The sequence below is a fragment of the Drosophila elegans genome, unplaced genomic scaffold (assembly GCF_018152505.1).
Source record: "Drosophila elegans isolate 14027-0461.03 unplaced genomic scaffold, ASM1815250v1 contig_208, whole genome shotgun sequence".
NCBI classification, from domain to species: domain Eukaryota; kingdom Metazoa; phylum Arthropoda; class Insecta; order Diptera; family Drosophilidae; genus Drosophila; species Drosophila elegans.
This window is the reverse complement of record NW_024545578.1, coordinates 10,019,324-10,149,662: the sequence shown is the minus strand read 5'-3', so window position 1 is coordinate 10,149,662 and position 130,339 is coordinate 10,019,324. Positions and strand designations below refer to the sequence as shown.

Sequence of the window (130,339 nt, the reverse complement as noted above, 5' to 3'; positions counted from 1 at the left end):
ACTTAGCAGCAATTAAAAATAGCAAATGAAGTCCATTTAGACGTATTAATCCAACTGAAAGTGTAAACCGCAATTAAATGCTTTTTATACCGCAAGTGACGGGGCATCCGTTGAGAATCGTGAATTACACGGTCGCTTAACCACGGACCACCCCGAAATTGACTTGAGTGCGATGCGTGCCAAGTGGTTGCAACACAAATTTGTAATTACAATTCCTGGCGCCTTCGCAGGCAAGGGCTGCTAGTGGACCCCCCCAACATTTGCTAAAAAACAATTTTCACGATGTTGGCCATCCAGTGCGGTGAGGGTTACGTGACAATTTGCCGATACCCAAATTTCTCCATCGGCCAGGAACGCCTCCGTTGGCGTAAAAAACCGAATCGCCCGCGGGCCTGCTTTTTTCTACCCACAAGGCGAGCCGACATGTGGTAACCCATAATTTACGCCTAGGGATGTTATGATTTTGATTATATCAAAGACTTAAAGAATAGTTTTATTGTTATTTACCATAATGAGACACAAGTTCACACTCTCGGCAATCAAAACGTTCCGGTATTGGTCATTTTAAGAGAGCTAGCACCAATTCTTTCGAGGTTTTAAGTTCCGTCCATTAGAGCACCTATATACGCCATATAGAGCAGGTGTAATTGAATTGTTGATCACATCCACTCTCGCCTTAAAAAACGAATGGTTCTTTTTCAAGATAAAAAAATATTTTGAGAGAAAACATTTTTATGTTGTCATTTAGAATTTTAACAATAAAATTATAAATTATCATTTACAAACATAATTTTTATTTTTATGACTTATATAAAAAAAATTCCAACGTAATGTGACCGTTTTCTTTCTTTTTTTTACTCATTTGAAAACATTCAATCTTGTTAATATATTTCTATAAATGCAAATTTCAATCCGATAGCAAAAAGTTAAAAGGTTCCTCACACTTAAAAGGTCGTCATCAAGATAATCCCAAATATTGTGACAGTAATATTGACATCGACTGAATTGTAAATTGTATTCTTTTTTGTGCATCTTAATCCGTCACCCCTTTTCGTTTAAATTTAAATTACCTATTTGCCAAACAAGGCGCACTGAAGGATAACAAAACACTTTTAAATTCGAGCCCACAAATTGTCAGATCAAAAAGCAGAATCGGGAAAGAGCCATCTGTCAAAATTCTCGTCATCAAGCCATGCAATCTGTCAGTCTTCACGTTCACGTTCACATTCACATTTCTCTTGGTTGGGTAACATTAACAATGTTGAAATAAAAAATCGTCCACATGGGCGATACACATAATTATATACGTCCTAATAAGTGCTATGTGCATATCCCGGTGCACTTGTCAAGTGTTGGCATACCAACTCGACCAAGTTGTTCATTAAAATATACGTTTTTCGATGTTTAAATTAGCCACCCCCACGGCGCAGAGAGGGTTGCGGATTGGCCTGCCACTTACAATTACTTAAATTGTTCATGCTAATGTGTTGTTACCTTTGGCCCACATTTAAACGCAAAACGACCACACCACACAGGGGTGTTGTCACTCGGAGCGGTTAATAGCTCTATTACACCCCCAATTAGTTCGAACAGATACGTACTATGCACACTATGTATGAATTATTCAGATAGTTTGGGGTGTGTTGACGCTTTTAAAGGATTTGAAGCTTCGAAATGTTTCAAATGTTGTCTGGTGCTTATATCCATTTAAAGCATCTTTTTGTTTCCATATTACTTAAAGTATTAGTGCACTACCATGGTAGTACATAAAAAGAACTAAACCTTATCCGGATTAGAAAATTTCGCTCATTGTTTACCTTTAAATTTTCCTAACACATATAAGATTTAAAAATTAACTAGTTTTGATTACATTGATGTTAAGTGAAAATTGTAGGCAAGCTCCTAATATTTTGAAATAAAAATTAATTTGCAGAGCAACGAAATTAATAAATTAAATTACAAAAAAAGGTGTTCAATGTTTGGAGAATTTAATAGCACCCGTTACACTTCCAAATTTAAAATTAAACCATGATGCTTTCCAATTGTTATACTTTCTGTTTTAAAGCCCAAAAAAGGCGGAATATAAAGTAAACACAGTCTGAAAGGACCTTAGATAGGATATCTATGAGATCGGAAACGCATCTTACATAAGAATACCTGAACATGGGCAATATTTCCTGTAATCCAGGACAATTCGGGTCTGAGAAAAAACTCCTTTCTTTGAGTGAGATAAAATACCAATAAGGACCTAAAGAATGCATTTTGTTTTGGGTAAGACAAACAAATGCTAATACGGCAGCGAACAAACAGTACTTGAGCAAACATGTACCCACGCAGATGCACTCATGGGCATTAAATTTGTAATAAGTTAGCAGCTGGCGCCAATTCACAAGCGTCGTGTCGAGTGATTAAACAATCGCATTGATACTCAGTCCATCCATGCCGATTCCAATTCACACAATCCCAATTGAATTTCGGATTGACAGGTTCATAAACGGCATTGTTCGCGCTGTTTGTATTTGAATTTCATGCCCGAATACAATTGCTCTTTTCCTGCCCACACATCCAAGAGCTCACAAAAGGCGGGAAAGAGGCTTATGCGTCGGGTAAATACGGTCCGGTTTGCTTTGGTCATGGGAAAGCCAATTGCGTACTTATTCCGGCCGTAGGGTGTGCGGTTCATTATCATCGCGATAATCCCATTAGAAAACGTTGCGGCAAGTGCTAGTTTGATATTCAAGCGAATCCTTCGGGAACGGTTAATAAATACATATGTAGTTTTCACATGACAAAATATCCTGGCATAATAATGCAGGCGCTTTTTGATTAACATTTGTGCCAGCATTTCACTGAAGTGTATAATCCTAATCTATTTTTTGGCCGGGAAATTATGGCAATAAATGAATGGCCGCAGTTAAATCATCAATTTGCTTTGCAGAACATCTTAATCTTAGACGATCCCTTAAAACCTCCACTGAAAATCACTTTTTTATTTCTAAAATCAAAAATATTCTGGATTTTCAGATTGCGGAATACATTTCCCGGAATGAATTGAATTTCAAATGAGATGGATGGACAGGCAATGAAAATCCTGTTTCAATTCACAATAAAGTAAAAGTTCAAAGGATTTCCCTTGGGCAAGAAAAAACGTAAGGTTTATATTTATGATTATTTTCTTAATGCCTTTAAAATAAATAAAGTCCATCATCAGATTATAAGCTACCTAAGTGAAAGCGATTAAAATAAATTAACTTAAAGTGCCTTAAATTGGCAGATGTTTCTGGGTTTATCAAGCTTCGTGGGCACAATCCATTGAACTGCTGTAATATGAATACCAAGCAGCCACAACTTTAGCGTGCTTTAAATATGTATATGAAAATGCCGAAATATGAAAATTCCTCAAATGTGCGCACATAAATCTGTAAAATGTTCAATGCCCAAACAATATTCCAAATCACTTTAACTGCTGGTAATCGGCGCATAATCTTCGAAAATTTGCATGCACTCCCCACGAAAGAAGGTATTCGAGATCCTTATCGTGCACATTATTCACGTCACGTCTGAGGTATTCGAAGTATAGTAAAAACTGCCCATCAATTTCCTTCCCTGCCCGCAGACCCGCCCCCTTTTTTACCGCCTACCCCTGGTCGTAATCGAAAGAATATTAGAATACTCGGGGTCCTGCTACTAAATTACCTCGACGATTTGGCCAGCGATGACGGCTTGTTGTGGGTGTTGTGTCCCGATTGTCCTGGTCCATCCAGTCGTTGGGGCAATTATGGTCGCTTGGGAGCACCAATATGTCGCACTAGGGACCTGCTCAAAGGCTCGTTCCCTGTTCCCCGTTCCCCGTTCCCCCATACTACCCATTCCTCAACCCTGGCCCATTTGAGGCGGCTGCAAACTCCGGTCTCTGGTCTCTGGTCTCTGGTCTCTCCAGGTCGTACATGATCGCCCCGGGGCAGAATGGGGCTGGAGCTGAAGCTGTAGCTGTAGCTGTAGCTGTAGCTGAAGCTGAAGCTGGAACTGAAGCTGGAGCTGATGCTGAAGTACAGGAGATGGGCTGCGGCACAGGCGTTGCGTCTGGCACGGGCTAGTGGCCATAATTCTCTGTACACGACTCCACAAAAGGGCTGCTGCAGCGGCATCACCGCCGGCAGATCGGATCGGCAAAAAAACGTTAGGAATCTCTGACGCATACCAAGAATGTTGCACTCTAATGTTGGCCGCATAGCTCGACTTCTTGATTCTGTAAATTTACAGCAAAATAATGAGCATATCGGTTGTTAGGGTCACCTTCTAAAAAGCTGTAGTTTTTTATACAATTCTAATACTTGAAGTGCCAATTCTATAGCTTCCTCAATAACATTTTTCTCAAATATATAAAATAAAGTCAGTTCGGTAATTTTAGTAATTAAATAATAGTAATTTAAGTTCAAATTTAGGTTGTAGTTTACAGAATGAGAACTTTTCGATTGTTTTTGCTCACCAATTAAAACCTTCAATTTTTAACACTAAAAACTTTACTTGTAAATTAAAGTTTGATTACTATTAAAATATCAATGTTGTCATTTAACTGGACATATTGCATTTGCATAACATTCTTTAATATTGTAAATTTCTGCAAACAGCTTGCGACCGATAATGAGCTGATCATCGACTGTTGTGATATGATAAGTACGACTTCTATCGGAGGCGGCAGACTGATTCTTGGCGAGCAGCGCCCATAACGACACAGGTCGTCAAAAGCTGGTGCGGAAAGTGGAGGAGGGACGCGGACGCACGCGGCACTGCGAGATCGGAGGCGATGCCGGCTCTAAAGCTTGAGCACTGGAACGATTGCAGATTTTGTTACGAAGGTTAATATAAAGCGGAGAACAAGGAGAGCAACCCGTGTCAAAACTGAAAGAACAAAAGACAATCGTCGCTCGAAAGGCGATTTTTGCACACCCTAACATTACATGATAGGTCACAAAACTGAACACACGGCAAATATAATAACATAAAAATTAAAAATAGTAAAACCATTAAAGCGAAAGCGATTTCAATAACCTTTATAAAACAACGCCAAGACAAATCTAATAAAACTATTATTTTAAAGGACTTGCATTGTATAACTCTTTGAAGGTAAGATAAACTATTTAAAATTGATTTTTTTTAAAAAGACCAACTTATCAAGTAAACAATGTTCAAGTTAAAAAGAAATTACAAAGTCTTTTAAATATTAAAGTTTAGTTTAGTTTATTGATCTTATATATCCGCAGATTTCAAACATCTTAACTTTGGTAGCTTAAATTTTGTAAAGCTCATCCGTTTAATAACGTTTAATTTTTCCTTAAATGTTTGGGTTACAATTTTTATTTTAGTAACAATATTCGCAGTTAAAATGATTGTGTTGTGGTGTCACAAAAAGTGACGAGCGCAATTAGTTAAAACATTTCCCCTACAAATACGATGCATATTTATAAGAGCATAGGGCTTACCGAATACCCCACCGATTGCCGGTAACATGAACTCAGCGCAAAAGTTATGAGCACAAAATGCAAAGTCAAGCAAGCAAAATCCTATAATTAAACAATTATAGCAACTCCCACTTTTGCTCGTGGTCATTCGCTGGCCCTGGACCCTTGCGCTATGTGCGCTACTCCTCCTCTTTGCGATCAGGACGGATTTCGCCCAGTGTATCACGATGCAGGTAGTGGTGGAGGAGGAGTTGCACAAGTTGGAGGAGTCTGAGGAGTTGGGGGAGTTGAAGGAGTTGGAGGAGTCGCAGGGCAGGAGGGCAGGAGACACTGCGGTAGCACAAGTACTTCCTTCTGTGCGAGGAATGCTAGCGATTCTCGATTCTCGAATCTTGACTCTCAACTCTCGACTGCGCCCCAAGCTCCACCTCCGTCTGGGAGTCTGGAAGCCGTCGGATGCCAAAGCCCAAGTCGAAGCCCCAAAAGCCAGGTTCAAATGCATTTCGATCTCCGGCATTGACACTTGCGCTTGTTAGTTGGAAGTCGGGCGGCGGTGCCATAATTATAATACCCGCAAGTAAAAACCCCAGTCACTAAACTGATAAAGACTGCTAGCATAAACGAGTGAGAACACTGTAGTCTAATGGCTATCGCTTAAAACCATTTTTTAAATATTTTTTCCTATGAGGGTAAAGGTTGCCTTCAATCATTTTTTTTAGCCGAAATATTATTCCAACCCTTACATTTGTCTACACTTTATAAGAGACCATTTGAAAATTTATGGTATAGCCTCTCGAAAAAGTAAAACAAAAAGACTTTAAATAGTTTTTGTAGATTTTTACTGTTTTTTTCATTATCTCCGTCGGGCACTTAAAACCGTATTAATTTACACAGTTCAAAACTTTTCTCCCAATTTTTTTTTTAATTTTAACATTGAGAGTTATTTTATCATATTTTTATTTCAACTTATTTAAATATTTCTCACACGAATAAAATTAAGGTTTAATATTCTAAAAGCGATGCTTAGTTTAGACACTTACTTTTTGTGTAAAAAATAATCTAAGGATGCTAAGTGTTTTCAAAATAACAACACAAGGCAAAAAGTCTCACTTAAGAAACCTGGAAAGATTCATTCTTCTTCAGAAAATGAAACCTGCAAGCTTAAGTTTTTGGCTGTTTGACTCCAGTCTTTAATGATATGTAGATGACGGCAAATAAAGTTGGGCCTAAACCATGTATTTAGCCTCATGTGCAAGCATAAGACAAAGACAAAAAGAAACTCGACGTGCACGATAAATTATTTGAGACGAGTCGATCTCACCCCCGAATTTGGATCGCAGAGTTCGTCTCAGAGTTTTTGAATCTGGGGAACGGGAACTCTGAATCTGGGGACCTCGACCTGCTCCTGCGTGGCCTCACTCGTTTGTCTTGCCGGCTGCGACTGCCAGCATGAGAGGAAACCTCGGACAGTGCCAGTTTTTGGTCCACGGTTCCAGTGCCAGACAAAGTTAAAGTCGCAGTGCCAGCCTCGATAATTAACACACAAGCGCGGGGCGTGATGAGCAACGGACCACAGAACCAAACAAATTATTAAAAATGAATTAGTGGAAATATAAATATATGATTTCGAAATCCCATGGACCGCTGGACGCACGTGCTCCTAGGCATCCACGTTGGGCCCTGATGACGCCCCCGGCCATGTTGCCTGGAGCTGACTCAAAACTCCAGCTCCACTGCAATTGCATTTGAATGTGGTCTTTCGAGGCTTCGGGTTCGGTTTTTTGTTTTTCATAAAATATATATAAAAGCCATTAAATACTAATCTATTCTCGATTGCTCTTCTTCGGCCGGGCAACTAATGACGCGCGGCCAACATTTAGGCCACCAAGTCCAAGTCCCATTGCCAGTGCAAGGAGGCAGTGCCTCCTCTCCCTTAAGTATGATTAATTAATAATGCAGGTAAGCATGTACGTCGCATGCACCTCACATGCACCTCTCCATTTGAGCGACGGTGGCTAACCGTATTATTATGCACATTAACCAACCATGTCATTATTTTATTATTATTGTTATTTCGAATTTCATACTCATTTAAATGCTCATTAATAAAATCGAACGGCAAAGATTTTACAATTAGATTTCGAATTGTCTTACAAATTATAGGAAGAGCAGACAAATTGGTCTTTTTATTTTGATAAACCTCTTTGTTACATTATTAATATTATTTAAAAGAGGACGAAACTAATATTTGTGATTTACCATCGCTAACTAGATTTGAATTCACATTTCTATATTGGAATAAATTTGCCCGAGTCAAGTTTGAAACCATACATATTCATAAATGCAAAAGGCATATGTGTAAACAAAACATTTCACATTGCATAGTTGAAATTTTGAATTATTTATAGAGACAGTTATTTACTTTGACTGCAAACATAATATATGCATGTGCGTAAATATCTAAATTGGATACAGTTATGATTAAAATAATAGATCTGTAAGTATAATTTGTTGACTATCTGAACATTACTTTTTTTTTATACGGAGCAATACATAACTTTACTTGCAACTAATTCAATTTTGATTGAATATTATAAATTGGTTTATCCAATAAATACTAATTTGGAGTTATTTAAATCAAAGTGCCGATGTCCTTGGTGCTATTATTTTAAATGCAATTGTAGTTGACAGCACGATCCTCGTGGTTAATTATTTTAGTTCAAAAACACTAAGATCAATGGCAACAAAAAGTAGTTTGTTTTATTACAAAATCAATAACCAAAATGATAAAGGTTTTGGTGAATAATTTAAAAGGTTTAGGAAGAGCACAAGGGTGTTAGTGGGAGTTTGTTTTTTGCTATGCTTTTTCGGTGTCATTCTATTTAGAAAATAATAAAGAAGCACGGAGTTATCAAAAAACTAATAGAGAATTACACGGCCAAGATGCAGTAGTATACCTATATTACCCATATAGGTATACCTTTTCGCACACAACAACAAACACCGGGCAAAATATATCTGAGAAGAGCGAAAGAGAGTGCGCTGGCAGGCTAAGAGAACGAAGAGAGCTGCGGCAGAGAGCGAGATGGCGCGAGGGCAGAGCAGGACGGAGCGCGAGATAAATACAGGCGGGGGTGAGAGTGGGGGGGGGGTGGGTGGGGTGAGTCAAAGATACATACCGCCTCGAACGCGCTGCCTGGAAACTCTGCCAGCATCCCCAAAAGCGATATATATGTATGTATGTGCATCCACGGCCGGAGCAGAATATGTATTGGGGCTGTTGCCGGTGACACGGGGGATTGTAACTCCCCCTTTTCGGGCTTATTCTAAGCAGTGCCTCTACACTCTGCAAAATAAGACATTTATTTACCGCCCATTGTTACCATTTCATTTCGTTTGAATTCCCCAAACAAACTTTTAAGTTAAAAATTTTGTATTTGAAAATAATTCTTGTATTCATCTTTGAAAAATAAAAAAAAAATGTATTAGACTATATAAAAATACTTGTATACACACAGTATTAAAAATCCAAACAAACCAAAATACAATTTGTTAATTACATTTACAATTTTATTTAATTTTCTATATAAATCTCTGAGCCAATCACGAAATACGAAATCAGTCACTTCAAAAATTGATCTTCTTTCAATAAAGATATATATGGAGAGTGCTTATGGTAACCTATTACTTAAAAGTCTTATTTTATCGTATTCAGGAAAAACTTCTTTTGGCTTACAATAAAGATTAGAAGAAAAATTAATTTTTGTTTACTTTTTTTACGGTTGGCACTTATTTTTATTAAGATTTAAGCTGTGAAACCCCAAATTTGACGTTAACGTTTTAGGCTTGATTTAATAGCTGGCATATACTTTCGGGAAAATGGTTTTGAAAGCAAATCAAAATTTTCCCATTAGTTCCTTTGTCCTTTTCCGAGTGTAGTACATAGGCAGACATACTCATATACATATAAAATGCCCCCGGCCATGGGCTATGAAATTCGGGGGGTGGGTGAGACAAATATTAAATCAAGCAGTGTATTATATACACAGCTCCCATGCGGCACATAAATATTTATGTATCTGCATACCAGCCATTCGAGTGTAGACACATCAGGGTGTACGGGGCTATGTGTAATTATGCACTTATCACTCTACATGAGCCGTGTCCGTTGCCGACTTTGCAAAGTTCCATTTCCTCGGGAGTTATTGCCATGGCTCGCATATAGAAGGAGTCCGCCCGAATCCGAATCTCAGATGTACGCATATACGCATGTACACGCGTCCAGGGCTTCGAGTCGCATGAGTCGCAGTGCGTATGTACACAGGTACCTACGAGGATGTACACACGAATGTGTTCATGTACAGGAGCTGTATGTGGAGTGGAGATGGAGGAGGAGGCACAGGCTGGGGCAGAAGCAGAAGGATCACATAAAGCGCTATCTTGGCAGGACTTTCGGGGGAGGCGTATTTGGGGTCCAATGGGGGGCCGAGGACGAGGACGAGGACGAGGTCGGGTCGGGTGGGGTGGTGTGCGGTGGCACATGACCAACAGAAGCTGCATGCATACACCCCCGGGTAGAAGAGTACATAGCCAACGGCTGGGTCTTCGGTCGCACGGAACTGAACTGAACTCAACTGAGCTGAACGAAACGGCACGGCACGGTACGGCACTGTACGGAATGTAAGCGGAGGCTGGGCTGGGCTGGGCTGGGGAAATCCTTTGGCCGAAAACCACAAAGGAGATACGGAAGTTGGCTCAGACGACGACGACAGCGCTCCTGCAGCTCCTCCAGTGCCGATCCGCAGCTGGAACCTCTGGCGCAATCACAATCACAAGCACAAGCACACAAGCACAAGTGCGAGTGCAGGAAACCGGAGCGGAAATTCACTGGGCGGATGTCAAGTCCAAGTTCAGGCCGTGTTCCTTTACCGAGTTACCTGGTAACTAAATAACCGTGTTTCGCACTGAAGTTCCGGCGGCATCCGCACGTGAATCAGCACTAGTACGACCATAAGTTCGCGTCCGGAATCGAGAATCAAGTATCATTTTTGTTCATCCCCCCGCGCGGCAACGACGATTAACATAAATTTGCACTCATTGGCCAACTGCGAAAGCTGTCATCATTCTGGATTTTACAAACAACTTCCGACGGAAGGTCGGTCGGACAACAGCTGCCACTGGGGCCAAATTGGAAAATTGCTTTAACCAACTTTTCGTCTATTTCCGTAGGAGTTGGATATGTCATTTCTGGCTACCTTGGACGCAAGTGCCTGGCAGGTATGTATTACCAGCTCCTCCACGCATTAACATAATGCCGTCCAAGTGGACTAATCTAAATGTGTTGATAACAAATCAGGTCGTGTTTGTGAAATTTAAAAAGTTTAATTGAACCTTATTGAATTTGTGAATATCAATGGACTTTGCAAGTGATTCAAAATGGGTATATATTAAATTTAGAAACTTGAAAGCTGCAGTAGGCCTGTGCTATATTTCAATTTGAACAATTACCTTAAGTAGATTGGGTAACTTACTGCAGTCTCTTAAAAAGTGTATAAAAATTTAAGGAGTGTGATGTTAAATTGCTTACGACTTAACAGAAAAATGCAAATTATCCATTTCCGCACTTTTATTAAATTTAAATAACATATAGGTTCTATAAAGTATATTTGTTTGATTCCAGTTTATAAAGCAATATAAATAATTATAAATAAATAAAATAATTTAAAGCTCAGATCATCTTGCAAAGATAAGTAAAGTGGTCAGAGGTTCCAAAATAAGGGTTTTTGCAGATGTAATAAAGCACAATTGCACTTGGATATAAATATAAGGGATGAATTTGTTAATTTCGCTGTTTGGTAAGCCGAAATAATATTATTACTTGGAATGGAATTTCATAACGCAGACAGCAGACAATTGAATCATACATGGCAAATTTGACCAGGAAAACTCATCAAACTCCAAATTTATAATGAAAACTTTATCGACTTACAGCGAAGTACGCAAGGGTTTGCTTATCCGACGGTTAACTGCTATATTGAATGTAAATCTGCTTTCCAAAAAGTGGTCAGGTGTTCAAGTTATAAATCCTTATTTTAAAAGAAAAATCGAGTAGTCATAAGGCTAGAATCTCTTTAAGTTGTGGAAGAAATTATAATTTTTCCTATTAGTTCTGTCATAATATAATATAAAACCTTTTACAAATCCTAGATTTATTATAGGAGATGTAAGAGAAACGTGTATTAAATTAAATTAAATTTATTAAAAACTATAGTCAATATCAACACGTCACTAATAATTATCAATATGAGTTATTAGTTTTCAGTATTTATTTGGGATTTGTAATCCTCTTCTATCAATAAGTCGTTTGGAAATATAAAAACCGATATTTATCCTTAGGAAACATTTATCAACTAGACTAATTTAACACGGCTTGTTTTCAAGGTAGTTTTAACAATTTTATAGTTGATTTGTTATGGACGGCTAAATTATAGATGAAGATGATAAGATCGGTTCGGAATACAAGGAGAATATTCTTATATGGCTCAAAGTGGCATCTGCACTTTTCATATGCGCATATTTACGCTTCCCAAATATCCTTTGACAAGTTCCGCTTACCACAAATTAAATTGCAGACTGGGGCTTTGGGACGTGTGCTTTACCGACCAGTGGTCGTCCGTTGCCGTCCGATCTGATCCTGTTTGTTCGAGTAGTTCTGTTTGCAGGACGACTTAGTCCCTGTCACCGGCAGCGGCGGTCCAGGCCGCTCTTTTTGTTGTTGCTGTTGCTATTGCTGTTGCTGCCAGCGGTGGCGGCGGCTCAAATGGCAGCGCTCTGTTTGCGCAGACCTGTCGACCAAATGAACCGAATAATACATCAAACGCTCTTTAATGGGGGTGACAAATCCCCGACAGTTGGTGGACCTGATTACTGTATGAGTGTGGTGGCTCGGTCCTGAACAAGACACTCTCCCTTTTCTGACAAAAATTAATCAAGAGCCGGGAAATAACCGCATAACATGCAAATATGTTAAAACAATTGTGCTTTCTAAAAACAATTGGTAAAGTAAGTAATGAGATATGACATACATAACAAAAAATCATTGTTTACTATTTTGCCTTATAATGGAAACTGTGACTGTACCTTCAGTTTCCTAAAAAGGATTTTTTTTTAAAGATGTGGTGGCTGTCAGCGGTACCTTTTTTTGGTTAAACAATGTTCTATTTTTTCAAAAAAACAGCTTTGTAGAAAAATGACCTAAAACCAACTTTTCGTAGTCCATAACTCTTCTCGGAGAAATCCTATTTCGAAATTGCAAAACCAATCTTATTGCTGTGACTTTCTTGGCTTTCATCCCTTTATTTTATTGTTAATAAGAGAAAATCAGAACGTGACAATTTATCTTTCATATCCCGTGGTTAACCCAGTTGTCTAAAGAAACCATTTTAATTGCAAATAAGTTTGACTGTTCCGGATATGAGTTACCCGCTACTCACAACCTTGTTATGAGATGGATTTTTGCCACTTAGGCTAAAAGTAGATCTTAGCCTGAGAAAACGGATGTAATTTGGGGTACTGTTGTTCCAAAACAATATAAAATTTTCCACTTTAGAAACGCTTTGCACAGTTTGATTTGTGGAGTATTTTTATTTTTATAATAAAAACTTATTTAAAAAACAAGTATTAATACTTTAAAAACTGTACATTGTATTGCTGTACTGGCTGTAAAAATGAATCAAATATTGTTACCCCCACTTAAAAGAGTTTTATGTTTCTTTGTTGGTTTTTTCACAATGTTATTAGTTGAATTTAACTATTTTACTATTTAATGGCAATTGTTATCCACATAAAACTTTATTGTGTATGAAACGGTACGGTTCAGTTGGTTTTATTATTATTACGTACCAGTTGAATATAACTATTTTACTATGTTAAGGCAATTGTTATCCACTTAAAATTTTGTTGTATACAACACGGTATTGGCAAACTGTGGTATTTTTAACTTTAGTGGTTAAACTGTATTATAGCGTAAGTGTCAGCTCTCAATTTAAATTACAATGACAGTTAAACCCAACTTAAATATGAGCATTTAACATTTGCTATCCATTTTTGTATTTTTCCCGCGACGAATGGGATTATCCCGATTCGTTGTTCATTTTTAAAAAGAGCGTATGCTTATCTATAACACCAAGCGATGGACCCTTTTGTTTGCATATCATTTTTGGTAAAATTCAGATTGGCATTCTCATGCTCGCTGAGATCAAATTTTGTGAAACATCAGTATTTGTATAATCTAGCGGAAGTAATGGTATTACCAGCACAGACGTTGCCCACAGAGACTCCATTGTAGTTAAATGCCAATTATATGCATAAAGGGATTTTCGAGATAATTACGGAATAGCGGCCACGACATCCTTATCCACGTTATCCAATGTTCTGGGTAGGCTAATAATTCGATATGTTAATACTAATATCCCGCCCGTTTTGTGGCTTGGGAATCGGCTTCAAGTTGCACGCTGCACACTGAAAATGAGAGATCTGGGGCGAGCACCGAGAATGTTCAAAATAATGGCACGTGACCATATTTATGCCATTTAATACATGAGGAAACACTGCATGGCACCAAACAACACTTTGAGGCATATCATCCCATTTGCCCACAAAAATGCACCCCCGCCTTTTCCTATGATGCTGTGTACACTTGGAATAAAATTGACAATGAAAATTAACTACACAGATATGTGGAGTGCTTCAACTTTTTTAGTTAAGTAGTATTTCGTATAAATATATTTCATATAAATAACTTTTCTATTTTTAAAAAGAATTTTATTATTACGTGGGATTTATAAGTCCCACACAAATTTATTCTGTATACGCTGCTGAGAATGGTAATAAGTATTAATGATTTGTTAATAACAAATTTATGTTTTTAGTTTTACACACAATTTCTTAATATTTATTAAAAATTAGTTTTAAACAGAGTTAATGTCCGTTAAGAAAGCCTTTTACGAATTTTACAATTGAAAACTATATAAATATAAATATATAAATTACATCCACCTTACCCATGATTATATGGTTATAGTTTTTTTTCTTTTTGGAACACTGATTTTTCCGAGTGCACAGGGGATAATCTTTCCCGTTCCCGGTCCGGGGTCTGTCTAAGTGAGAAATTGGGCCGGAGCGAGGCTGACGAGTACTTCAAGCTAAAAAGTGAAAAGCCAAGTAGTGCGAGTGGCAACGAGCGGCGCTGCGGCGACACGCATATGTTTTTTCTGGGGCCGTGCGGCCGTGTTTGTTGCTTCGCAGGATGCGCACACCTGAGTGGTCCTTAATGAAAATCCACAACCCCCCCACTCCCCATCCCTCAACCCTCCTCGACTTCGGAATCGATAGCTGGGGGCTCAAGTACCGGCGAAGGCTTGTTGGAAAATTATACAGCAAACACACTACAAACAAGTCGGATATACATTACGATGCCAGGTCACGTGACCCAAAAGCCGTCATTTTAATTAAGTTCATAAAAAAACAGAGCCACGATTCGCGAGAGTCTTTTGTCAGCAAATTTCAATTTCGATACTTTATTTATCAACATGGGTATCGCTTTCAGGAGGCATACAATTGCGACGTTAAAGTTTGTTAAGTAAGCCATATCAATTTCAGGTTACTTTTCGAAAGGATTCCCTTTTTGTAGAGTTCTTGCAAAAAGAGTGTTTATAAAAAATGATTTTCTTTAATGGTCACAATGTTGGGTCGAGCTTTCAATTGATTTAAAAAAGATCTTTTATTAGTTAATCTAAACATGTCCTAATCAAGTTGTCATGTTTAAGGGTCGGTATTCAAGCTAACAAACTATTTTCGAAAACCGCAAACATATAAAAAGTTTTTGAGTGTCAAAATATTTTGTAAAAAGTTTTTTAATTTATATTAATAACTTGTTACAAATGTTTACAATTCTAGTTTCACGTCTTAAAGATAAAACAGTAGGCATATCGAAATGCAAGTGCAAAATTTAGTTGTGCTTACGTTTAGTTGGATATACTATACTATTATTCATTTGAAACATTAGTCATTGTAGTTTAATTATAGGAAATTACACGCATATTTTAAGCAGATTTGTACACATAAATTAAGACATTTCAATGAATCGTGTGTCGCCGTGAATGGAATTCGTACAGCGGTCCTCGCCGCACTGTGCTTATCACGTGATTTATATTAATGGCGGCATATCATGTTTCACGCGTGCTCGGCGCTGGTTTTGACTGCAGAACAAATTTGTCAGTGGGGGTCGGCACGCGCTGCATTTTCGAATAAAGTCATCGCCATCGCCAACGCCAACGACAGGTCGAAGGCAGCAATGGCAAAATGCAGAAATGCAATACATAAACGGAGTTCGAGTAACTGGCTGGGATGGGGACAGGCTTGGCACCTATTGAGAGCCCGGCTTTCGCCATAAAACAAAGAAGTATGGGCGAGAAGAGCCAGTTGTTTATGATGGAGATGGACAAAGCGGCTATAAATCTTAATCCGCAAATGTCAGATCGACTTATTGGAGTCTACGGATAAGGAGAGATCCCTTTTTCAGTGGATCTACGAGCTCAACTTCTTAGGAAGCCAAGTATCTGTACCTTTGAATTTATATCTGGGGTTTTAGAAATTTAATATATATAATTCATTTAATTAAATTTTATGTTAACGTTACACAACTTGTTAACAAAAATATCTCCTTAAGTATCTAACAAAGTATTCATATCGACAAATGAATACCTCACAGACAGCCCCTTGAATAAATTAAACAACTTTAATTTATTTGCTGAATATTGAAATAAAATGGTTTTCGTTTTGTTGTGGTTTGCATTCTTTTGCACCCAGCCAAAGCACCGAAAGGCAAATTATGTTAATTGTACAAGATTCCGCTACTGTTGCTGAACATCGCGGTCGTGTCATTAGCAAACATGCTTAATTATTGTTTTGCTATTGGTTTTGGAACATGTTGAAATATTTCATATCAACACGTCTTCGTGCTCAATGGTGATTTTCAGATTTCTTTTTTTTGTTTTTATTTTTCGGGAAAGCGAGCTGCGTAAAATAATAAGATAAATTGCCGTCTTAACTGTCTTGCGTCATGAAGGCGCTGCTTAAAAGTGTGTTTCTTTTTCAATGCAATCTTGGTCGTCTGTCTCTCCAAAAGACTACTTTACACTTGGCGAATCACTTAAAAGTGTGCAGAAAAATGAGGCAAAATGCGAATCCCTAATTATAGCTTAGGGCGAGCGTCCAACTAGTTGTTCTCACACGGGGCCAGCGACACCTACTACCAGCCAAGCTATGAGTGCCAACTTCATACTGCCATACTACCATACCGCCATACTACCAACTACCAACTACCATACTACCAACTACCTTCTGCAACGGATACCGTTCCGCGCCATCTCGGCCTCTACGCACTTTTCAGCCCATCTAGATTCAGAAACGCATCCGCAGGCACTAGTTGTCTCTGCACCAAAGATCGCAGCTTAGGTGCGTATAACTGCGTACTTATGTGGCCAAAACACATAGGAGTGCATATATCGTGGCTTATATGCAAATAATAAGATAACATTTAAAGGAAGATGCGTAACTTACAAATGGCAGTGATTAATGCTCTGTTATATATCGATTTTAAAGAGCAGGGAAAATGACTTCAATAATGTTCGAAAATCCATTTAAAAAATACACTTAATTAAACATTGATATATATTATATATATATTTTATTTTCGGTTTAATTTGGTTTGGAAATATTTTTGGGAGACTCCTAAATAGAGCACTAACATCTCGTGATCTTAGACACATTGTGTATAAAAGCAAAACAAGTTGGTTTGTATTATCGTTTCATGCTTTAAAATCGAGAATATCAAAACAGTATTAACCTGAATTAACCTGACAAATTAAATCTTAACTATTGACCTTTACAATATGAATTTCGCATTTCTGAAACTGCCCCAGATATCGGGAACATTTTCGTTTTGTTTTATCGCCGCCATGGCATAATTATACCATTTTGGGAGCGTAAAAACGAGAGAGGAATTAAAAGCAGCTAATCATTATTAAGCGCTTTAATGATTTTATAGTCCAATTTATATTCCTTAACAACCACTTGCACTCGGCCAAATGCTTACATCTCTTATTTGGATGTTTGCTTTTAATTTTCGGAGTAGGAGTTGGAGTTTGAGTTTGAGTCTGGAAACCAGAATCCCTCGCTCCGCAGTTATTTATCGCAAATTGGATGTGTGCATGTGCCCGAATGTCTGAAAGTCTGAATGTCTGAGTATCTGCACCGCTGATGCGATGGATGCCACTCTGCGCTGGCGATTCGCTTGATTTAATAGTGGCAATTTCGTTCGACTCCAACGCACTGATAATTTTCTCACATAGAAATCCGTTTTTATAAGCTAAAAAAAGGCGCCGCACGCAATTCGGCATTCATGTTTTATTGCCTAATTAACTGGCGCTGAACTGGCCATTTCCATTTCACGACCTCTTGTGCGTGACGCGTGAACGGAGTTACGGCCAAGGAATCACTTATTCGGGGAACAAGCAGCGCCAGGGCCTGGACTTCTGTCCACACATGCTCGAGGTTGGCATTATCACTAAATTACCGGATCACCAAAGGGCAATAGTCTTTTAATTATGTTTCCCTATCTGCAAGGCTGAAAAGAGTGGTCTTATTGAAGAGCTATTGCTGTGCGTTGGACAGCCTGATTTAATTAATAAGTTATTCTTCGAAACTCGGTAGTCCCAGGACATTCCATTTTTATTACTTTGCTTGAAGGGCTAACCACTTAATTTAGACATTTTAAAATAGAATTTTTAAACCAAAAACTATAGTGTTTAAAAGCTAATATAATATTTGAGCTTTGTCAATTAATTATGAGTTTAAAGGAAGGCCAAACAAAGTCTTAGATAAATAGAAAGTTATTGGTAAATAATAAGTTGGACTGCAATATATATTAAACTTCCATAGTAATCTTGTTAGAAAAAAAAAGTTGTACTGCAATACATATTGAATTTCCACAGTTGACTTAAAAATATTACTAAAGAGAATAAATAAAAAAGCATGGTATCATATCGAATGATAATCATGGAGTATCGAAATCTAGAACTTTCGGATGAACAGCATTTTGGCATAATGGCCACGGCTATCATGACAATAATCCTTTTACATGAGTGTGCGCAAAGGAACGATATGTTCGTATTTATATGTAACGTACGTAATCGCAATCTACTGTGGGTAAACACAGCTGCGAATATATTTCCTTTTGACCTCGAATTTAAATGGTCCGCCCTGGTCGCTCTGCTGGCTGTTCGCCGCTCTATCGGGTTGCTTGTACGCCGAATTGCGAAAAAACAGAGCGGATTAAAGGTGCACATGAGCACAGCCGTAGGAAATATGCTGCAAACATCCGCCTGCTGCAACTGCATCTGAAAACGCACACACTGCCGCACTGAAAACCTCGTCAAGAGCTGGAGCACACTAAAAATAATAAATTCCACTTATATATTTCTCAAAATATTAAATTTACTCTATAAAACTAAGCATTACAATCTCAAAATACTACATTTGTTTTACAACATTTTGCCTTTCAATATAGGCAATAATATTGTTCTTAAAATTAATTTTAATTACTAAAACAAATGCTTTTTTTTGTCTTAGAAATATTTATCAAACTTTTTAAAATGTTTATCTTACTACATTTTGACATGCTTGCTTCTTTCAAAATGTATTAACATATTTGAAATTTAGGGTTTTTATTTGATTTTGGTATTTTTTTTTATAAATGACTTGTACATAAGTATATTCTAATGTGGTGTTAAGTATTTAAGAAAAGGAAAATAAGAACATTAAAAAGAATTTTTTGCCAAGTTTGTAAATACAACCACATAGTTCCTTAGAAAAAAAAGTCTTTAATAACGATTTCTTTCAATTAGTGCAATTGAATTTAGAAGAATTATTTGTTTGCCAGCTTAGTTTTGTCCAAAAAAACAGGGATTTCTTAGCGGTAGTTTTAGGAGCTTCTGTGATTTTTCATTTACATTTTAAATGGTATAATTTAGCTGCAATTTCTCTGAGTGCAGGCAGCGGCAGCGGGACAGGGCAAAAGAAGGGGGCAGGAGCAAGAGGCAGGAGCAGAAGGTAGGAGCAGCCCAGAACTGCGACGAGCGCGGCGCACTCGCTCATCTTCCCCGCGGCTATTGGCGTCGTGCAACATTGCAGGAGCCTTTTCCTGTGCTCCGCGCTGCCGGACGACCAAACCATGCCAGACCAGGCCGGCCTCTACGAAACGAAACGAAACGAAATGAAACCTGGAGCCTGCAAAACCCAAAAGACCTGGCGAATAAGCGATAGCGACCATGGGCCATGGGCCACGGCCATGTCGCTGATGATTCGTGTATCGCAACCGCCGCCACAGCGTTTGGCTTCTCCCGAAATTTGAATCTGCCTGCATCTGAGGACTTAACGAATATGAACGAAATGGCCCGCGGCCGTTTCAAAATATTACCACACTCGAGTACGTACATGCGTTCGAGAGTTTTAGCCCGAGAGTTCGAGTGAATGCGGAAAATTATGGCGAAGTAGTTGCAGATACAAGCACTCAATCACAAGGGCTCCATTTGCATACCGCATCTCAGCAACCCAACATCCCAACATCCCCACATCCCAAACATGCCAACAAAAACAAAGCCAAGAGGCCTAAGCAGTCCCATTAACCATAACCCCTAGCCCTAGGAGTTAGCCAAGTGTCTGCTGGCTGTGAATCTGGATCCTGAAAGTAGATCTTCCATTCGCTCCGAGGGACTGTGCCGTTTAAAGAGTTTTGTGATTTTACATCGGTTAATTAGAGCTTTTTCTGGCCATCTTACTTTTATTGGCCATCGCTAGGTGCCCACAAAACGAAGCGATTTTAAACTGGTGTAAAAAATAAGTTGCTTTTTTAGTTCATAGGAAAAACAATTTTATTAAGTGTTCGTACAGAGAGAACTAAGTCGTTGGAATCTATTTTTTGTATCCCTTTTAACGATTTGTTGCTTAAACAGAAATCAATTCGGTGCAAGACAGTCGTTTGAACAAAAAATGATTTTACAAGGAACATTTATTAGAGTAATACACTTTAAGAACATAAATTTGTGTGTCTTGAAAATAAACTACAGACAGCATTAAAGTATATGTATTAATTCAATATCAAATAATATATGTCTTATACTTTTTAGTTTCGTTTCTATACCAAAGAGTCTAAAACTTTTGTCTAAGGCCTTATTTTACAGCCACTTAAGTTCCATTTCAATACTTTCGTGGTATTAAAAATTTTTATACCTAATAGTTTTAAATTGATGTAACAATATGGCAATTTAAGGTTGGTGGTAGATTATTACGCTTTTTCAAAGAATTATATGCAGATATCTTATTCTACTTAAGAAGACAAAAATAAGTAAATTTATATTTAAAAAAAAAAGTATAGGTATCTTTTTTCCTAATATTTAAAAACCAAAATTTTTCTCGTCCTTAAGACAGACTAAGGGTTTTAAACAGAGAAAACATGGAATTTGGCAACTTAATTTTAAGTTTAGCTTTCCACGATCACGTTTTTTTCCCTTAGTGCCTTTGTAATTTATGCCGCATTATTTTTGGCTGTACATCGGTTGTTTATATTTTCGGAAAATCACTACTCCAGCGCTGATTGTGATTTGCATGTGGAATGCACTTGTCTGCGGCCGGCAAATGGGCAATGTCGATGCAGATGCAGATGCAGACCGAAAAGAGCGGCGGCCGATAAAGGAGTTGCCGCAGATTGGCAGTCCAGTCCAGTTCAGTTAAGTTAAGTTCAGTTCAGTTCAGTTCAGTTCGGTCCCGATCTCGATGCCGAGATCCCAAGTCGGGGCAGTAGTCATGCAAGTCCTGCGGCATTCACGAGTTTCTCCCGAGGCGATCGCATTTAAGACGCATCTTAAATGAGGTGCTCAGGCTCAGGCTGAGGCTCAGGCCGAGTTGAAGTCGGAGTTGAAGTCCTCTTGGGTAGTTGGGCAGTCCAGCAGTGCAGCAATTGAAGTTGGGCACCCCGGTTTAGAGCCAGCTTATGACTGGCTCAAAGAAAGCTGCCATTTTCGGGAGTGCACGTGTATGGGTGGGGATGTGGATGTGGATGTGGATGTGGCTGTGGCTGTGGCTTTGCCTGTAATTGTGGCAGCAGTTGTAGGTGTGCGTTGTCGGTAGTTGGTAGTTGGTAGTTGCACAGAGGTGTACTTGGGCGCATTTACCATGGGCACACGGACCACTGTGCATCACGATTTATGGCTGCGGCTGCGGGGAGGATTGGGAATTAATTGGTAATGCGAGCAGCAGTGCATCAGTATCAGTATCAGTACCAGTATGAGTATCGCCTCGGATCGGATCGGTATCCGAATTGAAGCTAAAAAAAATGGCGGACCGATCATCGATCGATCGATCTCTTGTCGTGGCCGCAATCAAAAATCGTGCCGCCGCAATGAAATCGCTGAAATGGAGGTGGAGGGCATTCCACCGTCGCAATTGGATAATGCACCTGATCACCGCTTTCCGTCTACCGCCTACCGCCTACCGCCTGCCGCTACCACTCCACGAAATTCGAGGTAGCTTCGTGAGTGGCTGTACGTATATAATATGCATGTGCAGTCGGCGAGATCACGGTTTCATATCTTATTTTGCCCTGCTACAAAATCGTACTTAATAACTGCGTGCTCGATAAACTTTTGCCCCCTCAATTTCGCTTCACAACCTTTTCCGCTGGCAACAAAGGTTGGAAGCCTGAATCCATTTGAGTCACTTAGAAAGCTAATGGCATAATTTAATTGGGGAAACAAACATTCAAAGCTCAGGCTTGGCAAAACCAGGTGATTCAATTTTCCACAGCTGCTAATCCTTATCACGTTTATTCGCGGCTTAATTGTGTAACCTGAAAACAAAGCAGGAATGTCGCAAACAAGAAATGAATTAAATGACTCTTGGGAATGCCGAGCTTAACTTTTAGCAATGGTGGGACTTAAACGGGATAGTACAATTTAATTTAGGAAACCATGACTCTTTATAGCCTTTAACTGACTATGAGGGCTTAAATCAGAGACTAACAATAATGGATGAGAAACATTTTGTGTTTATAAGGCTTAATTGCGAATTTTTATAAATAACAACAGTCGACCAATCAAGAACCTTTGCATTATTCATGTGTAAATTCTACTATAAAACAAACAAATCTCGGATTGGGAAAGTTACTTTTCTAAAAGGAAACGACTATATAAAATCGAATTTCAAAGCAAATATGTATACTCATGTACCTGTATTTACTTTATAAAGTCAAATAAGCTTATTTTTTGTTCGTACATAATTTTTCACGCATGTAATAAACACTGAAATGTACTTTTTTAAAAAGACAAAGAGAGCATTTCAAGTATTTTCCCCTTTTTCTGTAGGCCGCGTATATTCTACCATTCTCTGATAGCCACGTTTATCGTTGTTTTTGATGATAAAATACCCCTTTGGGTAGGCAACTTATTTTATAACACCCGCATATGGATAAAATCTCAACTGTGATGAATTTGTTCAGCTTAACAAGAATCTTTGCTTAAACAAAATACTTTGCGGACTCTTAGTAAATATTTAGTTAATAAGAAATTATGATTTTGTGCTAATGTAAAAACAATTTTTATGTTGTTACTTAAAAATAACAGTTGTACAGGTTTTAAGCTTAAATTTCTAATTAAAATAACACTGCAGCAGTGTTCAGGTCGTATATTTTCTAATTGGCATTGTTTTGATATTTTATATTGGCCATTATTAAGAGGCTACTTGCTTAATAATTAAATAAGTACTTAAATAGTTCTTTCTAAAGCAACCACTCACTTCTATTAGTACTTTTAATTATAAGTTTTTAGAGTTACAAATTACATAAATATGAATGTTATTGTTGTATTTAACGATTGTTTCATCATTAAAAAAAAAACATTCATTGTGTATTTTCCCCAGCAACCGTTTGAAAGTTAAGAAAAATGAAAATCTGTTATTTTCGGTTTGTTTTGATTATGGCATGCCCGGACCCAACCCACACCGAAACGGGTGGATTTGGATGCGGAATAGGAATATGTTAATTTGCCAACCTTTCATATGGGCAACCCCCGAGCCGAACCGAACCGAGCCAAACTTTTGATAAGTACGTAGCGTAGGTACATACATAGGTGCGTCGCTTAATCCCCCAGAGAAGAAAGAACCCGGAGCACGTACCACTGGCGATTTGCAAGAGCGAGGATATGCCCGTGCCCTGTCCAATGCCCGGGATTTCCCAGTAGCAACCCAGCAAAGCAGCAACAACCCTCGGGGCACGTCGCCAACCCCGGCCATTCGCATTATGTTTGCAACCCCTATGTACCCTCTGTATCTGTATCTGTATCTGTAGCTGTAGCTGTATAGTATCTGTGTCTGCAGCTCGGCAGTATCTCGGGAGTATCTGCATCTGTATCTGAAGCTGCGCTGCCGCAGCCTCTGGGTTTGGTTTTCGGGCTCGGCCCATTGTCTAGTAGTCCGTCCGATGGCGGGGCGTGGCTTCCGAAATATAAATGGCTGTGGCCGTTCTCTCTTCGGCCGCAGTCCTCTCTTTGGAGTGTGCTCTTCGATGCCCGAGAGCCAGAAAACCTGCTTGCTTGCCGTGTATCTGTGTGCGCCGCATCACCCATACAGACGAATGGCGAACGGGCAAAGGCTTTGGGCACTTTTCCTATGTATTCCGCAGCTGTATGGGTGCAAAAATAAAAAAAAAAACAAAAACCAAAGCAGCAGCAGCATCTGCAGCAGCAGCAGCACCAACAGCAGCAGCAGCAGCCGCAGCAGCAGCGGCAACATCGCACATCCCCCGAAGGTTTTTGCGTCCAACCAGAAAATCCAAATTCAGTCGAGAACTACGTCTGGTGGCTGCGCAAAGGCGGAATTTCGTTTGCGGGTCTCTCGCTTAATTAACCGAACCGAACCGAACCGAAAACCGTACCGAAACCGCTCCGTTCCGTACCGAACCGATCAGCACAATCGATTACAATCGTGGATCTGTAATATAATTCTGAACAGCAATAACAATTTAAAACGCTTCTATTGTCTATCAATCGGTTGTAGTGTTTAGTGTACATAGCGGCGTATACGTAACTCTAACTCAAAAGCACCCACAGTTGCCTTAACCAGTGCCAAAAATCTTAAATACTTAATAACTTAGTGATCGTACCTGTTTTTCGCATCTCAACTGGCATCCCAAGTGTTCAAAAAAGAAAACCTATGCCCTCTACCTAATTGAAATTGCCCCGCACAGCACAGTTAATTTGGATCAAAATGCACATTCTACATCGCACCAACGAGCATCAGTTCGAGGATCAGAAGTTCATGATGGTAAGCTTTAAGCAACTTTAATCGTTGATAAGCGGCTGCGAAAGTGCTCTAGCGAAATTATCTGTCAGCCGAAATGCCGAAAACTGCACAAGTTAACCCCGTGTGCATCGCATCGCTGCAGCTACTCAAAATCAAATACATATATTGAACCATCGAGTTGCCCATGGGGCAACGTCGCTTGATTGACACTAAAATTTCTTTGGGCACTTTCGGGCACGCAAGCACTTTTGGCCAATTACCTTTGAGTCTTGACTCTTGAGTCTTGAGCTGGACCCGTGATTCACACACAAACTGATTACCATTCCTGCCCCGGCCATTCTAGCAGCAAAATCAATGAGCAATTTACAGTAATGGGTTTTCCTGCGACTCCGTGTGGCACACTCTGCTCTGGGAATAATAAGTACATAAGCTTCAACCTGATGGGCCCACTCCAAAAGTTGGGGGATCGCTCAAGAGGCTTTCCCTAAAACAGGCTGCCAAAGCAGCCCCATAAAATGCAAAAAGACATTTATATCATCTACAAATTTTCAAGCATTGTTTAAGTCTAAAGCCTACAGACATTAATTTAACTGGCTCATTTGGAATATATTGATAGTTTTCTTCAAAATTGGATTTCTTTCAATAGTCTTAAGGTCATTTTCTCATTTGCATGGTTAGGTATGTTCTAAGCTTAGGAAGAGTTCGGAATTTGACATTTTAACGTCAACTTAACAAGAAAACTGTCCTTATTAATTTAAAATGGTATGCAGCTTAATTTGACAATTTTAAACATCTCTCGAACCGTCTTATGCAACTTGAATAAATTTTAAGTTTCATAAGCATTTATATTTATTAGTACAAAGGACAATGGGTCAAGCAAGATCATTAATAATTCTTGTAAAAATTAAAACTTTTAAAGACTGTGAAACAAGCCGTCGGCATTGATCACTGCTTTAAAAAATGTATGTTTTATATCTCTTGATTCTGAAATCAATTTTTAAATTAATATTTAAAGCAGAAACATTAAACTGCTCCACATTCGGGATAATTCATTCAATTAATATTTCAAAGAAGACAATATTTACTTTGAAAACAGTTTTTATTGATGCTCATTATTAATTATAAAAACTTCCATATTTATAATAAGTAATCAATGAATTAAAACACAGTTTTGAAAACCGTTTAGTAATATTCGCCATTACCGTTTGAGTGTTTCTTTTAAGCGTCTGAGACTTTTTAAACCCCCAATTTAATATTTGGTCTGTTTCAAATATTTGCGTTATGGGAAAATATATTTCGAAACAAAAAATCCTTTGGCTTTAGAGCAGACACGATGTTGCTATCAAACAAAAAACAAAAAAAAGGGGGCGCGGTGGGAGTGATCAGACGTCAGGAGCAAAAATTCAAATGCGGCTGCAGAGCAATACCTCTTCGCTAATTCTGGAAATGCGTGGGTACACGCTCCCCCCATTTAATTAGCGAAATTATATGGTGTTTCATGCTTCCAAGAACTTTTTTGATGTCCGATAAAAAAATAGGGCAATTTGCGGGGCAAGGGCCAAAGATCAAAACAAAAACCATACAAAGCAACACCACCACACACCACAGCACAACACACAACGAAGAGGTAGACCAAAAGTCATCGCCCACAAAAATTCCCGATGCCCGCCAACTAAATGGGCATGCCAAGTATGTTGGCATTAGCTTTGGTTTTGGTTTTGGTTTTGGTTCTGACTTTGCCCGGCCCTTCGAATGCTGCCTAAATCAGGTAAGATCCCACTGGGACACTCGCGTGATGCGTTGCCAAAATAATTTATGAGATTGAAGCGCAACGATCGTCAATTTGCGTGCGAGCCGATGCCCGACTGAACTGAACTGCAAAACAAAAAGAATGCCATCCAGGCCAGTGCGATCAGGTTGGCACAAAAGTTCCCATAGCACACACGCTGCACAGCCCCCAAATATCAAAAAATATTCAAGCATTGAGCTTATTTATTAGCCAAACAGTGTTTCATCCCAGGTCAGCGTTTCATCCCAGTCAAGATTCGGGACCAAACTCTGATTGATGGGTTCCCTTATGATTTATTGAATAATTTCTTTATAATTTAGAATAATTGTTCCAATTTACAAAATGCAGTCTGTAGAAGTTTAAGGCATTGCCGGTATGGTAATTGTGCTTAGAAGACATTGGATAAAGGGTTTTCGACTCAATATTCTTCGGCATAATTTGACTTGCTGCAAAATATGGGTCTTTGATAATTAAGCTCGACAGGAATGGTTGGTTTCGTTTTGTGGTATAAGTAACTAAATATGCACGGAAATTTAATTTGGTGCCAAAAAAAAAACTACTACAATTTAAAGGCTCAATGTAACATCTCGAAATTCATTGAGGTTTCGGTGGGATTCAAAGCAATTTAAGGAATTCGCAATAAGACAAATGTAAATAAGTTAATAAAATACGATCAAGACAGAGCCTTGTGCAATATTTGCATATCATGTTTATTATTTCACCAGTGCGGGCGAAATAATTTGAAGTCCTTTGCATCCGCTCGAAGGCATTTCCGCTTGTGGATATATAGAATCCTCGGAGGAAACTCGAATTGCATATGCACACGCATCAAAATTGATTTCATTTGCGGAGAGGAAATTAAAAAGTCCAAACAAAACTAAATTGATTGGCAAGATAAATGTAAATGTTCATAACGTGGCCAAGATCCGCCAGCAGAATCAAGTGTCGGAACGTCGACAAGGCGAACGGCGTGTGTTAGGCTCGTGGCAAACCAAAGCCGTGCAAAGAGCCGCATCCTCATCCACATCCACATCCACATCCACATCCAAAGCTCAAACCAAAAGCCAGGCCAAGTGCAAAATCATCGGTTGGTCGACATGCGTTTGCGTTGCTTTTGCCTTCTTGGTGGACGGAGAATGGAGGATGGAGGTTGGGAGACGGAGAACGGAGGAGTCCAGAACGGAGGAGAACTGCAGTTGGGTTGGCTCTTGGCTCCTCGTGAGCTGCTGCACTGAAAGACTGCCCTTTAGACACAGATTGCCAACGACGAGCCGAGCTCAGTTGAAGCCACACAGAGAACAACACTTGGTGGTCTTCAAATTACAATAACTTTATTTGGTTTTTGCTTTTGTAAAAAATTTAACATAAGATTGGGGTTTGTGTTACATATATATACATATTTTGTTAACTCCAAAAATTTGTTTCCATTTATTTAAGTTCAAACCAAATATTTATTTATTGAAGCTTTTATTCGATTTGCACACGTATATTAAGTATACTATAATGTATTTTGCCTAACAGAAAATAGTCTGACTGACCCTTAATAATTAAAAAAAGTACAATATTATATTTGATTTATATTGGGTTTTGATCAGGCAGTTTAGATAAGTTTTTTGAACTTTATAATGCGCAATACACCTGCTCGTTTCTCTCCGTGTATCTGCATGGCCGCCAAGTGGTCAGTTCGAGGCTCGTTCTTCTATTCGTCATTTGTTCGCTAGAACAGCGGACGCAGCTTTTCGATTTTGGCCGAGCAGGCTCCGCAAATACCCAGCAGGTTTAATACATTTATGAATGAGTTTTACTACTTCATTAAGGGCCCGCTCCATCGCGGTTTTGTGGGCCAAGGAGCGACCTGGAATATGGAATACGATTTCGACTTCGACTTCGACTGCGACTGCGACTGCAGCTTCAACTCATACCGGAGACCCTTTGGATTGGAGCGCGTGCGCAGCCAGGAGGCCGGGGAGTACCTGTACCTGGATCGTAATAAGCAAAAATCGATTATCGTCCGCTCAACATTTCCATTGTTGTTATGAATATTATATGCAGCGTTTGGAGCGAAGCTTCCTCTTAAATTCGTTTAATTTATAGCTCTTCCGACAGTTCCAACTTGCAGCTCCAATAAATGACAGCACCGGACGTCGAACGAATGTGTAATCTAATTGGAAACGAGCCAATTTTAAGGGTCCACTCTTCACTCTTCACTGTCCACTGTCCACTGTTCACTGTCGACTGTCCACTGTACCGGTTCGCGGATGGTCAGTGCCGACCGTAGGGCCAGTATGTAAATGTGTTCGCGTTCACTAAAATGTGCCAGTTGCGAATGGATTCTTTATTTACTGACAATATTATGACAATGCCCGCATGCACACGGCTTATTCTATGGGTGTAAAGCGGTCTTTATGCCATTCGATGTCTCCATATCTGCACATCCCTCTTTCGAACCCCGAAGTCCACTCCGAAGTCAACCCCCTTTGGAACCCCACCATCATTCAACTTGACAGCGTAATTAAAAGGTCTGGCCCAGACACGATGAAAGTGAGGAGTTTTATAAGATGTTAGGGCCTACTTGTTTTATATGTCGCAATATAATTGGTGGCATTCAAGTCCGGTCCAGGTAGTGGCCGAAAAAAAAATGCGAAAATCGCGCAGGCATGTTCTTTTCTTGGGCGGGCACTTCTTCGCTCAGGAGGAATGATTTCGACCGGCAATTTTAGTAATAGCGGCAACCGGGATCGGGATCGGGATCGGGATCGAGGCCAACTCCTTGTACCGGCTACTGTATAAGTATTCGAAATCATTACGTCATCGCCGAGGAATTCGGACGTGATTGCTTTTATGGAAGCCACGTGCTAATTTAATTATTATTTGCAAATACTTTCGAAGTGAGCGGCTTTTTCCATTCTTTTACCGATTTTTTTGTTGTTGTATTCTTAGGAGGGAAAATCATTTAAACCTCTTTTTATGTCTGACCGAGCTTACGATTTTTATTACCGTCGTTTTTCCACTTTCTGGTCAAATTAAAGTTAGTGATTTTTAGTTAAAGGTCTATTAACCATTCAAAATTAGTCTACATAAAAAAACGATAGTTGTTTAATAATAACTACATACATATTTACAATTATTACTACTGAATTTGAAGCGCAATTTTGACTTTAACTTTATTATTGGTTGGCTCTTAAGTGCTTGCTTTTGCTTGCCAAATAAGTCTACTTGCCTTAAGTATTTGGCAAGTAGACTTATTACATTTAGTACATTTGCAGAATAAATCAGTTAAGTTGTTAAAAGTATAATATATTTATTGAACTTTTCGTTTGGGCTTAGTTTTGTTGTTAATAAATTTTAATGCACCGAGATTTTTAGACCTTTTGAACATAAATTCAGCAGCTTTAAACAACGGTAGTTCAAATCGAGAAAATAATTGTTTACTTTTTTTCAACTTTTTCAACAGTTAGTAAAAAGTATAAAAATATAAAGTTTTTCGGATCAGCTTAAGTTAAAACGAAACTTGGTTCATCCTCAAAAAAAAACTTTTTCATTAAAATTTAACATTAAATATTAAATTTAACTTAAATATTATTGAAAAAACTTATCTATTAGATCAACTTTTTTGCTTGTAACTTGGTGGTTGGTGCCACCTATGGGTGGGGGATGTTTGAAGGTTCAGTAAACGAAATCTAGATGCCGCGTTAAAGTGTAGAAAAATGTAAAATTAATGTAAGGTACAGCTACTGAACTGTGGCAACGCTGTTCTCTCGGGGGTTTTTCTCGGGATCAAACTCCACTGGGAGCCTTCCACGACATTTTCCTGGGAAGTCAATACCGTTGCTGGTGGTCGTGAAAAACTGACAGTCTTAAATTGTTTTCCGCCCTTGTACGAGGCCATATAATCCAAAACAGTGTCTTTACAAAGATCTGGTGGCAACATCAGTAAGTGGCCCGCTCGGAGGAAAAACGTCTGTTTGTGGTTAATAAACATAAATAAATATACATTGGCGATCTGCTTGAAATCCTCACGCTTGAAAACACTTTTCACACGCAGGAAATGCTGCATACACGTATACTGCTTGCAATCAGTGCAATGTTGTGTTGAAGGAGTTCAGAATCGCTTTTACTAAATTTTGAATGAAAAAAGTATTTCTAGATTGCTTTTCAACATAACTAAAAAACTTTTGCTGCTGAAAAAACAATAAAATGTATTGTAATATTTCACGCATAAACATAAATAGGGAATGATTAAACCGATTAGCCTCTACTTGTTCCTATATTATAATATTACAAGAATAGGACTTTCTCAAGTTCCGAACGTCAAGCATCGCAGTGCGGTCTTACAACAATTGTCAAAGAATCTGCTACCGGTTTCTTAATAAGTTATGACTCATATGATATTTGGCACCAGCTGTCAAACTTTAAAATTATTTGTTTTGAAAATGATTTTGGAAGGAAAATACAACAATTGCCAATTACAATCACAATAAATAGAAATAATTATTTTATCTTAAAATGTATTTCTTAATGGTAACGTTGGTATTTAAAATGGTGTTCACATACAACTTTTTGGTGTTGATAAATGAATAGATTTTTTAATTAAAGAAAGTACATTTTTTGCTTACTCAAAATATCACAATCTTTACAAAGGTCCCTAACAATCCCATGTCATTAAATTGGTATACATGAGTAGGGTTTTTGCAAATCATCTTTTAACAACTGTAATGTTATTGCTAAAGTGTTAAGCTTATCTGAAAAATTTAATATGTTAGATGAACTGGTTACTGATAATTTTCATCTGAAAGATGCTAAAACCGAATGTTAGAAAACGGATCCAAATTCAGAAAGAACCGGGAAACGACAAAAAGCACTGGTGCACGAATTACATTAGGCCAGCTAGAAAAGTGAACCCAGATTTTGGAGTCAAAACTCTTTTAATGGCAATTGATCATTCGCAAGTGGATAACATTTCATTAGAATACCAAGTGAAGTGCGCATTTATACACGGCGTGTGTATAAATGGTGCGTGTGTGAGCCGGGGCTTTTATGTATGACTATGACCGTCGCTCGGAACCCACTTGAGGTGAAACTATTTCGACCTGCTCAACAGCTTCCAACTGTCTACCTGTGCCTCCCAAAACCAGATAGTTTCTGCCCGCCAAGACACCATTCGAACCTTTATAATTTATTTATCTTTATCTTGAATTACGCCATGGGAGTATTGACCACCAGAGTAAGTCCGAAATTTCAGCATATTCATGTCTGGCAATGGCAAACAATGGAGTAAAATTCTGAATTTCATGTGATTGAAAACCAAGAGTTTCCAATCGCACAATTAATAATAGAAAAGAAATAGAAAAAAAAACCCAGAACAAAATAAATAAATAAATAAATAGGAATAACAGCAAAACAGCCACGGCCACTGGCAACTGCCAACTGGCAACTGCCAACTGGCGAAGGGTCAAAAGCATTACTCAAAAGCCACGCACACCAATAAAAACCGTGTTGGCCAAGAGTATTGACGGTATTGAGTGACGGCAAGAGCCGAGAATAAGCGCCGAATAAACCACGACGATGGATGAGCAGACAGCCGCGAATTAGTGGCTACCAAATATTAAGTGACGTCCATCCCGAGCTAAATCACAAGTAAACAAACGAAGAGTGGATCGAAAGCCATGCCTTACGGAATCGGCGGCAATTAATTTGGAAGCACTTACAGGAGCTGAACTACATAGTACATTCCATCCAGAGACACCGTTTTAATTGATCCGAAACTTAATACCAAGATTTGGCTTTGATTAGAGCCAAGCACGAATTCTTGAGCCCCAAATGCGCCAAATCTCTGGGGATAGGAAAAGAAAACCACCGAAAGCCCAGCCGTCGATAGACGAATATTCACGCAAAACAAAAGGGAACCGGTTTACCTGTATTCTTAAATATTCTATTTGATGTTGCCAAATGACAAGATAATCCAAAGTAATCAATCAAAATTATTTTAATTTATTAAGCCACAATAAAGTCGTGCCCGATCCGCAATTGCCACGTTCTTGTGCCAGCCGAAGACTCAAGACGCAAGAATGCTCCCTACCAAATCGCGGTCCCCGTACCCGGTGAACTCGACTATCAAGATTGGTTTATATACCTCATATGTGATGTATAATATAATGTATATTCACAAAGTTTACACGATTAGCTTGTTGATTCATAATTTGATAGCAGGAGTTAAGTGCTGCGGCAGACATTCCGCGAAGAAGGTTTCTATGATGAACGAAGTCACTGATGATTAGCAACAACTGGTTTTTCGGGATCGTAAATTTAGGAATGAGAACAATATGGGATATAAATTTCATAACAAAATGTCAGTCAGCCAATCACCTAAATATATTATATAGCACAAATTATATAGCACCAAATAATATACAATTTTTCAATTCCAATCACTCAAAAACATATTTTTTCTAAATGTCAGTTATAAATTTCAGTAATTTCTTGAGCTTCACAAAAATCTTTTTGTATAAACAATTATTAAAAACTTTTAGAGAAACCTTTTGGCAAGGTAAAGACACTTAATGTCGTCAAAGTCTAAGATAGAAATGATTATAAAGTTCAATACAAATTGTAAATTTTCCTTATCTCGTTGAAGAAAATGATGTTTCACAAATTCGTAATTAAAATAAAAAGAAACAATCAAAGCTACAACAAAATCTTCTATAACTTTTCCCCTAATGTAATGTATTTGTTTCCGAATTTCTCAATTAATAAATATTGACCAGAATTAAACAATTGAACTGTCATTTGAATGAGTAGCAATATGAATTAGTTGATTAAAGCGAAGCGCTGCGAAGTGAGGAAATAGAGCGAATGAGCATGGGCATGGGCATTCATAGAGCGCCTTGTTTGGTCCACTTGGAGATGTTCCTTATTTGGACCACAATGAAAGCCCGGCCTCTTCGCTGCACTCCATGCACTCCAAGCACAACACACACACACACACACACACCATACACTTGTACAATCAAATAAACATGTTCGATTTCTGAAAGCCTCAACGTTTTGTGTCAAATTACTGTCATTCTTTTTCCGCAATCTCCGGACACAATGCCGAATTAAGGAGCAGTTAAATGATAGCAGACCTATACTATACCTAATGTGATGGTGATGCATTTGGGCTAATCGAGTGTGTGTATGGCATTTGGGCAAATTTAAGGAATCAATAACCGCAGTTATGGATACCTAATAATGTGTGTAAGCCAGTCTTATCGCGTGCATCTTCTATTGACACTGCATCCTGTGTGAGTCCTCGCAATTCTAAAGGACGCGCGACTGGGCAGGATGTCAAATGGCTTGTGTGATATCATTCACTAAACCAGGCTTCCGACCTCATTATGCGAGTCCTTTATGCTGCCCAGATTTAAATGTGCTCTCACACAAGAAGGATTTGAGGGCCGGTAATCGCAATGGGAGCTCTGGAACAGCTATAGCTCCTTACTTCTTCTTCTGCAAACCGAACCAACAACCTCTAACGGTAGCGACTGCGAAACGAAGCCGACGTCGCTGGCTGAAAAAGCAAACCTTTTCGCCTTTTTGGCACACTGACGAGAGACTAGTTCTCATTTCGCGCTCGTCGCTCGTAGAACGCTGATGCTGCCCTGCCGTCGGTCTGAAAATACCCCATTGCGATTTACATCACGTGTGCGAGTGTAATCGGTTGTGATATACCAAATATAGCCAGCCATATTGAAGTTCCGGATTATATATGTATCGGAAGACCCCAATTGATATGTGCGCATAAAGTTTCGGTGGATTTAAATATGATAACATGACTTTAGCGTATGTGGATATGCCAGCTGTTATTCAGGTTCAGGTATATTTCAGAATTAGGAGTTCGCTGGCACTACAACTGGAAATGATTGACAGTGTATCGAATTACTTGGCGGTAAAAATAAATAGCTTGACCTCCAAAGAGTTCGTGTTCCAGTGACTATTGGTGGTTTTTCCCCATCATCTTTTAATGATGATCATTATTTGTGATACGTTGTGGAACTTAACCTGAAAATTAATAAGCATTCGACGATTTATCCCGTTAAAAGTTCGAAATATTTTAAATATGATCAGAAGTGACACAAAAATCGCATCGTTTGAAATTTGTATATCTATTGTATATACTTTATGACCGAATCTTTACAAAAGAATGGTTTGTGTAACACCGTAATGTAACTGATTACATGTTCTAAAAAAAAGAAACAGCTTTTGAAAATATTTAAAACTAATGTGTATCAAGAAGTTTTGATTAAATGAAGAGGTTTTTCTTAACAAAAGGTTAATTAATAAACACACTTATAACGGGATAAAAATCTAAACTGTGGCAATGAATCCATATTATTGCCAAGTAATACACTTTCTTTTTCTCTTCATCTTATCAGATCTATCATACCTTCCCAACAAGAGCTTCTTTTATTGTAATGAAATGTAAGGCTTGCAATAAATGGTAAATTCATTTTACAAGCGCTTCTGGAAACTCTATTAATTTTACTTGGCAAAAATTATATAAGGATATAAGTGGCTTATAGGCTCTTGACAAATTAATTTTGATTGCCTATTTTGTCCCCACCTTTATGAGAAAAGTATAAAGTAATTTTTTGTGATGTAAACTATTAAAATGCATACAAAATAAAAGTTTTAAAGTTTCGGTGTTTATTTAAGGATATGCTTTTTAAGGATGCGTTGATTTAAAGGATGTATGTTCATCCTACTTATAGAAAAGCTAAGAACTGGCCAATGATTTCTGTTTACCGCCGGGAATTCATTTTCCACGACAAACTTAAATTATATTCAAATTTTAAAATAGTACAATTGCTAGATGAAACGTGTTCCAAAGTGTGATTACTTAAATCTGTGTGTCTTTCCCAGGAACGCCTCAGCGGACATGGGAGTCTAGGGCTGTCCAGCGGCAGTGCGGCGTACACAACGCATTCCGGAGGACACACGGGGCGCAGCGGACCGGCCACGGGGCACAGTGGGCACAGTAGCACCCATGGCTCGGCGGCCACCATGCACCACCAGTCGCTGCAGTCCGACTTCCAGCCGCCCTACTTTCCGCCCCCCTTCCACCACTCCACGCAGAGTCCGCCCCAGCAACAGGTAAGCTCTCCCCCCTCCGACCGCCCTGATTGGCCCCAAGCGTTACCCAGATATCCGGCTACTTGCAGAACCACGGGGCCCTCGAGTACTTGGGCACGGACCCCTACGGCCAGCCCCTCTCCTCGCTGCACCACGCCCCTCTGCACCACTACAACCAGTTGGCGGGACTGCGCTCCACGCAGGACCAACTGGGCATCCACAGGACCCACAGAGAGGCTGAGCTGCAGGGACATGTTGTAAGTAGAGCACTGCAAAAATAATCCGAATTAAGTAGCTTAGGCTAAAAATATACTCGGTACTGGTTAAGTTAAAGTAAGGAGGAAGCTTCTCGGACCCTATGAGACTTATTGATCAATGATCACCAATATAAACTAAGATATCATTATGTTTTAAGGAAAAGCTTTTATCTTTACTGCAGAAACTTAATTCCAACATAAATAAAAGTTTCTAGATAAGTAAATTTCGGTTGAAAATATTAAAATCACACAAAAGTTTGGTTCAAAAACTGGTTCTTACTAAAACTTAGATAATAGGAAGCAGTGTTGTAGGAAAAGAAGGTAACAAAATGATTTTAACTCGAAAATTTAAAATGGTAATAATTTAATAATAATTGATAACTGGTTGTTAAACAGCCTTTAACAAATTTTAATATTATGATTTTGACCGTGCCATCATACAAGATGATGAGTTTAACAAATATTTTTTAAGTACCCCATTTGAAGGCAATTTACAGTAAATACTAACAAGAAGGAAGTTGAGCTCAGGACTCAATCTTTTCATCCGTTTAAGAATTTGCGTCTTGTTCCACATAATTCTAGCATATTTAGCTACATTCTTGGCTTCGAAGGCCACGGAACATTTTCGGGGGTTGAAATCGCCCCATTCTGTGAAAGTTGTCGAAGTTATTTTTGAACGAATTCCATTCGAGTGCATTAAAAAAACATGCTCTGGAGAATGTAAAAAATGTTCTTGGGATTTTGCAAGAAAGTTGTTGGCAAGAACGATGAAATTCCTAGCTCAGGCTCAGCCTTAGCCCGCCGAAGGGAGTCTGTTTTCGTCATCCCCACTCTTGTGGAATCACTCCCAAACCATCCAACCACTCGGCCAGGCAAGTGGTGCAGCGAAACGCAGCCTGAGTGCCCATGCTCCGAAAAGGCGTATCCTCGCAGGCTGTGTGCGCATCTGTCCGCCCAAAGGACTCGCACACAGACGGGCAAACACACAAGCTTCGGCGAGAGTGTGTGAGTGCGGCTTCCAGCCGGTCTGCATACATCAGTGGCAAGGACCTCGGATTGGCTGTGCGGCGACTTCAACCCCTTGGCCAAACCGAAGCGCCGATGTATTAATAATCTCACAATTATTGCCATCATTTCAGCCATACCCCCTGTAATAACACTGAACTACATAAACTATGTTTCCGCTTCATTTACGACTGTGTACCAAATACACCTAAATTATGGCACAACCAGAAAGGAAGTTAACTTCCGCAATATTTCAATATTCATATTGCTTTCCGATATTGATGCAATTTACAAGAACCTTTTAAAATTGTCAAATACAACCTAACCTTATCAAAATATTGTATAAATATAAAAAGCAGAGAATTTACAATCAATTTAAAGTTATGTTAAGTTATACAGTTTATATTTATTATTGACTAATTTTCATGGGAATAAAATTATAAGAAAGCTCTTAAACTGAGCAAGTAAATCACTTGCAAATAGACGGACGTGTCTTTATTGCTTCGCCTGGTATTGCTGATTACTTTATTGACCTAAAGATGTCTCCATTATAGAGTTATGAACATTTGAATTCTTTATAATCACTTTCCATATTCACAATGTTCATATATAGCCACAAAATTTTCTAAATATTTCACAAGACATCATTCAGAGGAAAACTAAGTAAACTCAACTTTTTTTAAAGCTTAAACTTTTCACCGTCGGCATTAATTTTAGTTATTAAGTATACTTAGCTTTAAACTGTGTTTAACTTTAAAACTTTTGCAGACACAACTGTCTCACGGATTTCCGTACACGGATAGAAGAAGCGATTACGGTAGTGCAATATCGGCGGGAGCTGCCCATGGAACCAGACTTGGACATGAACACGAATCCCTGGCGTTGCATCAAGCTCTTCAGAATGCTGTCGATGATGTCCAAGCTCCTGCCCTCGACGATAACGTGGCGTTTATGTCAGACTTGCCGCTTATAAAGAGTGAGTTCTAACAAAAACTATCTCTTTAAAGTATTTTACACAAATTATAAATTCCCAAAACTTATGAAAGAAATTGACTGTAATGGTAATGTGTACTGTTTAGATTAATTTTTCAGTTTGAGGCCGGTTCATTCAGTGTTTTATAATTTTACATATTGAAACACCCCTTTGTTCACACATTCGAAATTAAACAATTATCAGCTTTGTTATGAGAATAAAATTGAAACTTGTTTAACATATGTACATATTTTAATGGAGCCTTAAAATTAAAAGATTTACTAAAGAGCTATTATTTAAATTAAGTATAAAGATATTTTAGTAATGACAAAAAAAACTAATAATAATAATTAAAGTAATAACTTTAATTGATGTTTAATGAAAAATAAAGTTATAAAGTTGATATTTTGAATACATGATCAAAAACAAAACATAGGATCCATAAATATTGGTTGAGCCCTGATACCCTAGTTTCTGAAGTTGTATAAAGAGAAACGTATAAACTAATTATTGTAGACATTTGTTCGTATTTTTGTACCATACCAAAGTTATAGTTATTCATATTCATAATGAACTTGCAAGTTACATGCCACTCCATGTTGCGCATGAGGCGGAACTACGAACACGCCTAAATAACAATGCATTGGGCATTGGGCAACCCTCGAAAATAGTGAGTTTGTGTGCATTGTGAAATTGAATATGGACCTTCTAATTGGCAGGATTCGGGTAAAATGATCCCCACGTCCTGCGTTCACACTTTGCTCTGTCGGAAACAATAACAACAATGGCAATAATAATATATTTTCCTTACCTTGAACAATGATGGTGTGCATACTCATGGAGTCTGAATTTGGTGTTGCGTTTGTTTTGCAGGCATGAAAAGCGGAAAAGAAGCCGGGAACATTGGATCGGGTTCGCCCAGCGAGGTATTCTGTGCTGTTCCTGGTCGCCTTAGTCTCCTATCGAGCACCTCGAAATACAAGGTCACCATAGCCGAAGTGCAGCGGCGACTGTCGCCACCGGAGTGTTTGAACGCCTCCCTGCTGGGCGGAGTGCTTCGAAGGTGGGTTCGCCCGGGATTCATCTCTCATCATGGCCTTATTGACCAACTTTATCCCCTTTAGGGCCAAGAGCAAGAACGGAGGTCGCCTGCTGAGGGAGAAGCTGGAGAAGATCGGCCTCAACTTGCCGGCCGGCAGGCGAAAAGCGGCCAACGTAACGCTACTCACATCCTTGGTGGAGGGGGAGGCCACGCACCTGGCCAAGGACTTCCACTTCGTGTGCGAAACCGAATTCCCCGCCAGGCAGCTGGCCGAGTACATCGTGCGGCACCAAACGGAGCCACAGGACTCGTACCGCCGAAAAGAGCTCATTCTCCACTCCCAGCAGGTAAGTTATAAAAAACATTGAGATTTAAAGCTAAACATAACCGAAAAGCTTACATAATAGTTAGGTAAGCAAATAAAAAAATATCATATGTTGCATATAATTTTTCAGATTAAATATACATTTAAATATTGATTATGTTTATTGCCTATTATATATTAGCTTTGCAAATTGCTTTTATTTAGTTTCAGGATAAGCTTTGGTATTATGTTTTCTAAAGACTTTCATATGTTGTCTTGTTGAAATGTGATAACCTTCTTTTCTTTGAAAGGATGTATATAAATAATATTATAATAATCAATACATATTAATATTTAGAAACGATGACTATCATCTTCACGTTCAAATGTTACCAGATTAATGGGTTTTCAAAATAAAAAACTAGTTATTTAATATCGCTTTCCAAAAGTAAATTAACTGTAGTCCTGCTCGAATTCGATTTTAATAATTAACGTTTGTAAATATATATCATTAATGATTATATTATTATAATATAATAAGAGCTATAACATATATTACTATAAAACAAAAATGTTAATTTGCAGATTACAAAAGAGCTAATGCAGATCTTAAGTCAAGATCGGACGACACATTTTGGCACGAGATCCCAGCACTTGTTGGAGCCATCGATGCAACGCCACCTAACACATTTCTCCTTAATAACGCACGGCTTCGGATCGCCCGCAATTATGGCTGTTCTGCATGCTTTCCAGGTATGATAGATACGAACTAATGCGATTCAAGCCATTAATCAAAAAATCTTTTATTACAGACATTCTTGAATGAATCATTAAACTATTTGGAAAAGCTGTATCCTTCCAACGGTGGCGGGATGGTGTCGTCGTCGTTGGATAAAAGTAAAATTGACAACGAAAAAAAATGATAGGCTATGTTGTATATTGCCACAGAGTAAAGCCGTAATTTAAGATTAACTTTCCATACATTAGGTACAACGTCGATAAAAATAATAAAATTCCTGTAAATTAATTTATTTAGTTAAGTGTAAATTATTGGACATTTTGTATATCTATAACTGTAATTTGAATGTACAATATTCAAATATATTAAATACGTATAATTTATTTAACTTAGAAAAATACATCGACTTTTTGTCAAAAGCACAAAGCTTTTTACAACTAATTCAAACAAAAAATCTTTACAAATACATTTATTTGTATGTAGAAACGATTGAAATGCTCTCATTTTTAATTTTTTAAGTAACTTACAATTTAAAGATTTTAAAATTATACAAATGAATAAAATGTGTTTTTAAAACTAAACTCGTGGGAACATTTAAACTATATCATATTATATATTGGGGGGAGTTAATGAAAACTCCGAAATTGCATTAAGGTATGTATTGCATTTACTTTTGATTTTGATCTACTCTTTAGTTCAAAAAAATTGGTAAACATTTTAGAAAACATTATATTTATTTACAAAATAAATCGACGCTTTATGAATAAAACAAATAATATAATAACAATTAAGCTCAAACTAATCATAAATATAATCGGAGTTCTTAAACTATCGGTCTCTTGGCTGCCTGTAAAATAGTCATTGTTTTGGGACAATTTTGTGATTTCCACATCCAGCAATTTTTGAATAACATTGATCTCATTTTCTGAAATAATAATAAACGTTAATGTTTGGACAAAATATTAAATATTTTTGCATACCTTCACTGTCTATTGTAACCGCTTCCAGAATAGAAGATTCTTTCTCTTCAACGATGTCGTTACGTTTCGTTGCGATAAGCCAGTCAAATTTTTCACAGATATTGTTTTGGGATCCTGGTTTTGAGTTTTTAGTTGATATCCTAAGAGGTAAAGGGGCTCTTTTTTGTTTGTGAAATTCCGATATTCGATTTAGGTTCTGCAGTAAGCTAGATTTGTGTGAGTTTATGGCAAAATCTAAGAATGTGATCAATAGCCAGTAGCAGGCCTTCTCCAGATGCGTTGAATCCAGACAATTAGAGTCTCCATATACGGCTATTCGTCCTTCACTATTAGTTTGATAATTATTGATATTGGCGAAATTTATACTTTGCTCCTTTTTTCGTAATAGCAAGACCCTGTTTTTAATTGCCACGTAGTCTGTGGGTATGATCTCAACCAAATTGCTTTCTGCATTGCTCATGATTTCCTCGTCACTTTCAATACTGTTGGCCTTGGTTTGAAACATGCCGAAAATGGGCACATCTATCTTGGCCTCTTTGTTGGGTGTCTTAGAATTAATTATCTGGAAAATATAAATTTGTATTTCATGTGAATTAAATATATTAAAAGTTAGTATACCGAAAGTCCTTGATCGTTTAGCTTTGTTCCTACTAAGATATCTCCTGGATTCATTGGAAATTTAATAAGTGCAGCGCCACTTGCGTAGTACATTGAATGGTCGCCCAGCTTAAAGTGTCCCTCTCCGACAAAATCGCCAAAAGCGATTCCAAATGGCTTCAGCAAATCATTCAAGGCGGGAATATTGGCGCCGCCAGTGTCAGGTGTCCACCATTGCCGGGTGTTTTCGTCAAAGAACTTTATTTTCTTCATCACCGTTGTGTTGTACCAATCTCCGAACACAACAACATTCAGACCCTTATTATAAACATATTCTTTTAGAGCGTTTATTTCTTCGTCGGCAAACTCTTTCTCAGGGTCGACAATCAATAATGCGCCATAATCTGAGGCGTTAAAGCAGGTGAAAGGTTCCCGCAGAACATCAATATAGTAGCCAACATTTCGTAAATGTGTATACATGTCTTTGAAGTTTGTGTGTATATGGTCTGCCCTCCAGTCCAGAGGATCCAATTTAACTTTCAGATCATCACGTGGTATGTATCGCGGTGGATACCTTAAGCTATGGTACTGGTCCCACAGTATCCTTTTGTTTCTTGGAGGTTTTTGCGTAACTTTTATTGTTAGCGGAAACTCGACTTCTGTTAAGTGAGTTTCGTTCGCTGACTCTTTAAAACTTTCCACAACTAAAGTAATACTTCCCTTACAAACTCCTTCAAAGTTTTCTCCAGATTTTTTAACAGCTGAAAAATAATCACAATTTTGAATAAAGAAGTTAAGTAGCAGCATTGTGTTTTGAGGCCAAAAACTTACCTGTGAATACAGCCATCCATCCGGTCCACGGCCATAAGATAGGGGAGAATTGTGTTGATATTTGAAGTAGTTGACCATGATGATCGAGATCCGGAATCCATTTTGGTGTGCCAACGATATGACTGGTAACCGAAATGCCATTGAGTATTGTAACGTTTGCAATAGCCACTGAGCTTCCATAATACAAGGGCTGAGAGCTATACGGCCACATATAGTTTAAAGTAGAATCGAGGAAAGTTGGAATAAGGCTTATCTTCGGCTTATAAGACAGCAGAAGCTGCATACTCCTTAACAGGTTTAGTTTTCCCGCTCCCTGCTCGAACATGTTATAGTGCGGAAGCTTTTCGGCACCTTCAATGAGCACCTGCTTCAGGGAAGCTGGATTTATCACATCGATTTTTTGATAAGCCCCACTTATGAGCAGTGCTGCTACGCCTGCAACAACTGGAGAGGAGACGGAAGTTCCGGAGAGACGTCTACAGCCCTTGCGCACATCACTTCCTTCCACTTGACTGCCGTAGGTGACTATATCGAGTCCCAATCTCCCATAGCCCAGAGGAAGTTCCCAGGTGGTCATTCCTCGTGAACTAAACTTGGCGATTTTGTCATCGAACTGAATACCGCCCACGCCAATCACATCGCTTTGGTCGCCGGGATTGTTCAGCGTTCCATAAAGGGGACCATCGTTTCCGGCTGCCGATATCATTATGACATTGTTGGCAGACAGTTCCAAAACCTTTTCAACGAACGGCGAGTCCATGAAGTCAGGGCCACCAATGCTGAGGTTGAGTATGTTTATTTTCCTGTATATCGCGTAGTTAAAGGCATCCAAGAACCAGGAAGTGTAAGAGACCTGAAAAAGCAGATACTTATTACATTTTTCATTTACAAAGATCCACCGGATTACTCACCTGAGAGTTCGTGAAGACTTTGAATATGAAAAGATCAGCGTCAGGAGCAAAGCCCAGGCATTCTCTGGAGGATGCGATTACCCCGGCGACGAAGGTGCCATGACTTACTTTGTCGTCCAGTGACTTTTCATTTGTCCAATTCGTTCGTTCCTTTACGTTTCGAAAGTGTGGATGATTTTTGGTCAGACCAGTGTCGAAAATAGCCACTTTGACTCCTTCGCCTGTGATACCCAGTTTCCAAAGGACATTGGCATGCAGGACCGAGCACAATTGTCGGTGTCTATCGTTATTTGAGTTACTATTCCTCAAAACTCCCTTTGGATTACGTTTTATATTGGTGTAGTTGCTGTACGGGTTATAGTTCAGGATCCGTCGTACACTTCGTTGGGGGACTACTGCCTTCACCGATGGGTGAGATTTAACCCTTTCTATAATATGCTTTGCCGCTGTTTTGTCTTCGGCCAAAACTCTTAGGACATCGAAATCGCTAGGATATTGCCAAGCTAAATTTGTACGTGGAATAATTTTCCAGTTTGTTTTCTAGAAATAAAATATTTTAGTAATATTATTAAAATATAATATAATTTTTCAGATTGTAGTTTAAGAGTTTAAATGTTTTTTTCATATCTTTCCAAAACAAACGTAACTTTCAGATACAAAAGTATCTGTTAGAGGCAATAAATTCATTATACGAAAGTATAACAGACATAAATGTACCTTTCAGATATATATATATATATATATATGTTATTAAGCTATCATTTTATCTTAAACGCAAATTGATTTTTATATAGAAATTGTTTTTATTTCTTTATTACTTACGTTTGAACCAAGTAGTTTTGCTGCGATATAGGATTCTCGAACCGGCGCAAAGTACTTGAATCGGAAATGAACAATAAACTCATTGGGAACGATGGCTGTTTTAAAGGAGTCAAGACCGCAAATTGCACTTATAATAAAAAGAATAGTAAGCACATTCATTTAACTTTGTAAAATTGATTAAATTCAATGAAAAAGTTCAACAGGCTCCGCTTCTGAAGGAAAACAAATAAACAAACCATTATCAGCTGTTTGATGTGACCGTAAACTGTAAAACTTAAAATCCAATAAATATAAATAAGATAGATACTGAGTAAGAACAAACTAAGGTGTATTTAAAAGTCTATTTTGAATAAAATAAGTTATTAATACAAATAAAATAAGTACGATACTTTTACTATAATACATTTTAAAATTTTTTAAGAAAATTGATTTACACTTAAAGATTTTAAAATTGCATTTCTAATCATTTTAGCACAAACGTGTTTTGGTCATACTGCGTCTCGTCCGGCAAAATTGTTTAAGTAAGTTTTGAGTAAAGTGTGAAAAACTAAAATTAATAGAAAGGACTACATGTCAGCTGGTTTCCGCCGTAAAAAACCCAATAAGGGATTGGCTGCCTTGAAGTGAAATAAATAAAAATGTCGACCAGGAGAAATCAGAAAGAGTTTTTGTACCCTTTCAGAGTGTAAAACAATTTTGATGACACAAAAGCTATTTAGACTCTATTTATTATTTAAGTCGCTATTAAATACATATATGTTTATGTATCAAACATTTACGTGTATACACCTTATAGCTGATAAAGCTTATCAAGTTATAGACTACTATTAAAACATTATTTTTACAGTTTTTATTGATACAAACTTTACAAACGAATTCGAGACTGCCTTAAGTTTTTCTAGATCAAAGCTGTAATTGTAATTCAATTATAAGTCCAAATAATGTGCAGTAGTTTTATAGTAAAAGCCCATACACTGTTATCAAATGAACACCAACACTAAATTAAATTAAATCTTAATTAAAATATAAAACTAAACACTACTAAATTTCTTGCTTAACTAAAAACATGGATAGATAATTTGATACATCTTTTTAGTCAAGTTACTTAACTATTCAATACCATAGTTACCTATTTATCCTGCAACGAACATGTTTTAATGAAATCTTTCAAAACTACAGAATGACCAAATAAAGTGTATAAAAGCGTCGACTTGCTACCTTTTTCACCGCATACTAATAAGAAGTATATACAAAACTAAATAATTTGTAGAAGGTTAAAATATTTAATTTAAACAATTATCAAGTGTATGATAATTATAAAAACATTTATTAACATTTTCTGGAAAACCTTAACTCTTACAGATTAAGTCTCTAAAATGGAGGAGCTGTGCAACAATTCGGGACATTCGGCTACTTCCAGCAGTGGAAGTAATTCCTCAATATCGGCCAAAACAGCTTTGAGTGAATGCTCTGCTGCTTGGATAAATTACTTGAGCGCTTTGAATAACTTATGTACTGCCGGCTCGAAATTGGCCCATTCTATAGCCGTTTTGGAGCAGTGGTCTTTGAGCGAGAAACCATTGTTCAATAATTATACCACATCTTATTTAACAAATTCATGGAACGATTTGGCAAGGTATGTACAATTGGCTTACCCAAAATATCTTTATAAATTTAATTTTATCTGCCCGTAGAGCAACAACTGTGGCAACGGGAACCGTCAAGACACACATGTTGGCTTTGCTACAGGATTTCGTTACCATATCGTCCATGGATCAGTCCTCCAATGCCGAACTGGAACAAAAACGATTCCGAGAGCACAACGAACTAATTGTACTAGAAAATGCACAGGCTGTTATCAATATTCAGCACCAGTTCTGTGCAGCCAGCTACGATGCATTTTCATCCTTAACTTGTTGCTTTGTTTGCCAATCCCCAGTGGGTTTTCCCCACGAACAAGACTGCAGTGTTATGAAACAACGGTAAGTCATGATTACAAAATTATTTACTCTTTAATGTATAACACATCAATCTCTCTTAAGCAACCAACATGATCAACGATCTCAAACTCCATCGCCCAATTTATGTGGACCAAGCACAAAAATGGATTCATCCAGAGGAAACTCACTAACCGATCAACGCCAAATTGCCACAGGAATTTCTGAATCAGGTAATGCTAGTTACCTACCCCATTTTTTAAATATAATATAAAGAAGTATTTTATCTTACTTAAAGCTGAACAACCGCGAGGCCCTTCACCTCAGTTAAGTTTCTGCGATGCCAATCCTATGCAAGCCATTTTCGAACACACACGCGGTCCCTTGCCAAACCCCGGACAATTGCTGTCCATGAAGATTCCTTTCCACCGGAACGTCAAATCGTCCTTAAGTTTCCCCTTGTTTCCGCTGAATGGTCAGCGTCGTTGGTCCGAAGCTGCTGCCGGGGAGGTAATAGATGGAATCTCCACCGATCCCGAAAGTCAGATGAGGAGGTGGTCAATGCCTTGGGAAGCCTCAAAGACTGACAGAAACACAGTGACATGGAATCAAACCAGGATAATGCCAATGAACACGCTGAAGGCCTCTTGCTACAAAATGTCCAGTTCTGAACGATATACTTCACATAATTCTGGTATATATTAAAACCATATTCATTTGCTTTTTTTATATTCTATTTATATTCTGCAGATGGAAATTGGCCCATGGCTTCAACCAGTCAGGATGGGCTTCTAGAAGCCATTCAATTACTGTCTATCAGACCGACAACCGTCACTCAAATGAGTCCTCAGCCCTCGATTCTATCAACCTCCCCTGACGGAGCCCCACTTGACTAAGTTTCAACTAATTTAAAACTAAAGTAAAAATAATAAGACACAAAAATTATACATTTTACTTATCTCAATTAGACGAAAATACATATATAAGTATTTGATAACTTCAATGTTTTATTACAATCTGGGGGATAAAATTAAATATTTGACCAAAAATAGCACACCTTAAAATAAAAATGAAACCATTTTTAAAAATAAGTATGTTAATCTACTAGTAAAATGATTTATTCGTGCTTTGTAAGTTTGTTATGTATAATGCCATACATTATTAATAGGTAAATCTTACACGCTTACAGTAAAGTAAATCTTTTTTTATCGAAATTATAGCACTAATGAGATATTTTCTATTTCTTATGACTAAGAACACTTATTGTTAAAATAAAAGATACTTCATTTTTATTATTACGTCCATAATACGATCCAATTTAACGGATATTGCGCACACATAATTACATACATATGTATAGGGACATACGTAAGTACAAACTTACAAGAGAATTATTAATATTATTACTACTTTCATGTTATCCCGGTTTAAAAGATTTATGTTGTATCATACATTTTTTTTAATTTTTTGTTTTTAAGTCTATTAATATGTTATTGTTTGATTATGTATCTAAGGATATTTCTATTAATAATATGGATTATATTATTCGTTTAAGATAGAAAGATTTCGTACAACGTAAAAAGAACACTCTAAATGACAGCTTAAAACTATAAAAAACTATAAAACCAAGAAAAATAAGATAAATAAGATAAAAACTGAAAATAAATAATTTAACTTAATCTTTGGTCTTATTTAACAACACAATTTGAATGTTAGTGCAATGTATGTTTGTAAATTGTTTTACCCTTAAAGAAGATAACACGTTTGCATGTGTTTATGTACATGAATTCATTGACAAGATTTAAATTATTTATAACGAAAACAAATAATTCTATTACATTGATCGGAACAAGAAACTGAGGAAGTTTATCTTCCTGACCGATAATTATTTTCACCTAATTATTTAAAGTTCTATGTATTTATTTTATAAATGATTTTTATATTCATTGGTATACCTATTATGATAACGTATCTACAGTCGTTGAACGATATTGCAATATGTATTTATGTATTTTATGATTACAGGAGGGTATATACTGTATTCGTTTAAGTTTTTATATGGAATTGCTAAGCTTTTTTTCAGCTTTGAATGTTAATGCTTATCTATTATGTAGTCGAATAGTTTCCTTCTGTATGTTTTTACTACCCAGAATGAGAGAAAGAATACCAGTTCATATAAAGCATTTTATATCTGTCCTTTCAAAATAAAATAATAAAATTGTTTTTTCAAATTTAAAGTGAACTGGTTAATGTGAATGTGCCACAAGATCGTGGTCACAAATCGGACATGAATTAGAAAGAATACCTATGGTGCAACTGTATAGAATTTGATAACCATACTTTCTAATTTCTAAATACTCATTAAAGAAGATTTTTTATTATTTCAACAGTTACTACGCTTATACGATTGTGGATATAAGTACAGTATAATACCCTATCGCGATATGTTAAAAAATTTCTCTCCACTCTGGGGGAATAACAATTTTGTAACTAATTATAAAGTACAAAACAAACTCTTTGATTTCGACCTTATTGCCCTTTTGTTTTCCTATTTAATTCAAAACATAGAGTCATACCGAAAATTATACAAAATTTAAGGGCTATGGGGATATGCATCGTATAAACGTGGTAAATGTTTTAATCTGACTCTCAACATTTTTACCGTCAATCAGAAGATGTATCGAGAATATTTGTGCTTATTTACATATATCTTTTGTGCAAATATACGAAGTCATTTTTCGTAATTTTAATTCGAGCGTTTCTTTGCCGATCGTATTCAGATAAGTATTTCCTAATTTTATCGCCCAATTCGGACACTTTATGGTATGATGTTAATATTCCTTATCATTATCAGCTAATTTCGTTCGGGCTGGTTTATTAGATCTGTTTGAGAGTAATTATGATATTATCCTGTACTCAGTTCATGGATCGGGACACTGAGGCTAACATTTTTTGCTCAGATTCTTTACCCGAGTATATAAACAGTCCTAAGGCTTACATCAAGTTGGATTAGCATGAATAAACAAAAATTATCCTGACAGCATAAACTTAAATGCTGATTTTATGTATTTGCTTAGTGTTCTCTGAAACACATTAAGTGAACTTATTTTTTATATTTTCTTTTCTGTAGTGATAAAAAATGATGACTTTAAAGATCCTCTGTATATCCTTAGCCATTGCGGAAGTACGTTCGTTTATATTCTATTGAGAGAAGTATTCTATTGAGATTTCAATACATTTATACGGTTTCTTAATGTACATACATGTAAATTTAATTATTTGCTAAAGTTTTAGTAAGGCACCATTTAAATTATATTTGCAAATAAACCCTACTCGTTTCATCTTAAACACTAATGATGGGATAGAATACTAACATAATTATAGATAGAACTATTCCATAGACAGTTGGTGATGTTCTAATATTGCTTGAAATGCCCATTTTATATTCCATATCGATGTCAAGAAGAAGATCATGATTTCGCGTATAAAACTGGTGAATATCGCTGATCTAAAAAGCATTTTCAGATCGATTAAGAGAGACACTATATTTTGTTAAGCAAACAGTCACTAACCTCGTTCCATCCATATTTGTTTTTAGCCTGAACAATCGCTTCGTAGACAGCATTGTGCTCCAAGTTTTTCACCAGATACGACATCAAGAAGTGTGATCCATCTGTTCTTATTGGCGTTGGCTTGATGTGATATTCATGCCATTTACCAGGATGCTGATAGGTCTCATTCATCTAAAATGGTATTTTAATGACACTACTTATTAAAAACAATTATAAATATCATTACCAAAAGACGTCGGTACAAGAGCTTAATCTCATCCAGCGGAGGTATAGACTCGATAGTCCACGTCAAGTTGTAATGATCTAAGTATCCACTTAAGGCTGGGGAAATAAAATCTGCAGGTCCTGGTCTGCCAGATACTTCTATATATTTCTTTGTTCTTCCCAAAGCATTATCGGCCACACAGCTATAATTGCCGAAATCTGTTGGCTGGAAGTTGCGAATTATGAGACTGTATCTATCATCTCGTGGATACATAGATCGCCGATCGGTGGCATCGAGCAGAAAAGAGTTTTGATACCACAGCATCTTAAAGTTGAATAAAAATGAAGTGTTAAATTAATATTAATTAATTAATTAGTAGTTAGTCAAACTTTTGCCCTTACTTCTGAGTTGACATCTCCGTGAACAATGCAAACAAGCTCCACATCGTATCCTTCGGATGCATGGACCCAGGACTTTTCCACGGTTATTTCCGGGGGAGCTGATATATTTTTAATAAAGGTTAATTTAAATACATATATATTTCTCTTAAAAGGGGTACTTACAGAGTATGGTCAGCTGTATGTCCATCGATACCCGATCCTTTACCCCATTATCGGCGGAACACTGATAAGTTCCGGCGTGATGTCTGTCCACATTTTCCAATATAAGTGTTGAGCTATCCGACAAGTGAGTTGGCCCGGAAAACACATCTTTCTTGAACCAGAATATTGTGGGCACCGGGTTCCCAGATGCCTTGCACTCCAGGGTGACAGTGCTGCCCTTACGAGCAGTCACTTGCCCATTGTGTGGAAGGGCCCTCAACGTCGGCGGGACTAAGAATATATATTAAATAAAATAGATATAAGAATACAAACATTATTTATTATTATGAATTACCCAAAATTTCTACTGTGTGAACTTGGTCGCGATTTTCCTGATCTCCCAGCTGGCATATATAATCGCCGGCGTCTTGAGTCTTCACTCCATTAATCTGCAAGTTATAGTCTCCCACTATCTTAAAGCGTTGATCCCTGGTTATTTTCAAATGTCCGGCTGTAAGGACGGAGGAACCCTTCCGCCACAAAAGCACAAAAGACCCGAGGTTTTGTACTTTGCAGGGCAACTCGATGGTCTCCCCGACGATGACCTTGTACAAGTGACCCCGCGATAAGAATTTTGGCGCCGTGGTGGGAGGGTCATTTTCTGGCAATATAAAAGAGCCATCTGAAAAAGGTACATAAATAACGAGGTTACTTTTTCAATTTATCGAGTCAAGATTTCTATTAAGAAAAGATTTCAAGGTACATCGCCAAGTAATAACAATATGTGTTTCATTTTATTTTAATGAGCTCAAGTATAACTAACTTACCGATAAAGGAAAGTGATAGCGAAAATAAGTACAGTACAATCGGCCAGTATCTTCTTGTATAGTTATTCTGAAATATACAAAGGGTATTGAAAAATTATAGATTTAATGTATTAACAAATATTTCATCACTATTAGAACTAATGATATCAATTTTTGCTTTGCCAGGATAACAAGATCTTAATTTGTGAGATTATGATCTTAGTCCAAAGCAAAGTTACCAGGTTTTTTTTTATCAACAGCTTTGACTATCTAGATTCTAGAACCTTAAAACAATCATAAAAGCAAAGAAAAGCTTTGATTTCCGAAAAGTGTTTTCTAAAGACTTGTTTGTAGGTACAGACAACCACAACTAAATAACTCCGCATTAAATAAATGATAAATGATTTTAGGGAGGAAGAAGGCGTGGCCCACATTTGATAACTATTTGATCTGCTAGGTGATAACTGTTTGATCTGCTAAGGTGTAAGATCCTTAGTGTCAATTCCATTACTCAAGCTTTTTTTAATAGAAAGACGGTGATGACTAGATCTTCTTGAGTGTTTGTGTTAATAAAGAACGCATGCAATCTATATGCTCAGAAACGTCTCTGCCTTTTACATAGTCTTAGTTCTAAAATTATTTCATTTTGATCAAAACTGCTCTTTTGATTATATTGGGATCATTATTAAGAAACACTAAAAATGCTTGTTCATCTCTTTGGCGTTTTTAAAAATTTGAATATTATAAAGTTTTTCGAGAAAATTGCCTTAATGTTGGTCAAAAAAAATTAAAACCGAGACAACTGATAAATATTCGAGTTTGGGCAGTCGACGGTATGTAATTTAAAATATATTTATATATGTACATAAATGCTTTCCAAGGTACATCTCTATTTTATACACATACATAAAAAGAAACTAATCAATACGTAAACCGTTTAAGATTACCATTATATCTTTATTTCATTATTATCTCTCGACTCCAAACTATGTTTGTTCTGCAGTATAATCTTTTCAAATTAATCACGAATACATAAGTAAGTCTGTATATATAGACATCTAGTTATATACACCCACATACATAATGTATGTATATGAACTGAAGTATAAAGTGCCATGATTCCACTAATGACAGTAGTTATACTGGTTAATCAAGCATACAATCATTTTTTTGTACGCAGGAAAAACTTTTTTTTCACTCTTCATTAATTTTATCACCTCTGTAATAATGCAGGCACCCATTTTCATCCTTACCATTTTTATATGTATGTATGGTATGAACTTATTTCGGTTTTCTCTCTTTTAATAAAACAGTTTTTGGTTATTTGTTGACTTGTTAAAAAGGCCCTATTCACTTGAACATAACACCAATTTGTTTGTCAGATTATTAACATTTTTTCGTGTTTCTTATAAAATAGTCTCGAATTTAAGACTGGCGAGTATAATTGTATTTATCCTTAAAAGTTCCATTAAGTGAGCGCATGCGCTCAGTCCAACATTATTTTATGCCAGGAGCTTTCTCGAGCTTTTAATGCAAAGCAGTATCACAAGACATACTCCGGCATCGAAGATTAATTTTATCTAACTCTAAAAAAAAAATTATATGAAATTTATATTTCTGGATTTTTTTGAGTTTGCTTAGCTTATTAACATAAATCAGCAATTGATTTCTTAACAAAAATTCTAATGAACTAAAAAAATTGTTTCTTTAATTCCTTTTTTGGTAAATAAAAATTAGTTTAAAATTTCAACAAATTTTAATTATGTTAATGGTAAAACGGTACACTATTAATAAAAATAAACAGTACATAAACTTCAGAAAATCAATCTTACAAATAAATCCTAACGTATACAGAAAAATTTAAATTTAAAAAACGTTATCGATAGATTTTACTTTTACAATACTCTTATCGCGGCGCGGATATCGGTTTTTATTGAGAGAGTTAATATCGCCCATCCCTAAATCGAGATAATGCAATATTTTTTATTTACGTGTAATAATAATGAACCGTTGAAAAGAAATCGGCAATGATTGTGTTACTGTACGGATACTTACCTTTAAATTGTCCAATTTATTAATGTATTTTATTCACAGTCTCTGGGTGTTGTTATCGCTTGTTCTTGCGGCAGTATTTTCATTTATTTCCCTGAGGCAATGGTTGCTAAGCCGGAAAAAGAAGTTGCACACATCTTCGGAAAACTGCATTAACGTTGGCATTTTCCACCCGTACTGCAATGCGGGTGGCGGGGGTGAACGTGTTCTATGGTGCGCCGTAAAAGCGCTGCAGGTAATACATATTTGAAAAAACATTAAAACATCCGCACATACGTGTCTCCAAAAGTTCTAATCGATGATCAGATGACTCTTACCGCCAAACTGTCATATGTACATATTTCAAAATATTGCTTATTAAAGTTAGTAATCAGATATGTTTACTCTCCATCTTCATCTAGTCATTACAACATATTGTTAGGAAAGCAGCATTTTTATAAGTTTATATTTAATTTAATTTAAATTCCATTACTTACAGAAGAAGTATCAGAACGCAAAGGTGGTCATTTACACAGGTGACATAGACGCCTCTCCCAATGCCATATTGCAAAAGGCCAAGAATGTCTTCAACATTGACGTGGATAGTGACAATGTGAAGTTCGTGTTCCTGAAACAACGCCATTGGATCGAGGCCAAGAACTATCCGTACTTTACTTTGCTGGGTCAGAGTATTGGATCGATGGTCTTGGGTCTGGAAGCACTGTGCAAGTTTCCGCCGGACATCTTCATCGACACCATGGGATACGCCTTCACGTTTCCTCTGTTCCGCTACTTGGCCAAGTCCAGAGTGGGCGGATATGTGCACTATCCGGTCATCAGCTCCGATATGTTGTTGAGGGTTCAGCAGCGAAAGATGTCCCACAACAACAAGAAATATGTGGCGAGGAATCCGTTCTTGACTTGGACTAAACTGACCTACTACCGACTATTCTCAAGGGTGAGTCGTAGAAGAACTAGCAGTATACACAATTTAACATACAAATCCCTATTTTGTAGATGTACAAGTGGGTGGGCTGCTGCGCCGAGACGGTTATGGTGAACTCCTCGTGGACTGAGGATCATATACTGCAACTGTGGCAAGTGCCTTTCAAGACTCACCTGGTGTATCCTCCGTGCGAGGTCAGCCACCTCAAAAATCTCAAGCACACGGGGAAGGGCGAGGAGTTCGTCATTCTATCAGTGGGCCAATTTCGTCCGGAGAAAGATCACCCACTCCAGTTGCAAGCCATGTACGAACTGAGGACTCTTCTGGCCCAGGACGAGGCTCTTTGGAACAGAATAAAGCTGGTCATTGTGGGTTCCTGTCGACACGAAGAGGACTATGAACGTTTGAAGAACATGCAGGACTTGACCAAGCATTTGTCGCTCGAAAACAATGTCCAATTCAATGTGAATGTGCCCTACGATGACCTGCTTAAATTATACCAAAACGCTAACATTGGCATACACACCATGTGGAACGAGCATTTCGGGATCGGAATCGTTGATTGTATGGCCGCTGGCCTCATAATGGTGGCTCACAAGTCCGGAGGCCCTTTGCTTGACATTGTCGAAACCTCCGAGGGAAGCCAAAACGGATTCCTTGCCATTGACGCAGTTGAATACGCAGAAAACATACTACATATCATTGTTAACAACGATGAAATGAACGGAATTCGAAATGCAGCAAGGTAAGTGAAACCTTTCTTTAATTAGTACACATTTATCAAGTTTGTATCGGTTTCAGAGCTTCGGTGGAAAGGTTTTCTGAGCAGGAGTTCGAAAAAAACTTTTTGCGAGCTATTTCGACACTATTTTCAAATTCTTAGGAAGATTTTTTGTTAAAAACCTATTTAGAAAAGAATAAATTATCTGCTTACTTAATAGAAAATAGTTTGTTATTATTTGGCAACCTTTAACCCAAATAACATACAAGTCTCCAACTGAATACATTTATTATATATTACATAATATTTAGAGCGATGTTTCTCGCGCAATATCAATATCGCTTTCCTTAACTGCTACCTAATGAATTTTTTAACCAAAACCTAGCGAGTTTATGTTTTATTCGACTCCACAGAATAAGTGATAATCTCTGAGATTTTGTACCAAATTTTCTGTCGTTTTTTAAAATTGTTTAATATTTTCTTAAGGGTTTGTGCGAATGGGAACCGCCAACTTAATAACATTCTCAGTCTCCGTTCATTCCAAAACCCAGACTCATGTAACTAAAGGCTTTCAACTAAATCTTCATAGCTTAAATCGAAATCGCATAGAGCAACAGGAATATCTCATGGTTGTCCACCTTCTGTCATTCGCCAGCCAGGCTGGCCAGAAGCTCCTCATCGATGCCATCGCCCGACGATGGCATTCCCGCCGTGCTGCTCAGGTTGAGGAGTCCATCGTTGCCAGGCGGGGGAGGCGGGGCCGGCGGCTTGGCTTCCGGCTCCGTCAATGCCGTCGAGCTGGCAGCTCCTCCTCCAGATGCCGCTGATGATGTGCCCGCTGCAGCCAGATCTGCGCCGCCACTGGGCGTACTGCGTCCACTGGCCGTGCTGCCGCCGCTTCCGCGCTGCGACAGCTTCGGAATCTGAAACTTGTTGTGCAGTCCCTTTATGAATCCCTCCATGCTGGCGGCCATCGTCGGAGAGGCGTACTGCAGGATGGTCATCATGTCGGTGTGATGGTCAAATCGCGGCGGTGGCTGCGACATGGAGCCGCTGAGGGCCGGCGAGACGGCTCCCGAGGATCCGCCGGCCCCCGCCGAAGTGGAGGCGGACTTGCGCTGTGCACCGCCGCCACCACCACTGCTGCCGCTGGCCAGGGCTCCCATGCTGGGACGTCGCCTGGGCACACTGTGCTCCTGGAAGGAGTTGGTGCTGTTGCTCTTGGTCAGCGGAACTCCTCCGCCGGTGCCCGATCCGCTGAGCTTGCTGCTGAGATTGCCCGAGGAGTTGGCTTTCTGGAAGAGATGCTTGCTGGAGGAAGAGGATGTTGCTGAGGACGAGGCTGCTGCGGTGGCCTTCTTGGAAGCGGGACCACTGTTCACGCCAGGCTTAAGCCCTGTGTGCTGCTTCTTGGTGGAACCGGAGGATCCAGCGGAGCTCATCGCAGCACTGCTGCTGCTGCTGCTGCTCTTCGATAGCTTCGCCTGGCCGCCGGACGAGGAACTAGAACCGGAGACGGAGCTCTTGCTGCTGCCCGTCTTGTTGATGGTCAGCTTGAGGCCCTCCTGGCTGCTGGGCTTGACCATGTACTCCGTGGAGGCTCCGGCCGGAGTGCTGCCTCCGGCGGAGTCGCTGCTGCCCCCGCTGGTGGCCATGCAGCTACTAGTTGCCGCTACTCCCGGCTGTTGCTGTTGCTGCAGCATTGTTGCTGTTGCTGTTGCCAGTGTTGCTGCCGCTGCTGTTGCTGTTGCCGCTGCTGCTGCCGCTGCTCCCTGACCCAGACTCCCTGACGCTCCCGCCGAGATTGGAGGCACCAATGACGCCGACGAGGCCGCTGCTCCCGCTCCCGCTGCCACTGTTGTTGTTGCTGACGGGATTGTTGGCGCTAAAGCTGCCGTCGACGTCATCAAACTAACCTGACAAAGTAAGCATGTGGTTGTGTGTGTGTGTTAGGGAACAAACGAACCAAAAATAAACCAGAAAATAACCAAAATTATAACAATCAAAAGGGGAACATCACGTGTGATCAGCAAAAAAAAAGTGAATTAAGGGTTTAACAATCCCACCAAAAAGTGGGAGTGTCAATGTCGTATGGCAAGAAAATATAGATAGAGAAAAAGGAAGAGAAAACAAGAGTGGACCCCATTAGTAATTAGCTTTTAAATCGGTTTGAAACTAAGTTACCCCATTTGTTTAAGGGATTCTAGTGCGGAAAGTATCGGAAAGGTAATTAAAAGTGTACAAATCCAATTAAGACATAAGGTAAACTAGAAACTACTCTAAACAAATAGGTAAAGTCTATGCTACCAAGCGCAGTTAAGATACCAATTATTATTCAAAATAAATAGTCAGAATAGCACAGTCACTTGAAATTTTTATCAAACTCAAGAGACTCACATAACAACTAACAAACAACTATAATAACAAAGAACAACCTCAAAAACGATAGGAATTTACTTTTGTTTAGGTCTCTTTGCTCTGTAGAAATAGGAGAGTACACCATGTTCTACAGGAATCATGCCAGGCCGAGCAATACAATACAAAACAAACAGATTAAATATATACATACGTGCTTAATGCAGGAAAAAAATGGTTAGAGCTTGCGAATTGAGAATATTGAGTGTTGGAAAGGCCCCATTACCGTAAAAAGATTTGGATTTGGTCGAAAATAAAACGGATGCAGCAGTATATGACAAATAATAGGATAATATATATTTACAAAAATAAGAAAAAGGCAATACGAGACACAAACAAAAAATAATAATAGTTGTAATAGTAACAATAATAATCATTTTCAACTACAGCAAAGGTAGGCGAATTACAAATCGTTTTATAGCTTAGATAAATACAGCATTTGCATTAGTTTAAAGATAGTTTCGCTCTGATTTGATTCTGCTTTGGTTAGGAGAGGTGGCAGAGAGTCAACTACGTGTTAGTCTTCCAGTGGGAGATGCTGGGGGAGGGTTGGTTGGTTGGTTGGTTGGTTGGTTGGTGTGGTGTGGTTGGTGTGGAGCACTTATAATGAAAACGGACTTACCGCACCTCCCGCCATGCCCTTGCGCAGGGCACTCAGCTCCAGTCCGGAGGCCCCCGCTCCAACTCCGACTCCAACGCCAGCTCCTGCTCCCACCACCACTGCTGCTGCCGTTGCAGCAGATCCGCCCGCTCCCGCGGAAGCCGCATAGCCGCCCAATCCTCCGCCCGACGCCAGATGCGAGAGACTGGCCACCGACTTAAGCTGCTGCTGGGAGGATTTCAGGGCGGCCACCGCTGCCGCCACACTGGCCGGGGAAATGCCTCCGCCAGATGAAACAGCTGCCGCTGCTGCTGCTGCTGCTGAGGATGAAGTGGCAGTGGAACCAGGTCCGGAGGAGGACTTCTCCTTCTTCAAGCTCTGGTTGCTGCCGATGGATCCACTGGCGCTCGCTAATGGAGGAATTGGCGGTGGTGGCGGCGGTGCTCCAACGCTGGCAAAGGAACGCACCAGACCGGGAGTTCCTCCGGGTCCCGATGAGACGGATGGTCCCGATGCAGCGACCCCCACAGCCGAGGCGGACTTATCCCCCTTGGGACTCAGGATGGTGGCGGCTGTGGCTGCGCTCTTCAACGTGGACATGCTCGGCTTGCCCGAGGAGCCATGTTTGGGCGAGTGTGTGCCGAATGGCGACTTTGGGCTATTGGAGGCGGTGTTGTGTTTGGGACTGCTGTAGACGGGCGAGTGTTTTGGGCTGGGACGCGCTGTTGGCACTCCGGCCATCAGACCCTGTCCAGCGCCACCTGCCTTGGGCGACGAAGAGGGCGAGGAGAACTTTCGCACCACTCCACCAGTTGCGGAAGCATCTCCACCAGCAGCCGGCGAGTTTTGGCGGGAGTATATCTTCTCTGGCGGTCCCATGGGCGAATCGTCGCGCTTCTTTTTGCGTTTTTTCTCCTTTTGCGTGTCGGAGGAACTGCTGCTGCTTGAGGACGACATGGAACTGCCAGAACCACCTCCACCTGACGTTGAGGAGCCGCTGGTGCTGCTCTCGTGTGGTCGCTTGGCGGCCACATTTACTCCAGTCGAAGTGGAACTGCTCTTTTTCGACGCGTCCTTGCTGGGATCCTTGCCCGTAATGGGGGTGATTGTTATTGTCGTTGGTGCGGCACTGGACGAGGCAGCCACGCCTCCTCCGACAGAAGCCTGGGCGTTCAGTGGGATAATCTCAATGCCTCCCGTGCGCTGAACTTCAACGCTGGGCACTCCTCCTGTTGATCCCGCCGACTTGCCATCCCCTGGAATGGGTGTGATGCTGACACAGTGCTTCAGATTCGGAGTCTTGTCCTTCCAGATATTCTTGTACTTGTCGGCAATGTCATGATCGCTCGTTTTGGCGGCGCCAGAGGAACTGGAGCTACCGCCGGCCGAGGCGCCACTGGTCGAACTGCCCGATTGGGGATCTGTTTCGCGCTTTAGATTGATCAGTCCCGCGATGGCCGCTGCAGCGGAGGTGGAGGCGGCAAAAGCATCCGCTAGGGATCGCGATTTGGCGTCCATTTTGAGGTTGTTGATGTTGGTGAAGCCACCTCCGGGCAAGCTTCCATCTGGCGGCGGTGCCGTGTCCATTGCGAACTGATTGAAGTTACTACCGCCGCCAGACGCAGTTCCTCCGCCCATGCCTCCACCTCCGATTGCTCCTGAACCCGCAGGGCCCGCTCCAGGACCTAAACCGCCGTGTAGTTTAAATTCATGCTCCTCATCCCAGCACTTTAGCAGCTTATAGATGACCATCGGAATGGATACCACTTTACGGACGGTACGGGTGAGTTTTTGAGACAGTTGCTCGTATTCGTTGCTCAAGCAGTAGACGCTACACGTGGGCTGACCGTCTTCTAGCAGGAAATCCACCGTGGCCAGCGACTCCTCGTACGGATGCTGGAGTTCTACAGTGATTTGGTTGAAGGAGACAGCGGTTACCTCCAGTATCACAGTGCTCTCCATGTCTGCATCGGATGAGATTAGGATGAGAAAGGAAGGGAATTAATGCATACAACTTACCATTATACTGCTTCTGCTGCTCGCGAACGCAGCTGGCGAGCAGGGTGTAGAACAGAGCCTGCTTTTTAAGGAACTTCACGATCCGCGGAACCTGGGCGGGCTCAGTGAAGGGCAACGAGGACACCAGGGTGCCTTGGAGCTTCCGATTGTCTGTAAAGAAGTAGCAGTGCGTCTCCTTGGGCAGGTTTACATACAGGCCACGTTGCGTGTTCCTAATGGCCTGTTTGGAGGCCGTCTGTACAATCAGATTCAGCACTGTAGTGGGCGGACTGGGAGGTGTGGCCGTGGCATCTAGCCCGGGCAGACCAAGTGCCTTCAGGGACTCCAGGCACACGGGCATCGGCTTGTTCAGTCGCAGAACATACGTGGCTGGCATCAGCAACGAGTTGTTCTGGTTGAGTTGGGCGTATGTGGGAACCTCCAGACCCGTCTGAGCATCGCGTGCCAGGGTCACTGTGGGCAGGGTCTGCAGTTTGTTCGCAGAGGAGCCTTCCAGATTTACAGTGGCACTCAGGCCGTGACTGCTGCGCATCACCTGATCGATGGAGAAGTCGCCGCTGGCCTGTTTGGGATCACCCTCGGGCAGGTGCAGTGGCGGGCAGAAGTAGGTGAGTTTCATGGGATGGCCACCGCGGCGGGGCAGCACCAGACCCACGGTCGAACTGCTCATCAGGGAGTAGCTGTCGCCGGAGTGGCCTTGCAGGTGCAGCTGGTAGAGGCTCTGAATGTCCGTCTCCATGGCCTGGAGCGCCACAAACGCCTTCTTCTTCACCTTGGGCTCGGCATTCAACTGGTAGATGGAGGACAGGCCCTCCAGCTGGACCGTGAAGTCGGCAAAGTCGCCGGACTTGAGGCAGGCCACCAGCTCGCTGGACTGCTGCTCTATCTTGCACTCGTGGTGCACCTTGACGTCCGACAGACTACCAGCGGCGTCCAGCAGGATCTCCACGTAGAACATGTCCGTCGAGATGAAGAGCAACTGCTGGTCCTCCATGAACTTGAGGCCCAATTGCCGCGAGAGGCTCTCGAGGCGCTCCACGAGACCGTGCCGCGAGGTGACCTTGATGTAGTGCTGCAGCTTGTCCAGCGCCGACTGCAGGGTGGCCTTGCAGAGCGGATCCAGTGGGTAGTGCTTCTCGATGAAGTACATCCGCACCGACTTTTTGATCTCCTCGTAACTCTTCGGCTTGCTCCGGTACTTGGCCCGCAGCTTCTCCATCATCGTCTCCTGCTGGATCTGCTTGTTCTTCTCCTCGATGCTGGGGATGTGGCTCCCAAAGCCTTTTTTAAAAATTTGTTAGTGGTTGCGGAAAATGAATATAATGGTATAACTAGTGGGTGCTCACCAGTCCCAGACGCCTTCGCATTGGATCCGCTCATCTTTTGGCTTTGCTGGGAAATTTTATACACTTACTGGTGCATTGGCATATTCAGCTAGCAATCGAGGTTGTTAAAAACAGTCGCGACCACTAAAAATGCAAGTAAATCCTCTTTTTACTATGTCTCAATCATGCCGAAAAATTTTCAACGCCAAAACAACAAAATGGCTGTCCTCTCTTCACAGTGGCCGAGAGGAAAGCATTTCAGAGTAGTTGCGAACTGGCCACACTATTCGTCCTCAGTTATTTTTAACTTAATAAGGGTATTCCCTTAATGCCCAATTCCTCTGTACCAAATGGGTTCGAATATAAATTCATGTTAAGAAATCTTCATAGTTATAAAATGACAAAACAAATATTAGAATCTGTACAGATGAATACATTAAACTCGCTTTACAAAATAAATATTTGTTGTACTTTTATATTATAAACGTTTGCTACTTAGCTGAGTACCCCTTGCTTAATATTAAAATTATTGCAATTATAGTTCCGATAGTTTTAGCGATACTCTAACAGCCCTGGTATTCCATCGCTATCTCTGTTGTTCTTGCATCTCTATTGAAAATAATAACATTTATTTCGGTTGCACATTTCAAGATGAATTTGGGCAAATTAAACGCTGTCAGCAGACTTCCTGCCCTTCGCTTAAGCCAGCAATACTCGAGCGCTGCTAAAGCGGAACTTCCGGCGTCCTTGGTGGATGAAGAGGAACCGGCTTATCCGCAGGCGGTGGACAGATCCGGCCTGCAGCCGCAACACAAAAATGTGCTCTTTAACAATGTGCCTTACCAGGAGGCACATTCCTGGATTCATCTGACCGAGAAATACCAGAGACAGGCATTCGGACGTTATGGCGCCAAAAGTAATGTAAACCCTAAGATTTGTTTCGATTCCCGCGGAGAGAAAGACAACAGGCAGGTTATGCAACTAGAAACGCTCCTGAAAATGCTGGAGAAGAACCGCGCGCAGAAGGCCGAGGAGCTGGAGAAGATCAACGCCCGCGAGGAGGACATTGCGAAGAAGTTGGAGAAGCTGAAGCAGTGGAAGGCGGACCTGCACGCGAAGGTGGCCAAGCGAGAGGCGGATGCGGCGGCGGCCATCGCTCGCAAGGAACGCCTGGTGGAGGAGGTGCGTCGACACTTTGGCTTCAAGGTGGACACCCGCGACGAGCGGTTCAAGGAGATGCTGGAGCAGAAGGAGAAGGAGGACAAGAAGAAGCAAAAGGAGGCCAAGCGAAAGGCAAAGGAGGAGAAGATGATGGCCAAACTGGTGGAGAAGACATCTGCGTAATGTTACTTTAGTCGCTAAAACCATCTATATAAGCAAGGAACTGTTGTCTGTTGCCTACTAAAATAAATGTCCACCAAGAGGTACTTTTACCAAAAAATTCGAAGAGATATAGCAAATTAACAATAGAAGAAATATAATCCCCGAAGGATTGAACGTATTATACGCGGTGAAAACCCATGTAGATAATCAATGATATGTTTACTTGACAATGTCAAGTCGACTTTTAAGTGTGTTAGCGGATACACAAACCACAATCCTGTTATCGGTAGCGTTTAGACTATTCGATAAATATGATATCGTTAATTTTTTTTGAATTTAGTAACATTTTGAACGGGAAACATCGTTTTGAAAGAAACTAAAACTTTAATTATTATGAAAATTTTCCAGTTAAGAAATACTTTGTATTTGGTCCAGTCCTTATAATAAATTACCACAGTTCCCTTATATATAAATTAATGTGTTTAATCTTAATATGAAACGTTTTTTTATCATTTTGTTTGAACCCGAGCCTTACAAAAAAGTTCTTAACGAAAAACTTAAATTCAAATCACTTTACGGAATTTATTTTAAATAAAAGTAAAGGATTGTATTTATTATCACTGAATATGCAACTGGATTACCATGTCATGCAACAAAAATATAACAAACAAATGAAGAGGCCATCGAAACTTGTTGAGCAGGTGCAACAGGTGCGATGTCCTGGCAACGCAGCGTAAACAGAGCAAAGGAGCTCAAGTTCAGCTGTTGCATTGGCAACGGACGTGCCACGGAATGTTTTATCGATAGCCACCAATGGACAAGGACCACGGCATAACAAGCAGGAAATTCCAAGAGCAGACACTTTAGCCAGCAATGTCGCGCTACAAAAGCGTTTGAAAATCGGAAAAACCCAGTGGCAAATTGAGTCAGCAAGCTCCGGGATCAGATAATGGGGAATACGGAGAGTAATGTGACCAGCGGGGTAAAGAAGCAGGCCGGAGTCTCCACCCAGGCCCTCTACAAGTTCGTGAACCTCAAGGGCGGCGGCCTTCTGGTGGACATGATGAAACGGGCCTGCCAGACCAAGCAGTTCGCCGAGATCGACCACGCCATCAAGACCAAGGTGGAGCCCTTCCTGTACAACAAGGGTGCGGGTCGCTACTTCCCCATCTCGAAGCTCGTCCTGCTCCGCAATCGGGATCGCCCCCGCACCCGCCAGCTGCCCGAGATTAGGGCGCTCGAGAACCCCGATGAGGAGTTCAACATCCACGATTACTGTCCCGAGGTCTCCGAGGCGGAGTACATCTCCAATCCGACCGCCTATCGATTCGTCTGCTGGGATCTGAACGTGAGTGGATGGGTTATATCTTACTATACACACACTTTTAATGTATAGCCTCTTCAATATATAATAAGTTAGTAAAGTGGCTTTAGAAGTCAGACCTAGTTCAGTAAAAACTTCTACCAGAAAGTACTTAGTTATTTTTTACAAGGGCTAACATCTTATAACTTTACAATAGTATATTACTGAGATTCCCCAAACCACATTGTAATTACTTCGTATTTAATCACCTATTTAACCTATTTTCTTCCATATTTAAGCTGCGTGGAGCTGTGGGCGAGACCATCCTACATTTGTGCCTGCTGAACGCTTCTTCGTTGCACGCTGATCTTGCCAAGAGGCTACTGAAGTTCTACCCAAAACTTATCCTGGACACCTACATGAGCGACGAGTACTATGGAGAAAGTGTCCTGCACATTGCCATCGTCAATGAGGATCCTGCCATGGTGAAATATCTGCTAGATGCCAACGCAGATGTCCAAGAGCGGTGAGAAAATGGACCATTTTAGATTAAAAGTCTTCTTAAAAGCAATTTAGTACCAATCTTATTTTAAAAACCATTGTTTGAGGAATGTAATTTTGCTAAGAGCATTGTTATTATTTATTTATTTATAATTATCACTTTCTAATCCAAATTCTTTACCTTCATAATTCTTTAAATCTTTAAAACAACTAGAATCCGTTACATAAAATTACTAAAAATATTGAGAAGATTTTAAAAACGTATTATTGCATATTTTTCAGTTGCTGTGGAGCCTTTATGTCGGCGGAGGATACAAAGTTTTCCAGGACGGATTCGCCGGATCACGAGTACGTGGCCCTGTGTCCCATGACCAACTACGATGGGTATGTGTACTGGGGCGAGTATCCCCTAAGTTTTGCGGCCTGTCTGTCGCAGGAAGAGTGCTTCCGATTGGTTTTGGCCCGCGGAGCTGATCCTGATTTCCAGGACACCAACGGAAACACCGTGCTCCACATGCTGGTCATCTACGAAAAGATCGAAATGTTCGACGTAGGCTATGAGGTGGGAACGAACATCCACATAAAGAACGTCCAGAACCTCACGCCCCTCACTTTGGCCGCCAAGTTGGGCAGAGTGGAGATGTTCTTCCACGTGATGAGCATCGAAAGGGAGATTTACTGGCAACTGGGGAGCATCACCTGTGCCGCCTATCCACTTCTGATGATAGATACTATTAATGAGGAGACCGGCAATATCAACAAGGACTCCGTGCTCAATTTCGTGGTGTTTGGCGATAAGTTGGAGCATCTGGAGCTGCTCGATGGCGTGGTCATCGACTTGCTGAAGACCAAGTGGGACACGTTCTGCAAGTCGCGGTTCTACAAGCAGTTCTACATGTTCGCCCTCTACTTCCTGATCTCGCTCTTCAGTTTTATCTTGCGACCAGGACCTGACAACCAGGACGAAGACGAGGATGGAGCCAACAGCACCACGGTTAAGAATGATCTGTATAGGCAAAATGGGTCCCATACGTACCATCGTCAACCTAAGAGGGCTTCTCAGAGCACAGAATACAGTTGAGTATATTAAAGTAGGAGAACAAAAATAATAATTTTTTATTTTATTTTTCTATTTTATATTAAGGTCAAGGAACTTATTTTTATAATTAAACATTTATCAGTTTGTGTTATAGATTGGAACTTGTAGCATATAAAATTCAACTATATAATTATATATTTTTGTATATCTATAAATTTCCTCTAGAAACATTTTGGCTGAACTTTACCGAGTACTATGATCCATCGGAAGTTGAGGTACTGCCCGCTTGGTGGGAAAGTTATGCCCAGTGTCCCTTGATGAATCTCGAATCCGATTTGGCCAAGCTCCGTATAATGGCAGAACTATTAAACTTTGTGGGAGCTATACTTTATCTTCTTGTCGCTTTGCGAGAGGCTCGTTTTTTAGGCCTGAAAATGTTTATTGAGAATTTGGTAAATTAATTAACATAAATTATAATTGTAATCACTAATTCAAAACATCTTTTAAGATGACGGCTCCTTCACGTGTAATGTTTCTGTTTTCGTGTGCCCTGATGATGACCATACCCTGGTTGAGGGTTTCCTGTCTCACCGAGATCGATGATCACGTCACCGTTGTGATAATGCTAACCACTGCTCCATATTTTCTATTTTTCTGTCGGTGAGTATTTGTCTTAAAATTACAAAACTTAAGTAGGAACATAAAAAAAAAAACATTTAATATCTTAAAAACATAAACATTCATTCAAAAACCAGTTATACTTTTTTAGGACGAGAAGATTATGATATGAAGAATGAATATTCAATTGTTTTAGTTTGTTGTAGTGTGGTCTTGCTTTTTTGGTTACCAAAAGAGGATAAAGTTTAGGTAATGCATATTTAAACCTCTTTTCCGCTATTTTTTCCAGGGGCTTCAAGACCGTCGGTCCCTTTGTGGTGATGATATACCGCATGGTCATGGGAGATCTGCTCCGATTCGTGTCCATCTATTTGGTGTTTGTGATGGGCTTCTCGCAGGCCTTCTACATTATTTTCCTGACCTTCGACAACCCAACGACGCCGGACGCTGAGGATGCAGAGTCCAATCCGATGCCCTCGCCCATGGAATCGATCGTGGCCATGTTCCTGATGTCGCTGACGAACTTTGGGGACTACTACGGAGCGATGGTGTCCACGCAGCACGAGTACGAGGCGAAGATCCTGTTCTTCCTGTTCATGGTGATCGTGAGTGTGTTGCTGGTGAACATGTTGATCGCCATGATGGGCAACACGTACCAGAAGATCGCCGAGATCCGCAACGAATGGCAGCGCCAATGGGCCAGGATCGTCCTGGTGGTGGAGCGGAGTGTCCCTCCCGCCGAGCGATTGAAGAACTTCATGCACTACAGTCAATCCATGTCGGATGGCCGGAGGGCCTTGGTCCTTCGCCTAAACATGACCGTAAGTTAAATGTAACCTATGTTTAGGGAAAGTAATCTAAACGTTCTCTGACCAGGATGAGGAAAAGGAGGAGATGAAGGAGGTGCAGGAGATGAAGCGCATCCATCAGCGCTTCTCCAAGAAGCGGCAAATGGAACGCGAAGCCCGCGCCCTTCGACGTCAGCAGGAGTACGAGAAGTTCTTCGGCACCGCCCCCAAATCGGAGAGTTCCGATAACAACAACTTTTGAAGATCCATTTGGACATTTGGACAAACCAGAGTCACTTACTTAGTTCAAGTTTTATTGAGCCTTGTTAAAATGTGTTCGTTTTGAGCAATAAATTTAGTCTACATTGCCTTTCACAGCTACAATTTGATGTCTTTGTTACTAATTATTATGAAAATATGGGGGATATCATAAATACATCTTTAAATTCATCAAGTAACCAATATATCAATTTGCCAGTTGCTAAAGAATTTCTAAAATAAAATGTATTTTTGTTAGTTTTTATTGAAATTTAATTTCTTAAAATTCAGATAAGCTACATTTTGTTGTTCAATATGAAACATGACTAAGTGATTTTCCTACACTGAAATAAACAATGCTAAAGAAATTCTAGTATATACAAATGTCAAATTCATGAACAGATTTTTCAAATCAGTTTTAGCCACAGCCATTGGCAAATAATCGATGACTTATTTATGGGAGCTATGAAAAATCTGTGGCACAAGTGTCGATGCATGCAAACGACAGGTCGCCCCAAACAAACAAATATCAAAATCAAATTCACTTAAAACAACATTTAATAAAATCAATGTGCTTTTGAGGTTCGCCCACCAAAAAAAAAGGAACGAAGAAAAATGTCCCACAAAACCGGTGAACAATCATTTTGCGATGGGTCCTAGGTAAATTTGCATTTGCTTGTGGGAAGAGTGGAACTGGAACCATAACTCAACGACTAGCACTTTTGCAGCTCTCATGTGCGTTGACAGTTTTAAATCAAAGAGCAAAGCACAAATGCAAACAGAGTTAACAAAGGTCAAACCCCTTAACCCTTGACAGCCCTCGCACTCTCAACCCCCCAATCGGCAAAATAAATTGCAAACTTTTCTTTCTTTTGCACTTTGATTTGCATAAGTAATTTACTTTAAACAAACTCTTGAGTATCGGCAAAAGAAAGTAAAGAAATTTTCAGCCAAGAAAAAAGGCAGTCAAATGTGAGGGGAGAAAGGAGTGCGAGGAAAGTCGAATTTCCTTTGAGTTCTAGTGCCAGTTCACCGGGGACTGGTCCATAATTCTTATTTGAATGCTTGTTTAACCATTTTCCTCTTTCCAAAGCCCGAGTCCCTGAAGGATTCAACCTGAGTTGGGTATCGGGTATAATTCTTGAGTTTCTTTTTTAAAATTTGTGTGTAAAAGAAACATGGCCAGCGAAACAATTACGATAGTTAGGGCCAAATCACAGACGGCATTTAAAAGTCATTTGGCGAACGCCCCTCACCGAAATTGCGCTATAAACGATGTTGCTTAAGGACCATAAACCAGGCCGATTTTCCGGGAACACCGAGAAGGTGAAAAACTGTCCGTTCGCATTACCATTTCGTATTTTCCTTGGCCCATTACCTTTCGGCGCTTTTATTGTTATGGTTTTACAATGTTTGTGTGTGCCGAGGGGCGTAATTAAACAGCTTTCTCAGCCTTTTTTACGACTGGAAATTTCACAAGTCGAGAGGGCGAACGAGATACATATCTAAGGTTTGTAAAACTTTATGACCACCTAAATTTATAAATAGGAAGAGTATAGTTGAAATACCTTTGTTTTTGTAAGATTACACTGATTGATTAGTACATTCACAACTAAAATAGCCCATACAAATAGATAGCATTTTTTTTTTTGCGAAATCAACGAAAAGTCATTTCCTTTTACTATAATTCTCATAAGTAAGAATAAATGTGATTAAATAACACCATGTTTCAACACCTTTTAGTCATTATTATTATAATCTTAACTTTATGTTCTTTAACATAAAAAATTGAACTGTAAGAATAGCCTTTATTCATAACGCAGAAGGTTGGGAAAAATATTTACATTCAGCAATTAGGGGAAGTGGGCGTTGATTTGGCCCAGTGGGCGTGCCCACACCATTCACAGCTGCCTGCGAGGCTGAGGCCAAAACATATGATTACGCAACGAACTCGACACCTAAAACTCAGAGCCAGACTCCGACTCAAAAGGTGTGTAATTACATGGCCAGGACACAATGGCAAAGCCAATCGCCAAAGCTGGGAACATACTTTCTGGCCACACTGTGACACATTCAGATGGTAATTGTTCTCCCAAATAATAAAAAAAAGGGGGTGATGATTTCTGTGGGGGCAGGGTGAGGAGGGATTAAGCGAACCCCTTTTGTTGTGACCGTCAGGGGTTGGACACCATATCATTAACGCCACACCAAAGGAAAACAATTTTTCCAGAGGCTGAGAACTTTAGCACCGATCGAATTGGAACATACTATATACAATATGAAGCGAAAAACGAATGAGTTGAGAATCGCAGCGGGAACTAAATTGCTCTATTCAAACTCAATTAAAGTCAAGCTGCGGCCCCGAAAATAGAGCTCCGATTGTGAGTGATCCCTGCCCTTTAACACTTTCATTGGGATCGCGAATCCAGCTCCTTCGTCCTTTGTTCGCGTTCCTGAATAAAGTCGGTTGCTAAACGCTTCCGGTGCTGAGAAAGAACCAAAGGATCCGACCTGATGCGATCCCGAAAACGATCCGATCCCACGCATTATCCGGCAACGCTCCCATTGATGTCAATCCTTGATAGCCCTACAATGCAAGGTGTTTCAGGCCTTTGTATCAGTATCTTTATCTTTTCAGGCTTTATTCAGCCTTTCAACCTTCATCTTTTCTCTTGGGTCTTTGAGCTGCTGCTACAATTGCAATTACGTAATCGTTATCATGATGTGCAAATCGATAAACGGATGTTGTTGTGCCCTCCCTCCGAAAAATCTTCCTCCCCCATTGGACTCCCTCTATTATTGGCCCAGACGAGCGCCATAAAAATCGTTGCCTTAATTCAAATGGCCGCCACTTGCCGCGAATCTTTTCTGTTTGCCAACTCATAAAGCGGAACTTTTATGGGCTCAAATAGATAGCTTCGTGGTGGTTCGGATGTGCTTAGACACTGCGCTAAAAGGTCATAAAGGAGTGCCAAACAAAACGCTAAAGGGACATTTTTAAACTTGGTTACAAATAACATAAGTACAATAAGACTTTTGTGTAGAAGGATAACCTTTATTAAAATACAAAAACATATTGCGCTTAAGCTAGGAATTTAGATCAATATAAAAAAAATTTGACTAATTTGAGTTCAACTTGGACATAAATTATGTAATTTAGATTACAATCTTTTAAAAAAAATTTTTCTAACTCATATTTGCCTTTTAGAATACAAATTTGTATGGGCACTTTCTTTAATTATTCACTTATTTTAATGATACTATGATCCTCCAGTATTTTTTGATTTTCGTATTATCACCTAAACATATTTCTAATGTAAATCAACAAATTTACCTTCAATTTATTGATCGAATTCTTGTGTCCCACCTCACATCATCTTCGTCGATTCAATAATACGCCTCGATTTGATTGAAAACCACTCGAGAACCGAGGGGAAGCAAAAAAAATAAACAAATTCTAACAAAAAAAAAACCCGCAAAGTTTTAATTGAATTTCCTGAACAAAATAATGTTTTGCCACTTGAGTCTCGCGGGAGGACGCTAAGCAAACAATCAACACAACAACAGCCACAAAAACGTTGACGGCGACGCCGCCAAGTCTGAATGACTGACTGACTGATTGACGGACAGATTGAATGGCTGGGGATAAGGCCGATTGGATGGATGGATGGGGCTGTGACTTGGTCTAGATATGCATACACACTTGGAGTGAAAATTGAATTCGCCAAATCAAATCACTTGAGTGAAAATGTTGCATTCAGTCAAAGAAAATAAATAGGAAACACACAAATAAACAAGCGGAGAAGGGGCGGTGAAGCGAAGGTGACTTTGAATTGCTTAAAGAACGCTTTGATCTGCGACAGCATTAAACGCGCTCAATCAAACCCTTTGACTTTGGCGAAACCATTTGCCAAATGACTGAAATTAATTAAGCGAAGAAGCCACAGGAAAATAAATCAAAGCCAAAAGCCCGGCAAATACCAAAGGATAATTGAAATGGAGCCTGAAAACGGAACGATTTTAGCTTTTTATTGAATCTAGGCCTTAATTTAAACTGAACTTAAATATACAACATGACGTTTTTATTTTTTATTAAAATAATCTATTCTTACTAATCAGCATTGTTAAGTGCATCATTATAATCTGGTTGTCATTAAGATGAAGTTAACGCTTTCATTTATTAATATATTAAATTTGAAACAAAAAACCATTAGTAAATAAATTCTTAACTTCTTGTGTATTTGAATTGTATGATTAAATCATTATCAGAAAATGTTAATAAGGTTAAATATTAATTATTAGAGTCTTTTTAATTTTTCAGCACTTACAAAAGTAAAAGTAGAATTATAATATTGAAAAATAAATAAATTGTTGTTAAAATTGTGTTCATAACGTTTTTCAATTAATAAACATTTATCTGTGTATTCGTTTTTCACCTTTAGAATTTATTGTATTTGTTAAGCCTACAAAATTGTGTCTCTAATGAAGTCATAAATCGGTTCAAAAGCCGAGGAGGCGTTAAACATCAATGCAGAAGATTGCAGGCTGTCAAAACGATTCGAGTCGTTATATCCTGGGGGGTTGGAATGGAAAACTGCTTCTGACAGCCGCCCGTCAGGTGGAGTGGACCTCATTTGGCAGCGGTTTTCCCAGGGACACGCCCATCCTCCCATGAAAACGTTGGTGTTTGGCCCTCGGGCTACGAGACCGCAAGATTTGGACACAAATTTTGGTGTTTTTCGGCAGCTAATCGATGGGCGGCTGTACTTTGGATTGAGGAATCTGATCCAACTGTGCTTGTTGGTCGTAAACACACACCGTGGGATTCGGCACGCCGGCCCGGAAGGAAACTCACCTCTCCTCCACTCGAATCCGGAATCCGTCCGCCAGTTCGGAACCCACTTCAAACGAAAGTCGCATCGAGTGGGCACTTTGACGGCGACGATTTGCTCGGATAGGAGCGACAACAAAAATTAGGCCCACACTGGAAATAAATAGTGATGAAATCAAAATAAATGATTAACTATGCCAAAATCAGTTAAACCATCATTTGCATATTTCTATCAGGAAGGACCTATTCATAAGCTCACAAAAACCCAAAAAGGCCTAAAGGTTACCCGAATATTGCTATAAAAAGTAATGTTTTTTCAAACATATTTCAAAAATATTTTAGTTTCCCCTTGTTAAAAACTTAATGATGTACAGCATAGTTTCTTATATCTTGTTAAGGACTTTTTTAATCTCTAGTGGTGCCATCCCTGTTTGCATAATTACTTTGCACCTAAATGATTGAAACTAGTTCACGATTTTCTCTGCAGTGTATCCAAAAGCACTTCAGATATTACCCCACTCCCCTCGAAGTCAACCCCTAAATTCGCAAGGAGAAAAATATGCAAAAAGAATGGAAATGAAATGAAATGAAATATGAAAACGAGGCATAAAGAAATTTGACTCAAGGATCGCGGCGGTTCCTTAAGTGGCTCGTTTCGATTACAAACGAGTGAAAAAGGCCTCAAGACGAGATCCCAGGCAAAGTCGTAAGTTAACCCCACCGGACTGGCATGGTACTCGAACTTCGTTTAAGAAATTAACATCGTTTAGTCCAAGTGGCTGATGGCGGAATCGGCGAGGAAGGGTTAAGGACAATGGGGACAAAGGGGGTGGTGGGGGAGATGTGTTAAGGTTTCTGCCTTAATCTGTTATGACATCTAGGACCTGGAAATGTAATGAACTCTAATCGAGCAAGGATTATGAGTGGCCATCGAAGACCTACGCTCTGACAGCTCCGACAATTGGATTTGCATTTGCATTTTCCCACATTCAACCAGGGCTGAATAAGCCAATGCGGGCTTACACATGTTTTTCACAGCAATTATCCTTTTAGCAAACACCGCAAGTTGTTCGGAAAATGGTGAATAAAGGTGAATTGTTTTTTTTCCCCCGGGATGATATTGCGAAATATTATCGTTGATTTGGAACAATGCAAGTGACAATAACTGACCCCGGAAATAGTATTCTATTCAAAGCGGTAAACAACGAGATTGTTTCCTCGAGTTCTCCTGAAAACAGGGCAAAACAATGGGTGCACCAAACGGATACAAAAGTTGTAGGAATTGTGCAACATCCATGACAGTAGCGGAACCGGTTTGCATCAGGTGAAGCCGAAACGGAAGTCGACAGGACATGTGGGCATCCTTAGATCGCTATAGGGTTTTCCTGCAGCATATCCTTCGAAGAATGGCCCGATTTGTTTTCCTAATGGTCTGAGCTTGGGATGAGCCGAGAGGCGCAATTCCTGAGACAATTTGGCCATTTCTTGTCGCATAATCACGCCCGGACCTAAAAGTGAAACCCGGATATCATGGGAAATGCAAAATTATAATACAATTATATTTCTTTGGGTCTAGAAAATTATTGGAGTTACATAAAAGGATCAATTCTTTAGACAGGTTTTTACATTTATTAATATTTGTAAGCCTTTTAAATAACTCCACATGTGTTGTTGTTTGGTTAAGAATTTGCAGAACCCTAAAATGTTTTTTTACAAAATGATATGTTTATAAGAAAATAATTAAACAATGAATTCTTGGTATTGCAAGGTAACATCATATAACAAGTGATATTTAGAATACCAAAAACGAATTATTTTCTCCACTTTCTTGGAATAATTCCATTAACCATTCAAAATTTTACCACCAAAACGTTTTTATAATCCCTAGCAGGACCTGCCATCCCTTAATCTCTGCCCTTCCATCAACATCAAACGATAAATGCGCTATAATTTTTCATTTTTCCAACCCAAAATGAAACGACGAAGAGGAGCATCAGAAAGGCAAAGGAAATGGAGGGAAAGTCGTGAGCATGCCAAAAATGCTCTTAACTGGAATGACATGTGAAAAGCGCCGAAATCTGTGAGGCAATCAAATGGACACGTACGCCAAGAACCAGAGGAAATCAAAGGAAAATCTAGTGGGTGGAAAATGGAAATGCAAAATGAACAAAGGTCGAACTAAAAACGTGAGAAAATTCAGCCAAAACGATTCCTTTTCCAACTGCCGACGCCAGGTGCGAGGCGAACTGAATTATATTACGCAAAAATGAGGAAAAAAGCATGTATAACTTGCAAAAATGATACATGCATTTATATATGCCGTATCAATAATTGAACAATTCAATCAACCGAACAATGATGGGAATGTAACCTCATTTGGCTTTTATGTTCGTTTTATTTTTGTCATTATCATTGGATCCATTCTGGATATTGTTGAGTCTCACATTTGCGCGATTGTTCCTGAATTTAATTAAAAAAAGAATGAATGAAAAAAATTATATTTGCGGAATACTACAACAACAAAAAAACAACAGAAACCAGCTCCCCAAATGACAATTGAATGGCAACAACAATAATCAACAATAAAAAAAAAACAACAATGCGGGAGAAAACAATGAAACGCGAGTCCCTCTCTTTCTCTTTCTCTACAGAGAATCGGAGAATTAAGAATGGGTTAAGCGGTGAGGGTGATTTCTGGCGACAGGATAATGGTTAATATTGTTTTCGGGTAATAGTAATCACGGCACAACTTGACTCATCTCTCACCTGTCATTAAACGATCAAATTAAAATTACATTCATCAAATTTTCAACGGCAGACTACTGTATTCATACTGATAAGTTGACTGCCATCTGTTGTACCTAAATCTGAATATATGGATTTTGTTAACCAATTTACAAAACTACAGATTTTACACCTTTGCTTTGCATTGTTAGTTATAAAGATATCAAATCTTATTAAGAAATTTAATAAATACTAAAAACTAAACTAAACTGAATAAATTATTACATTTCTTATTCAATAAGATAATAATATCAATTTTTAATAATAACACTTTCATCAAAAATCAGGTGTTTTGTTATTTTACATTATAATATGTATATGTATGTGGTTACAAAAACAAGTAAATCGAAATTTGTCATTTTAAAACAATTTATGCTTTTTAAGACTGACATGCAAAGCTTCCATTTCTCAAGAAACATAATTTATATTGTAAATGTAGTATTTATTTAAGCCGCATGTTAGTGGGGCACAATTCTTAAAAAGCAAGAGCCTGTATATTTTCCTGTATTTATCCCACTCTCTGGGCTATTATCACTCACTTAGTGTCCTCGTCTGCTAAGTGAAATGCTGAATACTTAGAAAGAAAAATGTGGCCCGGACAAAACTTTTTCCATTACACAACGTAGAACAGTTTTTTCCTTTCATTATTATTTGAGCTTCGTTGTTGTTGCCGTTGTCCTTTCTTCCTTTTTGGGGGAAAGCAGACACAAAGGAAACGTTGAGAACGCTGAAAGCTTTTTATGCTCTTACGCTATGGACCAGGTATAAGAGCTTTGTAAATGCAATTGGAAATTGCACTAAGCTTTGCGTGCATGCATGTGTGGGAGAAAGGGAAAGGGAGGGCGATATTCAGAGGGAGAGAGGGAGCTTCAGTTGGGCTAACTTTGGTTTTGGGGCAACGGAGTTTGAGGGTTTGTAAGATTAAATTGAACTGCACTTTAAATCTTGTTACCAAAGTGCAGAGCAAGTAAGACAATTAATACTAAGACTGGAATAAAAGTACAAGTTAAAAAGTTTTTTTAATAAATATACTGATCTTATCACAAACAAGATTACTTTATTATATTTTTGTTATCATTACTTTTGCTAGTGCGATATGTACTCTAATTAACGAGAATCTTAATCTTAACTCTTGTTAAACAAGAGTTATTTATTGGTTTTTCATAACTAACTACTCCTATACGATTCCTATTCACAACATTAACTTACAGGAATAGTCCAAATTCTGTTGCTGCAAAAGACACATAAGTGATTTATTTTATATGCTAAGGTTTTTTTTAATAAGACTTACCGATAAAAATGAATACATGTTCTGAGTTGATTTTCTTAACGTCTATGATCCTTGAAGTGCATTCAAAAGCAAACCAAAATATATTCTATGCCCTTTGCCCCTTCCAATGAATAAATGAAAAAAAAACGCTTTTTCAGTGCTTATTTAGAAAACAAGAAATAATAGATGACTAAAACATCTTTATAATCAAGCCCATAACATAGGAACGTTCTACATGCATCTGGGTGAAGATTTGCCTCACTTCCATTCGCTTCTTTGTGGGCTTCTTTATTCAGGCTCACTTTTCTATGGCCAAATAAGTAAATAATTGCAGTAATATCCTTTCTGGAGCGGCCAGGGAGAAGTGGCAAAAAGGGAACGGAACAGAATGGAGAAGAATGGCGAGCGAAATGAAAGAATGCGAGAATGGGAGAATGGAGAACGGGGCGAGAGAATGGAAAGCGTGTTTCCATGTCCTTTTCACAAACTAAAAAGTCCTTTCACACACACATAGTACAGAGTACACATAGAGAACGGTATATAGCTGAACACAGACACCCACAATGGACAAAAATTCACACCAAAGACCCATTGTGATTGGCCCAACACACATACACTCGCACGTGGAGAGAGAGAGAGAGAGAGAATTTGCGCTTCCTCTCAAACTGCATCTCCATCTCTCGCTCTGGCTGCCTGGGGGAAGCGGAAGTGCAACGTCGCCGTGCAAAACAATAACGGAAATTGTGTGCCCACTGTGCGAAAATCAATGTGCTCCCGCTCTCTCTCTCTCTCTTGGGGACTTTGGAGCCCATTTCCCCCTCCACAGAAATGGGGTCGCTAAATCGAATAACACGAAGCAGAGCCGAACGAGCTCTATTGAGCTCCTCTATTGAACACACCCCTCAATGGGCGAACAACTATAACCGATATAAAGGAGCCAATAGAACAAAGCCAATGGAATAATGGACCACAAAGGCCAAAGAGAGAAGGCGCTATGTGTGAGTGAGAGCGCGACGGCGGCGCAGCTCTCTCCCAGGTAACAGCCTCAGCCTCTGTCCCGTTCGCACTCCTACTCTCTTACCTAAGTAACAATGTGAGGGTTGCTCGTCACCTCTCTCCCGAAGAGAAACGGGATTTGGCTGCAGTCGTGTCGGCAGCACTGGAACGCCACTAAAATCAGTCACAAAAAAGCATTTGAGCCGAGCAGAAGCACAGCAAGAGCAAAGCAAAGCAAGAGCAAAGCAGAAGCACAAGCAAAAGCAAGACAGTCATTGACATAAAGACAAGAACCGAACAAAAAACAAAATCACAGTTTAACTACAGACAATTGTGTTCGAGAAAGTGAAGTGTTTATCTTGAAAGAACGTCAAACAAAAGTGATCAAAATTGCTGGAATGGCCACCTTATCGACGCATCCCAATTACGGTTTCCATTTGGGTCAGGCCCAGGGATTGGAGGACTACGCTCCGCAGGGCCAGCTCCAGCTGAGTCCCAGCATGGACATGGATATCAAAAGGGTGCTGCACTACTCGCAGAGTCTGGCGGCCATGGGCGGTTCGCCCAACGGACCGCCCGGCCAGGGTGTGAATGGATCGCCATCAATGGGCCACCACATGTCCAGCCACATGACCCCGCACCACATGCACCAGGCGGTCTCCGCCCAGCAGACCTTGTCGCCAAACAGTTCCATTGGATCCGCCGGCAGTTTGGGCAGCCAGAGCAGTCTGGGCAGCAATGGCAGTGGTCTGAACTCCAGTCACCAGTCCGCCGGCATGCACAGTTTGGCCACTTCGCCCGGTCAGGAGGGTCACATCAAGCGGCCAATGAACGCCTTCATGGTCTGGTCCCGCCTGCAGCGTCGTCAGATCGCCAAGGATAATCCCAAGATGCACAATTCGGAGATCTCCAAGCGCCTGGGTGCCGAGTGGAAATTGCTGGCGGAGTCCGAGAAGCGACCCTTCATCGACGAGGCTAAGCGCCTGAGGGCGCTGCACATGAAGGAGCATCCGGACTACAAGTACCGCCCACGGCGGAAGCCCAAGAACCCTCTGACCGCCGGACCCCAGGGAGGATTGCAGATGCAGGCCGGCGGCATGGGTCAACAGAAGCTGGGAGGTGGCCCAGGAGCCGGAGCTGGTGGCTACAATCCCTTCCACCAACTGCCGCCCTACTTTGCACCCTCACATCATCTGGATCAGGGCTATCCGGTGCCGTACTTCGGAGGATTCGACCCTCTGGCCCTGTCGAAGCTCCATCAATCGCAGGCTGCGGCGGCGGCGGCGGTCAATAACCAAGGTCAGCAGCAAGGACAAGCCCCGCCCCAATTGCCGCCCTCCTCGCTGAGCAGCTTCTACTCGGGCATCTACTCCGGCATCTCGGCTCCCTCGCTGTACGCCGCCCATTCCGCCAACGCCGCCGGACTCTACACATCCTCGTCCACCTCCTCGCCGGGATCCTCGCCCGGTACCATCACGCCCAATGGAATGGACGGGTCCATGGACAGCGCCCTGAGGCGACCGGTGCCGGTGCTCTATTAGGGAGGGATGAGATTTAGGGTAGAGTACAGAGTAGAGTACAATTGTTGAAGCATTCCCAAAGTGATCCACTGGTTTTAAATCTTCAAAAGCTCTAAGTAAGCCAATCCAAACCACTCCGCATAATTTTAGTACAATCTTTGCGCACTTCAGATCTAAGAACTAAGAAAAATGAAAAACACACACACAAAACATTCCTAGCCAATACACAAACTATAAACTATAATTTATTTCGCGCACTACAACACAAAAACAAAAAACAAAACCTAATTGTAAATTAATTTTATTTAGTTTTAAGCACTGAGAGAACGCCTCCTCCTTCTTGTTGTTTTTTCGCATCAGCACCAGCTTAAATTGTAGCTTCTAGTTTTAAACGTCTTACCCTCTCAAATTGTAAATATCCCAGCCAGTTTCGTTATAGTGTCAGTGTAGCCCGAAATGCGAGGCAAAGAACGTACATCAATGTATTATTGTATTATTAATTGTATTTAAAGTAAACGTTATCATCTAAGCAACAAATGGTTAATGAAAGCCAACACAAAACAAAGAAATTTAAAATTTAATAAAAACAAAATAACTTGAGAAAACCGAATTTCAAACTATGCCTATTTATTTATAATATTTTACAGTTTAAAAGGATGGAGTGTGATATTTTGTTTCAGAATGGGTTCAGAATTGAGTGCATTTGGTGTTTCACTGTAAATGGCAATCTTAAAAAGGTTTTACACCCATGAAAACTTAAACAGCAAATTTCTAATTTATTTCAACGATTCGAATAAAGTTATACAAGCCTTAAACCGGCCTAACAAATTTCAGATATTCCAAAAGCCTGTTCACTAAGATATACTTTAAGCTTGATAATTATCTCAAAATGTATACGCCGTGTGTCTTTCAAATTTTCTGCTTTATAATTTCAACGATTATAATCTCTTTCCCATAATTGGATTATCATATTTTTATTTGAACTATTTTTGAAGATTTTTCATAAACTTTCAGATTAATTAAGTTTATGTTCTCAAAATTATTAACGAAATCCATTACCAGTTTGAATATTCATAAGACAAATTATACAGCATTTAACATAATATTATCAGCTCGATTGAGTGAGTCACTTGGGTATAGTTTAAAACACTCGTTTCATCATCACCTAATAATGCGGACGGGTGTTCTGTTTTTTATTCAGCTTGGTATTCAGCTTAGCCCAAGCTCCTCTCCCTTTGCTGATCAAATTAACCTTGTCTCTGGGTATCTTTACCATTATTTTGTTCATTTTTGTGTGAGTTTTTGTCGGTTAGTTTACACCCGCTGGGAAGAGATGAAAAAACTAAATTTTGATTTGCCATTATACAACTATTTGCCGTTGTGTATTAATTTCTATTGATTAATGCGCTGTTTATTTTGCGCCTCCAAGACAGAATTCGATAGTTTGAACAAAAGGTCGTCTCTGCGATCTTTGGATGGGCGTCACATTGTGTTTTTTTCGGGATCAACGGGGGGCCCAGGCCCTCTAAGACCTCACTATTCGGAGTGTAACAGAATACCCTGGCGAAAGAAATCGACGCGTGTTTTTCCGTTTTTGATTTTTTGGCTTCTTCTCGTAATAATAATAAGAATAATTGCGGTCATTAATAAATCCACTTGCTTTGTCTTTCCTCAAACTCTATCTTTTCGATTGCCGTTTTCTACTCTTTGGAGTCTATTCAATCTTGCCCTTCCCCTCCCTTCATCCAGTGTATGTCAAATGTGTTAAAATATCAAATATTGATTATTGTTGTTATTATGCGTATTGTTGATATTGGTCTTTTTGTTGTTGTTCCCTGCCTTGTTTCTCCATTCTCCGCTAGCTCTCTGTTCTGTATTCGATATCTACATTTCACAAATATTTACCCAGCATTGAAGCGGTATTGAATAATTATATAAAGATTGGATTCTTCTGGCTTAGCCCTTAAAACAACTGTAGGTACAATGTAAAGAAGTCAACAGAGTTTCAGGGGTTAATTAATTTTTCAAAGGCATATGTAACATTTGTTTTGATAATTTGATAATTTACTTTCTCTAATGTTTTTAGGCTATCTATGAGATTATATATAAAAACTGAAATTAATTTTGTATTTAATGCGTAGGTAATTTTACTTATAATGAAAAAGTCCTCACTTAGTAGTCTCTTAAGAATGTTCCAACTGAAATGATCGTAGTACTTGTCCTACTGAAAGAAATTAAAAAACAAATTTATCCTTTTGATTAAGGTTTATCAGACATAGAAATTTACTCTTTGAAAACTCTGATACCCAGTATTATTCGTTACTTTATAATGTTCTTATTATTTATATGTTGATATTTGGGTCATATAGTTTATTAAGAACCATAAAACTTACTTGGCTAACTTTAAGTCAGCTATTTTCTTCAATGAACCCAAACGGAAGTGATTAACCTGCGCTTAAGACCTAATTCATCCATCCAACTAAGCCAAGCTTAAAACAATAACCTCTCTCACGCCTTCTTAATCCGTAGTTCCCCCCATTTCATCCAGAAAATTATCGCACAGATTCAAGTCGAATAATTGAAATTCCATTTCAACTCGTTGGGTTTTTAAGGATTGTCGAAAACGTTTTACGACCCGACTCGCCTACGCCTTCTACTCCGAGAGCCACGCCCCGCGTCCCATTTGGTCACGTCTGTATACAAACATAATTTGCAGCCTCTGGCTGCTTCGATTTTTTTACGACTTTATGGCCGGGGTTTAGCGTCCGGTCCACAGAAAGGAGTGTGCAAAATGTCGCGAGATTTTTATGCGTCCATCGTTGTCTGTTTGGGTTGTTGTTGTTGTTTTTTCCTCACGGACTGTTTAGCTACCTGAGGTAAATTAGACCCGGATTAGCCAGACTCTTGATTTCCTTCGACTTTTCCCAAAAATCCGTCTGTTTTTGTGCACTTTTTTAGGCGAAAGATGCTCTCGCTAATCCGGCGGATTAGCGACAAAGGACCAGACGGATTAGCTAATAACGGTGATACAATTTGTCGGCCAAGTTATTGCCACGACCTCGTCGGCAGTCGTCGGCTGGTCTAATTTTCCAAGTTTTACTTGCAATTTCCAAAGACCTTTCTTACGCGGAAGGCTCAGTTTTATTTGCAGTGCCATAAACCATTAACTGGCTGGATAGACGGTTGCAAGATGGTCCTGCAAAGGGGTCAAGCTGTTGTCTGTCCTGAAACTCTCTTAAGTTCCCTATAAATATATGTTCCCCATCTCATAATTATGGCCTAAACATGGCGGCGATGTCTGTCGTCTGTCTTCTGTCAAATCCTCCCACTTCCTCGACTGCGTTTCACCCCCTCTTTCCCCATTTTGTGTCACTGGTTATGCAGCCTAATTTGTGGGTGGTGGCTTTTTGTCAAACTGTTTCATATTTGCGATTGCTTAACAGGGTTGCTTCGCGGTTACAGTGAGCTACAAAAATGTGGTCTACAAATATAAGATTATTAAATTGACAGTACAAACAAACTTTAAGACCAACATTATGGGTTATCTTAAAAGCTTTTCACAAATTTATTTGTCATAAGGGCTTTAATTTAATTGTTTTGAAATTTTGTTTAAGCATCGGTTAAAAATATGTGTGAATACATGTAAGTGAGCAAAAAACAAGTACAAAACTCTTTCGTTTTCCTTGTTCAAAATAAGGTACACACCTAAAGGATGAACTCAAACAATCCACATTACTCTTTAACAACGTTTTTATGTCCAATTGTCACCTTTTAATTTTATTTTTCCGAAAATAAGACAAAAATAATATTATTCTGGTTTAAATGAGTTCAGCGAGGTATGAAATTACAATTAAGGACCATTATTTTTATTGTTATAACAAAAATACTGATATTTGTGATGGATAATTTGGGACATTCAATGTATAATCGTAAAGAATATCACAACTTGATGTTAAACTTTGTAGTGCAGTGTCGTGTGTCATATTTCATTCAAAATCGACAACCGCTCCCAACTCCACCAACCATTCCGTCTGGACGTGAAGCATATTGTCGAGGGTGGCTGGTGGCTATGGCTAAGGCTGTATAATCGTGGATATAGCCGAATGGCACTGTGGCGCGTGGTTGACAAGTAGCAAAGCGTGGCGGCTTTTTAAGTGCTAGTTTGACATTTTTTTGCTGCCTCCACTGCAGTGGTGCGGCGACGCTAACCAACCAACCAGACCGTCAATAAGTCGCAGGCTAACAATTAATTAAAAGCCTTCACCGCACAAAAAGCACGGCGCACTTAGGCAAATGAGCAGCGACGGCAAAAACGGGTGGCCCACGGGGCGAATGCGCGATGTCGACTGGGACATAATTTGTCAGCAAGCACAGGGCGTCAAAGCAGCAAGGAAATTGCAGTCGTAAGTGCAAGGATAACGTTGATTTGCCTCGAATGATGTCGAGTCGAGTCAACTCGACTGAGTTGTTGTCAACTCAACAGCGTCATTAACATTTGGCACGAACGCCAAATGGAAATGAAATGATGATAAATTTGCAACCAGCCGCAACTTGACAACTGATTGCAGGAGCTGAAGTAGACACAAAACAGGACCTATTTGCATACACGGATGTCGTTCGGGGCTCATTCAGTTGTATCAAATTTGATTAGGTGCGAGGCATTTGTCAAAGCAGTGAGTTCTGGGCGACAAATTTGTGGCTTGCCTCGCTGCTTTTTCATATCCAACCCTCCCAAAAGCGACAGCGATTGATGAGATGAGCTCCGGCTCTTAGCCCCGTTTTCAACATTCTATATTATATATTCCACATTCTGATTTCTGAGCTGGACGCCCGACGTCGAGTGCCAAAACACTTACGCCCAGCATATGCGGTTGATGTGTTGATGATAGTCGTCTGGGAATTGAATAATCTCACATATTTTTAATCAGAAAAAAAGGGTGAAAAGTAGACAAAGGATCATCGTCATTAGTACGCAAATTAGCTCAGAGAGTAGATAAATCAGGCAAAAAGCTACATTAGGTGACTGACCTGTTTTACACAGGGGCTTTCGAAGCAGAGCAGCATATTTTTTTTTAATGAATCAATTTAAAAGCCCAAAGTAAATTTTATTAATTATATTATTGTTAATTTAATATACTGTTAAAATGTCTGCTAATTCAAAAGCTGATTTAATTTAAAGTAAAGCTGCCTTTTTTCGACAAACCAATTTTAAGATAAAGAACAAGCGAACTTCGCTTTTTAATCTTCAGCGGCTTATTTATTTTTTAAATGAACGTGTGCCCCAATTAGCATCTAAATCCTATTGAAATAAACCCAAGGTTTCACCACCAAAACCTAAATATATAAAGTTTCAGTTGCCAATAGAGCTTAGCTATTATTTTTTGCAATAAATTAAGGGAATACTTTTGTACACTAAAAAATATTATAAAAATCTCCATTATATTTTGAGGCTCTTGGCGGGCGTCCAGCGTTCACATGACAATGGGCCAGCAAAATGAAAGGATTTTTATGACGCGAGCCGAGTGGAAAACTTCCGTTTCGTGCTCCTGGCCGCTCCTCACCACGTGTCAGATGAGATTGGAGCAGGGGCAGGGGAAAGGGACTGGCATGGATTGGAATTAAACCCTGAAGCCCTGGCCCGTCGCCACATTGTCTATTTTTGTACCGTTCTGCTTCGGGTGCTCTACTACACTGAAAGAAAAATCTTTATTTTTATTATTATTTTTATTCTACCTTTAAAGCCCATCTCACTCATGTCTTAACGCCTACTGCTATCGATTATATACAATTTATATTAAATTAAGATTAAAGTGTTATTTTCATAGTGATGATATTGGAAACTACTGGAGTAACTGAAAAGAAAAAAGCCTGAAAACAAATAAAAACGTAACAATTGCTTAGAAAGACATTAAATACTATTAATTTAGTTAGATTATTAATTAGTAATTATTGTAATTATCACCCAATAATAATACACAGTGTGATTTTCTTATATTTATTTTTTCATACTGTACTTGGATGCGATCCATGGCATCGTTGCGGCTGCCTAATGCATTATTGTTCCTGTCCAGTGAGACGAGGACAACAACAACAGCGGGAGCGGTAGAAGGAGCAGGAGCAGATCCGGGAGATCCGGGAGTCTTTATGGCATTTCATAACTGCTCTCGAGCGTAATTTGTTTCCTGTTTACGCGCAGCAGGACATCGCACATCGCGTGCGCATTGGCGTATAAATTATTGCCCGAATCATGGCTCGACGAGTACGGAAACCACCACCGAGATGCCATCCATGTGACCCATCGCCGGTGCATCTCGGTCTCGGTTTCAGGCTGGGATTCTCATTCAGCCTCAGACTCAAGTGCTTGCCCATTAATTTGCTTAGGCCAGGGTGCTAGGGCAGCTACTTTAGCCCTCCCCTGCCACGCAAATATTTGCATAAATTTGTAATAATTTTATCGTCAATTTGGGTTTTATTAGCATGTTCCGAGGCCCTCTCATCCACACTTGAAGCCTCCCCCTTTTTGGCCTGCCTTTGATTTGTGGTCTGTTGCGGGTGTCTTTCCCGTTTCATTTTCATGGCTTGGTTTTTAATTTTTTATTAATTTGTTTAAAATTTGTCACTTTGGCCATGGTGTTTCTCAATGGCCCCTGATTATGATAAATGGGTGCCGAATGATGAAAGCGAGCAGTGGAATGGAAATTTTGAAGTTTTTTGTAGGGAAGCTGGTGAAAATTGTAGCACTTGAGATAGAAGAGTTGTTTGCATTGCTGGGAGTATTTAGAAAGCATATTATTTAATATTGTTTTACTTTTTACCTTAAACAAAACTTTACAATGCATAAATAATCGTTTAACTAAAACGATTATTGCTGTAGGTAAACAAGTTTTATTTTTTAACATTTATTAACTTATAATTATTTGAATTCATCTGTGGAAACCTTTTACAACCCATAACTGTGTTTGGGCAAACAAACGAGTAAATCCCTACAACACACGAAGCGAGCCATTAAAGCCATTTCTCATCCTGTTTAATTTCTGTAAAGGAAATGGCTTAATATTTGCCTGGTTAGCTCATTGATTTGTCCCGTGTCCCAGGATCCGATCCAGATGCCAAACATCCTGTCAAAGGAGTTCCAGGCCCCCAAAACAATAAAACGGAGGAGGAGGAGGAACCAAATCAACAACTGCCACAAGGCAAACAGATGAGTCGATGGACCTAACGAGTTGGGTTCCAGGGTTCCAGGTCTATTATGACATAATTAACTCCTCGAATTGGGACCGACAAGCGATTACATAACGCGTACTAAACGGAGGGCGGAGGGATTACGCAGCCGATTACGCACAAAACGCAAACTGTTTACATTTTTGGCAAACAACAAACGGAAATGCAGGCTTCGGCTCCCGGACAAACAAATAACCCGTACACCAGGACTCTAGGACTCTGGGGTGGGGAATTGGTATGGCAGGACAATGGATGGTCCCCGCACAATGGCCATCCATCCATCCCATCTGCCCTGATGTTTCGTTGGGACACAGCGTTTGGTACCCGGAAGAAAGCCGGGCCAGAAAAGAAAGCAAAACATCGCTAAGAGTGGAGAAACAGCAACAGAAACACAAAAATAGAAACAGAAAACAGAAAATAGAAAACAGAAAAGCAGTCTTTATTGATAACTGCATTTCGCCCATTGTCAGATGCCGAAGAGCTCAATGGGTTAAACGCCACCAGATGTTAGGGCCCCTCTTCGGCTAACTGCCAATAGCTTAGGATTATAACTGTAACTCCCGACCAGATCGAAAAAGAATCTACTTGGGGCAACGGAATTGTGCTCTCTTTTTTGTTAGCCACTAATCACATTTAATAACAATTTTGCCAATTGCCAACAACAGTGACTGGGTGGGTGGGGGGAATCGGGGGCGGGGTCTGCTCAACTCATCAACACCTTGACGAATCGTAAACAAAACCAAATTTGAGTAATCAGCTTCATTCAACAAAAGTTGAAAAGAGTTGAGAAACGTGTAGCAAAAACACAGACGGACAGAGGGACTAAGAAAGACAAGGCGGAATAACGAAATGAATTTTTAAAATTTAAATGGAAGTGGTTGAAGAATGAAATACTCTTTTGAATTTTTGTTAAAGATGTTTTGTGGGGCTTTTAAAAATATATTTGAATTTATATTATATCTAACAAAATATGTAATTCTTAAAGTGTTTATATTATCAGAAATTAACCTTCATTTCAAAAGGAATATTAGAATAAATTTAAAAAAAATGTTAAGATCCTATTTAACCAAAGAAATATTTAATTTTTCAAAAAAGCTTTCAAGAGCAGACATTGTTTAGATTTTGGCTGTATTTTTTTTTTTATTTTTTACTTGCGACTAAAATGTTTAATATATGACATTGCACATGTGTTTTTAAATGTCAGCTAGTTTTACAAAAGGCATGATTTTTACAGCTTTAATTGGATTTTTGTCTGCTTACAAGCTGTAAATTAGTTTAATAACTTTTTTGGCAAACATTTTACATTATGCCTAGGCTAAAAATATTTTTTTTAAGATAAGAGCATTTCTCACACCCGAGGGGAGGGCATCGAGAGGCCAAGACTCCGGTCTTTCCCACCAGTCAACACCGTAGTTGGAGCTGGGAGCTGTGCGGCGGGGGAGGGGGGTCAAGGGGGTTGGGGGTCATCGCTGCTGAGCTGGGGGCCCCACAATAATAACAAAACGCAAACAACAAAAGCGCTTAAATGAAACAAAGCCAGCGGACAATGGGTGCGCATTATTTTCTAATTTATCGGCATTGTTTGGTGGAAGCCTCTCGCTTTGGATCGCTTCGGATCGGATCGGTTCGGATGGGATTGGTTCCTACGCTGGGGCTTGTTCGATTTGGTGTTTTGATTTGGCCTTTTTCTCGGCCCGAAAAGCTCATTGTTGTTGCTTGTTTTCATTATTGATTTAAACAAATCGAACAGCAAGTGAAGAGCGGTATTAATGCGGTTTTAATGAAGTAATAAACAACGGCGGCGAGTCATCACGTTTACTTTGGACCCTGCTGCTGGATCTCCAACTAAATCACCCAAAAAAATTTGTGAAAAAACACACTGTAATTAGTTTTAATCTCGTAGAACTCATCTGGCCGGACAATCCCAGCAATTAATTGCATTTTGTCGTTACAAATTATAAAACAGAAAAACCAGAGAGATAACTATTTCTGGTTGCAATTTGGCACGCAAAGCTATTTGGCCTAGGTTTTGGGTTGGGTTTTTAGGCTTACGATTGTCCGGTTCTGTTGGGTTGGGCCAAACACTTTCGCTTCGAGCCCATTCGACTCCATTCTCTGGCGGTTTGTGTGACAAATGTTACGTTCCAATAATTATGTAAAGAGCCAAGCGAAAGGTTTGGCCAGTGGTGAGTGACCCAATTTTTCGGTCATTTATGTCGAACAAGTGATTTTTGTGTGAATGGAAGTTTTGGTTTGCAAAACGGATTCTAAACGAATTTGAAAAGCATCGTCAAAAGGGTGAGAAATTGTAAATTGCTTGCCATTAAGTCAATGAAGTTTCTATCATCTTAGAATAATATATTTAGAATATAATTGGCAAATAAAGAAATAATAAAACTTTTTTCAATTAATGTGTAGTTATTTTGTATTGTTTGTTATTTTAACTGCCTAATCTTTACCTTTACTTGTTTTTTAAAATGAATTTACAGAAATCTTTAAAATTTTAAATTTTTTTAACGACCACCAGCAATGAATACTTTTCTTTAACACGATTGTTTCCAAAGAAGAATTCATATTATTGCTAATTAAAAATCAATTAAATATCCCTCAAACAATAGATGTTTGAAATTCAAATGAGCATTGAAAGGACACCCCACAGCTAAAAACAAAACCCATCCAGGGGCCTAAAAGGATTTAAATATTGATACAACCAGTGTTGGCGTTGTCCATTTGTCCATTATCTTTGCACTTCTGTCAGCGAACCCTGTGATTACCGGGAAATGGAATGAATCGGGTTCTCCAGCGTCACGAGCTGTCTCCCCAGAGGCCAAACAAAGTCGCGACAAAGCCAATTGACAGAATCCTGGCGAGCCTTGGAGTCTTGGCCGAATGTTAATTACAGAAATAACTGAACCGTCAGACAAAAAGCGAAGCGACAAATTCCAGTTAATAGTCGAGAAGAGAACAACGCTGCCATCGTGTGTACAAATCAATTAGCAATAGTTTGCGATGCACCCAACTCACGACTGTTACAAGGGCCAACTACTGTGTGGATCGGATCGATATATGCTATACCACTATTTGACTTGACTGCTGGCCACTAAACGATGGCAAACAGACGAGCAACAGACCCGATTGGCTGCCAATCGGCTGTGGAAGCGTCAACTGGATCTTGCAACTGCAGTTCAAAGTTTTAGTACCCAAAATTTTGGGGGTATATTGTTAACGTCAAAATGTGTTGTCAATCAAAAATAAAAAAAACTTAGAAGGACCGATGGGAAATGTTTCTTTGAATTAATGACAACCCCTATAAAAAATTGTAAAAGTCTACAGCATCCGTAGTTTTCATAAACAAAATGATCATCAAACCCAAATGTTTAAATTACAACATTATCGGATAATTAGTGGGTAAGCAACAATATTCATAGAAAAACCTCCAAAGTAGGCAAAATCAAATGGGTATATAATAGTCGGGGCACTCCAAAACATCGGTTTTACTTGTTCTTTGCTCTAATATTCAAATGAGCCCCTACAATGAGAGTAGTTTCTATATGTTTGTTTTGGGCCATTTGTAGTTTGACTTTGTAATTCGGAGCTTCGCTTAACACTCGATTGGTTTTGTTGTTTAGCACGAGTGCCTGATCATGGCTACCTATGGTCCGAAAGGCCGAAAACCCTCAACACTCCATAACAGCTGCCTTGGGTGCCCCTGTTCGATATCATTAGGGTTCATTATGTTCGATGTCGATGTCCAGGGGAAAAGGTGTTCTACTCTCCGCTGCATTTCGTTTGATTTGGCATGTTTATTGTTTGATATTGTTTTCGTTTACGCTCGATACCATTGCGAATTCTATGGCGCAAACTTCTGTTGCGAACATAATTACGTTAATTCTTTGTGCTCATCATCGTCATCGGGCATGAGGGTAGCACCGGATCCGATATCGCTATAGGATCCCTCCCTCTCCAAATATATATTTTGCTTGATTTATGATGTGACGGAAGTGTAGTGTTTCGGAATTTATTAGACAAAACATTTGGTCTGTCCGGTCTCGGGTTACATAACATCAAAAAGATCTCAGATTCGCTGATGTCCACTAAAGTGCACATTCTACACCTAGAAAAATAGAACCAAATGCAAAAGAAAGGTTCTTCTTAGACTTTGCAAATCGTTGGTAAATGTAAATGTACTCTTTAATTTTTGTTTGACTTTTTCTGAGTGCACGGATTCGCCTGGTAGCTGGAAAACTTTCACAAAAGGACTCGAAACTGTCACAAAAAGGAGCAGCAGCCTGGCAAGGAGCAGCCATTCGGCAAATGCTGTCACACCAAAAAAGGCTTCGATAGCATCGCATTCAATCGAGTGCGAGTCGCATGCGAAAAAAATTGAGAGAAATGCAAACTTTTGACGAGACATTTTTCGCTGAATTCATCTACAAAACACAAGCAATATGGGTGCCAGTGACGCTGAAAAAAAGGGGCGGTGTGTTAAAAAAAAGGGGAGGGGAAATCGTGGAGAGCGCCATAAAGGATTGTCGCCAATCGGGGCGTGTAAACCAATTAGCGGCCGACAAAATTGTTTCTATGGCAAAAGGTTACACAACACAAATTATATTTCGCACATGCGAAAATTGAATTAAAATGTATTGCTGTAATAAACGCAAGCAACGAATTGTAAATATATTGTATTGAGAGAGTAAGCAATTACATTAATAAAGTTCTTTCACTTTTTTTTTTAAATTTTTATTTTAAACACAAACTATTTAAAAAAATAACATGACAACTGATTTCTAACCTTAAAAAATGGTTTGCTTAAAAAATTAAAGGAAAAATGGTTACAAATGCAGAGATGATTTATATTCTTTCATTTTGGCTTTAGGTTTCTAACTTTGTAAGTTTTATAGTTCACTAGCCTTCAGTTTGATCACTATTTGGTTTTAAGAAGGTTGCTTGCCATTTTTTTTCAATATTGGTCCAAGTCAGTGACGAAAGTAAATGGGAACAGATGTCTCCATCCAAACCATTCAGGAAATTCCAGTTGAAACTAGTGTTAACAGCAAATTAAAATTTAAATAGCCGCGCATTATTGTATAAACAAATGGTAGACAATGGAAATTGTTATTATTTTAGATAATTTCGGATATTCCGAAGTGTGTTTCATATTTAGAAAACTGCTCGCATTAGGCAGCATTTTTAAATTGATTTGCTAATTTAATTTTGTATAATTTCATAAATTAAAACACACTTCCATAACCTCCTACATTCCTCCCAATCCTTTGTGAAAATAGCAAAAATTACCCAAAAAAGTTTTGAATAGCATTGTTTTTTTCGCGCTAACTGGTTTAAAGTGGTTACTAGGCTAACTTCTGTTGGGGCTTCAGCTTCTGTTGAAAGTATTACGCAATGGAGCGGGTAAACAGAAAAAAAATGGGTAACAGCAACTGCGTCACTTGGTTGGAATGGAACGGAGTAACAACTGGCGATTGCACAGGTGTGTCTATATCTGTACATACAATATATATTTGTTTATATCTTACAGTACGGATCGATGCCGTTGTCATAGAGGTTTTTTTCGAGCCTCGCCTGTTGCTGCTGTTAAGCATTTCAACGGGTCAAAAAAGAAATAAATAATAGAAATACAGTACAATTAAATCGAAACAATTGCGATTACAAAACAAGTCGACATTGTCTGCTCTATGATCGCTATTTGTGTTTGTTTTATTTCATTATTTGTTCTATTTGATGTTGTTCTATTGCTCAAATGGTGCGAAAACTGCGCTTTGAGTTCTATGTTTTCCACTTTTTGTTGTGTTCCATTTCATTATGTTATTTTTAACCCCTAGCGAGTATAGCCTTAATAAATTTATTTACACTTTGTTGCGTTTTTTTTCGTTTTTTGATTTGGGGCGCGAGTCATTTGTTCAAGGATGATTTCCGGAGCTACAGTGCAACCCCTAATTGCCGTCCACTTGAGAGAGCAAAGTACAGACTTTCAGCTGCACTTATCTAAACCGAACCATCAGTTGTTCGGATTCTCAAGCTAATTCCATATGTTTATCGCGGGCAACTCATCGAAATTATCCAATGGCCGAAGGGGCGGTGTGTTTTAGCTTTTTGCGGTGGTTTTTGGCCCTGATATAATACCCTGATCACACTCCCCGCTAATTGGTAAAATTCTTTTCACACGCGTTTATCGCCACCACTCTCTTGTTTTTTAAACGTTTAATTTGGCTTGTTTATTTGATTGCTGATCTGGTTTACTGAATGGACCAAAAGATTCTGTTAGTCCCCATTGAGCATCAACTCTTTTTCATTCAGCAAATCTCTAATTTCGGCGTTTATTTTGGGGATTTGAATTTATTTTCCATAACTTTTGTTGCCCCTTTTGTGTGGTGCCTTTTGTAGTGTGTTACCAAAAGTGCTAATTCCTAGCTACATTTTATAGACCTAGCTATGTATTTGTATACCAACCATTGGTAGCTGATTTAGATTCAGGGCTAATGGGCTTCTTTGTTTCAATATTTAAGGGGATTTGTCCCTTATTTGAATCATTGTTTAAACAGCCTATTTAAACAAAAAAAATCCTATAAATATCACCCAAAAGAAATATCAAACGCAAATTACAGATGTGAGGTTTTTTATTTTATAACCAAGAAGCATCTACTAAAAGTCATTTATTAATCAGCCAGATATATTTTGGTAAGTACTTCCTTATAGGATTTTACAAAATAAAAAAGCTTATCAATATTACTTGTAAGTAAATCATTAGCATGCTTATAAGAATATTAACATTGTAGTTTCTTAATTTTATATACCTATTTACTTATTTTATTCTTCCAAATATTCCAATGCTAAGAGCATGTCAAATTCGAATTGCCACCTATCAGTCGATCATCACTTCCCAATTGTTATTGCCGATTGTTGCATTTAAAATTTTCCATATTGTATTAGCCAACGATTGTCGGCGATCGTTGTGTATAAGTGTGTTTGCCTTTGACGATCGCAATTTGCGTTGCCAATTAGCACCGGTTTTGGCCAGAAATGTCTTAAAAGCGCTGGCGACAATTCGCTTTTGTGATCCATAGATAATTGTACAAAGTGTTTTTCTGGGTAACTGTATCAATTTCGATTTTCCAACCGCTTTTTAGCACCTGTTGGAGCTTTTCGCTGAACTTTGGACTGCGTTCTCGGGTTATCCAAATTCAATGGCAGTCCGGTTGGAAAATCTGTTCTCACAGACCGCCGGACTCAAGTGGGCGGCTTCGTCTGCGGCCCACTTCAGACCCATTCTCACAATGGAAATGTTTTGCCCCGGTTTTTCCACCCCGCCTTTTCCGAGCCCAGCCAGCCACTCTGCCAACAAAAATCGCTCGCCCATTAGAGCATGTTTAATGTTATTTATTCATTAGGCTCAAGTGTGCGCGAAAAATAACAATTATCAAAAAGAAAACGAAACTCACCATTTTTTCGGTTCGCATAAAAAAGTACAAATCCGTTGCGGGGTCAGATTTTCCGAAAAACGATAATTGAGAGGTTGAGCGCAGTCGAGGCTGTGAACACACGAGCAATTAACAAAGGGTCGTACTTAGGACTTTATCGGGGAGGGACTTAACTAAAAATTGGGCAACTCAAAAATACGAATTTAAAATATTTAAACAATTTTTAAGTATTAATAAAGATAAAGGCTAGAATATGTTCGACTTTAAGAAATTGTATGAAGTATAAACAAAAAAATTACAAAAAACATTCAATCCTTTTACTGAAAACTATTTTTAAATTAAGAAAAATAAGATTTTTGGAAAACAAAATTCAAGGGACCTTTTTTGACTGCCTACGCCACTGATACATACTTTCCTTATAGTCAACTAACATATTTTTTTGCGTTTTGCTGCGGCTGTATTGGTAACAGGGGTGGCCGAGGGGGTGAGGTGCAGGATGTGAAATTCGCCAAAGATTCTGTGGTGTTTTTTCACGGGCTGCGGCTCGAAAGTCCTTGAAAACTTGAAGGGGGCCAGCTGTGGCAGGCACAATTAGACAGACAATTGGGCTTACTCAATCGGTTAAGCTATAGAAGTGCATTTAAGGGTTACATTTTTATAAAAAAATTTCAAAAACATATTGTTACCAAATGAGAATCTTATTGCTTAAAAGCATTTTAAAGCCATTCGATATGAAAACAAATCATTTAAGGGTTTTGTTTGCGCAGATATTCAATTACAAAATATGTGTTGATTATTTATGTGGTTTTAATAAAATTACCAACTAACATAGTTGATTTGATAATTTAAAGGGCATCCATATTTTCTTTAAGATATTCAACATATAGTTATTTATTTTTGTATGCCATTTCTGATTTAATGGGACTTCCACCAAATCGAATTGAAAAAAATCTAGAAAATCTTTTTTTCTTGTTTGTTTTGTTTTCCTTAATAATATTTAGTTTGTCTGCTTGCTAATCAAAGCTTAAGCAAACATGACCTGCCCTCACTTGGCTTACAAGTATTATGTTCAGGTGTTGGCCACAACCACACACGCTGGAACACATATGCCAACACACCACATCCATTTTAAGCTAAAGGCTTTTGTAACCTTTGATAATTATGCACCTCTGCGAGCGGAAAACAGCCACCAAAGGACGAATGGAAGGATTGAGGCAGCCCAGACCAAAGTTTTCCCCATGCAACAGGAGCAGAAATAACGTCAAGCAACTAGCGAGAGTTCCAGCACTTGTGGGGCTTTCATTTAATTAGCCACAGCTGACAGTTAGCCGAAGAAAAGAACAACGGAAGGTGGGAGTCCCTGGCACAGTCACCGTCAAAAGTTGACACATGTGAGTCGAGTTGGTCGCGACTTAAACCGAACTTGACTTAACTCGAGTTGCCGGCGGCGAAATTTCTGCATTGGAGTTGAGTTTGCCATTTTCGCCCACTTGACATGGCAGGCGACCAGCTGGCAGGGTAAACTCAAAACCTTCGACACAAAAACTCAAACCCAAGTTCAGGCTTGCACTGGGGAAAATTCAAAAGAGTTTGTAATTAAGCAAAGAAAATTACATTAATTTTCAAACAGTACTAAATTTTCTTATTTTGGTATAAATTTTAATATAAATCAAAAATACATTTCTATAAGTATAAAGTAATTCTGCTTTTAGTGACAATGATAAAGCTCGTTATTATCTATGATATAGATTATTATAACAAAATATTATTTATTTTTTAAACCCTCGAGCCTTATTATTAATATATTATTTATTAAGCAACAAAATATTTAAAGGTAATTAAATATGTAACTGTTTGCCATTATAATTATTAGTTTTTAGATTCCAAGTCTAACTTTAAGTATTTGAAACAACATTATGTAACTTCAGCATCTTTTCTCTTAGTGCATCATTGCGGATATGGAACGGGCCGAACCACTTGACGCTGCTTCAATGGCTACAAAATGCAATACATAATGACATTTCACTTTGCAATTACAATATAATATTGCGCGGGCATTAAACGGCTTCAACTCGGTGCCCGAAATGCACTCGAAAACATTTCAAGTGAGTTGTTGAGCATAAAAAACGGAAAACGAAAGAATTATAAATCAAAATGTGGAAAAAATAGAGAGAGAGAGAGAGTGAGTAAAAGTGAGAAGAGTGAGGGCAGAAGAGTACCGAGGGCATTCAAGCATTAAAAATTAATTATGAATTTTTGAAATTCTACTACAGTTGGGCTATGGCATTTCTATGATTTATGGAGTAGGTAGAAGAGTCATAAATTTGACTTATTGAAGAAGAAACCTCTGTGGTTCCTGGAGAGGAAAACACACCCCATTACCAGCCCATTTTCCATTACCATTTGCTGGAAAATTTTCTTGAAGGCGCCAAATGTTTTGCCAAACAAAGCGTAAATTATGAAAATTATGAATTGCCCTCCGCGTAACCATGGATATAAACCATTTTTATGTCTCACACAGACTGCGATCTACCCATTTAGGATTGTATCTCGATACCCGATTGTCTCCGATGGCCAATGACATCTTTATTAGTTTCCACAACACTGCATCGCCGACACTCGAAAAAGTGTCAAAAAAACTTATAATGAATTATGATGAATTGCTTTTCCTTCTCAGCGAAATCAGAAATAAAGAAACAATCCCGACCTGAGGCCAACCAGCCAACAACAATGTGCCCATAACAAAAGCCAATTAAAAACTTAATTTAAGCTTCGCCTGAATGCCAGAAAACTTATAAGCTGACAAGTCGCTGTGTTAAATGCTCTAAGAGGCGGGTTTTTAAGTAAAAAAACAATAATTATTATAAGAAAAAATGTTAATGGTAAAATGTTACAATGGTTTATTAATAAATTGATGTATCCAATAATAGTATAGAAAATTAATTATTGTGTCTTACTTTTTTATAAGACCATTTAAATGTAAATTCTTTAAAATCACAAAAAGGTTAAAGTTGTATTATACATATAGTTTACATATATGGACTTGTTTTATGTCTGTTTAGTACAAATATCAATGAAAAATAATCAATGCGTTAATTTAAAATTATTAGAAGATTTTATAATGTATTCAAACATTTTTTCTATATTTATTTTTAAAAACATTCAGTATTAACCAATTTTATCATAGAATCGAAGTACTCTCCTTGCTTAAGTATTATCCATGCCAATTTTAAAGCTTCCTCGAGCGATGACTCAAGGATTGTCTTGGTGCCAAAATAAGAGCTTTAGTCCCAAAGTCATTTCGGATCTCAAAAATCTGGGCCGCCCGCTGGGAATTATCTGGGGATCAGCTCGGTAGCCGTCTGGGCAGTAGCAAATAAAATAGTTTTACACATTCTTTTTTTGAAGCGGCCATTTTGATTTTACGATTTTGTTCCGTGACATGTTCAGTGACATTTAAAAGCGCTTTCAGGCCCCAATATCCATACGCATATGAATATCTTTTGACATTAATTGTCTGGGCTCCTTAGCCCTTGACAATTCGAAATTCATTTCAGATCGATGCCATAACAATTGCGTCAAATTAAAAAGTGAGCCAGGCTTGGAGCTCGGACACCAAATATCTCTTGTGTGTTTTGTTTGAGTGTTTCTTGTGTCTTCAAGTGGCACGTGCTTTTGTGATCGGTGAAACCGTTGCTCGCATTTGTTTAGAGAAAGGTTTCTTTTCAGACCTATCTTATAATATACCTAACAAACTGTGACAATGCAACCGAATGTTTTGAGATTGATTGGGTCCTAAAAGTGGGGCCATATTTACAGATAGATTAATGCGGCGAACTTGCTTCGAAGAGAAAAGATTAAGGTCAAAGGAACTTGGTTAACCGGCTAAATAAAGATCTGTGAACTGCAGCAATTTTCCGAAATAAAATCCCAAATAATCATTAGCATTAATTAGCTAAAATCATTAGAGCTGGCAAACAACTGACCCGCAATTGTGGGATAGTAAAAGATTCCCAACGATCCTGGTGACCATTCGCTGAATGCTGGTAGTCGGATCATCAATAAACTGATTGAAACCATGCTAATGACGATGGTTTTTTGCTATTCAGTTTGAATTCATTTTTTCTCCCTTTATCTGGCATTATTGCAGATGCGGGAGAAAACTCGAGGGAAAGGGAAGTGGCAGCCACTGACCGTTAAGAGATCAGATCGAAAAAATGAAACCAAATCGATCGATTTGTAACGTTCGAAATAAATTTTTATGGGCCAGCCGCGCCCCCTTTGACTGCATAAATTTCGGGGGGGAACAAAAAATATATCTCCGAGCCGAAAAAGGTAGCGAGCGGCCCGGCAATAAAATTAACATCTTTGACACTAAGCTCTGATTTACTTTTGTTTTAATGTCGCGGACCTCTTTTGTTCACATGGCTCGAACTTGATTTTTATACGATCTGATCGCTGCTGAACCTAACACGCCTACCTGTCTTGATCGCATTGGATTTACATAAGGCATTAAATTGGAAAATATCTCGCTAGTTAAGGTCGAGAGGAGCACACTTGATTGGTCAAGATCGAACCTAAAAATTAACAGAAATCTCTTTAGTAAAGTTGATTTCCATGACAGCTGTGTGATGCGTTCAAACGATTTAGTTCAAATTTGCTTTACATTTTTATTAAAACGGGAGATCCATGTGTTGATTGGCTTATCTGAATAAATGACAGTGTTTCTTTACATAATCTCTATCATGGATATTATATTCTAATGGGATATATAGAAAATGTTGGGATTTATTTTTAAATTAGGTTTAATATTTAATAATTAATGAATTTGGAGCAAATAGTGCTCTACCTAATTGGATTTTAAATTGTAGATGTGTATATTTTGGTTTGAATTACTTAAAGATACAAAAAAGTCAGAAAAAAATTAAAAAAATTCATACACAAAAATGTATCGTTTGTTGAAATTATTTTAAACAAATATAATCGGCTGAAAAGGCCCGATATCAATTTTGATACTGATCATTTTAAAGCTTTGGATCTGGTTCACAAGTATAGAAGAAAAAAAAGTTCCATTACCAATCAGAATCCAGTTGAACCCTTCGTTAAAAGAAAAGAGGGGGGCTCATGAGACAGGGCTAAAGAAAACACAGCAAATCCTTGTTTAACCTTTGCCCTCTAGCCGGCAGCTATTTAACTTTGGCAAACACATAACATGTCCAAATTTTCGCACCGACAAACTTTTCGCACAGCCCGAGATTTTGCCCCAGGCAAAGGTCCGTCTCAACTCAGCTCAACTCATCTCATCCCAACCCCCCAAGAAAAGGCGAGACGGAACGGGTTGGACTGGAATTTGCATTTGGCAAGCGGAGGGGAAAAGACAAGGGACGTGTCGCTTATAATCTTCACGCAGTCCCCGAAACCCCGAAGAGCTTGGGCCGTGGGGATAATGGAACATTGATTATTATTTTGATACCACCACTCAAAAGTCTTGCAAATTAAGTACGCATTTATCTCAAGTAATTTGGGTTCAAATGTGCCGCAACTGCGGTCAAATTGTTGCACATACTTCCACTTCCGTCGTTCTCAGACGAAAGCCCGATGACATTAAGCGTATCTACAAGATACTTTACCCGTTCAAACTGGCTGCCATCATATGGCCACTTTGGTCCTTTGTGCGAATCGCCAAAATGCTCTGCCTGTAGCAAATGGGCCGTCATTGGGTCCGGTTCGGTTTGGTTCCTATGATAAATGGTTGTTCGTTCGGCAGGACCAACGAAAACATCGCAAAAAGTAGCAAAGTTTTTTCCCAATTTTTTTTCCTGATTTTATGCTGGTTGAGGGTTGTCGCTGGGATTGTTATAATTTGGGATTTTCGTGTTAATTACTCTTCTATTATGTTTATGGGGTGGAACCGGAAGTTTGGTTTTGGGAGTAAAGAGACTTCCTAATGGGGGAAATGGAGACAGGGTCTGCAAACAAAAGTTTGAATGGTTTGTTTTCGGCTGAAAATGATTTAGAGAAAATGAAACAATTTTGTATTTTATAAATGGGGTTGGTTTCTATGGGCGAAATTATTGATTAAAAATTATTTTGATTGAAAATAAAAATTAACATATAAATAAAAGTATTCAGCTCTGATGCAAACTGTAGTTAATATTTAAAATAATACTAATTTTATTACTTGTAAAGTATTTTAATCATTGGTATGACTACGTTTTCCATGTTTAAGATACATTATTCAGCGCTTCGCTGTCACTTAATATCCAGTTAAATCCTTTAAATCAACGTGTCGATCATCCAACTGGCAATTATTCAATTAGCACGCCGAGTGACGCGTAAAAATAACGCGTTCTAAGCCCCACAACATCATCACATCACAAACTCGAACAAAGGTCAGTCAGGAGAATGGGCATCAGGAGGATTTATCCTCTCCAAAGCACATTGAACGTGGGCTCAGCTGGATGGGGCTCTTAATTACGTAGAATTCATATGGTTTTGTATGGGAACCAGCATTGGTAAATGTTTCCACATGCCCTGGCATTTCCGTTTCCGCTTGGCGCCAACTCGCATCTCTCCTGTTGCCAAATCGTTTTCAAAACTCAAGTGGCGTAAATTAATTACAGCACCCACTGTACGAATGTGTGGGGCCTTCCTGATATATCTACTTTTATGGCTTTGTTCTCTTCCCAGCCAACGTTCTGTTGCCAAGGCCTTCTAATTGCTCTAAATGCTCGGCGGGCAACGTTTCGTTTTCGATTTGGGTTCGCTTAGGTGCCTGGCATTGTTAATAACATTTTAAGAATTGTTTTTGTTCCGCAAAATCATGGCGAAATATTTTAATTGCTTACTCGAAAGGGTGGAGATTAGCAGTTGGATATTATTAAATTATGCTAAAAGTATTAAAATACATTACTTTTTTCAAGGTACTTTTTTTTATCAAAATAATATTACAAGTAAATTATATTTTCACCTTATATACGAAATTGTAAGCTCTTCTGGGCAAACTACTGCTTTTAAATTTTTTCTAATCTTCAAACCTGTGGACTTAGAAAGACAATTGTCATAATCTGCTGATTGATATAATGAATATTTCATGAGGACAACTAAAGACCGAACATCTGGCCACTGTGCTGTGGTGCTCAAGTGGCTTAGAAAGGATGGGATTCCCAAGTCTATTTTGATGGACACTTACCACTAAACGCTGCCTTTTGTCCCTTTGCTACCAAGGACCTCCCAATATGACTTTATGTGGTCTCTTTCGCTTCCTTTCTCCTTGTAAATTTCTATTCAGGACAAAAAGACAATTCTTTAACGCAAAATTAAAATTTTAAATACGCAATTGTCCTTTTTGTACGATGCCGATCTACTGTCTCTATTCCAGTGTCTTTTGAAGCGAACCGCGCGACACAAAACAACCAAACAATTGACAATGACAATTGTCCCGGCTTGGAACTCAGTAGAGATGCGGGGTTCGGGTTCAGGTTCAGTCTCCCTGAAATTAGCATTTTCGACCAAGTTGCGACCGACTCATTCCGTAGAAGTAGTGCCATAAGAAATGTGAGGAACTGAGACCCACCGCAAGGCAAAAATGAGGCTCATAAAACTCTCGCAACGAGACGAGAGTAGAGGGCAATAAAAGTAAACCAGCTTGAGAATCGCGTGCCTTGCAGCAATATTTGCATTACCATAGCCATAGCCATAGCCCTCTTCTTCGACCATCACCATCACCATCACCAACGCCATCCCATCGCCATCAGCCATCCGAGTGTAACTGTTGCGAGGTGTGATTTATAACGTTTGTAAAAATATGACAGACTTGTCGTATAAATTTTCATATTGTTAGCAGCAGTGCAAAAATGCCACCAAAAGCATCTCCTCGAGCACCTTTGTGTGCGCTCCCCCTTTTCATTTCTTGTTAGTCCCTTTATTTTGCAGCCATCCTCTTGCGTATTTTCGATTCCCGATGATCTTGGCCGTCGGGGTCACCAGTTTTTTGTTCGCTTTACAGGCTGCACGTGCTTTTTCCGTTGGGTAATAAAGCATTCCCCCATTGTTTCTCCTCAACGCCAAGTGTCGGAAACTGAATGGGTCCATAAAAAAATATACATATGCATAAATATTCTTGTTTAGATATTATTATTATTATTGCATCGGACGCAAGAACTTGAGGCATTCAGTGGGCGTCGGTTGGCCAATATTCTTGGCGGGGGTGGTCGGCGCATTTCACGTCGGGAACACCTTAAACGGGAGCTGAAATTGATTTACCTTCAAGCAACTGAAGAAGTGTGAATTCTTCTCTTACTATTTGCTATAGACATAAGGATGGGAGTGACTTTTGAGCAATACGTTGTTTTTTTATTATACCATGTTCATTTGTAGATGTTTGTTATGCTGTTAAAGATGTTAGATTTATTTACAGATCTTTTTTTCAATTTAGGGAACTCATTACACTTAAACCTAGAATTCAGTAAGACTGCCTTTATTAGCAGTCATAAGGAAATGATACAACTTAGCCCAACCTCGATTAGTTCTGCCACTCGAGACAACCATGATGAGAAGCAGACATAGCCCACCCACCGAATGAGGTATCATAAAATCCGTACTTCGAGCAGGTCGGTCGTCCTTGATCAGCAGTCAGTGCTTCGGGTAGGAGTGATTTCGAGGCGTTTTCGGTGAGCTAAAGTTATTAGGCAAAAAGTGTGACCTTTATGACGGCTCGGTACTTAGCCTTTCCGCGATCCGCGATCGGAGATTCAAGATCAGCGATAATCCTAAGTAGAAACAGACGTGAGAGTCGCGCGATCTGTTGTGGGTATTTCCACATTTTTTTTTGTCGGATGGGTGGGAAGGTCGCGTGTCCAGGGACAAAAGCTAAATGCCCGGCCCATTCCATTGTCCGGCTAATGCTAATTCCACTCGGCCAGTTCCTTCTGCTGTTTGGCCTTATTAGTGTGCCGTTTTATTGAAGGCAGGAAATTCCGAAATTAACCCAATCCCAACTTCTGAGAAGGTGAACGATTAGCGCTTCTCTGGGCTGATTTCTCCGCTTGCCTCTGGGATTCTGTGAAAATTCTGAGGAAATTTCACACATCCTTGCGAGGGCGGGGATCAAGGCTGTGCCTGGGATATGTGCTGCGACCCACAAATGGTTAAGTGTATCCGATACTTGATACTCGATTGCGTAATCTCTGAACCTCCCCCCATCCCATCGGATGAATAATATATCCTGACATATTAGACAATCCCGGACACAAAAGGTAAAAACGCAGTACAAAAACATTAGGAAACAATTGAAAATGTTGAAACATAAATCCCCCCACCTCACCCCCCACCACATCTCCCCTGGCCACTCGAGACTTTATCTATATCCTTCTGTATCCTGCGCAATATCTGTGTATAACTCTTGTTGTTGTTTTTCGTTATTGTTGCCGCCTTTCATTATTGTCTGGGTGTTATTCAGTCAGAGCGATAGAGAGAAAGAGAGAAAGAGTCAGGGATGCGCCCGTAGAGAGAGAGAGAGAGAAAGGGACAGAGTTCGCGTCATCGTTACTTTTTTTATTCGCTTTGTTCGCTTTCTTTATTTGTTGTATTCCTCGGCATTATTATCCCCGATATTTCCTCTATATTGAATGGGAATTGGAAGGCATTATTTTTTATATATGGAGCAACAACTAAGTGCGCATTATGACAGCATTTGCCATGGGTTAATTGAGCGACTACCCCAACTAGAGCCGCATTCCACTGAGAGAAATGTGTCAGGACTCTCTAAAAACATAAAAACAAGTAAAGCTTCAACAATATTTCGCTACAAAAAAGGAAACAAATTGTTTATATTTAAAGCTTTATTTTTTTTTAATTTTATTTTGATGAATACGTCAATAAACTCTGTAGTCTTCAAAAATATTTTAAAAATAGCTCCCTAAATAAGAAGAAGAATTCTACTACAAACATTATAATACTACTTTTGTTTAACAAGTATACAGCTTACAATTCATGAAATGGAAGCTTATGGAATTTAAAATAAGTTATCTTTTTTTCTCGCGGTGCATGGATAAGCAGGCATAACTGTACCTAATCAATCGAGACTTACACTCGTGCAACAATGCCACTTCTCACTCTTGAAAACTCTCCTGTCGATGACCGGATGTTCCAGAGTATGTTCCACGCTGATCTAATCTGACATTTGGTAGACAATCAATGCATCGCTGCACAGATTTACCAATAAACAAATTTGCACATGGAATAGATACACGTACTCATGGATGCAGGCCAGAAGATACACAGACATTCTGCGGTGCAGATTAGCGTTTTACGCTCGTTTGAATTTTTATTATACTAAGCTCGGGGATTTAAAACTCCCCATTGTTTGGCAATTGAAGAGGGGTTGCCCTGTCGATTGTTTTCGAGCGAGGAGTTTTGAGATTTTAGGGTCGCTTTCGGGAGGGTGGCTCATGAACACGTTGGGTGCGGGATGGGGTGATGCGTCAAAATGTAACTGTCAGATGGATTGGTAAGCTCTGATCTAGGAATGACACCTGAGCGATCCGGGTGACCCCTCCTTCCAAGTGAGCAGCCTCGAAAAAAAGGAGATCTATTTAGTGAATTGTCATGGTTCTAAAACTCTAAGACATAAGGCGGTTAACAAGACGAGACGCACAAGGTGACTCGAACCAGTTGGTCATGAGATCCTGCCAGACAGTTTGTCGCCACTCCAGGGCCCATTCAGCCATTCAGACAGACATGGAAACCGACACAGAAACAGAAACAAAAACAGTAACAGAAACAGAATCCAAATGCATATAAAGCATTTAAAAGAAAATAGATTATGCCATGAATGAAATGAAACGAAATGAAATTTCAGAATGATCTCAGCAATTCTTTACTAATCTACAGAGCAGGGCCCATTGTTGGTCGCAAACTGCTGATCTTGCCAGACATGCTGGCGACGGCGATCGTCCAACAATAAACCATCGGGTGGCAGGTAGGTTTCCCTCACTCTCACCCACTCCTTTTCCCATTCCCATTACCATTCCCTCTGGTGGAAAGGAAGTTCAGACGGCTCTGGTCATTGTCCATAGATCTTAGTTTATGCGTCTGCCACGGATCCGATCCGAAACGATTCGAGCCGATCCCATCCGATCCCATTGTTGGCCACACGCTTTTCGGAGAACACTGTGTGTGCGACAAACTATGGAACTATGGAACAAGGGGACAAACACTGGGAGAAACGACTTCTCTGCATTTTTCTATTCACTTCTTGTGTCCCATCTTTCTGTTCATATTCTTCCATTATGGGCATTTATTTCGCTGGCATTATGCCCAATGTGTTTGCCTGCTTATTAATGTGGAAATGCCTCTCCAAATTGGAGTGTCATTTGGTCTGATAGCTATGGCCAGAGACAAAAGGATCCACCGTCAATGCCCAACCGAATTGTTAGGGTAGAACTTCGCCCCGCTTTATAGTGCCATACCACCAGACCCATAAAAAGAGTGTGAAAGGAAATATTCAGCGTGATCACAATGGAAATTGTTACAATTCAAGTGACGTTCACTTTATCGAGGTTGACATGCTAAAAGTGCCACTGATTGAGGGGAAACCAAGATAATAGAAAACTAATATGTATGGGGTCGTACAACTACATGAATTTACTTTGAAGTCTTGCTGCAATGACGGAGAATATTTTAGACTCAGCTTAGAGGTACACTTTGTGCTCATGTCGATAAAATGGAAGTAAAAAAATTAAAATTAAAATTAAAAAAAAATTTATTTACAACAAAATAAATTGTTGATTTTTATCTGTTTCTCTAGCTCGTCATTATATCTCAAGAAAAGAGCACATCTTCATACAATTAAACAAAAATGTTCGTATCTCAAAGTTATAAAAAAAGGTATTGTCTATATTACTATTACAATTTTTTTTATTTTACTGAGTATCTTAATGGTAGAAAATAAAAAAAAACGATTCGTTTCGAGTATTTAAAAAACAGTTTGAAAATTGTACTCCAAACACATTAGGAATTTCAATTTTTAAGATTCCAAAGGAATTAAGTTTCAGAGGGGATTAATTTTGGGAAAGAAAACCATTTATTTTAGACTCATTTGGGGAAAGTATGTGACGAGTACTGAACTTCTCCTGCCTTATTTAACAAACGAAGCACAATAAACAAAATCCTGCTCAACTCAGATCAAAAGAATTGTTAGGAAAATACAATTCTCATGGATATCGATAAGTGCACTCGAGTCTGAATCAATAATCCCATAATATAAATGATGTCAGATCAAGAAATGAAAAATAAAGAGAGAAACGTTCGCATTTGCTTATGTAAACCCCTGGTACATAAAAGATCAAGTACATATAAGGTGAGGCCCTGACGCCGACGCGCCAGACAGTCTGTCGCCAGAAGAAAGAAAAGAAGATCCCGAAGAAGACCCCGAAAAAGAGGGTCCACAAAAGAAAGAACCAAAAAGTAGCAGGCGATCGACGACGACACGCACAATGAGAGCGGGACAAAGGTATGATCAGGATCACTTTCATGACGGGACAGAGGGAGAGAGAAGGATACGCTATAGATAGAACAATGGCCTCCTACTCAGTAGTGGTAAGTGATCTCGTCCAGATCCCGGGACTCAACTCTACGATCTCTTCGATTCTCGGGCCCGTGCCCTGCGGCCATTTGACTTTTGTTGTGCCATGCACTTTATTTTCATTTGTTTTGGGAAATTCCCAAATAAAAGGTAGTTAAAGCCAAGACAATGCCAACAGTGGAACAGGTAGAGCCTCCAGGCGAGTACAGTCATAGGTCGCAGGTTGACATCGACGACCTGAAACGGAAAAACACCTGAAGCACACAACGGACTTTCCCAGGCTCAATTTTAGTCCAGCTGGTGTTTCTGGCAGGAAAACACAACAATCATGGAACGACAGGAAGGAGTAAGCCGCTCCCTAATCCGGCTTTTACTTATCAGCCCAAAACGACAGATCCCACAGATAGGATCGAACGGACTTGGCTAGTTAGCCATGGCCAGATTTAAATGACCGCAGCTCAGCGGCGATTTGTATAATTAGAAGCCGCATGCAAATTGTGGGAATTTCTGCCTCGCTGAGCCACCGAAATGGGTGGGTGGATGGAAGAAGGGGGAGGGGCGTTAGTATAATACGAAAATAATTCACACAGTGTTAACCCAGTTTAGACTTGGTACCGTTATGAAATTCATTTAAATTGGTAATTAAGTTTCAGCTTAATCAAGATAGTTAGTACTATTCAACAAAAAAACACCAACCATCAAAAGCAGATTAATATTAAGCTATACAATTAACTCGAACTTTTATCAGAACTAATTTATAATTATTTTCTTGAACAGTTTTTTGGCTTAAGAATTTATCTTATATATTTCACTCAACAATCTTTTAAAAAGTTAGAAACTAGAGCACTTCCCTACTTAACTCTGCACTTTTCTTAATTCCCAAATTCACATAGCAAAATTGCAAGTTCAGTTTCTAAGACATCCAAATGTCAGGGTCGGCAATGGGTTAAAGTTCAAAATAATGATTTATGAGATCCAAATCGAATTCAAAACCATTTTCAGAAGCAACACAATAACCCAGAAAACTCAGACAAAATGTCAAACGAAATTAAAGAAAATTGCGGAATTCGCCTTCGTTAGGGAATCGATTGTCAAGGAAAGGTCGCGGGTCGCAAACCCCTTTTTCGCAATGGTATTTTTGTTTTCGCCGTCAAAAAATCAAATCGATGCGCCCTAGATTCTTTTAACCCTGTGTAAGATGTTCGCCAAAGGTGATCTCACCTGAGCGGTTGACAAAAATAATATTGAATAGGGAAAAAGGGTCACGCACCTTTTTGCATTTGCAAAAAGCAAAGGATAAAGTAGTGAAAGAGGCTGGGGTCGGGGTCGAGGTCTTGGGTTTTCGACTTGATTGAGTTTTGTGATCGCTGAGCTGCTGCTCTTCGATCGATGCTCCTGCCCTTTCGATCGGATCAAAAGGTGCAAAATAATTGAGTTTGAAAGGTTGCGAACAAAAATTTGCAAGCATGTAATTGTCAATTCTCTCCTCCTAAGTTTTTTTTTTCTCGAAAAGGTCGCGCCATCAGCGGAAGAGTTGAATTTAACTCCTTTGTTGTTTATTTATTGGCATTAGAAGTAGAGCAGATCGGTCTGAGAATCGGCAAAGGGTTTGATTTTAGCATTCGAATGCGAACAATGTATTCGTAATTGCAATAACATGCAAAGCGAAAAGGAGAAAAACTAAGTTTTGTCCTCGAAAATTGGCGCCAAAGGGAGAATTATAATGTTCCTTAGCAGCGAATGGGAAAATATGAAAGGAGCTATAAATATAATTGGATTGTATGGAATTTTGTAGGCTGGTCATAGTTTTATGACGAGTAAGAAATGAAACAAGCAATAAATGCAAATCCACAACATGGGTTAAGTTGTTTCATATTTTTATGTGAGAAACTTATTGATAGACTTTCCTTTGTTATTAAAATGTTGTGAGCATTTTTAAATATTTTTTTCTAAGATGTAATCAATACCAAAATGTTATTAAATTCGATAACTGCAATCCCAAGCCCTTATTTTTACATTGGCCAAGGATAAATCTTCCGTTACATGGATATCAATGAATAATCAATATGAAAACCAATCTCTTCTAAGATCAATTCCAACGATCACTCAAACTTGTTATTCATATCAAACGGAGCACTGCAAATCTTTGAGGCCACTTTAAATCTTTATTCATACTCTGGCATAGATTGGCATAAAGATCTAGGCAATCATTTTTGCCATCACTTAATATGTCGTTAGCGGTTGTCCCCCCAAGAAATGAGCAATGGCCCTGAGGCAGATGACATTTTCGCTAAAAGATCAGAGAGCCGCTACCGAAATATCGCAGAAAAAGAGCAATGCTAACTAACAATTCAATAAAGTATCACTTTACCCCCCCCCGGCCGGAGTCAGAATTTGCATTGATTTCTATGACCATTCAAAACCAATCAAGTGTGAGTGTGCGATCTTGCCAAAGCGATATATATGCAAATTATGGTGGAGAAGTTTATACAAAGATTGAGTTTCATTGCACACAAAGGCGAATTGCAACCGTGGCGAAAATCAGAGAAAGAAAATCGTCTCAAAAGGGGAGGAAAACTACCACCCGTCATTCGTTTCAAATCGGGGATCGATCGTGTGACATTTGAACTCGATGCGTGGCGAAGACGGCTACTTTCCTTTTTTGCGCATGCGAATGCGAATCAAAGACAATTGGCATTGGGCTCGCATTTGCATGCATCTCAAATTCATTGACATCGATCGTCTTGACTACTGTTTGTTGATTTTTAATTTATTTTTGGATTTTTTGCGCAGCAATCTCTGGCAGCTAGCAGCTGGCGTTTGCCAATTGCGGTTTCCTGAAGTGCAGCACAACATCAAAGTGTCATCCATCACTTTGATGGGTTTTTTGCATTTTGCGTAACGTTTGTGTTTGGTTGTTTACATGTTGTGCCTACTCGACGCAAAGTCACACGGATCTCTGTAATTGAATCTTTTATCCTGCCTGGAAGATCGCTGGGAAACTTTTTGCAAACACTTTGAAAGGAAAAAAACAACTTGAACGGAGACGAATCTTTGAATACCTTACAAGGATAAGCTGAACATATTTTTAATTTGTTAAATAGTTGTTTTATTAGGAATGGCACTTATAAAAAACGATAACTTTTCTTTTTTAGACCTAGGTATTATTTCATATTCACTAAGAAATTTCATATATTTTTACAAGCCTTAAAGCTAAGAAATTAACAATGGTTTTCTTAAAATGAACTAGGGCATAAAATACTACTATTTGTACCGTATTTTGAAATTTATTTATTTTATTTATTTATCTTCTTTGTAGGTTTAGTTAAGCATGCAAATTATAGTTTCCGAGATATTTTTGCCTGCCCTTTTCAAACTTCTCACCTTAATAACAACACTTTCAACAAGGGCATGCCAGAAAGTCAAATAAATTTGCATGAAATTCGCCCTGTGTGCGTGGATGCGTGGGGGTCTCTTTTCACAATGCCAAGGAGCAGCCTAATGGGGCCACTTGAATAATAATTTTCCACTTAGCCAGGCCGGGACGGGTGCCATGGGTCTTGGCCAGGCTTTGGGATCAGTGCCCCAACTAATCAACTGTCAGGGCCAAAATAACTCAATTAACTTTATCTCGCCGGCGAGTTCCACGGAAATTCCAAATGCAACTGTCAAAATTGTTGTCGTGTGTTGGAAATTCGAACGAATTTCGAGATCAAAACAATATGGAAATGCATTTCTCAAAGACAAGAGCCAGACCGAAGCGATCCAGCCATTGATCAGCCCCACATAAAGTGGCGACTGTCATTTCCACAACGGCCACGATGACTCTGTAAGAAATGCGTTTCGATGGCAGTTAAGTAAAGTGCACCGAAAAATAAATTTATTGATTGATTAAAAATGAAACAAGATTAACTAAGCAAAAGCTCGACATCAACACCTAGCTTTGAAACAGAAAATTCCAAATGGAAAGTTTCTTGCTTTGAAAACACATTTGTTTTTGAGCTTTACATTCATAGGAAGGATTTGAACAGTAAAACCATTAAAAATATGTTTTTGATTGGCCTATAATATGTTCTTTACATACTATTTGCAAAAACCAAAAATCGCCTCTAAAAAGTATGTAAAGATTTTTAAAAAGTCGAAATAGATAAAAACTACACAAAGTGCATTTTTTTCAAATAAAAAATGGAATGGATTTTAAAGTAAACGTATACAACCAAATTAACGTTTTTAAAGAAGCTGTTTATATTTATTAATGTATAATAGATCCTATAATTTCATTCCATTATAACTAAATGTTTTTCTCCGTGTGGTGTGATAGAGAGTAGAAAATGTACACACACGCAGCTGGTGGTTCCAGCCTGTCTGGTCTTGGCCAGACCAAGTGGCGACCCATCCACTGGCAACCACTTGTCTTGGAATGTTTTCAAGGGGGGGAAATGATTTCTTTCTTTCCGCTGCTTGTTGCTGCCTGCCTCGAATTAAAAGGCAACACCAGCAATCAATATCCAATAATCAATAGAGCAGCAACATTTCCATTTTTCCAACATATATCCATGCACACTATATATGCATTCACACAAATGACAAAAGCGCATCCACAGTTGTTACTGTATCCGTATGAGCAAACAATGCCAACAACAACCACAACCAGAGTCACTCCTTCCCAGATACAACAACAATAACAATGACGTTGCCGCAAAAAGTTTCTTATGAAGGCCCCCAGAAGAAGAATCGAACCTAATGAGTTGGAGAGCAGCACTTCGGAGACCGATCGACTCAGACCGGTTGTTTAAACTGCAGTGGGATAAGTATAAGAAATTGTGTGACAAAATTTAATCTTTATGATATGAATTTCTGAAATATAGATATATATTTTTACGTAATGTTTTATACTTATAATGTTCCTTTGCCAATTTCGACAATTTTTTATTTTTTATGTAAAAAACTTTTGGAAGGACTTCTAGGCTTTTTTTTGTCAAGAAGCTATCTTATATAAAATTAGTCTTTAATTATAAAGTTATTTAAACAAATTAAAATGGTGCAACAAAATTGAATAACCTTTCGGAAACAAAACTTGTCGATTAAAATAAAATCATTTTAAGAATTATGTTTAATACTTTAAGCACTTAATTGCTGATTGCTGAATTGATTTTACCAATATTTTAAACTTTTCACCCCATTGTCTTCCATGAACGCCTGTGCTCCGGCTGTCTCTGATTGAATCCACTATTTATGCGCTTAAGGTTAATCAAAGCCCATTCCGGCAATGCTTTAACACTTGGACATGGAGAGGAAGACAGCAACAGAGACAGAAGAGAGACAGGCTGAATAACAGACCAACAGACTAACAGACAGAACGGGAGGCCGGCAGAAACAATTGGAATCTTTTCGGTCGTGTCATAAATGCCAATGAATATATGGGGGAATTTGAAAAGAAGGGCCGCAGGATATGCTGGCCCAGTGCCATCCATAAATAATCAAATTTTATGACTTTCGCGGGTTCTTCTGGGGATTAACCAAGAAAAGAATCCGGTGTACACATATATATATTTATATATGTGGCACCATGGGGCGCCAACCGATTGTCCATACTCAACGGCCTGTTTGTTCTTATTAAAAGAGAAGGCGGCCGCTACACAAAAATCTAAAAAATGTTAATGAAAATCCTCACCAGTGAGATGAGAAGTTATGCAGCTTAAGCCCATCTCTCAAATACTTTTTTATTATTAGGGATGGTATACTTTATTAATCTATGTTATATAGGATTATTATTAAAATATAACTATTGTCCCATGAAGTCAGTATTTATTAAAATTTGTTTCGATATATTCACGTTTATTGTTTTAATCATAATTAAAATCCAATCCAAATCCAAATCTAAATATCATTCCCATTGAATGCTGCTAATAAAAATAGTTATTTACAAATTACTTAAAATAAAGTTAATAGGTTTGTTTGATATCTTTGTGATATAATATTGAAAACAATGGAATTGTGAATATTGGTGGTTTCTTCTCGATATACATCCCAAATTCTTTTGCTCTCCTTCCATTGAATATCTATAGGAAGAACTATAGGCTGGCACTTATTTATCACAACAAATCAGTGCGAGCACCCACACAAAACCGATTCGACACGCGCCCAAGGTGGGCTACCCCTCTTTTCCCCCGGGGATCCCCAATTCAGGTCTCCTCAAGCCTGTCCACACGATCAGTGCAATTAAGAGTCGAATCGGATCGGATCGGGTTCGGCTTGGGCTCTTAGTTCGCATTTGGGTTGGGTTTGGTTGTCCTGCTCTCGCTCCTCTTTTTGGGCTCTGTAACAAGGTGCTAAATCATTGGCACGACATTAACCCCAAGCTATGGCACACTTTATCAATGCAAAAAACCAAAAATGTTGCGCCTATCACCGCCAAAAAGGATAATGTCTGACTCCAATAACAACACGAACAACAGCAGCATCAACAGCAGAAGAAATCTGGGCGGCCCATGGATACTGGCCATTCGAGTGAGCAGCTAATGAAAGCGAAATGGCTGAATTACGACTGCCAGCACAAAACACAGTGGGTCAAAGGATATATTTATTTATGAGGATTACTTTATTTCATTTTTCCTAGTGGTATTCTTAGTTTTTGCTTTCAATTGAGCTCAAATCCTCTTTTTATTTAATTCTTAATTCTAATTTTTAGAAATATAATATTATTATTATACGAAAATAAAATACTTAAGATTAATTTAATTAAAGCAAAGATTACAATAGCAATCTTTTTAGATTTAAATTGTATTTTTTAGGAACCTTAAACTAAATTTCTATAAATTTGTAGAATTTTTAAGTAGCTCCTGCAGCACTGTGCATTCCCGCTTCACTTCTGATTCAAAGTGCGACCAAATAAAAATGCGCAGCCAATACAACGACAACAACTTCAACGGAAAAAAGGCTAGAAAAAATGTGTAAAAATTGTTTGGATTTTTTCACGCTGCCATTTACTCTTCGTACCCGGCTCCACTCGACTCCACCCTTTCTCACTTTGTTGCCGCAACATTTAATGGCCATTTGTAGTTCATATGGTGACCACCGGTAGTTCATTCTGCGCCCAGCAGTTGCCAGTTGGCAACATTGTCATGACTGCAAAATTTATGGCCGAATGGGGAAAAATGCAGAACAGAACCTTTGAGCCAAGTCAACTCAACTCCCTTTCAGCTTTTCAGTCATTTCTTTCATTGATCAGCCCATGTTCGAGGTATTTGGAAATTGCCATTCAATGCCAAATGCTTGCGAGAAATTGGGTCAAAAAGCGCTTGCAATAATGACTGCTAAAAAAACAACAAATGAATGAAAAAATAAATAATGATTGAAAAGTAATAACAATAATGAGAGCGAGCGACAAAATGATCAAAAGATATAACAGAAAAGTAGAGAAAAAACACATATAACCATTTATAACAACTGTAACAACATTAACAACGAACACTAACAACGAACGGTGGCAGCAGCACGAGAAAGCTTAAGAAAACATAACAACAAATGATATGGAATTCGCAATCAATCAAATATTGCTTAATAATTAAACAATTCAATAAAATCAACAACGAACACCGAGTTGTTATAATAGCAGGCACAAAAGCGAGATAATGTTAGAGCTGAAATAGATTTTTGGGGGAAAGATTGACACTGTGATACTCTTGGGGATTTGCTTATTAAAACTCCTTTATTTAATAATAATAGTAAAATAAATTAACCAAACAAAATTTGGGTTAATAAAGATTTATTAAGCTGTATATACGTAATTCGATTTTGAATTTAGTAATATATACAAGTATTGTATCAACGGCAATACTTCAAGATTGTAAAGAAATATCACTTCGCCATCGAATCTGTAAGAAAAGTTATGGATTTGGAACTGCAGGTTTTATATCACTTTTCTGCAAAACCACTTTTCCGAAATTTTTAAAGGGGAAATTACAAACGAAGTTTTAAAATTCAGAGACTTAAGCAACAACAGTTGAGAGATATTCCACTCCGAAATCGTATGTCTGTAAGACCATAACTTGGACTTAAAACTGCAGTTTTTATGTCACTTTTCTGCAAAGTCATTTTTCGGAAATTTCGGAAAGGGGTTACATCATCAAAATAACAAAAAATCTACATAAAATTACAAACCAAGTTTTAAATGCAGATTTTTAGAAAACTAAGCACCAAGACATTAAAGATATACCACTTTGAAATCGGATAATTAATAGAAAAGTTACAGACTTTAAACTCCCGGATTTTGGTAACTTTTCTGCAAAGCTGTTTTTTGGAAATTATTTAAGGATTTATTTCGTTTTAAACAACAACTCAAAATTTAAAAACAAAATTTAAATGCAGGTTTTTAGAGGATTAGACCATAAGACTTTGAAGATATACCACTTTGAAATCGGATGGCGGAAAGAAAAGTTATGGATTTAGAGCAGCAGGTTTTTGGTCACTTTTCTGCAAACACGACTATTTTGAAAATTTTGAAAGGGGTTACATCATTAAAATTGCAAAAAATCGACCCAAAATTTCAAACTAAGTTTTGAACGCAGTTTTTTAGGTATCAAAGCACAAAGGCGATTAAGACATACCACTTTGGAATCGGATGCTTAAGAGAAAAGTTATAGCCTTAAAACTGCCGGATTTTGGTAACTTTTCTGTAAAGCTATTTTTTGGAAATTAATTAAGGATTTATTTCGTTTTAAACAACAACTCAAAATTTAAAAACAAAATTTAAATGCAGGTTTTTAGAAGATTAGACCATAAGACTTTGAAGATATACAACTTTGAAATCGGATGGCGGAATGTAAAGTTATGGATTTAGAACTGCAGGTTTTTGGTCACTTTTCTGCAAACACGACTATTTTGAAAATTTTGAAAGGGGTTACATCATTAAAATTGCAAAAAATCGACCCAAAATTTTAAACTAAGTTTTGAACGCAGTTTTTTAGGTATCAAAGCACAAAGGCGATTAAGACATACCACTTTGGAATCGGATGCTTAAGAGAAAAGTTATAGCCTTAAAACTGCCGGATTTTGGTAACTTTTCTGTAAAGCTATTTTTTGGAAATTAATTAAGGATTTATTTCGTTTTAAACAACAACTCAAAATTTAAATACAAAATTTAAATGCAGGTTTTTAGAGGCTTAAGCCATAAGACTTTAAAGATATACCACTTTGAAATCGGATGGCGGAAAGAAAAGTTATGAATTTAAAACTGCAGGTTTTTGGTCATTTTTCTGCAAACACGACTTTTTCGAAAATTTTGAAAGGGGTTACATCATTAAAAACTCAAAAAATCGACCCAAAATTGCAAACCAAGTTTTGAACGCAGTTTTTTAGGTATCAAAGCACAAAGGCGATTATGATATACCACTTCGGAATTTAAATTTAGTTTAACTTCAGAAATTCTTTCTGAAAGTGAGTAAAATAGTTAAGAGATGATAGGATAGGAATCGGAAGACTTACCTAATAGAAAAACTACTCCAGAATAAACAGCTCAGTTATTGACATTACAAATCTTTTTTAGAGAGCACCGCTACAAAGAATGGAACCGTTTTGGGAAGCAGTCGAAATCAAAAGTTGTTGCACCGCTGTTTTCGGACCGTTGTTTTCGAGACCCTCGATAAGAGATACTCGTTTCTAAGCAGGGCTTTGCTGGCATATTACCGGCCAAAATGACAAATATTTGTTGTTTAGTTATTGGGCGGCATGAATAGGCTACCCTGGGCCGCAATCCGATTTGGGGGCTTTTGTCACTCGATTGGTTTGCTGTCGCTGTTTTGTCTTGCCTTTCTCTGCCTGCTTTTGTGGCATTCGTTTTGCTACTCTTTCTGCCCGTTTCTGTTTCTTTTCCCATTCGAACTGCCTCCCCTTTCTGGCTGTCGCTTTTCTTTAGCCTTTGTTTGTGCCAGGAAATTTTAATTATAAGCAACTTAATATGGAAAGAAAAAGCCAATTGTCATTGTGGCTGTCGCATTGGTAAGCTCATTTATCAGTGACATCGTCGATCAGAGTTCTCGAAAAAGGGGAAAATAAATGAGGGAAAATCTTGAGTTATGGGAAAATGTGGGAATAGTTTTCTTGGTTACCTAGTATTATGATTAAGCTGGAATTGTTTTACCAAATCATGAACAACTATCAACTATAGAAGCAAAACACAGTTTTTAAAAAAATAATATATTTTTATCTTCACTATAGCGAAATTGTGTCTGACCAAACAGAATTATTTAAAAGCCTTAAAAACCCTGTGAAAATATTATTGTGTTTTCGTGATTTCCTAAGAATAGAAAGAAGTTTTCCCATGTCAACTGCAAAACTAAAACACAATATTGTTTCGAAGCTTTCGAACCAGTCTGGTTTGTAACTCCATTTACAGCTACACCCGTTGTCAAACCTTGACCACGTAAGCCACCCCACTTGTGTTGGCTTTTTGTGTCAAAAACAGCGTGAAAGATGGAAATTATTAATTCACAGCAGCAAGCCAAGGCAAATCCGCTACCCTTTCCCCCATCCCTTCCCCTAAGCTCAACCCGCAGGCAAAATGAGCGCATCTTACAGATACAAATCACTTTCGCGCTGCATCTTTCAGCACGTTCGTACGCATCAATCACAACTACTTAAACAGCATATGAAAATATGACCAAAAAAATGGAAACAAAAGCCAGAAACAAAAAACCAACAAAATATTTACGAGTTTCTTGTTGTGCTTCACGCCTTTAAGCCGACAGATACAGGGAAGAATAAAAATGAAAGAAAAAGGTAAAATAATCAAAAGAAAAGAAAAGCCCTGAAAAATAATGTAAATATCCCTTGTTACATTGATTCAGTAAGTTTTGACTTGCTTTGACTGACTGAAACACGTTGTAATTGTAAATTGCTTAAGTCAGTTACATTGTAACCAAAGAGAATTAAAAATTAAAATATTGTTTAAAATATTTTTATTATAAAATAGCAATAAATACATGAATATAAGATATTCATGGTAGGATAGAATTTAACAATATAAGTTTAATAAGCAAGAAACATATATAATATTAAAAAGCGCATTCTTGCCTGTCCAAACTTTTTCTTAGATTTACTAACTCAGCCGAAAATCAGCATAAAAACATAAAATTCGCTATGCCACAAGACGGGCTGGTTTTTCAGCCCCCTTCCCTTCCAACACACCAACATTCTAGGGCCTCTATAAAATTGCTACAAATTTCCTTTACAGTTTTTATCCCTTTTTTTTAGCAAAGATGTCAACGGGTCGTTTGGGTCAGTCAGCCAGTTTGGCTATTGTCTTGTCTGAAACTAAAATTGGGCTGGGCAGCAACCACCGAGGGAAAACACATTTTCTCAGCTTGTAAGTTGGAAATTTTATGGGCCTTGACTTGGGGTAGCAGCAGCAGCAGCGTCCTCGTCATTATCATTAAATTAGGGTAAAAGAAAGGAAATTTATGAAGGCACCGCAATGGGATGCGCTTAATTTTCGTTTGACTCCTTGCACCGCTTTCCTCCCATTTTTTTTGTGACTTTTTTTTTAACATTGGCAAACTTGTAATTTATGAGGCTGAGAACGGAGAAGGGACAGAGAACTGTCTCCGTTTTTCCAAGGTGTGGCCAATTAGTGGCAGCAAATGGCAGGATTGAGGAAAAGGTCCCAAGCCAAGGACAAGGAGGTTATTTTCCAGTCCAACCACCCACAGAATTTGTTTCCCTGCTTGCAACCTAATTGAATTGCGGACAAGTGCCAAAATCGCTTCTGGGCTAATCCGATTTGCGGTGAGATTGGGGGTATCTGAAGAACCCTCCGCTGAAGAACCCCCCGCCAGACTGGACACCCGCAAAATCTTGGCTTTTACTTGGAGAGCTCAGAGAAAGATTGGTCATTGCAAAAAAAAAAACTAAAAAAAGAACTGGACAAATACTTATGTGCACTTGAGTTTCCTTTTCTCCTGTGGCCCGTCCCTTTTGTGGCAGATTTTCTTTCATATTTTTCCGTTTGTTGTCAGGGCGCAGCAAAGGTTGGGCGTAGGTGGAGCTCTTTTGGCTGGTCAGTCAGGCGCAAATTATAAAGGAATTAATGGCAGATCCAAGGAGAAAAAAGGAACACAATAAGCATTACAAAAAAAAAAAACCGCACAAAAAGAAAGAAAGATGCGGGACAAAGGGAAAATTGTGGTTTGGGAGGGATTACCGCCTGACAATCTTGGCGCAAAAATTGCCATTTAAATATGCACATAATCGTAATGAAGCCCTGCCCGCCCCGAAGCTAAGCTGATTGATGGCTCTTGCCACAGATGATGTAAGGATTCAAGCTATCCATCAAAGGCACACAATTTTCAAATGCAAATAACGTGTGTGTCTGTCTGGCGTAGACTAACCCACTTAAGACTGTCATTATGATTATTATTGATCATCAGCCGCTAAAAAGAGGAGTGAATGCAGAACTGGATCGCTGACTGTCTTCATTTGCATGCCGAACAAGTTCTGCAGATTAACTAGCCAATGTTTTGGGAAAACTTTTCAGCAAACAATCCACATCCACCCAAGGGCAGCGCACAACAAATGAAAATGAAATTGAAATGGAAATGAAAATGGATAGGACCTGGCATTCTGAGCTTACTGTATGACGGGATTAGCGTTCTTGCGTTAATTTTTTCTTCGAATATAGTATTCAGTTTTTTTTTTATTTTTGGCCAACCATCATGAGAGGGGACTGCCAGCTGTCAGCTTAGGTGGCTAACTTGATCTTAAGCTGTTTTGGTCATGTGAAAATTATGGAAAGCAGGCAAACAAACTTCGGACTCTGGCGGCGCACAATGAGTAACAAAAATTGCACAAGATTGCAGCGATCGCGTTATCGCAGAACGATCATCATACTCGTCAGGTAGGAAGGTATACGTACGTCCTATATATAAGGATTCCCACACGGGACATCGGGGCGACTTGAAGTGGTTCAACTAATCAAAACTGACAAGGCAGCAGAGCGGTTTCAGATCAGGTCCCGTGATCCCTCCGATCCCTCCGATCATCCAGATGAGGCGAGGGTTAAGGAGGCTGGCCGGAAGTGCGAGAGGAGTTCATCAAATGGTTAGGTGACAAAAGGGTTGCTCAAATCTTACAAGGACCACATCCCGACATTCCGGCCTCCAGAGGTCAGGTATAAAACAAAGACAAGGGTCAGATGCTTTGCCCCCGTTTGTCAGCCGATTGACAGACACGGGGCCAAAGTTTAAATTAAATTAAATTCATAGGTTCAAAAGTTGACAACAGAAATCGAGGTGGGCCAAAAGGATAACCTTAATGAAGCCGGGATGCGTGACGACGGGATGGGCGAGGAAAACTGGTCAGCTTCGCATTTAAGATCAACGCCGATATGGTCTAATAAGTAAAGCAGTTCCTGGGAATGTAAGCTGTTAAGGGAAAACTCTTGGTAAGGCGCTATGGTTCTTATATCAAGGGTTCTATAAACTAAAATACATTGTTGCGTGTTTACAACTTAAAATGGAATGTGGAATGTTTGTTTAAGTTATTTTGGCCTGGGTGTTAGTTTGCCAAAATTTAAAGTTTTCACACCTAGGTTTAATCACATTTAAATAGCTTCGCTTATAATTCCGTAGCCTGATATTTATTTATCTAAAATTTATAATTGCGTTCTTGGCAAAAAATATTTGCTTATGATATATATGGAAGGTAAATATATTTGGCATTGGTAATTTAAGCAACTCAAAGTAAGTTGTATTAATAATATATTATTCGTCATATAAACGATTAGGTATTTTTAGCCATTTACTAACTTTGTTTGTAAAAACGTTTCCTTTTGACCTTCAATTAACAATAATCTGTTATAATTTATTCAAATGTTATTATTTTCCTTTTGGTCACAGTATACCTAGAACAAATTTCATGGTGATTTAGCAATGATATACCATTAGACATATGTCTCAAATTCGAAAATGGGGTTTATATGTGGCACAAGCCATTTAAATTTCATTCAATTGAAAGTTTGCTGTTTTTATTTTTTGCTGAGATGCGTATCGTAAATTCGCATAAATTATGCCAAAAGGGATGTCAAAATCGATACGCAAATTTTCCAGCGAATAAAAAATGTGCAAAAAAAGGAGCTGGGTAAAATGCGACACACGCAGACAAATGGAAAACATTTGTAACGGCCATTAATCGATGTTTGTTATAACCAAATGCAAATTGTATTGGCGAAGGGGTTACAGTTCAAAGGGCAGCAAAGGGGCGGGGAAGGGGTGACAGTTGCTGAGGGGGGTGAGTCGCCCGTTTAATGAAGCCATTAAAAGATTTTTGTTCGATTCCTGACGTTTGTCAATCGCTGGGCGTTGCCCATAAAATGAAAATTTGTGAAATTTGAAAATTGGCAAATTTTTAATGGGCTACCAGGATACGCCTCCTAAAGGTCCATAGATTTATAAAGAAACATATTTGATTGTTGTGTTTTTGGACAGTGGTGCGTGCGGTGGGGTTGGTAAAGGGTTTAATGTCGGTTACAACGTTGGCTTCTTGCCTTTCTTTTCCTTTTTTTTTTTTTTTTGATTCGGCCGCGTGTTCATAATGACAAAGTTTGGCCATTAAATTTTGCCATGCCCTCTTTTCAAAAGTTTTCAGCTTTTGTCAAATTATAATTGCCAAATCTTGTCCAAAAATGTTACAAGCAAGCCGTTAGCCAACTCACACTTGTTACAACCGAAATACAGATCTAGATTGGGCAGAGAATCAAAACTGGAAATGGAAATGGAAATGCAAATGGGAGCAGAATGCGAAAATAAAAGAGACTGGAACCGTTTCAACTTTAATTCGTATTCAATCAGACCTCTATTTCAGGTCTTCGAGCTCCTCACGGTCACTTTCGCCCTGGAACTGCGAACAATCAATGCTCATCAGCATTCGAGGATCCGCTCGGTGATTTGCATATGGATGCGCTGACCCTCGGCACGACAACACAAACAAATAAACAAAGAGTTGCTACACTTATGTCGCCCTGGGCAGTTCATCATTCTGCGGCATTCGGCGGCGAGATGATCATCCAGATCGGCAACGGAATCGGGATTGGGATCGGGATCTTCGTCGAGATGATCGCGGTTCGCAGCTGCCGATGCCGGGGTGAATCAGCCTCAGCTCGCGATCATCTGTATGTCTTCTGTGTGTCCTTTGGCCAGAAGACGAGTCCTTCGGAATAAAGGTTCGCGCGCTGTCAGAAGCAATCAAGCCGACACACTCTTGACACAAAACGATGCGTAACTCTTCGAGAGCGAATTCATCATCATCATCATCATCGTCATCGTCAGTAAAAGGATCCGTGACCAGGGCCGAGGGCGCGCTAATTTACTTGACTTGATCTCGCCTTCCCCTGCTCCTCTATCTCTATATATCTACCTCTTCTTCATCTTCATCCCCGACCGATCTTGATCTTGATCGTGATCGTGGGTTCTCGAGTGGCCTTTTAATGCTTGGCAGCTGCCCGGTGGTTCCGATCACAATGGTGCCCGCTAATTGCTGACTAGTCATTGTGCATCGGCCAACTCCGAGGATTGAAATGTTAACTAAGTTTAACCGATAAGTCATTCTTGGGGAATTTTAGGGGGTGTAATAACAAAATTTGGCATTGAGTAGCTAAAAAAAACTATATAAAATAAATGTTTTAAAGCAATAAATATATAAAATAAATGTATATATTGCTATTTTACTAGGATAAATTTAACGTTTTTATTGGCTATTACGAAAATTTTAAAATTTTGTTATATCTTGACATGTAACATTATGGCACCTGAAGCTGACATAAAATAAACAGATTGCCATAGAACTTTATGCCATCTAGGAGATAAAAAAACACTTCACATCAAAAATTCACAATAAATAGATTAGTAAATTCAATTTACTTTTAATTTATTTTCATTATTTCACATCCTTTCTCACTGCTCCCCAAGGCCATTCAAGGATACAATTGGCACTTAATGCCTAATGCGTTTAATCCGAATCAGCTCTAACCGATTCCCGATAGAACCCTCTTCAGCAGGTTACAGCCAAATGTAGCACCTGAAAAAAAGAACAACATATAACTCAGCCAACCAGTTAACGCCTCCACCAAGAGGATGAAAACCAAGTGACGGACAAATCATATTATGGACGAACCAAGGAACCCTTCAACTTGCAGATTGTAAAGGGAAAATCAAAGGAAAAAAACTGAATAGAAATTCAAAGAATCCGATGAAAAGCGCAACAAGACACAAAATAACACCAAATATAACAAAATATATAATACCTGACCGGGCTGCCAGGAGAATGCATGTAATTGACTTTTGTGCCCGGCATTTTTCTCTCCATTCATGAGGAGAGTGTAGAGTCCACGGAGTCGGCGGAGGCGACAATTCATTGAGCATCATCCAGACAAACTGGCGGCGGCGGCGGCGGCAACTTAGCCCAGGGGAACCCACAGGGCCCATCCCATTTGGTTCTTTTCAGCTGCTTTCCCTTTGAATCTCTGGCCCGAACGAATCTCTCAATGGCGCAACGTCTTTGCACTCGACTCTCGGCCAAGGATACGCCGAAAAAGTGTCAAAATTCCTATAATCCGCTTTAAGGTGTTTTAATGCCCAAAAACCCGGGACGTGGACGTGGTCAGCCTACCAGCCAGCCAGACAGCGTGCCACCTTGCCTGCCTGCCTTGTTTCACATGAATGAATTTTCAATTTGCTGCATATCCATTGTCTTGGCAACCGGCCCGCGTCCTGCCATTCAGGCCATTCGAGTCATTCTGGCTATTCTGGCTATTCTGGCCATTCTGGCCACTCGATTCATTCGGGCACGTAGGTGTTTTTTGTCCGCGTCATTGTCTTTTACCCCGCTGCCCGCTCGCAGGACAATGGCCCAGCGGGTGGGGGCCGGCAGCAGGGAGCGTTACGAATGGCCGACAGGATAATGCCCCGAAAGGGGAAAAGGACTGGCTCTCAGATGCAACTACAGATAGGCATAAAGACACACACACATACACACACAAAGAGCTGGGAGCCGTGGAAGACACTCAGCGCAGGAAGCCGCCGAGAAGAGCCACCAATAAACGCTAACAAAGTGCAGCCGAGGCCTGAATTATGGCCAACGGCGCAGGCAAGGTCAAGTGGCCAATGACCAAAGAAAGGATACAAGCATTACCTAAACGTTTATCTGAAATTTCAAAGTCAGTTTAGGGGAGAGTAGAGCCACACATCTGCTATTAAACCATGTTTAATCTAATTTATTCACTTTCTTGGTACTGCCACAAAATGGTCAGCTTAATGGATTAAAATGTTTTAAATGGCAAGTGACATGCCTATTAAAGCCATGTTAACTAGGTTTTAAATTTTAAAAACTAGTTTCGATACCGTTGAATGCTTTACTTAACTAAGATATTTGAATTTAGTGAAATTCCTGTTTCATTTCATTAATCAGGAATATTACACAAACCTCTTTTAATTTGATTTACCTATAAAACATTGGAAAAATTAATTGTTAACCTATTGTTATTTAAATAACTGGTGATAAATATTGTGTAATTATGAAGGTATAAATGTATTTGCCTTAAAAAAATCTCAAGATCTTAAAATGTATTTATTTTCATTACAGAAGTCAACTGCTATACTTCCACTCTTTTCTCTTTTTCATTTTTAAATCTTTGTATAAGTATTCAATTCTTAACAGTGATAATGATCAAAGTACTTATGTAAGTGAACCAAATTTAATTTTTATCAATTTTCAACACTTTGATGCCATAAAAAGGTTTAGCCTCCATCTTCCAAAATCGTTTGCTGTCCCCAAGTAATCTCGCAATTTTTCTCATGCCTGTAACTCATGTCCTTTTTTGCCGCATAATCTTCGGCATCGAAATCGATCGATCGATCGACAGGCAGTCTGTCCTGGCTACCAAGGCTACTTCTACTTCCCCAGACTACCAGACTGCATGTCCATTAGCAAAGACCATTCCAATTTTGTTTTTTAAACATGTCTGGGACATAAGCCAACTGCTTTTCCTTTTTTTTACGTTGAAGGCCTGAGAACAACATGATTTAGCGTTTTGTTTGCAATGGTTATACAATCAGGAGGGACAAAGGAATAAAAGGTAGCTCCGCTAATCAATTGGTCAGCGCGACAGGCTGTCTGGGTCGATTGTGAAACTAAATTGGGAGATTTGGAAATAAACATACAGCTTAAAATGGTTGAATTTACTTTGAAATTTGTAATATGCTTTTAAAGTGAAATCTAATCAAATACCGAATTCACTTAAATCATTTTATTAAAGAACAAAACATTGTAAGCGGTTAGAGAGAACTAGAACAGTAGAACACAAGAAGCTTACTCCATCATCCAGTTTTACTGTAGTCCATCAGATTGTGAGCCAAATCAACTATGTTTTTTCTAGAAGCACGAATGGGCAAGGATATCTTTTGTGGTCTTCCAATGAAATTCTCCACCTAGGCACACATGTCCCAAGACCAAAAACCGAAACCATATGAGTTTCTGTTTATCTGCTATCTGGCCTATCAATCGGTGTGTCATAACTGCATTTGGTTTTGTCAGCAACCGTACGGTTCTTTTATCAATTTGCTGCAAATCTGGGCTTTGTTTGGGCTGTGTCTCTAAAAAGGATTCGCAAGGATTAAACGCACTCAGGCCCGATGATGGCAATCTCATTTGTTTGCGACAATTGTTCGGCCATCGATGGATCGATGCTGATTCCAATGCTGCTTCGATCGTTTCGGGTTAAATCTGTTTGCCTTGTGGCCTATGAAATTGTATCCGATGTTTATCTACATGGAGCGGCAATTCGCACGGAGAGGGAAACTGCGAAGGGGGAAAGGGAAAAGGGCTTCTTTGAGAAGTCCCAAGCGGTTGCCAAACACGACCGAAAATTTGAATGATTTTCCTCGGGCTTTCTGCTTTTTGATTAACATTAATGAGCGACAAAAAGTGCAAAAATTTACATGGCAACGGCTTCTTTGGCCCCATTGTTGTGCGGGTCTTTAGAAAATGTTCCATTCAGCGTAACAGGAGCTTGTCAGGAGTGTGTGGAAGCCTCATCCACCTCGGCAACCTATCCAACCCCAACAATTGCGATTTAGGCATTAGGGCTCCATTGAAATCTGTTTTCGTTGCGATTGTTGGACTTCATTCTGCACGTTTGCTGCTCCAAGAAGATGGGCTCAAAAAGACGGAAAATCCCCCCATCGGGCTGTTCATCACATTATTCTGCATCTAAGTTGCAGTCGGTGCATTGTCAGCGCTTTTTGTCTAACTACTCATTAACATTTATTTGCAAGTGCGGAGAATGCGATGGCAAATGCAAAAGCAACTGCCATGATAAATATGACAAACAGACAATGCCCAGATAGACAAACAGAAAACAGAAACACACAAAGGCGAAAATGCACTGGGAAAAAAGTGGGTAAGGTGGTGGGATGCAATGGAGAATGGTTGAAAAGGTGAGAGAAAATTGGGGATCCTAAAGTACACTTACAGTATGGGATATGCTGACCACTAGATGGATCACAACTTTTGAAAGTTAAAAATTTCACTTGTTGAAAATGTCAAAATAATTGACCTAATAAAAAAGTAGGAAATATACACTTCAATAACTAGAATTTTTCTAAGCATTCCCTAGAAGTCTAATCTTAAAGGACTAGCTTTATTGTCGAATAAGTCACCACTTTAAGTTCTAGAATTGATTCATTGTACACAGAAACAAAGACTAAAAATCGCTTTGCCCACAGTAGTCTGTAAAAAACTGTAATGTCATCTTTAAACATTTTTGAATTAGTTTGCAACATTTATAATAAATCTACGTATTATCTTTCCCCCTTTTTCTTAAGTGATATTCAATCTTTACAGATTTATGATTCTCCATGGAGAGGTGTATGATTTTTAAACGTATATTATAAAATACTTTAAGGAATCGCACTACCGTATATAATTAACTTTAACTCAAACTTCCAACAAACCCCTTGGCATAGCAACTAAAGCCATTTTAGGCATTCAGGTGAGTGCAGTGTATAATTACAATGGCTGACTAACAGAGGGAGACAGACACAGCGAAAGAGAAGGAGACATTGCCAAAGACAATGGACACAGGCAAGTACATAGAGTGCGAGAGGGAGAGGACTAGAACGAGAGGCAAGAAGCAGGTCCAAATAAATGGAACAGTTGCAGGTCCATCCATCCATCTCTCCCTTCGTCACTCGCTCAGTTCGTCAAGTTGGGGCTGGAAAAATGTGCGCCATTGTTAGCAACTTGCAATTGTTAAACTGACAATTGGCAAAAAGACAGCAAGTACCCCCGACTTTCCTCACTGTTTATCAGACTTTTTCTCCATCTGTTCTCCCATGTAGGAAAAGCTTAGGTCATTAGAGTCAAATTAAATTAGAGTGTTAGAAGGTAGCTTCGTCGTATACTATGTACGTGTTCCGTTTGCATTTGTCATTAGTTCGTTGTTAATTAAAATGAAGCCCAAGTGCCAGACGACAGAACTCGACTCGCCAGACTGAATGGAAATCAAAATGCGCTAAAAACCGCCCTGAAACAATGCCAACACCTGCGTAATGCCCCTCGCCCACCCAAAACCCTTCATTCAAAAAGCCCTGAAACAAAGCCCGGCCAAATGCGAGTGGGTATACGGCTACGGTGTTTGGAGTACGGACTCCGGACTCCGGAGTTTCGAAACGTTGTCCTGGCAACACCACCAACACCAAAGCAAATTAACAAAACAATAATGTAGACATGAAAAATGCAATGGCAGGTACTTTGCAGGACTATATACTGCTAACAGTGACATAAGGTGGATGGAATCCTGAATAGATTTGTTTAGCCAGTTAAGAAAAATAACACTTATAGGAACGCTTTTTCAATGGGGTCATAAAATATACCAATTGCTCTTTTGTTACCATCGATTGCAAATCCTAATTGGATTTGTGCTAAATAATAAAGTTCAGTCTATAATAATAATACAAAATAATATTCATGACGCTTCTATCAGATTTATGTAGGTTGCCTTTAATTAAGAAAACCTATTTCTGAATAAATTATGAAAGATATTTGGAAGCTTCCGAAATTTGTTATACTTTAAAATCAAATATTTATAAACAAATAGATTTTACGAAAAAAATTGTTCATATTCTTTCATTTAATTTGAAAATGTTTTCTGCAGATTTTATGTAGTCATGATAGCAAAATATCCTTAAAGCCTACGACTTCTTGTTAAAACATCAGATCCCAAAATGTGTTTACGTAAGCTTATATCCCATTTTGCTTAATGCCCACCTTGGCCAACATATCCACCATTTTGAGCCTAGAAATTAGCCTAAGGCGAAAGGCAGTTGCGGGCAAGACGTCAGTCTCAGATCTCCACTGTTCAGATCGATTCAAAAATAAATGTCCATTAAGATTAGTTGATTTTGCTTTCGATAGTTTGTTTTTTTTACTCTTTTTTTGGTGCAATGCTCTCAGCTGGTCTCTAAGCAAATGCGGTAAATAAACGACAAACACCCGAAAAGCTCACTCCCAATGGTGGGATCTCCTCCCAATAAGTTCCCCCTCTAGTGCGCCCCCCTGTTCCACTTGGCATTTCATGTAACATGAAACCTTCCCCAACCAGAAGCATTCCAATTGGAAACGCCCATCATGGGACTCGTTGTTTAGAGCGAAATGGCAATAGTGGCCAGAAGCTATTCGGGTTGTCTCGCTTGCACGCCCACGCATCACCTGCTCGTGTTTACTGCCCTCCCTCTGGATTGTCCATCTCTTTCTGACTGACTTTCTTTGTCTCTCTTGCTCATAGTGGCTCGGTTTTTTGCCTTTTTTACCATATCCAAAACGAAATGTCACCTGGCTGTTATGCCTCTCTCTCACTAATACTAAGCCCTTTTGGCTCTCACTTTTGGGCTTGTTATGGATGTAGTTTCTTTATAAACAGGCTTTATAAAAAACATTTAACAAACCAATAAGAAAGAAAGCTCCCGGAAAAAAGTTTCAGGCAGAGCAAGCGAGAGAACACAAGCTTTTGCAGAGAGGATTAGGTGTGTTTGTGTGTGGAGCGAAATTGTTACATAGCAGCTGTCTCACCGCCCCACCTGCCACGCCCCCCGCCTTCTTTTGGTATGGTGGAAGAAAGGGCTGGGGGGATAAGACTCGTTTTTTGGCTCGTGTATGTTTTTGAAGAGAGCGCGCGCCAAGTTTTTAGTTACGCGTCGGAACGGATCCGTTGAATAGCCGCCAAAGCGCGCTTAGATGCAGCAACAGCCAACTTGGCCAAGAAGAGCCGATCAGCCAACAGCTAGCGACGGTTTTATCCCCCTCACAAGAAACGGCAAAACTAACAGATAACCGCAAAAATTACAACAACAAAAAACTCAAAAAGGTATTGCACAAAAAACGTAAACAAACTTTTCTCGGGCAATACTGATAAAGAGTAAAAGTGGAACAAATAAAAACTTTTTACAACATAAAAATAAAAAGCAAACCCAAAACAGTGCTCATTTGATATCAAACTTGATAGCCTTTAAAGTGCTCACACAAAACAAACATAAATACAAATCAAAACAAAGCGTAAGCATTTAAAAAACAAACAAATCTAGAAAAGAATCCCCCATAAAGTTTGAAAACCTAAGCTACTTATTTCTCTCGTTAAACTTCAAATCAAACAAGGTTCATTCTTTGTTGAATCGAAGAATCGAAAGGTAGTATAAGTATCTTATCAATGAATGGAAACCAAACAACACAAGTCAACATAAACTAGTGATATCCCATTTGTAAAGTGTTCGTCAAACAGATTCGGTTACGAAAATCAGCTCAAGATCATAAAAGTCAACAAATTCAACATTTTATGGCATTTCGAAAAGTGGAATTCATAAGCGACAGCAACAAACTATAAACATATATTATCCCGATGATTTGGTAGTATATTCCGCATATATGCTGCCATCAAATATTTGATTCCAATCGCCGGGAAACGGAAAATTCAAAGGAAATGCAGAACTCTTCGAGGTATGCTTTAAATATTTCGGGACGAATCACATAACATTACTTAGATAAATAGCTTACAATTAAATAATCGTATCAACGCCACATGAATATTAAAGTAAATTAAATAAAATCAAATTTATTTAGGATTGAAATAAGTATATTAGTTTCAACCAAAGAAAAGTGTATTTTACTTTAAGATATTTTCAAAATTAATTTGTGTCTTAAAACTTAAATTTATCGGAGTGTAAATAGTATTTTAAAATAATGTAGAAAATCAATTTAAAAGCTTCAACCTTTGAATCCAATTTATTGCCGCTCAGAACGCAATTTGAACAACTTTTCTTGACCAACAATTAGGTAAACATGGAGAGAGCTCCACAAAATGAGTCTGAGTGCCCAAGATACAAGAAGAATCAACAGATTTTATTGTTTGGATAATTTCAGGATTTTCCTCTTTTCAAATTCTGCCAAATCATTGTCGGAATCTTTATGCCCCTACTCGAGGTGTGTTTACTTTTGCTTTCGATCTTCCACTTGAATTAAAGCGAGCTCTTTTTCTTTCCCCGTGAGCCATTCAAAGTTGTTTGGTTAACTTAATTTCGAACTATAAATGAAAACCGCCTCAAGGAATGTGAAAAGCTGCTATAAGAAAAGAGAAGTCAGAAACCCCGGAGAATTTGAAATGACGCAATTAGAGCAAATAAAAGTAGCAGAAATAGAGAAAAACAAAGTATGTTTATAAATATTTGCACAAAATTTGTGACAACAATTGGAATTGAATGCGACGTGCCTCCTTCACATAGAAATCGACTTTGGACCAGCACACACAAAAACACAATTGTGCAAACAGAGTTTTGTGAAATTTTTTTGCGAACCACATGTCAATCAAATATTTTTACGCTATTGTTTTGGCCATAGTATTTGCTTAATAAATTTGCTAAAAAATGTAAAAAAAAAAAGAATTTGGCAAGAATTCTAATTAATATTCAGTTGTATCAGGCAGCATCTGTATCTGTGGCTAACTTTGTATCTTTTCTTTTCCATTGCCCTTGGCACGAACTTGACACTAAACCTTGCAGAGGGGATTCGGGGGAAATCGAGATACTCTCGTACGTTTACGAGGCGATTGTTGCGAGTGTGAAAGTTCTTAATTACAAACATTAGGGGGCCCAGCGGCTTAGGGCCCTGAGAAGATCCGAGCCCAGCGGGCGGCCAATACGACACTTTTGAATGGAGGCTCTGGAGTCTCTGCACTGAGAACCCTGGACATCTGCGATACATTTCAACACAAAGTGGAGACACTTAAAGCTCTACCTGTATTGAGACCCCGGCAGGAATACTGTGGACTGAAGACTGTAGACTGCAGACCGCCAGACGGCCAGACTCCTCTCCACTGCGAGAAGAATCTGACTGGGGGGAGATCTCGAGCTCAGCATGTGGCTAAGCCGATCATAATTCTTGTTTGACACACCAACAAACGGATGAACAAATGA

The 130,339-nt window shown here is 39.1% G+C and overlaps 10 protein-coding genes across 18 annotated transcripts in view; 7 read left to right on the top strand and 3 right to left on the bottom strand.

The window, feature by feature from the left end:
- The first annotated feature begins 10,203 nt into the window (after positions 1–10,203).
- Positions 10,204–40,731, top strand: LOC108146986 (transcription factor AP-2-epsilon). 7 transcript variants are annotated; one of them, XM_017273247.2, is made up of 9 exons: positions 10,204–10,617; positions 10,692–10,739; positions 35,566–35,796; positions 35,847–36,032; positions 37,806–38,013; positions 38,884–39,073; positions 39,135–39,399; positions 39,942–40,109; positions 40,169–40,731. In XM_017273247.2, exons 2-9 carry the CDS (start codon positions 10,701–10,703, stop codon positions 40,277–40,279), a joined length of 1,398 nt encoding a protein of 465 aa, XP_017128736.1. In that variant the 5' UTR covers positions 10,204–10,617; positions 10,692–10,700; the 3' UTR covers positions 40,280–40,731. The 7 variants fall into 7 exon arrangements, with proteins under 7 accessions (XP_017128736.1, XP_017128739.1, XP_017128737.1 ...); XM_017273250.2 differs by having other exon boundaries at positions 10,208–10,617; positions 35,865–36,032; positions 40,169–40,722; XM_017273248.2 differs by lacking the exon at positions 10,204–10,617 and having other exon boundaries at positions 10,647–10,739.
- An 86-nt stretch (positions 40,732–40,817) lies between these two features.
- LOC108146610 (membrane-bound transcription factor site-1 protease) lies at positions 40,818–44,462 on the bottom strand. The gene is made up of 6 exons (XM_017272657.2): positions 44,237–44,462; positions 43,415–43,954; positions 42,504–43,356; positions 41,694–42,433; positions 41,076–41,637; positions 40,818–41,020 (listed from the first exon to the last, which is right to left on the bottom strand). The coding sequence occupies exons 1-6, from the start codon at positions 44,393–44,395 to the stop codon at positions 40,833–40,835; spliced, it is 3,042 nt and encodes a 1,013-aa protein (XP_017128146.1). The 5' UTR covers positions 44,396–44,462; the 3' UTR covers positions 40,818–40,832.
- Positions 44,463–44,708: 246 nt separating this feature from the next.
- Positions 44,709–47,128, top strand: LOC108146627. 2 transcript variants are annotated; one of them, XM_017272672.2, is made up of 6 exons: positions 44,709–44,757; positions 45,599–45,872; positions 45,931–46,218; positions 46,279–46,406; positions 46,472–46,867; positions 46,924–47,128. In XM_017272672.2, the coding sequence occupies exons 2-6, from the start codon at positions 45,613–45,615 to the stop codon at positions 47,067–47,069; spliced, it is 1,218 nt and encodes a 405-aa protein (XP_017128161.1). In that variant the 5' UTR covers positions 44,709–44,757; positions 45,599–45,612; the 3' UTR covers positions 47,070–47,128. The 2 variants fall into 2 exon arrangements, with proteins under 2 accessions (XP_017128161.1, XP_041564321.1); XM_041708387.1 differs by lacking the exon at positions 44,709–44,757 and adding an exon at positions 44,808–44,921.
- A 137-nt stretch (positions 47,129–47,265) lies between these two features.
- LOC108146968 (MAM domain-containing glycosylphosphatidylinositol anchor protein 2) lies at positions 47,266–52,758 on the bottom strand. Its single transcript, XM_017273225.2, has 8 exons — positions 52,552–52,758; positions 51,320–51,386; positions 50,848–51,174; positions 50,514–50,783; positions 50,352–50,449; positions 49,972–50,274; positions 49,746–49,916; positions 47,266–49,681 (listed from the first exon to the last, which is right to left on the bottom strand). Exons 1-8 carry the CDS (start codon positions 52,552–52,554, stop codon positions 49,517–49,519), a joined length of 1,404 nt encoding a protein of 467 aa, XP_017128714.1. The 5' UTR covers positions 52,555–52,758; the 3' UTR covers positions 47,266–49,516.
- A 474-nt stretch (positions 52,759–53,232) lies between these two features.
- Positions 53,233–55,220, top strand: LOC108146794 (GDP-Man:Man(3)GlcNAc(2)-PP-Dol alpha-1,2-mannosyltransferase). Its single transcript, XM_017272963.1, has 5 exons — positions 53,233–53,339; positions 53,393–53,585; positions 53,829–54,287; positions 54,347–55,020; positions 55,077–55,220. The coding sequence occupies exons 1-5, from the start codon at positions 53,326–53,328 to the stop codon at positions 55,156–55,158; spliced, it is 1,422 nt and encodes a 473-aa protein (XP_017128452.1). The 5' UTR covers positions 53,233–53,325; the 3' UTR covers positions 55,159–55,220.
- A 47-nt stretch (positions 55,221–55,267) lies between these two features.
- Positions 55,268–61,595, bottom strand: LOC108146793 (mediator of RNA polymerase II transcription subunit 1). 2 transcript variants are annotated; one of them, XM_017272961.2, is made up of 4 exons: positions 61,378–61,595; positions 60,032–61,312; positions 58,034–59,976; positions 55,268–56,912 (listed from the first exon to the last, which is right to left on the bottom strand). In XM_017272961.2, the coding sequence occupies exons 1-4, from the start codon at positions 61,409–61,411 to the stop codon at positions 55,641–55,643; spliced, it is 4,530 nt and encodes a 1,509-aa protein (XP_017128450.1). In that variant the 5' UTR covers positions 61,412–61,595; the 3' UTR covers positions 55,268–55,640. The 2 variants fall into 2 exon arrangements, with proteins under 2 accessions (XP_017128450.1, XP_017128451.1); XM_017272962.2 differs by having other exon boundaries at positions 56,558–56,907.
- Positions 61,596–61,944: 349 nt separating this feature from the next.
- LOC108146612 (growth arrest and DNA damage-inducible proteins-interacting protein 1) lies at positions 61,945–63,152 on the top strand. The gene has a single exon (XM_017272658.2). It carries the CDS (start codon positions 62,008–62,010, stop codon positions 62,698–62,700), a length of 693 nt encoding a protein of 230 aa, XP_017128147.1. The 5' UTR covers positions 61,945–62,007; the 3' UTR covers positions 62,701–63,152.
- Positions 63,153–63,301: 149 nt separating this feature from the next.
- Positions 63,302–67,256, top strand: LOC108146629 (transient receptor potential cation channel subfamily V member 5). The gene is made up of 7 exons (XM_017272674.2): positions 63,302–64,027; positions 64,282–64,508; positions 64,766–65,559; positions 65,748–65,974; positions 66,031–66,182; positions 66,430–66,961; positions 67,017–67,256. Exons 1-7 carry the CDS (start codon positions 63,629–63,631, stop codon positions 67,188–67,190), a joined length of 2,505 nt encoding a protein of 834 aa, XP_017128163.1. The 5' UTR covers positions 63,302–63,628; the 3' UTR covers positions 67,191–67,256.
- A 10,009-nt stretch (positions 67,257–77,265) lies between these two features.
- LOC108147003 (SOX domain-containing protein dichaete) lies at positions 77,266–79,197 on the top strand. The gene has a single exon (XM_017273267.1). The coding sequence runs from the start codon at positions 77,466–77,468 to the stop codon at positions 78,606–78,608; it is 1,143 nt and encodes a 380-aa protein (XP_017128756.1). The 5' UTR covers positions 77,266–77,465; the 3' UTR covers positions 78,609–79,197.
- A 48,865-nt stretch (positions 79,198–128,062) lies between these two features.
- LOC108146909 (hormone receptor 4) overlaps positions 128,063–130,339 on the top strand; it is a 21,568-nt gene continuing 19,291 nt past the window's right edge. Inside the window, exon 1 of the mRNA XM_017273151.2 lies at positions 128,063–128,867. The gene's annotated coding sequence lies outside the window, so the exon portion shown is untranslated. The remainder of the gene's footprint in view (positions 128,868–130,339) is intronic.

What these genes read in the sequence shown, in the direction of transcription:
- LOC108146986 (XM_017273244.2), top strand. Translation starts at nt 24,840, where the DNA reads ATGCACATTCTACATCGCACCAACGAGCATCAGTTCGAGGATCAGAAG. An exon ending in AGAGTCCGCCCCAGCAACAG is followed by an intron (nt 35,797 to 35,846) that starts GTAAGCTCTCCC and finishes AGCGTTACCCAG; the next exon opens with ATATCCGGCTACTTGCAGAA. An exon ending in CTGAGCTGCAGGGACATGTT is followed by an intron (nt 36,033 to 37,805) that starts GTAAGTAGAGCA and finishes AAACTTTTGCAG; the next exon opens with ACACAACTGTCTCACGGATT.
- LOC108146610 (XM_017272657.2), bottom strand. Translation starts at nt 44,395, where the DNA reads ATGAATGTGCTTACTATTCTTTTTATTATAAGTGCAATTTGCGGTCTT. An exon ending in AAGTCTTCACGAACTCTCAG is followed by an intron (nt 43,357 to 43,414) that starts GTGAGTAATCCG and finishes CTGCTTTTTCAG; the next exon opens with GTCTCTTACACTTCCTGGTT. An exon ending in TAAACGATCAAGGACTTTCG is followed by an intron (nt 41,638 to 41,693) that starts GTATACTAACTT and finishes TATATTTTCCAG; the next exon opens with ATAATTAATTCTAAGACACC.
- LOC108146627 (XM_017272672.2), top strand. Translation starts at nt 45,613, where the DNA reads ATGGAGGAGCTGTGCAACAATTCGGGACATTCGGCTACTTCCAGCAGT. An exon ending in TCATGGAACGATTTGGCAAG is followed by an intron (nt 45,873 to 45,930) that starts GTATGTACAATT and finishes ATCTGCCCGTAG; the next exon opens with AGCAACAACTGTGGCAACGG. An exon ending in TGCAGTGTTATGAAACAACG is followed by an intron (nt 46,219 to 46,278) that starts GTAAGTCATGAT and finishes ATCTCTCTTAAG; the next exon opens with CAACCAACATGATCAACGAT.
- LOC108146968 (XM_017273225.2), bottom strand. An exon ending in CATACAGCTGACCATACTCT is followed by an intron (nt 50,450 to 50,513) that starts GTAAGTACCCCT and finishes AAAATATATCAG; the next exon opens with CTCCCCCGGAAATAACCGTG. An exon ending in TCTTGTACCGACGTCTTTTG is followed by an intron (nt 49,917 to 49,971) that starts GTAATGATATTT and finishes ATACCATTTTAG; the next exon opens with ATGAATGAGACCTATCAGCA.
- LOC108146794 (XM_017272963.1), top strand. An exon ending in GCGCCGTAAAAGCGCTGCAG is followed by an intron (nt 53,586 to 53,828) that starts GTAATACATATT and finishes CATTACTTACAG; the next exon opens with AAGAAGTATCAGAACGCAAA. An exon ending in ACTACCGACTATTCTCAAGG is followed by an intron (nt 54,288 to 54,346) that starts GTGAGTCGTAGA and finishes CCTATTTTGTAG; the next exon opens with ATGTACAAGTGGGTGGGCTG.
- LOC108146793 (XM_017272961.2), bottom strand. Translation starts at nt 61,411, where the DNA reads ATGAGCGGATCCAATGCGAAGGCGTCTGGGACTG. An exon ending in TGCGAAGGCGTCTGGGACTG is followed by an intron (nt 61,313 to 61,377) that starts GTGAGCACCCAC and finishes TTTTTAAAAAAG; the next exon opens with GCTTTGGGAGCCACATCCCC. An exon ending in AGGGCATGGCGGGAGGTGCG is followed by an intron (nt 56,913 to 58,033) that starts GTAAGTCCGTTT and finishes TTACTTTGTCAG; the next exon opens with GTTAGTTTGATGACGTCGAC.
- LOC108146612 (XM_017272658.2), top strand. Translation starts at nt 62,008, where the DNA reads ATGAATTTGGGCAAATTAAACGCTGTCAGCAGACTTCCTGCCCTTCGC.
- LOC108146629 (XM_017272674.2), top strand. Translation starts at nt 63,629, where the DNA reads ATGGGGAATACGGAGAGTAATGTGACCAGCGGGGTAAAGAAGCAGGCC. An exon ending in TCGTCTGCTGGGATCTGAAC is followed by an intron (nt 64,028 to 64,281) that starts GTGAGTGGATGG and finishes TCCATATTTAAG; the next exon opens with CTGCGTGGAGCTGTGGGCGA. An exon ending in TCCTTCGCCTAAACATGACC is followed by an intron (nt 66,962 to 67,016) that starts GTAAGTTAAATG and finishes TTCTCTGACCAG; the next exon opens with GATGAGGAAAAGGAGGAGAT.
- LOC108147003 (XM_017273267.1), top strand. Translation starts at nt 77,466, where the DNA reads ATGGCCACCTTATCGACGCATCCCAATTACGGTTTCCATTTGGGTCAG.